At 42.3% G+C, this 144,179-nt stretch overlaps 1 protein-coding gene and 1 pseudogene across 2 annotated transcripts; both read right to left on the bottom strand.

Annotated features, from left to right (window-relative positions):
• Positions 1 to 38,790: 38,790 nt before the first annotated feature.
• On the bottom strand, positions 38,791 to 40,316 carry LOC131825615 (large ribosomal subunit protein uL30-like; annotated as a pseudogene).
• A 3,263-nt stretch (positions 40,317 to 43,579) lies between these two features.
• On the bottom strand, positions 43,580 to 79,593 carry SLC25A36 (solute carrier family 25 member 36). Of its 2 annotated transcripts, XM_059163934.1 has the most exons (7): positions 79,279 to 79,589; positions 68,269 to 68,433; positions 64,177 to 64,254; positions 61,123 to 61,223; positions 53,176 to 53,242; positions 49,993 to 50,282; positions 43,580 to 47,541 (listed from the first exon to the last, which is right to left on the bottom strand). In XM_059163934.1, the coding sequence occupies exons 1-7, from the start codon at positions 79,317 to 79,319 to the stop codon at positions 47,348 to 47,350; spliced, it is 936 nt and encodes a 311-aa protein (XP_059019917.1). In that variant the 5' UTR covers positions 79,320 to 79,589; the 3' UTR covers positions 43,580 to 47,347. The 2 variants fall into 2 exon arrangements, with proteins under 2 accessions (XP_059019917.1, XP_059019918.1); XM_059163935.1 differs by lacking the exon at positions 64,177 to 64,254 and having other exon boundaries at positions 79,279 to 79,593.
• Positions 79,594 to 144,179: the final 64,586 nt, after the last annotated feature.

Here is a 144,179-nt window from a genome sequence, read left to right on the forward strand (position 1 = left end):
TCGCTCCTGCTCCCCATTCAGTGGGAGAGTCTGTTTCTCCCTTTCACTCTGCCCATCCCCCACTTGCATGTGTACGCAGGCACACTCTCTCAAATAAATAATAATAATAAAATATTTTTTTAAATGACTTCTTTTTTCTTGAGGTAGGCATTTATTATTATGAACTTCCCTCTTAGAATTGCTTTTCCTGCATCCCACAGATTTTAATATATTTCTATTTTTGTTTGTCTTAAGATTACTATTTCTCCTTTGCTTTCTTCTCTGACACCATTGGTTTTCAGTAACTTGTGTTTAAGCTCAACATATTCATGAATTTTCTAGTTTTCTGCATGTAATTATATTCTTGTTTTATACATTGTGGTAAAAAAAATTCCTCCTATGATTTCAGTCCTCTTAAATGTATTAAGACTTGTTTTGTGGCCTAACATATGATCTACCTGGGAAAATGTTTCATGAGCACATAAGAAAATGTGTATTCTGTTGTGTTTGGATGCAGTGTTCTGTATATTATCTGTCAGTACATCTGGTCTTACATGTCATTTAAGGCTAATGTTTCCTAATGATTTTTTTTTTTAACAATACAGTATCCTTTATTATCCCTATTTTAAGAATTTTTTTTATACTAATTGATTTTCTGAGTGATCTATCCACTGATGTGAGTATTAAAACCCCCTACTATTATTTTATTGCTGTCTATTTCTCCTTTCACGTCTGATCATGGTCACTTCATATATTTAGGTGGTCCTATGTTGGGTGCACTAATATTTGCAAATGTTGGTTATAAATATTGCTGGTTTGACCCCTTTATCATTATATAACACCCATCTTTGTCTCTTATTACACTTTTGTTTTAAAGGTTATTTTGCCTGATTTAAGTGTAGCTACTCCAACTCCTTTTGGTTTCCATGTGCATGAAATACCTTTTTCCATCCCTTTGCTTTCAGCTCATGTGTATCCTTACATCTAAAGTGTATGTCTTATGGGTAGCATATAGATGAGGCTTGTTTTTTTTTATCCATTCAGCCACTTTGTGTCTTTTGGTTGGAAAATTTAGTCCATTTACATTTAAAATAATTACTAACAGGTATGTACTCATTGCCATATTGTTAATTGCTTTTTAGCTCTTTTTGTAGTTCCTCTCAGCTCCTTTCTTCTCTTGCTCTCTTCCTTTGTGGTTTGATGACTTTCTTTAGTGGTATACTTAGAATTCTTTCTCTTCACCTTTTGTGTATTTACTATAGGTTTTGCTTTGTGGTTACCATGAGGTTTATATATAACAGCTTATATCTTTAACAGTCTATTTAAGTTGATAATGACTTAAGTCTGATCCCATTCTAAAGCTCAGCATTTTTACTATCGCCCCTCATTTTATGTTTTTGATGTCACATTTTACATCTTTTTATCTTGTGTATCCCTTAATTAATTATTATAATTACAGTTATTTTTACTACTTTTGTATTAGTAGTATAAGTGATTAATCCATTACCTCTACTATATATTTACCTTTCCAGTGAGATTTATGCTTTCATATGTTTACTTGTGATTGATTAGTGCCTTTTCTTTTCAGTTTAAAAGAAATCCCTTTAACATTTTTTATAAGGCCAGCCTAGTGATGATGAACTCCTTATGTTTTGCTTGTCTGAAAAAGCTGTTTCCTTCCTCCAAATCTTTTTTTTTTTTTTTAAGATTTTATTTTTTTATTTGACAGACAGAGATCACAAGTAGGCAGAGAGGCAGGCAGGCGGGGGGTGGTAGGGGGAAGCAGGCTCACTGCCAAGCAGAGAGCCCTATGCAGGCTCGATCCCAGGACTCTGAGTTCATGACCTGAGCAGAAGGCAGAGGCTCAACCCACTAAGCCACCTAGGCACCCCCCTTCCTTCAATTCTTCTTTTTTTTAAAAATATTTTATTTATTTTATAAGTAGGCAGAGAGGCAGGCAGAGAGAGAGAGAGAGAGAGAGAGAGAGAAAGAGAGAGAGAGAGAGGAGGAAGCAGGCTCCCTGCTGAGCAGAGAGCCTGATTCGGTAGGTACTTGATCCCAGGACCCTGAGATCATGACCTGAGCTGAAGGCAGAGACTTTAACCCACTGAGCCACCCAGGTGCCCCCTTCCTTCAATTCTTAATGATAACTTTGCCAGATAGAGTATTCTTGGTTGGAAGTTTTTCTTTCAGTGCTTTGAATATATTGCAGGCCACTCCTTTCTGGCCTGCAGTTTCTGGTGAATAATCTGCTGATAGTTTTATGGAGGTTCCCTTGTACATAAAAGTTGTTTTTCTCTTGCTGTTTTCAATATTCTCTCCTTGCTTTTAACTTTCAACATTTAAATTATAATGTGTTTTCATGTGGACCTCTTTAAGTTCAGCTTATTTGGAACATTACCAAGAATGATCCTAGGGAAAGCTGTGGACTTTAGGTGACACTGATGTGTCAACGTAGGTTTATCAGTTGTAATAAATATACCCCTCGGTGGGGGATGTCAACAATGGGGAAGGCTATGCATGTTCTGCAACAGTGGGTTCCTACAAACTTTGCTCAATTTTGCTGTGCACCTACAACTGCTCTAAAAAATAAAGTCTATTAAGACAAAACAAACCAAAACTGTTTCAATCTAGCCACAGAGGGTCACATGAACTGAAAATATTTTGCATCATTTACAGGAGAGAAAGATTAACTCAGGGATCCCAAACACCATTTCCTTGAAATAATTTGCATACAAATAAATGATTTACATACTGACAGAGCTATAGATCCCAGGACATCCCATGCTCCATCCCATTATCCTTTATTTCTTAGATAATTAGAACTAGTGGGGCCCTAGAGACTCTAGAATACACCTGAGTTAGCGTTAGAGGTGAGATGTAGTGACAGAGACATCCAAATTAATCCAACAAACATTGACCTTGGTGCAGGACAAGATAGTAAGGGCACACAAACACATGCAAGTACATACCTACAACCAGAGGCCTGGAGAGTTCTGTTATCATATAACACCTTGGTACATTGGGATAGGGTGGTGGGATAGAAGGCAGATCGCAGCAAGGTCACACTGCAGGACTTTTAGTTTCTTAATTGATTTCCATAATCCTCATTTTTATTCTTATATAAAATGGGATGATCATAACTATCATGGAGAGTTGTGAAGACTAAGGGAGATGACATCTATAAGGGTTTGGCCAATTTTTGTACATCAAACTGTGATCTTGTACAAGTTACCAAATGTCTGGGAAGCTCAGTTTCCCATCTGTAAAATGGAAGTAATAGAAATGCCTTTCTCTAGTGCTTTTCCATTGGTCACTTTTGGAAGTCGAGCAGCAGAACTACCTTCCTAAACTTGAGGAACTTCCCTATACGTGAAGGAGGGGAGTTCCTTCTTTATGGACAGGAAGCAGAGTCACTTCTCACCAGGGGGACAAAAAAACAGCACTCGGTCGTGGCTCTCAGGTCCCCTGTGAACCCTCCGCACATTTTATTTTTGGTAAAACCAAACAAAACCCCATTCATTTCCTAGCCTCCCTCACCACTGAATATGGATATAATCTTAATTCTGTCAACAGGCACACCAGTCTGATTCAGAAGTGAGTTACTTGAGGAAACTGTCTGGGCCTAAGACAATCATTCTGGCTGGTACTTCTTGGGAAGTAGAGGCTGCTCTTTCCTGGGTCCAGGGGCAAGCATGGCAGCTTCCTAATCTCAACTGTGGCAGGATCTCCCTTACCGGGCCTTGTGTCGTTGCAGGTGTTTTCCCGAAAGCTCGGTCCATAGCCTCGTTTTCAACAATCCCAGTGATTCTGTGAGCTATTTAATCTGCCTTACTAAGTCCCCAGCTGCATCAGTTTGTGGCATGGATTCCATTGTTGGCAACTAAGAACCTCTTCTGTTACCTTGTCTTTTCCAGTCTTCTTGACAGCTTGGCCAATCAGAACCTCACTCCTGGGTCTTCAAAGCTGGAACCAGCCATTCAAAGAAGCAGAGAATGCATTCTGATGGAAGCTTAGCATCAGCAACATCCAGCCCCCAGCGATGGCATTAGCCATGGTGCCCACCCCTGTGTCCAGTGACCTGGCAAGGGCAGAAGTATCCACAACTGGTTGTATTTGGGGCACGATTCCAGCTGTCGTTCTGCTCCCCTTTGTTATTGTTGTTCCTGCCTGTGTTTTTCTGAATCTCCTCCAGACTTCCCAGTCATTCTGTGACTTACCGATTTCCTTTCTTTTTGAGTCTGGTCATACAGTGAATTACATCAACTGAATTGTGAATGTGTACTAGCTTTGCATTCTGGGGATAAATCCCACTTGGCCATAATGTATGACCCTTTTAAGACATTGCAGGGTATCATTACATCTATGTTTATGAGGGATACTGGTCTGAGCTTTTTTCCCCCTTGTTATTGCTTCCTGGCTTTGGCATCAAATTCATGCTGGCCTTCAAAAGTGAGTTAAGGTTTTCCCTTTTCTTCTATTTCTCCTATTTTCTGGAAGAGTATATGTAATATTGGTATTATTTCCTCTTTAAACGCTTCATAGAATCCATTGGTGAAGTAATCTGGCCCTGGAGTTTTCTCTGTGAAGAGATTTTTAAATAGAAATTCAATTACTTCAATAGATACAGACCTATTTTCTCTCTTTTTTTAGTGAACTGTGGTTGTTAATATCTTTCAAGAGATTTGTTATTTCTTCTAATTGTTTTAAATATTGGCATTAAGTTTTCTATAACATTTCTTTTTTTTAAAAAAGATTTTTTTTAAATTTATTTGAGATTGAGAGAGTGAGAGAAAGCACGAGAGGGGAAAGGGTCAGAGGGACAGGCAGACTCCCTGTCAAGCAGGGAGTCCAATGAGGGACTTGATCCTGGGACTCTAGGATCATGACCTGAGCTGAAGACAGTTGCCCAACCGCCTGAGTCACCCAGACGCCCTGTAGTATTTCCTTATCATTCTTTTAATACATGTGGACTCCATAGTGGTCTCACTTCTTGTGTTTCTGATAGTGGTAATTTGGGCCTTTTCTTTCCTTTTTTGCCTATTTAGTCTGGCCAGCAGTTTATCAATTTCGTCAATCTTCCCAAAGAACCAGCCTTTGGTTTCATGTATTTTCTTGCTTTGATTCCACTGATTTTTGCTCTGATCTTTAACTCTGTCCTTTCTTCTGCTTACTTTTGCATCTGCTTCTTCTCTTTTTCTAGTTTCTTAAGGTGAAGGTTAAGCTCATTGATGTGCTACCGCTTGTCTTGTCTGATGTAGGCCATTAGTGCTGTGAACACTGAAAGTGCTGGTAGAGCTGCATCTTGGACATTTGGCACTACAGCATTTTCATCTTCAGGCAATTCAAAATGTTTTGTCCCTTTAAGATACTTTTTTCCTTTGAATCATAAATTACTTAGAATCATGCTATTTTGTTTCCAAATATTTGGAGATTTCCCAGTCATTATTCCATATCAAATTCTAATTTAATTCCATTGTAGTGAGAGAACATTCCTTGCCCTCAAATTGACAGTTCTCACCATCCACTTGTCTGAGTGCCCTCGTAGCCCACCATGAACAAGTCAACCCTCCTCCTGCCTTGACCAGAGTCCACTGGGCAATGACAAACCAGATGGAGGACAGATCTATGCCTAGGATAAAGGAAATGCTAATGGACAGGCACATGCTCAGCATAATACTTCTAACCAAAGTGTGGCTTTGAACAGAAAGGTACAGGGAGCTTTGCTTACAGGAGAGGATGTTAACAGCAATTGGCTCAGGTGACATTACTTCCCCCATTGGGTCCCAGAATGAGAAAGCCTGGCACTGGAGGTGAGTCGAGCACAGATGAGTCATGACAGACAGCGGTAAGGAGACCAACAGATGAGTAGACACATTAGTTGGAAATGGCTGTTATTGTAAGTCTCTGAGATGTGGCTGTTTGTTGCACAGCAAAACTGACTAATGCATCAACATCAGCTGAACTCTTGCCCGTAAGGCACCATCCTGAGCATTTACAGGTCTTCTCCCAGTAGATCCTCACACTAACCGTGCAAGGCCCTGTTTCAGCCAGGGTTTTCCATCATAAACATCAGAAAGGTACTCTGTGCACAAAAGCAAGTACAAAGGAAGGCTTCTGCTTCTAGCCAAGATGGAATTACAGAGTCTGGATGTGCCCTCCCATCTGAAAGAACGCGTGGCCCTGGGTGGATAAATGAATGGCTTTCTCCAGTCTTCAAGGTGCCATTTTGTATTAGGGGCCCGAGTCTTATTCCTTATCATTGGTGCAGGAAACATGGCTTCCATGACACATCTGAGAAAATCAACTTGTCTTTGGGGGATGCTAGTCCCTTTCCTTCTTCGTCCAAGAATCTACCCCACTTACCCCAGCTGGAATGGTTCTGTTCTTCAGTGAGCTCTAGCAACATTTATTTCAGGGCATTTCACTTGGCAATGAATTGTAGGCTGTCTCAAAATACGTTTTCTGTTACATTATTTAACTACTATGTGCTTTGACGATAAAGGAACTTAGATTTCCCATGTGCCTACTCTGTGCATCTACATGTAGTAGCTATGCTAAAGCTGGGGATGACCTCATGATGTAGGGACTGGTGGCTCTGTTTTCCAGGTGAGGAAGTAGAGGTACGAAGAGGTAAAGTGACTATTCAGGGTCAAGGTCACATAGCTAATGAGTGCAGCTCTGGGACTTGAATCAGGTGTGTCTGCAATGCCTTATGCTTATTTTGGGTCCTCAGTGGGATTTTATGGTCCTGGAAAACAGGGACCATGTCTTACCTTTCTTTGTATCATCCACAAAACCCAATACAGAGACTGAGCACGGGGTAGGTATTTAAAACATTAACTTTTCTTTTTGAAGAGAGAAGCATGCGACTGAGGGTTCCTGAGTCCCACAGAAGTATGGGGTGTGGTACGGGAGGACACACGTGTCCTCTGGGCTCTCATTTCTCTGGGGTCTCATCTTCAGAGCTGGCTGCTGGTACATTACACTGGGGCTCCTGGGTGGCTGAGAGGGGATGTGGTGTATAAATCGGGCTTTGCCGGGCCACAAAAGTAAATCCATGAAAGTTGCTAAAGGAGAAGGGAACTCTCACTTACTGAGTGTCCGTGTGCTTGGCTTTCATCGCTCATGACCTTCTCAAAGGTATATGATATCTTCCGTGGCCAGGATTTCCGATGTTTAACAGCCAGCATTATACAGCAATAAACAACAGAACTGGAAGATGAATACAGGTCTGGCTGCCTCCAAAGCCTTGATTGTTGCCACTACCCTTCACTACTGACATGGAGAGCACCCCTTCTGCTGAGTGGAAGCCAGGTCAGGCTACCACTGAGAATGGCTGGCCTTGAGCCAACAGGAAATTAATAATTTGGAATATATTCCACACACACGGCTGAAAGATACCTACTCTGCACCACCTGATCTATATTGCCACTTGAGTTCTTTTTTCTTTTCTTTTTTACCTTTTTTTTTTTTTGATCAGCTATTACCTGGGTGGTAGTCAAGCATTTCATCTTTTTCATTGAATTATCTTATTGCGTTCTTGACAGAGTCTCTCATTCCCTCTGAAAATAAAGTGGTTTAAGATGAAAACTGCAATTACAATGCCATCTATTAAAGGGATTTCGGGATTCCTGTAGTGTTAAAAGGAATTATGTAATTGCCAATTAAAGAAAAGCATGCTACTGCCTAAAACCGTTGATTAGAAGCATATTTAGAAACATTCTCAGCAACATCATGGACAGGCTCCCACCCTTTCTCTGAAAGCAAAATGACCTGTGTGAGGCTCAGGGAGGTTAAGAACTTGTCCAGGGTCGCAAGGCTAGTATTCTCTTGACACTGAAGAGTGAATATTTGAAATGCATTATCCAGGGAGCTGGTACAGACCAGAGTATATAAGATTCTAGAAGGTCACAGCGGATTTCATGGACAACATGCTTCTAGTAGGCTTCCCTGGCTCAGGCCTTTAGCGTCTCTTTCCTGGATCTTGGCAGTCCAATCTCCTTTCTGCACTGCATTCCCTTCCCATAGCGTTTACCAGATAGCACCCTGAGTGACTGCCAGCCGTAATTATTGGTTGCCCACCAAAACACCTTCCCCAGCCTTTCTACATGAACAGAACAGTAATTTTCATTCAGTGGCAACGTACCCAGCCTCAGAGACAAATCTGACAGGTTTCAGCCACTTCTGGCAACTACATAAGTAAATATAGAAGACTTGTATTTTACTTAATAGATTTGGTTTTCTGTAGTAGCATGAGTATAAGAATTCTGGAACTATTTTCTATGCTTTTAGGTCCAAATAAATAAACAGATATACTTACGTTGGGAATTAGATCACCCTGCAAGAAAGGAAAGACAACCATGAAATGGACATACCAGGCAAACCCTACAGAGTTAGCTTGGAATTAGAGACACCAGGGTTTCTAGCTTCATCCATGAAAAGGGCTAGAGACACCAAGGCAGCTGGCAACAAGCACACTCTAGCACGTAATATTTTCAGTTCTTAAAAATCATTCCTTGCTAAAAGGAACCAGAGACCCTTAAGAAATGGCTGATTCAAGGACAGGGACAAGGAAAGTACAAGATGAGTCTGGAACATCAGACTGTGACCGAATAAGAAATACTAGGAATATATCAAAATTACACAGGAAACACCTGAAGGCATGAAGCATCCAAATAGATGCCAATAATGGGTTATAATCAGTTGAGTATCATGAGAATTGGTAAGTCCGTACAAATGTGTACATCCATACTCAAAGGACAGCTCTTCCTTATTGTAGAATGCCAAGATACAGCATAAATGCGGAGGAAAACCACCATCCTATAAGGAAGCCAGGCAAGAGTCCTCAAGGATTACAAAAACATGTGGCTGGAAGTCTGTTGAGGAACAAGATATTTACAGTCTCAACAGATCTCTCTAAAAAATAATTATTAATTAGAAAAGGAAGGTAGAGGGGCGCCTGGGTGGCTCAGTGGGTTAAGCCGCTGCCTTCGGCTCAGGTCATGATCTCAGGGTCCTGGGATCGAGTCCCGCGTCGGGCTCTCTGCTTGGCAGGGAGCCTGCTTCCCTCTCTCTCTCTCTGCCTGCCTCTCTGTCTACTTGTGATTTCTCTCTGTCAAATAAATAAATAAAATATTTAAAAAAAAAAAAAAAAAAGGAAGGTAGAGACTTGGCAGACACCATTTTAATAAACCAACCAATGTCAATGTCACCAGTGATGGGACAAAGGGATACCGTTGCCTCCCAATACGTTGCCCTGAGAAGAACGTAATATTACTTCTGTAGCATTCTGGCCAGAAGGACACAATGTAAAGTTGATAATGAGAAAATATGTGACCCAAACGGAGGGACATTCTACAAAACAACTGGCATGACTGTACTCTTCAACCTGTCAAAGTTAAGAAAGAAAAAGAAGGGATATCTCAGATTAGAGGAGAAGACAGAGCTCTGGAGGCCTGATAGCTTAGTGTAACACAGGACTCTGGACTGGATCCCAGACCAGAAAAACACTTGTTACAAATTGCTTTATTTGGCTTAAAAATTTTTTTTTTTTTGCTTTATTTGGACCCTCCCTGATTTGGGGGGTGGGGTGGGTGGCCTGGGAAAAGCAGTGGACCATAGACCAGGTGGGCATACCCTGTGGTATGTGTGCATGCATTGTGGGACATCCTGAGTTGTGGGAAGGCCAAGATGCTGAGACAGCATCTTTGTTGTGGCTGGCTGGTTGTCCTGTGTGTCTGTCTCCCCTTCCTCATTCAGGCCTCCTCCCTGGCTCTGTCTCAGGGTGCACGACAGCTCTCCTGCCCTTGTCTCTGGCCACCTTGGCCAACTCATCTCATCCCTTCTTCTTCCTGCTCTGCAGAGCCATTATGGTCAGCCACCTGGTCTCATTCAGAGTGGTCGAATTTGGTTACATTTCTCCCCTTCTCTGTGTGGGAGAGACCGGAACCCTGGTGGGCCAGGCTGAGAACACCCATGCACCAGCTGAAACACGTAACAGAGCTCCCGGGCTGAGGTTGAATGAGAAGCAGCAGTCTTACAGAGACCAGCTTCTCTTTGCACTTTGAACAATTCGTCCCTACCTAGCCTCTCACTGGAGGCTTAGGGCCACCTGTACAGCGGGAGGAGTAGTAGCCTCACTTCACAGGGAAGGAGACTCAGGCTCCCATGGCCTTCCCCACTGCCCTTCAATGTGCAGGAAAGATAGCCCCTTGCTTACAGGACACTGGAGGTCTCACAGGAGACTAGTAAGTTGGCCGCTGCCACTTGCCAGCTGTGTGACATTAGTCAAATCATTTGCCCTCTCTGAGCTTCCATTTCCAGAGCCCAGCTGTGATAATATTTCCTGCCTCACTGGGTCATTAATGATGTTCACATACACATCAAAGGTAAGATTCTTCTACAAGGCACTCATTCGATTTCTTTAGCTGCGAAGACAGATCTGCCCGTTGGTGATTTTTCTTTCTGAATGTCTTTACTAACCCATTTATTTTGAAATATTAAAACCTAAATATTCAAAACCTCATGTTATATGTATAAATACAAAAGGAACTATTTCTTCCCAATTATTTGAAACCAGTCTTCTCCTCCTCCATTTCTCCTACTTCCCTTCCTCTATGTATGACCACACACCCTCAGTTCGTGAGTCCTCCCTGTGCTTGAGTCTAACTTGGAAAAAATCCACAGAAGGGAACCCTGGTGCACTGTGGGCAATGCAAACTGGCACAGGCACTGTGGGAAACAGCATGGAGTTTCCTCAAAAAATTAACAATAAAACTTCCATGTGATCCAGCAGTTCCATTTCTGGGTATTTAGCCAAAGGAAAAGAAAACACTATCTCAAAGACATCTGCACCCCCATGTTGATTGCCACATTTTTATCTACGAGACGTGGAGACAAGTGAATAAAGAACATGTGGTATGTACACACACAGTGGAGGACTATCCAGCCCAAGAAGGAAATCCTGTCATTTGCAACATGGGTGAACCTTGAGATCATTATGCTGAGTATCACGTCAGATAGAGAAAGACAAATACTGTATGATCTCACTTCTACGTAGAATGTAAAAAAGCTGAATTCATGGCGAGGTGGCTGGGGTGATGGTGAAATAAGTGAAGGGGTTTAAGAGGACACTTGGGTGATGAGCAAGGAGTCATGGATGGAATTGTTAAATCACTAGATTGTACACCTGAAACGAATAACACACTGTATGTCTATGATACTTCAATTAAAAATCAAGTTAAAATTAAAAATAAAAAAAATTTTAAAGCTGAACTCACAAAAGTAGGGAATAGAATGGAAGTTACCAGGGGCTAGGGGTGGGGGAAATGGGAATATCAAAGGGTACAAATTCCCAGGTTTAAAATAAGTAAGTTCCGGGGAGCAAAGGAATGGCATGGTGGCTGTAACTAACAGTGACTTATTGTGTAATGGTTGTTAAGGGAGTAGATTTCAAATGTTATCACCACTCCCCAAAAATGGCAATCCTGTGAAAGGATGAAGGTGTTAATAATTTTGAATATGACTGGGTATCAAATCATCACATTGTACACCTGAAACTTGATGTAGGTTTCATGTCAATGTCTCGGTAAAGCTGAGAAAAAAAGGAAGAAATCCAGAGTCACGGCAAGGAAATTCTGTGAGAGAGAGAATTTGATTAATGAATGGACCTAAGTGTATTACGCGGACTGATGTCCAGAAAGGAGGAAGAAGAAGAAGATTTCACAGAAGACAGAATTAACTTTGCATAAAATTCTCATAAATCCAGACACACTTGTGCCCTGGGCCTGGTCAGTCCACACCCAAACTCAGAGCTCTCCCTGTTGAGGAAACAGTGCCAAGGCCAGTGTGAGCGGCAGGGGAGTTTAGCTGCATGTCCCTGGGGCCATCCTGTCCTCTGTCCTCCGCAGTCCTGCCCCACAGCCCCCCTTCAACGGTCTCCACAGGGGGCTGGCTATGGGCCCATCTGGGCTGGGCTGGGCGGGAAAGAGGCCGCCAGGCAGACACAAAGCAGGGGCCTGACCCGGGCCCCAGAAGGCTCCCTGCATTGTTCTGAGGGAGGCCCCGGGGCTGCCCTGAGGCTGGGGAGGGGGTTAGGGAATGGTAGCAGGCTGGGCTCTGATGGCAGGCCGCACCCCTGGCCAGACAGATGGTGAGAAGGGCGGGGGAGATTACACAAAAGATACAAAGGCACTAGGGCAGTCTCCACCCAGAGCCTGGACCTCAGACACAGCAGGGAGGAGAGGGTGGGGGTGCCTTTTGCTCTTGCCTGCGTGAGCTGGGAACAAACCAGTTTCCTCACTGCAATTTCACAGCAAAATTCTGAGTCCCATTTTACGGATGAGGAAACTGGGTCTAAGAGATACTTGTCTGAGGTCACACACTCGGAGTTGAACCAAGCAGTCTGTTTCCAAAGCCTATCTTCTTGATCTTGTTCACCGATTCTTTCTATATGGTAAATATTGCGCTCTTGGCCACCTGTACAGGGCTTCTATCCAAGATCACAAAGACAAAACACTAAAAATTCCTTAACCTGTGTTCTCAAAACCCAAAAAACATCAGAATTCCCAAGGGAAACAAATGAACCAAGCTGCCAAAAGGCTTGACTTAGAGACATTCGTATCACAATAAGTGTGTGTTTTCAGATGTTTGAAACCATTGTTTTTTAAAGGGAGAGCATTTGGGACCACACATAGTTGTGAACAACGGAGGGCTCCATTCAACAGATCTTGCAACTTTCTAGAGGTGGCCCAACCCGTGGCTCGAGGCACTCCTCTCCAGGGTTTTTGCCAATTCTAGGCAAAATTCAAGGGCTCCCTAGTACCACCCAGAAGGATGGATGGGAACATGAGGTGGCTGTCAAACAGCACATACGAGCTTACTCAAGGGGTGCCTGTTACTCCGTCTCCACGGAAAGGAGTAGAAATAGATCCTTCAGAGTCGGGAGAACAACTGAGTTTGTCATATTACTGAGTTTCGGAACTTTGCGGACCTCACTGAATGCTCAGGTGGGCCGCATCAACTCCGCTTTGCAGGTGAGGAATGGGAGCTGGAGATGGGGAATTGATGAAGGGATATGTGCTTTCTCTGCCAAGAATCCTGTCCCCCTTCAGACAATAGCAGCCCAGGTGTCCCTCCCCCACTCACAGTATACTGTGAGTGGGGAGAGGCTGCTGGGATCCCAGGATGCACACCCGATCTAGCCAGGCCCCTCCCTATGTTCAGTTCCTAGGACTCCGTGACTGGCTCAGGGGTGTGCAGGAGACCCAAGTCAGCCAACGACATTCAATCCAGGGGGGTTCTGTTGGTCTCTTGGACAAGCAGAGCCCTCTCTCTGGAATGCAGAAAGGACGGGTAGGTAGTTGGCCTCAAGAGGTTTTGGGCATCTGTGAAGATGAGCCTTCCTGAGACTGAACCAGAAAGAGTAGGATTGCAGATGAGCGAGATCCTGTCCCAAGGTCCTCTGAGTTACGGCTTGAAGCTTTCAGGGATGTGAGCAAAGCAACACCAATTTTGACTAAGACCATTTTCTTTTTGTTTTTTTTCCTGTTACTTCCTTAGTTTTCTTTCTCTTCTTTTTAACATCAGGTACAGATGGTGGAGCTAATTATACTCCTCAGTTATAACCCATTGTCATCCGTCATTGGACGACCCCAGCAGGCAGAAAACCGGCAGTGAGGGAAGACATACTTCCCAGCCTCCCTTGCAGGGAACTAGGGTATGTGACTGAGTCCTGGCCATTCTTCTTTCCTCTGTCCTATCTCTATCCACTCACATTTCCTCCACCCCCCATCATTCTAAATTAAATTCTAGACGTCTTAACATTTTACCCTCAGGTAACGAGTTTTAAAAACATTACCACAGGGCGCCTGGGTGGCTCAGTGGATTAAGCCGCTGCCTTCGGCTCAGGTCATGATCTCAGGATCCTGGGATCGAGTCCCGCATCGGGCTCTCTGCTCAGCAGGGAGCCTGCTTCCCTCTATCTCCCTCTCTGCCTGCCTCTCCATCTGCTTGTGATCTCTCTCTGTCAAATAAATAAATAAAATCTTTAAAAAAAAAAAAAAAAAAAAAAAACAAAAAAACATTACCACAATACCATTATCACACGCACAAAAATTATAGTAATTTCTTAGAATCATCTGAGTTCTTTTGTTTCTTCAGTTGTGTTCAAATTTCTTTTTATAGTTGGTTTGTCCAAATCACAATCCAGTTATGTTCCTTTTGCATATGCCTTACATCTCTTAATGTCTTTTAATTATATTTTAATCTACAATGATACGTTTTTTCATTCTTTACCCCACATCATTTACTGGAGAAACAGAGTCATTCATTTATACTGTAGAATTCCCAATGTTCTGGATTTGGTGCATTATATCCTCATAGTTCGTTCTTTCTTTCTTTCTTTCCTTCTTTTCTTCCTTTCTTCTTTCTGATTTTATTTATTTATTTGAGAGAGAGAAAGAGAAAGTGTGAGCAGGGGGGAGGGGCAGAGGAGAGGGAGAAGCAGACTCCCTGTTGAGCGAAGAGCCCAATGCGGGGCTCCATCCCAGGACCCTGAGATCATGACCTGAGCTGAAGGTAGACACTTAACCAACTGAGCCACCCAGGTGCCCTTTTCTTTTTTTTTTTTAAAGATTTTATTATTTATCTGAGAGAGAGTGTGAGAGAATGTGGAGGGGGAGGGGCAGAGGGAGAGAGAAAACGTCAGCAGACTCCCTGCTCAGCACCAAGCCCAACGTGGGCTGACACTGGATGGATCCCAGGACCCTGAGATCAGGACCTGAGCCAAAGTCAGACACTTCACTGACTGAGCCCCCCAGGCACCCCTTGCAGTATTTCTTAATACCTTCAGCCGTTGTGTTTTCTGTCAAGTAGCTGGAAGATCTAGAGGTGTGGTTTGACTCAGGGTCAATTCTGAGGGGACAAGAATCCTTCAGAGAGGTGCTGTGTATTTGCTACAGGTCCCGTCTGGAGGCACATCACGTGGGGGTGCTCTACGTTGGGCGATGTTGACATTTCTCTGGGGGTTCAGGTAACAATCTGATTTACCCACTTTATAGTTTCAGTAGCACTGATGACTGTGGTTTAGATCCATAATCCCAATCTGGTTGGAAAATGGAAGTTTTCTAGCTCAGTCATGTTTCTTTGCTCTTACTGGCCAAGATTCTTCCATAAAGGTGAACTTTTCTCTATTAACTCTTTGATCACTCTGGACTGTAGTTCATCTGGTAAAGACAGGACAAATGGCTGTTTCTCTCCTTTTATTTACCTGTTTTCAGAATAATGATTTATTCCCTACCAAACAAACACATAAAAGCCCACCATAAGTTTCTGATGAGTTTCATGTAAAGAGGATTTAAAGTATATATGATATATCAGTGATTTGTAATCATTTTTCTGTTGGATGCTCAAACTGTCTCTTCTTTAGCCCCAGCAAGTCCCCTCAAAATGGACTCCATTTCCTTTCCACAGGTCCTGGTAGCCCGATGGCTTCCTCGCTTTCTGACACAAGATGTCCTAAGCTTATCTTGCCCATATCCAGAGCCAGAGCTCTGCAGTCAGTCATTTCTCCATGGAGCCTTGGTTTCTTTGATGGTAAATGGTGTTTCAAAGAACACAATCATTTTAAAAGCCCTTTCCTGTGGAAGTGAAGCAGACAAGCAGTTCCCATAATCACTGGTCAGATCTTTTCTGGAGCAACCAGGGGAGACAGATGCTGCAAAGCAACCTCACCACGTTCAAGATTTTGGCCTCTGGCTGGCCTTACCGGAAGAGACCATGGAGAAAAGCCCAGAAAAACCCAGCCCAGCTGTCTTCGCATCCTTCCCGCAGAGCAACTGGCCAAGAGTTGGCAGGTGTGAGGCGAGTGTTTTCCTGAGACCTGGGTCCTCTGCTGACCAAGCTGATGTCTGAAGTGAAGTGTGTGACTGGAGATTTCCTCACGGAGTCCCCTGCCCTAGTGCTACTGCTCCGTGTGTGACTGGGCATGTATGGGTGGAGGGGAAGGTTGAACAGTCTTAGGGGCTTGTGGTAAGGCCTTCCCAAATAATTTAAACCTCACAGCTATCTGAGTTGTTAAGTACCATTTGTACCCTCATTGTACAGATGAGGAACGTGAGGCCGATGGTGGTTAAGGTCACCACACAACAAGTAAGTGGACACACAGCATCATAACCAGGGTGTCTGGGACTTTGTGGTCGTGATCTCCCTAAGCCCGGGGAGAGGGGTACATCTACAGTCAAAATCCCTAGCAGCAGCAGTAGTAGCAGCGGCAGGAGCAGCACCAAATGAAATTTCTAAACACCACCCCGATGTCAATTCTCCTCTTCTTGCTTTCAGAACTCTGATTTTATTCTGGAGAATGATGCACACAGTAGAGGACTACATTTCTCAGTCTCCTTACATGCCCCCAGCTGGGGGCAGCCAGTCAGATGGAAGAAGCTGTCTGATGGGCTGTCTGGGTGCTCCTCATCAAGGGACAGGCAGCTTGGGGGTGCCCCATTGCCCTTGCCTCATTCCTAGGTCCCTTCCTACACTGTGGCCAAGATGCCCGGGCTCCAGGTCCTCTTGGATCATAGAACAGGTCTGAAAATGGAAGGCTGGCACCAAGAATAAGGGAACAGAAAGATAGAAGGAGCCTGCGTCCCTGAGGACTGAGAAGTTGCCATGCCTGCCTGCCTGTGACCACAGTTCTCTCCTGGTTCTCACATTAATCATGAATCTCTGGGTTCTCTTTCCAACCAGGCCCTGACTTTCGAGCTCCCACAGCCATCTCCACATGGTCCAGTTTTAGCTAGAATTCTGATTAGTCCATATAGCAGAACCCAAACCACCCCCATCCTCAGTAGCTGATCACCTCGATTTCTGATCACCTTTCTGATCCCCACCTTCCCTCAGGGGATGATGTCTGGTTCCCCTGGCCTGCCTTCCGCCAGAAACCTGTTAGATCAGTGAAAGCAGAATCCTCCTCACTCCCAATGTGTGCTCTTAACAATTTTTCATCCACTGCCCTCTACCTTGCTCCTTGGCTGTAAAGTCCCACTTGTCCTCGTTGCATTCAAAGTTGAGCCTGGTCTCCCTCCCCTACAACCAAATACAGGAATGGAATTGTCACTGGTGTTGTGACTTCTGAAATAGCAAATGTTTCCAGGTAAAGTTTCAATAATAATGAAACAAAGCATAACCGTACCCTGATTGGCAGAGTTGGATGAGTTTCCTGAAAACACGATACTAAACACCACACAAAATTCTTTACATATAAAACAGGAGTTCTTGGGTGAACTACTTACGAACAGCTTTTTCACTGACATCATTTCCTGGTTGGACACTGAGAATTCGTGTGGGGTATAGGACAACTCTGTTGGATGGTGCTGGCCCACACATTGCAGGGGACAACCAACGACCCTCCAGCCACATCCGTCATAACTGCTCTCCAGTCAACCTAAACACTGAGCACAGCTCAGACTTCCTCAACGCCCCCTAGTGAGTGGGAGTGTCCTGGCTGGAAACTTCTGGCAGAATGCAGCTCTCTGAAGGGCAGACAGACATCAACACAGCAGCTCCAGAATGAGAGCAGAGTCACCACGGTGAGAGTAGTGCCTTCTACTTCATGCACTTTCGGGATCCCAGGGATGACTCTGGAGGGCGGGTAGTACTGTCCCCCTTTGCAGGATGAATAAGCAGAAGACACGGGGAAATTCTTGGTGCTAACAGAGCTGTGCTTTGAGTCCCTCAATGACTTAAATTCCAAATTGCTAAGAGATCTAAGAGTAAGGAAAGAATTATCAATACAAGTGTTTCTGTTTTATAAATGAACACCTAGCCAACACTGCACATTTTTCTTGTAAGACGCTTGCCACTTGAACTTGGGTTGGTTAATTAACCCTTGGATGATATGATATTATCATCTAATGATGCTCTGCTTGCATTGTAAGAATAGAGAGAAAATGCCTTTGTGGCAGATCCCCACTAATGACCATTCAGCCCAAAAGGCAATACCGACGAGCAGGAACTCTCTTTAGATTCAGTCCTACAGCCAGCCGTTGGCTGGTACTCTGTTGCAAGAAGGAACTTATTACAGCAGTTCCCAAAAACAATGACATGGGAAGTATCGATATGAAACACACAAAAATTCATATTTCCTCTACAAAGAAAAATCGACCAGCCTATTTTCTCTTCCAGCACCAGCTTGGCTTCATTGAACTTTGGGCCTGGTGAATTTGCACTGTGGTTTCTTTCCTTCAGTAGGCACTGGGTGAACACTCTGTATCCTGACATATTCCCTCTTGTTTTCATACTGTATTTTCTCATTTTGAAATAAAGAAAAATGCTTTCTTTATCCAATTCTTCCCTTTCCAAGTTTTTGCCATTTTTTTTTTTCTTTCTAGAGACAGTGAAGAATTAGGCTGGTGGAAGTTTCTCGAAGCATAGGTCAGACAGAGCACAGGTTTAAACGGAAGTGCAATTGAGTGCTCTTCTCTGGGTGGAACGAGGATCCAATGGATACTGCACACGTTCTGGCCTTTTGTGCAGCAGGGCTTTCACAAGTATTTACCAAGTGTAAAGCTCAAAGCCTAGTTGGGGTAGGTCTCATAATTCTCTTTTTATAGCCGGGAAAAATCAGAGATGATGATTTGTTCAACTTCCCAGAGCAGGTGCCGGACGCGGAATTTGAACCCAGATCTGTGTGAGCCAGGGAATCATGGTGATTCGATCACACTCTTGGATCATCAGCTGTTGGAACAAATTGGCCCTCCACCACTTCACAAGGCAGGGAACTGTTCACTGCCCCATTGAACATAAGCAAGTGGCAAACTGGGCTGGACTTTCTGCCTTGGGAATCGGTCTCAATCCCCAAATCTGAATGTCTAGGAATGCAATTGTAAACGCAAATTCTACCTACAAAGTCCTCTGCAAAGCAGCTCGCTCTCCTTCCAGTTCTGTCTCTCCCATGAACAGAACTGAGTACAATTATATTGGTCTTTCACTATAAACAATGAAGAACTGTTGAAGGAAGTTCTAAATTCCAGTGAGCTCTGCCAGGATTTCTCTGTAACTCAGTAAACATTTGCTGAATATGAATAAACGAAAAACAAGGAAACTGATGAGCGTATTCTGTGCTTCCGCAGACTGAGAACACACTCTTAGGGATGGAGACAGAGGGTGGGGCCGGGACAGCCTAGGGCGGTCATGGACGCTCCCCTGCGTCCCACCTGCTTTAAAGTGAAACCCTCTGGGAACAAAGAGGAAATTGCACCAATAAACACAATATTACTTTAAATCCTTGATTTCCTATAAGGCATAGCAGAGTCTTTACTCCAATGCCCACTAAAGGAAACATGAAATCCCGTCCCCCCAAAAAAGAGGGGCTAGAGGACGATAAAAGAGGGCATTTACCACAACTGCAATTAGAATCAAAGTTACACAGTTTTAAAGATACAATGTCAATATTTTGCAGATTATTCCCCTATGGGGCAGAAAATCTGGGAGCACCCAGCTGCTGTTTGCAACTTCAAAATCTCATTCCGGCTAAATTATCTCATTAAACCATACAGTGATTAATATGCAACCCACGTTTGCACATATACACCAGTACCAAATAGTATTTTAGAGGACAAGTAGCTAATGGTGAATATATTTATTCAAATTACATTTAATTTGCCTTCTATCATCACAAAAGACAATAAAACCATTCTTTATTTCTCTGCATGTTTTAATGCCTGTAATTTATCAGGCCCTTAGGCATCTCCCAGACTTTCCTAAATTATTAATGTTACGAACTTTCAGGGGGTACTCCTCTATGGGTAGATGCTGTTTTCCAAGTTTTGAGGGCTCTGGGCGCCAGCTCTGGCGCACTAAAGGAAAGAGCCCGCTGAGGACCAGGGAGACAGACCCGTTGCAAGCCCCACAGCAGCTGCCGGGCGCCCCCTAGAGCTTCCGAAGCTTCGAACGCCTTATTTCTGTACAAATCTTAGGCAAATTCTATTCCTAAAGCCTTTCAACTAGGAAAGTTTGGATTGAGAGTAACATTGGAGTGGACTTTTTCCTAAGCTGTTTTTCACGTAAATTAAAAATCAGACTGCAGGGGCGCCTGGGTGACTCAGTCGTTAAGCGTCTGCCTTCAGCTCAGTTCATGATCCCAGGGTCCCTGAATCAAGCCCCACATTGGGCTCCCTGCTCAGCAGGAAGCCTGCTTCTTCCTCTCCCACTCACCCTGCTCATGTTCCTTCTCTCACTGTCTCTCTCTCTCTGTCAAGTAAATAAATAAAATCTTTAAAAAAAAATTGGATTGCATTGGTAATCATTTTCTAGATGTTTCAGAAATAGAATTACCAGATCTTTAAACATGTACTGTCTTCCTTCCCAAAGGGCATAAACTCGTCTTCCTTCCCAAAGTGTATAAAGTCAATGTAATCATAAGGAGAAATTAAGACAAACTCAGATTAAGGCTCATCCTACCAAAGAATTTTGAAATCTTTACTTTCAAATCTATACTTTGAAAAATATTGGTGTCTTGAGTGCAAAGCTGAGAATTGTTTCAGAGTGAAACAAGAGGGGGGAGGGTCAACTGAAAACAAGAGTGGGGAGGGTCAAAGGGAGAAGCAGACTCCCTGCTCAGCAGGGATCCTGATGTAGGACTTGATCCTGGGACTCCAGGATCATGACCTGAGCAGAAAGCAGTGGCTTAACCAGCTGCATCACCTAGGCACCCAAGTTGAAAGAGACTGGACAGTGACATGCAACGTGTGACTCTTGAACTGGAGCTTTTTGCTATAAAGGGCACTTTGGGGGCTACTAGCGATATTTGAGCATGCGCTTGTACATTAGAAAATAATATCGTCTAAATATTACTTTTTCCAAATTTGATCATTGTACTCCATTGTATGAGAGTATCCTTGATGTCTGAAACTTACTCTTACCTGAAAAGAAAACTAAACTTAGAAAAAATGAAATGGGAATATGTATGTGATATGCACATTATAGTAGTTTCCTGTTGCTGCTTTGACAAATTACCAGTGGCTTTAAATAACACAAATTTATTACCTTACATTTCTGGAAGTCAGAAGTCTGAAATGGGTCTTATCAGGTTAAAATCAAGGTGTCTGCTGGGCTGTATTACTTTCTGGTGAATCGAGGGGAGAATGTGTTTTCTGGCCTTTTCCAGCTTCTGGAAGTTACTCACACTCCTTGGCTTTATCATGACACCCTTCCTTCTTCAGAGTCCTCGTGGCTGGGTGGCTGGCCGAGTCTTTAATTCCCATGCCATCTTTTTGTTTCTGACTCTTCGGCCCTCTTCTTCCCACTTAGAAGAACTGTTGTGATTACACTGGGGTCACCTGGATAACTCAGGGCAATCTCTTTAGTGTCAAGTCAGCTGACTTGCAATTTTAATGTCATCTTCAACCTTAATACCCCCTTGTTGTGTATACACTTATCGGTTCCAGGAATTAGGATGTGGACATCTTTAGGACCATTATTCGGCCAACACACACACACACACACACACACACACACACGAGAGAGAGAGAGAGAGAGAGAGAGAGAGAGAGAAAGCAAGTGTGTTAAGATGTAAACAAGTTAACAATAAATGAAGAGTATATGGAAATTAATTGCAATATTCTTGCAACTTCTTTTTTTAAATTATTATTATTTTTTTTAATTCTTGCAACTTCTGGTAGGTTTGAAATTTTTTCACAATAGAAGGTTTAATTAAAAAACAAAAAACACCTTTCAGGCACCTGGCTGGCTCAGTTGGTTTAGCATCTGCCTTCAGCTCAGGTCGTGATCCTAGGGTCCTGGGATCGAGTTCTGCATCTGACTACAGGGAGTGGGCTTTTCGCTTTGCCCTTCCTCCCCCACTTGTGCTCACTCGCTCTCTTTCTCTCTTGCAAAAATAAGTGAAATCTTTAAAAAACTACAAAAAAAAAAAACCAACAACAACAACCTTCCAACAGTGCTGGATGTTTCAAGCAAACATAAGCCCACAATCTCTTATCTGATATGTAAGAAGCTCTGATAACGGACAGTTTTTTCAACACTCCTGTGGCTTCAAAGTCTCACCTGAACAGTCACGAGGCTCTTCAGAGTCTGTTTACGCCGTGCTGTATGGCTCCTCAGCGTCCCTTCCCTCTGTCTGCACTGTTTCTCTAGGGGGCGCTGGTGGGCTGGGCAGGGCACTGCCCTCTGAGTGCCTCGAGACAAGGGGGCAAACTCCACAGTTGCGGGAGAAGGGAGCAGAACCCAAGCTGGGCCTGAGGGCGGGGAGAAGAGCCAGAGCAGCCATGGGTTCTGGTCGGAGGTGGGGCATGTTGGGAAAGGAGTAGTGAAGGCCCATGAGGAAAAGACCCCCTCTGTGGGAGCAGTGTGGGGAATGCTTGGGGACTGGAGAGCACGGTGGCTTTGAGAAGCCCAAATCAGTCATTCTGACGGGAGAAACAGTGGAGGTTGGAGGGAGACAAAGCCAGGCCGTGAAGAGGCCTTCGGGGCAGGGAATGACCATAGTAAGGAAACGATTTTGATCCTGAGGTCTCTGAGGAGGCCCCAGAGGGGTTTTTATTGAAGAATATTTAATAGAGAACAAGCACACACCCTACTGTATGTTGTCAGCAGCTGTCAGTGGTTCCTGCCGGCTGAGGTTCCTGGTCTTGTGTAACCCCCCGGGAGCCGCGCTGCGCCGCAACTTCACAGGTGTACAGTATAGCAGCGAAGCGAACATGGGGGAAATAATCGGTTGTCACTTCTGAGATCAGTTTATAGAGACTGGCTTCCTTCTTGCTCACCTCTTTTGCTTCCACTCCCTCTGGGAAGCCAGCTGCCAGGCTGTGAGCTGCCCTATGGAGAGGCCCACGTGTGGAGGAACCAAGGGTGGACTTTGGCCAAGGGCTGTCAAGGATCTGAGGTCCTGTGTCCAACAACCCGTGAGAAACCGGATCTTGCCAGCAATCCTGTGAGTGAGCCTGGAAGCAGATAATTCCTACAGGGCCTAGAGTGGTCTGCGGTCCCTAACCGACACATCGCAGCCTCTGAGCGCCTCTGAGATGGGGGACTCAGATGCACAGAAACTGAGATGATAAATATTTGTTGTTTTAAGTTGTTAAATTTTGCAGTAATTTGTCATGCACTGATAGACCAGAAAACTTTTTGAAAATCATCTGACCCATCAGCTGCTCAAAGAAGTGTTGGCTCCTTCAAAGTCTCCGGTGTGCCTTTTCCTACCCCCTTTCTGCTGCCGGAGGTAACCAGAAATTTTTTCATTACACTACTTAAAAATTTTTTTTTCTCATTTTAACACATGTAATGTTTGCCTAAACAAATTTTGCTGACTTTGCAGGTTTTTGAATGTTACATAAACAGAATCGTTCTATATGTATATGCTTCTGTGATTTGCTTTTCTGATTCAAAATTAAGTTCCTGAGATTGAGCCCTGTTGAACACGTGGTTCATTCATTTTCACTTGATGCCCATTTCACAACTGATGCCCATTTCTCCGTTCTCCTGTCCTTGGACACTTAGAAGGCTTTTGGTGTTTTGTTTTGGCAACGAGACTCCAACGAACATTCTTATGCATGACTCCTGGAACACGTGAGCCAGTGTTTCTCCTGGGTATACACATAGGAGTGGACATTCCAGCTTATATGGCATAAGCATTTTCAATTATATAGTATAGTTGAATTTTTATAGTGCAATTTTTCCCCAAAGCGATGATGCCACGATATGTCTTCAGCTGGAGTACACAAGAATTCCTTTGTCTTACATGTACCTGAGATGATCTGATTTACATGTTTTTGCCCTTTTCATGGTTGCAAAATGACATCTTCTGATTTTCATTTGCAGGTTCCTAATTATTACTAAGATATCATTTTTCACATACATATTGCATGTTAGGTTTTATCATCCTGTGAATTGCTTATTTATGACTTTTGTCTAGGTTTTTACTGGGTTGGTTCTTAACTGATTGATTCACAGCAGTTCTTTATATATTCTGATACTATACCTTGTCAGTTACGTGTGTTGCAAATTTATTCTTCTAATTTTCGGATGGTTTTTCATTCTTTTTTGAAGTACTTTGAGTAAAAGAAATTTAAAAGTTTATTTATTTTTATTCTTTTGAATATGATTGGGATGCCTGGGTGGCTCAGTCGGTTAAGCCTGAGCCTGCTTGTGCCTGCTTGTGCCTTCTCTCTCTGTGAAATAAATAAATAAAATCTTTTAAAAAAGAAAAAGAAAGATTTTATTTATTTATTTGACAGAGAGAGAGAGCGCGCACAAGCATGGAGAGCAGCAGGCAGAGGGAGAAGCAAACTCTCCACTGAGCAAGGAGCCCAATGTAGGACTAGAGCCAGGATCCTGGGATCATCACCAGAACTGAAGGCAAATGCATAACTGACTGAGCTACCTCAGCATCCTGAAATTAAAAACTTTAATGTAGTCTAACTTGTCAATTATTTCCTATATAATGTACACTTGTAGTATCTTGCTTAAGAAGATATTTTACTCTCACAGGTTTGCAAAATATTTCTCCTGCATTTTCTTTTTAATGTTTAAGAAAATTCACATTTAAGTCTACTCCATCTGAAATGAATTCTTTTGGTATGGTATAGGGTATCCACTAGATGGATGAGAATTTCCAGTTTCATAATTTTCCAAATGGATAACCTTGAACAAGTAGCATAGTCAGTGGTCCTTCCGGTTCCCACTGATCTGCAATGCTATCTCTGACAGGATCAAATTTCCGTGAGAGTTGTGTCTGTGTCTGGGCTCTTCTTGTGTTCCATTGTTCTAATTGTATATTCCTGTACCAAAAACCTGTGTCTTAATTACTCTAATTGATAATAATGTCTCTGTATCCTTCCTTAGAAGCATCAAGGTTATTCTGGTCCCTTATTTTACCATGTACATTTTGCAATTATTTTAATTAAATTCTAAGAAGAATGCTGCTGAGTTTAAAACTGTATAGAATCCTTGGATCTATTGGAGGTAATTGGTATTATTCTACAACTAAATTTTCCTGCCCATGACGTGTTGTATCTCTCCAGTTATTTGGAACTTTAATGGTTTTCCAAAAGAATTTTATTTAATCCATGTTTTCTGAGCTCTAGGTTCAGCACGTTGTTTTTCACTTGCTATTATAAAGGTATTATTTATAATTTATATTTTTTATTGCTTCTATGAAACACAATTATTGCTATATATCCAGCAACATTATTAAACATACATTAACTCTAATAACTGACCTATAGATTGTTTTGAATTTTGCATGTGCACAGTCAAAATGTTCTTTCCTCTAATCATTTCTGACTAGGATCTTAAGTACAATGTTATGTAAAAGTGGTAATAGCAGGCAATCTTGACTTGTTTTTGATTTTAGAAGAGCAACTGTAACATTTCACTTATAAATGTGATATTCACTACAGGTTTATTGAAAATTGTTTTTTATCAGGTTAAAAAACTCTCCTTCGGGCACCTGGCTGGCTCAGTCTGTGGAGTACTCAAATCTCAATCTCCAGGTCACGAGTTAGAGTCCCACATAAATAGAGATTACTCAAAACAAAACAAAGAGGAAAACTGTCTCCTTCTATTCCTAGCTTATGATGAGTTTTATCATGAATGAATATTAAATTTCACTGAATGCTTTTCCATATCTGTGATGCTCACGTGATTTTTCTTCACTGATCTGTGTTGTGGTAAAATCACATTAACAAATTCTTTTTTTTTTTTTTAAGATTTTATTTATTTATTTGACAGACAGAGATCACAAGTAGGTAGAGAGGCAGGCAGAGAGAGGGGGAATCAGGCTTCCCGGAGAGCAGAGAACCTGATGTGGGGCTCTATCCCAGGACCCCAGAATCATGACCTGAGCTGAAGGCAGTAGCTTAACCCACTGAGCCACGCAGGTGCCCCTAACAAATTCTTTAATGTTAAACTAACCTTATGTTGTTGGGATTAATCCAATTGGGTCATAATTTACTATATTTTAAAAAATAATAATATCAATTAATGTGGGTTGAGTTTACAAAATCCATGAGTGAGATTGGCCAGCCATTTTTCTTACTGTACTCTTGTTGGCTGCTTTTCCAATCAAAGTGTAGTAACTCAAAAAAATGAATTAGAGAGTAAACACTTATTTTCTTTTCTCTGGAAAAATATATGTAAACTTGAAATTACCTAATCCTTAAGTAATTGATAAAAACCTTTTAGGATTTTTGTGTGCTACAAAAAATTTTTTTAAAGATTTTATTTATTTATTTGACACAGAGAGAGAGAGAGAGATCACAAGTAGGCAGAGAGGCAGCTAGAGAGAGGAGGAAGCAGGCTCCCTGCTGAGCAGAGAGCCAGATGTGGGGCTTGATCTCTGGACCCTGGGACCAAGACCTGAGCCAAAGGCAGAGGCTCTAACCCACTGAGCCACCCAGGCGACCCTGCTATAAAATTCTTTTTTAACTTCTAACAATAGATTAAGTTTCTTTCCATAAGTCCTTTTTGATAGCTTTGGCAAATGGTTATTATAAATTTGTTCATTTCATAGAATTTGCAAATTTGTTAGCATAACATTTTCAAAACCATAGAGTTAAGAACTACATGTTTCTGTAACAAAAATGCAAAATCTAGTAGCTTTAATGGAGCAGGCTTTATTTTTCTCATATGATGATAAAAGCAATGGTTGGCCAAGGTGGTTCTGGTTCCACAATGCCACCTGGGGCTTAGATTCCATTGTCTTTCTCTTAATCACATACTCTATGTTTGTAACTGGCTTGTCACAAGTTGGTTACCCCCAAGCATGATGACTGCATTCCAGGCAGGATGAACTGAAAGGTAAAGGGACCAAGACACAGTCTACATGGAGATGGACACCCGGCACAAGGTTTCCATTCCACCGTGAACACTGTGGAAGTGTACTATATGATGCATTGGACAAACACGGAGAAACTAATAACCAGAAGGAAATGGAAATGCGTGCCTTTTTCTAAGCTCTACTGCAGCTCTAGAAGAGACAATTAACAGAAGGTTAAGGGTGATTAACCTGTAATTAAAAGCCAGAGGGCTTCTTTGGCAGCACACAAAGAAGGATTTATCTCTGCAGTGGGACAGCAGAGAAGCTGAGACCCAGGCCCAGGACTACATCATCAGAGTAGTCCAGCTCCCAAGGAGACTGAATTCCCAACCAAGGCAGGTCTGCCATCCCCAGGGTAGGGCTGTGACTGGGAAAGAGGGAGACTGACATGTGTCTCTAGGGTTCTCTGGGTTGATGCCTCCAAGAATGGGCCCCTCCTTATCAAGGCTGATCTAGCTACTCCTGCCACCAAGTGCCCAACATTCCAGTAACAGAGACCAATGCTAATTGCCCAACATGGCAGCATCCCATGAGAGAACCAAACAACCACCAAATGGGAAGTCAAATCTAGTTGGTGTCTTGCATTTGGGAAAAGCCAGCAACTTGTTCTGACAGGCCTAGCTGCATACTTCAGCTGTGAGTTTGCCTTTCTTGCCTGTAAGCCTCACCAGCTCCGCCATCCGAGAATGTACAGAGTTTGATGACCAGGCACATCATGCCAGGCAGAGGCCCCAATTTCCAGTGAAGGAGTGTGGGAGTGGGTCCATGATCATGGGGTTTACTGGTCGTATCAGGTGCCGCACCACTCAGGAGCTCCTGGCCCTACTGAGCATGGTGTTGGCCTGCTGATGTCACCACTGAAGCTACATTTCTCAGGTAAGATTTTTATTTGGATTGGGTACCAAGCATCCTCATGGGTCCAAAGGGGGTGATCCCACTTAACATCACTCATAGCTGGTGAGTCTCATGTTCTCACAATTCTGGGCTCTGCATACTTAGAGGTCCTGGTCCCCAGAGGGAGGTACACTTCTGTCAACATATCCAGCAAAACTCCATTTGAGGTATAAGCTGCACCTGCCACCAGGGCACTTCAGGTTCTTTGTAGCTCAGGACCGACAGGCAAAAGGAGTCACCATTTTTGGTGGAATTTTGTCAAGGGATATTGACTCTAATCATTAGGAGAGGTGGGGTTTCTGTTACATGAGGAAGGCAGGGAGAACTATGAGGAGGACCCAGACTTACTCAGGTGCCTCTTGGCTCTCCCTTACCCAATTTTGATGGCACTTGGACAAGTACAGCAAACCTTTCCTGAAAAGGACACACTCAACAAGGACATGAGAGTCTGGGTCGTGCCACCACATAACCCACTGAGACCAACATAAGTGTGACTTGAAGTGGGGAAAATCTAGAATGGATGGAACAATGAGTATTTGTTGCAGTTCCAAGACCAGCTTCAGTGCTGGGGGCTGGAAATCACCTCACTAACCTTCCCGTTAAGTTTTCCCCAGGAAGAGCAGCCCTGGTATTCTGCAGCTGCTTTCAGAACATGGGGCCAAATGGGTCTGAGTACATAAAGCAAAATGGACAGAAAGATGCATCACACATTCTTATTTCAAGGAATGGAGTCACGTTATCTAAGCTGTTGCATTTACTTGCCACATGTTTTTTATAATGTCTTATTATCCTTTCAGTAGCTTAGTCCTTGTAGGATAACTCTGCTTTAGAGGTGCCTGGGTGGCTCAGCTGGTTAAGTGTCTGCCTTGGCTCAGGTCATGATCCCAGGGTCCTGGGATCAAGCCTCACATCTGGCTCTCTGCTCAGCAGGGATCCTCTCTCTCTGCCTGCCCCTCCCCCTGCTTATGCTCACTCTTTCTCTCTCTCCCTCTGTCAAATAAACAAATAAAATCTTTTTAAAAAGGATAGCTCTGCTCTACTTCTAGTATCACTTATTTGTGTCTTTTTCTTTTAGTCTAACTAGAGTTTTATTAATCTTATATTGATTTTTTTAAACCAGCTTCTGTTTTCATGGATGTTTTCCATTTTCCATCATCATTTCTTGATACTCTTGCCAAAACTGCATAACGTGACTACACAGGAAGAAATGTCAGATGAGCCCAAACTGAGAGAAGTTTACAAAATAACCAGCCAGGACTTTTCACCAGTGTCAAGGTCATGAATAAGAAATACTAAAGAACCGTCCAAGACTATAGGTAGCGAAGAGACATGATAAGTAAATGCAATGTGGCATCCTAGATTAAATTCTGGTCCAGAGAAATAACATTAATGAGACAAGTGCCAAAATTTGAATAAGGCCTATAAATTAGTAAATAATGTTGTTTCAATGTTTACTTCCCAGTTTTGATAATTGTGCAGTATGTTACCTTTTGGGGAAGGTAGATGAAAGTATATGGGAACTCCTTGTTCTATTTTTTCAACTTTTTTGTAAGTATATTATTTCAAAATCAAAAGGGATTTTTTTTTAAGATTTCTTTCTTCCTTCGTTCCTTCGTTCCTTCGTTCCTTTCTTTCTCTCTCTCTCTCTCTCTCTTTCTTTCTTTCTTTATCAGAGAGCACAAGCAGGGGGAGAGGCCTGCAGAGGGAGAAGCAAGCTCCCTACTGAACAGAGAGCCTGATGTAGGACTCGATCCCAGGACCCCCAAATCATGACCCAAGCCAAAGGCAGATGCTCAACGGACTGAGCCACCCAGTCATCCCCCAAATCAAAGGTTTTTTAAAAATAAACACAGACAGCACATAATTGAATTTTGCATTGCTACCCAGTCTGACAATCTCAGTCTTTTATTTTATTTTATTTTTTGTATGAATCTCTTTTAATCAAATGTTCAGAGCACTTATATTTAACATACTTACTGAAACCATTAGGTTTATATCTACCATCTTGCAATTTGCTTTCTATTTATCTCATTTGTTCTATACCTTATACCTTCCCCTTCTTCTCCTAGCTTTATTTTTTTTTTTTTTTTGACTGAGTATACTTTAGTATTCCATTTTATCTCCACTGTTGGCTTATTAACTATACCTTTTTGTTTTATTTATTTTTAGCTATTGTTCTAGAATTTATAGTATTCTAAAATATCAGTACTATTAGTCTTCTTAGAAAACCAGTTTGGCTTTGTTGATTTTCTATTGTATTTTAAGATTTTAAACCATCAAGTTCTGCTCTTAATTATTTTATTGTTTTTAAGTTATTTGAGTTTATTCTATTTTTTTTCTAATTTATTGCAAAATATGTTATCACAGAACTCTTTACAAAAATGTTTCCTTTTCTTCCTGGGCCCACAGCTACTCTATTATTTTCTCAGCCTCCCTATCAGGTACAGTTGGGTATCAGATATCACATGACTGGGTTCTGGCCAGTGAAATATGAGCAGAAGTCATATACCCATGCATGCTCATTCTTCTTTCCAGCTGACTTGGATATAGATAATCCAAAGTCAGTGAGACTCAGAGTGTGGTCTTTGAACCAAAAGCAGCATTACCTGGCAGCCTGTTAGAAATGCAAATTCTTAGGCCACAGACTTAAGTGAAACCTACTGAATCAAAATCTGGGGATGATACCCAGCAAACAGTGTTTTAACAAGCCCTCTAGAATTTCAAGCTGAAATGATATTCAGCTAATAGTAACATGAAAACATATGAAAATATACAACCCTGATAAGGGTAAGTATGCAGTCAAATTCAGCATACTCTAATACTGAAATACAATAGAGTGTTAACCACTTAATTCTAGTAAAAAAGCTAAAGGGCAAGAATGTTAAAAATAACAATAGCTACAATAATTTGTTAGTGAGTACACAATATAAAAAGAGGTAAATTGTGACTTCAAAAACATAAAAGGTGGGCGGAGTGAAAGGGTAAAATTTTGACATGCAATCAAAGTTAATTGTTAACAGTGTAAAGTAGATTTATATCTAGAGGCTGTTTCATGTCAGCCTCAGGGTAACTACAAAGCAAAAACCTACAGTAGATTCACAAAGGGAAGAGAGAAGGAAATCAAAGCATGCGATGATGGAAATTATCAATTTACCAAGGAAAGCTGAAAGAGGAAGAAAGCAAAGAGGGAACTACAAAGAACCATTAAACAATTAAATAGATGGCATTCATAGTCCTTAGCTATCAATAATTACTCTAAATGTAAAAAGGAAGTATCTGAAAAAGAAGTCAAGGGTCCCACAGTAGCATCAAAAACAATAAAAAAATACTTAGGAGTAAGTTTAACTGAGGAGGTTCAAAATCTGTATACTGAAAACTGTAAGTCTTTGATGAAAAACATGGGAGATGACACAAATAGAAAAATCTTGTGCTCGTGGATCAGAAGAATTAATATTAAAATGTCCATACAATCAAGCCATCTGTAGATTCAAGGCAATCGCTAGCAAAATTCCAATGGCATTTTTCACAGAAAGAAGAAAAACAATCTTAGAATTCCTGTGGAGCCACAAACCCCTCCCCCAAACAGCCAAAGCAATCCTGCGGAAGAAGAACAAAGCTGGAGAAACCACACCTTCTGATTCCAAACTACTGCATTTCAAAGCTGTAGCAATTAAAACAGTATTGTGTTGGCATAAAAACAGATACCTTAGGGGCGCCTGGGTGGCTCAGTTGGTTAAGCAACTGCCTTTGGCTCAGGTCATGATCCTGGAGTCCCAGGATCGAGTTCTGAATCAGGCTCCCTGCTCTGCAGGGAGTCTGCTTCTACCTCTGACCCTCCCCAACTCTCATGCTCTATCTCTCAAATAAATAAATAAATAAATGAAATCTTAAAACAAAGCAAAACAGACACCTTAGACCAAGGGAAGAGAATCAAGAGCCCAGAAATTAACTCATACATATATGGTCAACTAATATTCAATAAGGGGGCCAAGAAAGGCTAATAGGGGATAGATAGTCTTTTTATTTTATTTTTTAAAAAAATTTTTAAAAAAGATTTTATTTATTTATTCGACAGAGACAGAGATCACAAGTAGGCAGAGGGGCAGGCAAAGAGAGAGGTGGAAGCAGGCTCTCTGCAGAGCAGAGAGCCCGATGCAGGGCTCGATCCCAGGACCCTGGGATCATGACCTGAGCCGAAGGCAGAGGCTTTAACCCACTGAGCCACCCAGGTGCCCCATAGATAGTCTTTTTAAATAAAAGATGTTGGAGGGGTGCCTGGGTGGCTCAGTTGTTAAGTGTCTGCCTTCGGCTCAGGTTGTGATCCCAGAGTCCTGGGACTGAATCCTGCATCGGGCTCCCTGCTTGACAGGAAGCCGGTTTCTCTCTCCTACTCCCTCTGCTGTGTTCTTTCTCTCACTGTGTCTCTCTCTGTCAAATAAATAAATTAAATCTTTTTTTTTTTTTTTTAAAGGTGTTGAGAAAACGATATTCACGTGCAAAAGAATGAAACTAGACTCCTATTTTCCACCACTTAAAAAAATCAAGTCAAAATGGATTAAAGACGTAAATGTAAGACCTGAAACTCTAAAATTCCTAGAAGAAAACATAGGGGAAAAGCTCCTTGACACTGATCTTGGAAATAACTTTTTGGATACATCACAAAAATCAAAATTAGTAGGTGAGACTCCATCAAACTAAAAAGCTTCTGCATACTGGCAACCCTCTGGGGAGGAGCTTTGTACTATTGTTCAATAAACTTTGTTTTGCTGCCCCATCCAAAAAAATAAATAAAAAAAATAATAAAAAGCTTCTACACAGCAGAAGAAACAATAAGCAAAATGGGAAAGTAACCTGTGTAACAGGAGAAAAAATTTGCAAACCACGTATCTGGTAAGGGGTTATATCCAAAATATTAAGGAACTCATACAACCCCAAAACAACAAAAGAATAAATAATCTGATTAAAATGGGCAAATGAACTGAGTAGACTGTTATGCCCGAGTTTTCGTGTCTGAGAGACCACCAAGGAGCCAAGCAATCACATGAGGGTTTATTCAGCAAGCTTAAGCTTGGGCCCAAGTATACCCGATGCATTGGAGTAGGGACTTGGACCCTGAACCAGATTATAGTCAGAGTTTTTAAAGACAGAGTAGGGGTGGATTTGGCAGTAGGTGATTGGGCCATGATCACATCCCTATGTTCTTGTGATCTATTACAGTGTTAAACTATCCTATTTCTGACATGATTTATTGCTTCGTTAGGTTATCCTACTTCTGACACGATTTATTACTTCATTAGGCTATCCTACTCCCAATTGGTTTTTGGCATGACGTTTTGTTTTTAAAACTTTTGGTCAGTCTTTCTGAAACCAGGGGTCATTTACTGGTCACAGAGACCTAAGATGGCTGCCGGGATCAAGATGGCTGCACTTATGTCAAGGCTAGACTTGAGGTGGGTACAGCCTTGTTTTTCTTGTTCTCCACATAGACATTTTTCCAAAGAAGGCATACACATAGTGGAAAGGCATATGAAAATAGGCTCAGCGTCATTAAATAACAGGGAAATGCAAATCAAGCCTGCAATGAGAGATCATCTCTCTCATGTTAGAATGGCTAGCATCAAAAAGATAAGAGATACCAAGTGTTGGTGAGGATGTGGAGAAAAGGGAACGCTTGTGTGTCGGTGGGAATGTAAATTGTGCGGCCACTATGGAAAACAGTATGGAGGTTCCTCAAAATATTAAAAATAGAACTACCATATGATCCAGCAATACCACTTCTGGGTGTATAGGAAAAGAAATGAAATCATTGTCTCAGTGAGACAGCTGCACCCTGATGTTTACTGTGGCATTATCACAATAGCCAAGTCTTAAAAACAACAGACAAACAGATGAAGAGGTTTGGTATATATACACAATGAAATATTATTCAGCCATAGAGAAGACAGAACTCCTGCCTTTTGTGACAACATGCTAAATGAAGTAAGTCAGACAGAGAAAGACAATACTGTGTGATCTCAACATGTCTAAAAAAGCTGAACTCAAAGAAGTAGAGAGTGGAGTAGTGGCTACCAGGGACTTGGTGTTGGTTGTGGGGGGGTGCGTGGAGGCAACAGAAACTTATATTAGTCAAAGGGTAGTAACTTCCAGTTATGAGAGGAACAAATTCTGGGGATCTGAAGTACAGTATGGTGACTATAGCTAACAACACTGTATTCTATCTTTGAGAGTTGCAAAGAGAGATCTTAAATGCTCTAACCACATGCACACAAAAATAATTATGTGAGTAGAGGGAGGTGTTAACCTTCTTGTGGTAATCATTTCACAATATCAAGTGTATCAAATCATCAGGTTGTACACCTCAAACTTACACAGTATTATGTCAATGATATCTCAAAGCTAACTAGGATAGGGAACATCCGTCTTTTACTTTATTTTTTTAAAGATTTTATTGATTTATTTGATAGAGAAAGAGAGAGAGCGTTAGCAAGGGGGAGGCACAGAGGGAGAAATGGGCTCCCTGCTCAGCTGGGAGAGATGCGGCTTGATCCCAGGACCCTGAGACTGTGACCTGAGCCGAAGGCCTCCGCTTAACTGAGCTGCCCAGACGCCCCTATCTTTTACTTTAAACAACACCAGAGAAACAAAACAAGCCCTCCTTGTGATTTAGATACAGGTTGAAGTCTGAGAGCCACAGCCCCCATTCACCTTGGAAGGCAAATGTTGAGAATAGCAGAGCCTCAGTCAGCTGAGTCCCCGAAGAACTGTTAGAGCAGAGCAGACTTGTTCCTCTAAGATCGTTAAATGAACAAGCCATAAAATGTCTATTAGGTTGAGCCATTATGCATCTGAGTCTCTACTGTGCCCTAGCCAACCGAACTAATATAAATGTTTACCTCATTAATTTTCAGTCTTTTTTCCTTTCTAATATAGGGACTTGAAATTTTAAATTTTCTCTAAGGACTGCTTAAGCGGCATTAATCAGTTTTGACATTTAGAATTTTTATTATCATTCAGCTCCAAATATTTTGTCCATGTGGCTGAGCAGAACTGTGGGTTATTTGGAAGCATGTGTCCAAATTTCCAAAGTTAGGAAGTTCTTCAGTGATCTATTTGCTGATTTCCAGTTTAATTGCTTTGTGGTCAGAGAACATCCTCTGTATGATTTCAATACTTGAGATCTGATGAGATTGCTTGGGTCAGTTTCGGAAATAGCGATGCATATTCTGCCGATGTTATGTGCAGTGTTCTGTGCATTTCCATTGGGTCAAGGCTGTTAACCATACCCATGAAATCTATATGCTTACTATTTTCTTGTATTAATTTCTGAGAGAAGTTTGTTGAAGACTCCCACTATTGCTGTGGATTTGTCTGTTTCTTCCTGAGGTTCTTTTGATTCTGGCTCTACACGATGAGGAAATTTTATCAGGCATATGAAAATTTTATTTAGAAAGATTTTTTTAAAAAAGATTTATTTATTTATCTGACAGACAGAGATCACAAGTAGGCAGAGAGGCAGGCAGTGGGGGTGGGGGGAGCAGGCTCCCTGCTAAGCAGAGAGCCTGATGTGGGGCTGGATCCCAGGACCCTGAGATCATGACCTGAGCTGAAGGCAGAGGTTCTAACCCACTGAGCCACTCAGGCGCCCCGGAAATTTTAAATCATTGTATTCTTGATGAAACAAATCTTTTATGACCATGTGGTGACCAAACATCCTGAATTCTGGTAATGCTTGCTGGCCTTCATGTCTGTTTTCTCTGGTAGTGATATAGTTACACCTGTTTCCTTTGGGTAGTATTTTCAAGTTTTATCCTTTTACTTCCAACCTTAACATGTCCTTATGGTGTAGCCATGCCTCTCACAAGTAGCTTTTCGTTGTTTTTAAATCCAGTCTGACTATCTTTACACTGGAGCATTTATTCCATTTCCACTAATGTAATGACTGAAATATTTGGATTTAAAACCATCTTATTTCTGGGGTGCTGGCTGGCTCAGGATACGACTTCTGATCTTGACATCATGACTTTGAGCCCCACTTTGGGCATAGAGTTTACTTCAGAAAAATTTAATTTCATGCTGTTTGTCTCTCCTTTCTGGTTACTCCTTTTAAACTGATTTTTGAAAAAGAATAATTCCACGTTTTCCTCTTCTTCTAGTATGGAAGTGGTACTATTTCTATTCTTTCATTGGTTGTCCTTCATTTTACAACACACACTTAACATTTAAAATGAATCAAAATCAGGCCATCTGGGTGGCTCAGTCAGTTAAGCGTTGGCCTTCGGCTCAGGTTATGATCCCAGGGTCCTGAGATTGAGCCCTAGGTGGGCTCCTTGCTCAGCAGGGAGCCTGGTTCTCCCTCCGGCTCTGCCTGCCGCTCTCCCTCCCCCTGCTCCTGCTCTCTCTCACTTTCTTGCTCTATTTCAAATAAGTAAACAAAAAATCTTAAATAAGATGAGTCAAAATCTCCATCTTCTACATGAATAAGTTTATAGAACACTTCGACTCCATTCATCTCCTTTTCTCCTTTCATAAAATTATAATGTGCTATATTTTTTGTCATGTTTTGTTTTTTAAAATCCCATTATCATTACTTTTTTTCTTTTTTTAAAGATTTTATTTATTTGACAGAGAGAGAGAGAGAGAGAGATCAATCACAAGTAGGTAGAGGCAGGCAGAGGGAGAGGGGAAGCAGGCTTCCCACTGAGCAGAGAGCCCGATGCGGGGCTTGATCCCAGGACCCTGAGATCAATCACAAGTAGGTAGAGGCAGGCAGAGGGAGAGGGGAAGCAGGCTTCCCGCTGAGCAGAGAGCCCGATGCGGGGCTTGATCCCAGGACCCTGAGATCATGACCTGAGCTGAAGGCAGAGGCTTTAACCCACTGAGCCACCCAGGCGCCCCTATCATTACTCTTTTATATGGCGAACTACCTTTTCCATTTGCCTGACCAACTTTCTGCTTCTTGGTTTAGCATTTTTCTTGCATCTCAGGCCTGACACCACAAATTCCTCCTGCCTGATGTACACCTTGGAGGATTTCCTTTGATGACCTGCTGAGAGCACACTCCCTGTTTTAAATTTTTCTGAAATTTCTGTATTCCTTCCTCAGGCCTGAAGGATTTTTATTGGTTGAAAAACTAGCTTGGCAGCACATCGGAAGGAATTGTCCCCCTCTCTTCTGTTCTGCCTGTTAAGTCAGTTGTCACACTGACTGTCATTGCTTTGAAGGTTCGTCGTGTCAGAGGTAAAAGTCTGGATATTTTTATCCTCAAATCTTCTCTGCCTTTGGTTATCTAGTTTCATGATACTGTGTGTGGAGAGGAGCTCCTTTTTATGTATTCTGCTTGGGATTGTCGATCTAAGCGATCAGTTCTTCAGCAGCCGCCCAGTACTGGGGCGTCCTGTCTGCATCTCACCGTCTTCTCATACCTTCTTCTTCCTCTGGACAGCACGTGCTCCAACTTGCTGCGAAACCACGCTTCCCAGCTTTGTCCAACTGTGCTTTAAACTTTAGTTCTCAGTTCTAGGAGTTATATTTGGTTTTCAAATCTGCTCAACCATTTTTTAGTGTCCTACTCTCCTATTTTCAAGCATGTCTTATATTTTTAAAACTGTACTCATTTGCACTTTAATTTATATTTGGGAACTCCAGAGTCGCTTTTCACTTTGAGAGTGGGCTGCTTTTGCTTTTAAGGGTTGTCACTAGTGGTGCGGCTTCCTTGTGTGCTTATCGACCGTGTGCTGCTCACAGTCCTGGAAATTATTGATGTGTTCGCACCATAATCATAGACAAGGACTGCTTTTCCCAGAAAAGAATGGTCTTTGTTTCTACCATGCATTGAGATCCCATGTGTCTGGAACCACTTTAATTCTTGATCTTGACGCCCCATCCTCACTCTAGCAATGCTAAGTTGGGCTTTAATTCTACTTGGGGTCAGTACTGGGTCTCGGGGTTGGGCTTCTGTGTAATACTTGTGTCTTCTGCTCAGCACCAAGGAAACTTTGTCCACTCCCAGGCTGATGGAAGAAAGAATCCAAATTTACTACTGGGGCCCCAACTTAATGGGAAGGGTCTATCAGACTCCTCAACTTAAATGGGACCTGGTCACTCACTTCTGCCTCATTTGCTTCTGGGTCCGAGGTGGCTTGGCGTGCCCTCTTGACTTTCTAGGCTCTTATCATATCTTGGAGTTTGGCTTGCTCATTCCTCATTATGTTCTCTCTCAGATGGTAAGATTTTTAGAATACTTTACTGAGCATTTTAATTGCACTCATTAGAAGCACTGGCCCCAAAACCTAACCCATTGCAGGTAGCAGAAATCAAAATCTTCACTTTGCTTTGATGTTCTTCATATCACTATGTTTATAGGCATGTCTTAATCCAAATCAGGATACATTGTGATCTGTGGAGCTATGGATTCAGGTTTATCAATCCTGGGAATTGTCCAATTACCTTCTAAAATGTTGCCTCATTTACTAAATATAATGAAGTACATTAGACTTCTGATTCCATCCTCCATTATTTCCTAACTGATCTTTCATAGCCCTTCTCTTTACCTTTCCTGTCCTCTAGATAATTTATAGATAGGGTTCAAGTTTAAATCACTTTAGTTACATCTAGTCTGTTTTTATTCACCCACTGAGTTCTTGATTTCAGGGCCTATAGTTCTCTTTTTTCTGACAACTGAGCACTGTTCTTTGTAACTGTATTTCCAGTTCCTTCCAAAACAAGGCCCCAAGATCCCCCAGTCTCAAGTATGCCCCTGAGCTTGGTCTACTGCAGTCTTGTGTTCATGCTTGGGTATTCGTTCATCAACATTAAACTCCACGATAGAAGATGGGACATAGCAGGACTCCCTCTTCCATGCCAGGAGTCCTCTGCTGACCTCGGAGGTGGAAACACACTGGAACTTTCCCTTGGAACTGGGCTGTGATGACAAGTGCCTGCCAGGAGCATCATCATCTTGTCCTTGACCCTCCCTCTAGTTTCCAAAGATATAACATTAAATAATCTTCTTTGAAGACACTGGTAAAAATTCCAAGAGATAAAACACATGCCACCAGTGCGCTATGCTTTCAGATATTCTGCATTTAATTCAGCTGACAAATGAGCTGATTGATGTGTCCCCTCGAGAGCCAGGTAAGCCCACCTCCTTGAGGAAGCCCACTATTCTTGGTAGCAGGATAGGCCACTGAGAGATGGAAAGGATGTAAGAATGCAGAGATCTGGAAGTTCTTCCCTGGAAAGACAATTTCATAAATGAGATCTTCCAAGCAAGTAACACCCTACTTCCCCAGGTGCTCGTCAATCACTGTGTTGTCTGTCAAAGGGATGGTTTTATTCTTCACCTTGTCTTGCCCATGTTTCAAGATGAGTTTCTGGGCAGACTTCAGATTTGGAAGTCCTCGGGTCATGTAAGTTTCCACTCTATGTAGTGTTTTTAATGGTCTGGGGGGTTACTCTGAAAAAGACATCACTGAAAATCTTCGGGCGAAGCCTGGCAGTAGTCCTCTGCACCAGTGAACTCACCCCATTCATCCTTTGGATGCATACAGCAGAGCCCAAGGAATATTTATCTGGCACTTCCAAGCCACAAGGTTTCCCTTCTAGTCATCTGAGGCGCAACATGTCATGTTGCTGCCGCTGGGAATAATGTAAGAACCATTTCGGTCCCTTAAAACTGAGCTCTTTTCCTTTGTTCTGCTCCTTGTCCAAAAGTGCCTGCTTTGCTTGAGAGGCTTCAAGGGCCTGATAAGCCATCATCTTTTTCAGATTTTCTGGAACCAGAGGGATCTTCTATCTTTGCTCTTGCTGTTGTTTCCAAACCTGCGGCTACTGCTCTATAGTTTTCATTTTTATGGTTAACTATTAAAGTCTGTTTATTCTTAATACTGTAGGCTCATCTTTGTAATTGTAACTACTAGCTACTCTGCATTTTCTCTCTTAAGTCCTTGATGGTGTCAATCTGTTTTTTCCACGTTTCTGTGATCACTCAGGGCCTGCCAGCTCTTATGTTTGGAAATTAAGCAATGCTGAGTCTGTAGGCCCAACTTGAAGAGTTTCCCCCCACCAGACTTGACTCTGCTTCTACTGGTATCCAAGGAGTACCCCCCACCCATCCTGGGAGCACCTCAGTCTACTGATGCCCCTGTTCTTCAGGCCTGGGCCCCAGATGCAATTGCTCCTGGACATGTAAGCCCCAGCACCAGTCCCCATCCTGATTAATCCAGATTTAGTTCTAATTGCTTAGTTTGGGGCTTGGTGTGGGGGAGGGAAAGGGAAAAGTTCTTGGGGAACCCTTCTACTTTTTGTGAGCTAGTTCTGAGTTCTAGTTGTCATGGAGATGAGTAGTTCAGAGGTCCTGCCTGCTTGATAGCAAAATCAGATAAAGTTCTCCATTTTATTTCTCAAAACATATTAAGCATGACTATTTTATGAACTGTACTTTGAGAATTCCAGTACCTCAAGCCTTCATGGGTTTCATTATGTAGCATTCAAACTTTTTTTACTTTGCATTAGATTAAAAAAGAAAAGGCTTGAAGTGAACAAATCTTAAATATACAGATAATGTATCTTCACATTGTGTACACACGTTTAACCGTACCCAGATCAGCATGTAGGACTTTTCTGCTACTCCAGAAACTTTCACTAGGCCCCGTTGCTAGTCAACTCCTCTCCAACTCCAGGTACACTAATTTGACTTCTATCAAGCTGGCTAGGTTTTCCTGTTCTTGACCATTATATAAATGGAGTACAGTGTATACTACTCTGTGCCTGGCTTCTTTCACCTAACATGTCTTTAATACTCATTTACATTATTGCACGTATCTGTAATTCCTACTTTGCTTTTTGTTTTATAATGTAGTATTTCACTGCATGATTTACAATAAACTTTCTCTTGATATCCACCCTTAGAAATAAAAGAGCTATGAAAATTTTGGAGATTTTCATTTCTCTTGGCAATTCCCACCTCCCCCTTCCCTACCAGCAGTAATTCTGGGTTATAGCATAGAAATAATTTTAAACTTTTTTCTTAAAAACTTCATCTTTCCAAGGTAGCTATACCATTTCACATTCTAAACAGCAATGTAGGCAGTTCCAATTGTTTCTACATCCTTGGTATTATGTCTGCTTCTCATTGTATTGGCTATGCTGCATTACTTTATTTGTGGTTCTAATTAGTATTACTAATCATGTTAAGCAACTTTACATATGCTTATTTTAAAAAGTGTTTAGGTCATTACCTGTTTGTGTGTATATTTTATGACATATCCTGTCAGATATATTTTAAATATTTTCTTGCAGACTGTGGCTGCACTTTTATTTTAATGATGTTTTTAATTTTGAGGGCTTTTTCTTAATGGTTGGTGCCTCCTGTGGACTCTAATCCCTGCCTACTCCAAGTTTGCAAACGTATTTTTTTTTTCCAGAAGGTTTGCAATTTTAATCTTTAGACCCGTATTGTTTTGAGTATGGTGAGGTAATGGCTCACTTTTCCTGCTGATGTCCAGCTGCTCTTATGGGGGTCAGGGACAATGAAAAAGACTATATGTGACTTAGGAAAATTCACATCAAGTAACCTACACCACTAAAACATCTGAATAAGTTCAATCAACGGGTATCAATCTTACTGGATAATCTTTAAAGGTAAGATTCAGAAATAGCAAAAGTGGGCCTTTTATCCTTGGCTATTTAGAAGACTTAAGAATTGAGGGGCTTTGGAAAGTATGAGGGACTGGGACACAAAACAGGACTCTAACACTCCATTTTGTTGAGCTGGATGTGCTGAGCTACTTTTAATGAGACTAGGTTTAGAATCCTAGGTCTACCACTAGTTTGAAAAATCTCGAGACACTTTTATTTGAGAGAGCACACATAGGCATGAGCACAGGGAGGGGCAGGTGAAGAGGGAGAGGAAAAGGGAGAGAATCCCAAGCAGGTTCCACACCCATCATGGAGCCTGATTGGGGGACTGATCCCATTACCCTGAGATCATGACCCAAGCCAAAACCGAAAGTCTGAGGCTCAATTAAGTCACACAGGCACCCCTCAGAAGTTTTTCTATCAAATCCCAGGAGAGAATAGAAGAAAATGGGTTATTTATCTGATGGGCTACTAGAACACCTTGATCTTTGTTTCAACAAGGAATGCTCCTCCCCAAATCAGCCTGTTAGGTTTGTTTCAAAGCTTGGTTTAAATACTGTTTTCTCCAGCCAACCTTTCCAGATCTTTCTAAAAGAATCAATCACCATAACACTTCCAGAGAACGTATGACACTGCTGAGGCTCAAAGGTAGCATAATTGAGAACAGCTCACCTAAGACACACTTAATCTAATGACTTAATCTAATGTTTAGGTTTGACTTGCTTTGTTGTTACAAAGATGTTTGATGGTGGTGGGGAATCCGGTGTTTCCCTTGTGGCCTCAGAAGTAACCTAAGGCTCTATATAGACCAGCTTCAGTAATAGTTCACTACTCCAATTCATGTACCTAGCTCTATTTCTTATTATCCCCCAGCATGTTTCATCCTGAGCCAATCCCCATATATCTTTCATCTAAATTGTCTTTTGTTTTGTTACTCATTCTAGTGTTCATCCCAAAGGCTGTTGAATAATCTAGTATAGTAAATAAACACAGGATTAAGATTCAGAACACCAAGTAAAAAAAACCCCACTATGACTAATATCCCTCTAAATATCACTTGCCCATTCACCCAATCTATAGGTTGCTGGAAAACCACATGAAATCACTGTATAAACATAGCACTCTATGAATTTAAATTACTGAACTGATTCCATATATATTAAGGTAGCCAGCTAATTTGTGCAATGTGGAAAAAAAAATTAGGAGAATAAAGGAAATCACTTAACTACACTTTACTTTCTTGTCTGAGTTTATTAGTTGTGTGGACTTCATACTTGAACCTTAGGAAATCATACACTCACAAATTTCCTCCTCTACCATGGATCCTAATAGTCAGTAACACACACACACACACACAAATTTAAACTTGGGACACTAAGCAGTAAAATATGCTTGGCATACCAACTTCAACCATTATTTTGCCAATATCCTCACTTCACCCACTACTTCAGTGGAAAGTAGTCCAAAAGCTTTCAGTTTTGTTTGAGAGAAGGGACATGACAATCCTATCCTGGTTTCCTCACCTACAAAACTAGGTGATGTTTCATGGTAGCTACAACTTGTGAAAACTTCCAACGAAACAGAAATGTAAAATGGGTAAGTACTATAGAACACTTTTATCTGTCGATTGTTTCAACCTATTATATGAAGACTCATTTGGCCATTTTAACAAGCTTGAACTTTTAATATTCTTAGCTTTCAGAAAGGTGAAAACCAAAACTAACACAAAGTCATGATGTTAAAATATCATTACAACCGGGGGGGTGGGAGGAAGGGTAAGTGGGTGATGGGTATTGAGGAGGACACATGTTGCGATGAGCACTGGGTGTTATATGCAAATAATGAATCGTTGAACACCACAAAACTAACGATGTAAGATAAAATGTAAAAAAATCATCTCAATCTAAGGAGGTATCAAATAACCTCATTAGGCTCAAATTTTTCAGATATTCTTTTCAAATAGGATGTTTTGATATATGAAAAGTATGGTACCTAAATTATCAATAAACCTGTGGAATATATGGCAGAACAGAAGAATCTTACTGACTTACGAGGGAATCAGATAATTTGACCTTTTGTTTCCTATAGAGAAATCACTATGTCTAGCAGATTGGAGTCCAACGCTTAAACTTGAAAATGGCAATACACTTTTGTTCTTCACTTCATCCTAAAAAGTGTGATTACATTCTCCCCAAACCAAAATTTTAGAATACATTATAGGAAAAAACCCCCATATTTTCATAAGGATATTTTAATTTTTTAATTTTAACAATTCAAATAAAATTCAGCTAGTTAACATAAATAGAATAAATGCACATAATTTACAGCCAAGTACACAAAATGCGAGAATAGCAAACCTCACATAAATGGTCAAAAGATATCAACTCTTTTGAAGTTGATTACTTAGCTATGACTAACAGATCATAATTTAACTGTTCACATATGAGGGGTACACATTCAAGTGTTTATTAACAAAAAAAAACTGAGTGAAACTAGAACTTTCAGTTTCTAAAAGGAGTAGCATAAAAAGCAGTGTAGAGATTAACAAGAATTATAAGTGCATGATGGAGAAGAGAACTGAGTGGGCAGAAAGTTAGCACATTGTATGAAACATTCTCATGTAATTAAAATTCCTTCTAATTTGTATCATTCAGAAATACATTTTTTCTTAGGAATGTTTAAGTCATGATCAGTAGACAGAAAGGCTCAACTATTTTATTTATCAGCCCAAAAGGGGTCCCTACAGTACTAATAGTCTGGGCAGAAGAACATGTAAACAATGAAAGACAGGCATGAACAATATTGGAAGAGTAAAGGATAGACTGATTTCTAGCACTTAAATCCTTTAAGTTCAGATCAGTATTTTTAGTGACTTAAATCTAAAAATGCCAACATGTTTATACTCCAGTAAAAGAATAAACACTCGTTATTTTTAACACCCTGGTCCTAATACAGTCATGCTATTCCACAATGGGCATTAGGTTTTAGGAGACAAGGCTGGATCAAATAATCTAACCATATTCTATCCTGGTTTCAAAATTACAAATAAATTACTAGTGACCTCCAACTAGTAATGCTGGGTCCACAAAATTACATACATAATGAAAATTAAGACAAAGCTTTGGTGATAGTTTTGTTTTTTCTTTCTTTTTCTTTTTCTTTCCCCCTCCTGGATTCAAAAGCACTATATTCCACCCCACAGTCACAGGGTTGGTAGTACTCAGATCTGGACTTTGAAATTTAGTAAACTGTCTATGAGCCACCAGTGCCAAAGTTCTATCTAATGCTCTATGAGCATACTCTTACAATATCTACTGCTTTAACTTGAGTAAGTTCAATTCAATTTCCTGATAAAATTCTGTAATAAAAGTACAGACAAATCTGAAGAGTGCTGCCAAGTCTCTATACTAGAAATAAAAAGTCATCTGATAGAAAATAGATAACAAAACACAGCTTTAAAAAAAATTCAATGCTTTAAGTATGTGTTTTTCTTTTTAAACATTTGCATCAATTAAAAAAAAAAATCTCCAAAGAAATGTTTCAGAGACAAACTTTATATACAACTTTTATATATATTTTTCTTTTTTAAATTATCTGTCACATAAAGTAAACCATGGCAGATTGTGCTTTGGGGAAAAAAAAAAAACCTAAAATAAGATTCATAGCTTCTTTCCAGTTGTTGCACAAAGAAACAAAATCTAAGACTCTAAGATCTTTTCTTTCAGTACACAGAGAATACTCACTTTTAAAATCTGAATATAATACACAAAGGTCAACATAAGTTTTACTTGCTAAATACAAACAAGAAAAGAATACATGTTCATCCTTGAAGGACACTTATTATGAATGTGCTAGCACTAAATAATAAGATGTTCCATAGCTGCTGGTTTTCATATCATTCTTAATCACTTGTGGTGTACTGAGATCAATACCATTAGGGAGAATCTGTTTTACATTCAACACAACTAATGTTTACAAATCTTTGCAAGGCAAATGGCACTGTATTAGGCAGTGTTAAGTGGCACCTGAAAAGGCAAACACTATGAGACTTTCTCTACAGATTTAAGTTAGAAATCCCTAGATTTTTCAATTTTTTTTGGCATGTTTCTCACAATAAATGTCAAAGCTAAAATTCACCATAAAGGTACGAATAATCCCAAAGGTAATGAAACGGAATTTGCCTTTGGTCTCCAAAGAGATTGGAATATTTTTTAATTCCAATCAAAGCACCTCAAAAACATCCAGTTATGTTGATTATAAGGAGTTAAGAAGGTGAAGGAATTTAAGAGGGCACTGTGTTTCACTGGTGATAGCAGAGAAAGCTTGCAAGGACATGCTACAATTTTCTGTGTTAGGGGCATTAGAGTGTACATAGAGTACATAAAACATTTATATTATTAAAGATCTCCAAACACCGTATCTAAAACCCAGAAAAATGTTTTGAACATGGTTTCTGCCTAATACATGACCAATGTTTAAAAAAAAAAAAATCTTAACATGGAATACTCTACTCTCACCCTTCTCCAAAAAAAGGCCACAAAGTGCATTCACAAAGTCATTCTTAAAATAAAGCCATTGCACAAAATGTACAGTTCATCTATACTGAAATGAGTACCACACTGGAGTTTAATTGTAGATGTTTTATACACCAGTATAGCAACATCCATAAGCAAAAGTCTCTTAACAGATTTACAGCAAACATCTTCAGAAGGGCCATACATATATACATTTAGGTACTAAAAGGTACAGCTGAACTCAACAGCAAAATGTAAAAGCTATATCCTGTTAGGAAACGTAATCTGAATTAACTTGAGTCTTTCTATGATTTACCATTCAAGAAATCAGGATAACATAAATTTCTTGTCAAAGCAGTTTGTTCATTCACACAACTCTGGTCAATTAGAATCACTACCTGCTCAATCAGACAGCAGAGGGTCCCTCTTCTATGTTTATACTGCCCCAGGTATTTATAATGTCACCTTAAAAAAAGAAACCTAATAGGGCAAAGCTGAAAATTACCATTTTCTCTACAAAATAAATGCGATCTATATTGATCTTCTGGAAATAATTCAATGGTTCAAATTCCTAATGGGAAGGCAAACAAAGAAAGATTCAAAAGCGGTGAATTTTTTCTACTTTAAGAAAAAGCTAGGTATGACAGATGATAATTCAAGTTCGTAACTACTAAGTCACTAACAAGACAGCCACATTCATTCATGTACTGTAAAGTTAGAGAAGATATGAAGATGTGCTCAAGTTACTCAAAGGGCCAAGAATCAACATTTCACTGGTTTCTTCTGTCCCAAACTATTACACTGGGCTTGATACATTAATGAACAATTTAAGTGTCCACATCATGTTCAACATTAAGCACCTGTTACAGTGGAAACCAAAACATTTTAAAGCTAAAGATATGAAAGATCTTTTGACATTATTTCATTAGTTGTCAAAACTAGTGACTATTAATGCCAAATAATTAATTTTAAAATATTCCAGATCCTCTCAAGGAAATGGAAAAATAATACTAAGAATCTCACTTATTCTTGTTATTTTACAATTTTACATGAATTACACAGAAGCCAGAGGTAAGACATTTATGACTGTCAATACTATCTTTGGATAGTTGTAATATTTATACAATTAGGGATGGCTTTGTTTAGAAGACTGGAAAAGTGCTCATGGAATACACACTGTACTCTGCCATGAATCAACAAAATGCAACTATGTCCTGTGGACATGGTAGAGAAAATGGCAATTTGGAGAAAGGAGTGCTTCTAAAGGCTTTTTTCTTAGAGGCAGCCTAGGTTTTTTTTTTATTCGTATTACTGAAAAAGACCAAGTAATGTGTTTATGATTACTTTAATTCCTACAACCAAACTTCCATTTAGGCATAGTTACATGTTCCCAAACGTTTTACTTCTGTCCACCATGCTGGCTTCGATACTGCATGGTCCACTGGAATCTTTTGGTCTTCCCTCTTCATAGTATAGCAGCTTAAAGTTGCTATCCATTGAGAAGGTAGACCACCAATTCATAGGTGGCCATCATAATGGCTGTGTTTGGAATCTGTCTCACCAGATGAGTTGTTAGACCACGGTAAAGAGACCCATAACCTTCTTCTTGAACAACCAAAGATAGTGTCTGAAAAAAAGATCTATATTTTGTTCCCTCTTCACGTAGTCTTGTTCTTACAACTTCTGTTTAGGAGGGAAAAAAAAAAGTCATTTTAAAACATTTGTGATATCTTTTTTTTTTTTTTTTTAAAGATTATTTGTTTATTTATTTGACAGATGATCACAAGTGGGCCAAGAGGCAGGCGGGTGGGGGAGGGGAAGCAGGCTTCCTACTGAGCAGAGAGCCTGATGTGGGGCTCGATCCTAAGACCCTGGGATCATGATCTGAGCCAAAGGCAGAGGCTTTAACCCACTGAGCCACTTAGGTGCCCCTATTCGTGTTATCTTTATACCCTCCTAATGCTGAGTACATCCCATTTACCACTCTTCAAGTGTAAGCTCAGAATAAATATGGGAGTGATTTTTAATGTGTAACTTATTGAAACTGGTCTTATTACAGTAACACCCAACTTCTAAGACAGCTGGTTAAAATCACTAATAATAAATACTAGTTAAAAATTTAACAGGTTCCTGAATGGTTAAAGAATAAAACGAAAGTGTCAGTTGTATACTAGATATAGCTAAAAGGGACAATATATGTATAAGGAAAAGGTAAAGAAACAGAAAAAGGAATGCAGGTGGTAGAAAAAATGAACACACAAAGATAGTGTGAGAAATAAACACAAAAACTCTTAGGGGAACCCCACAATGAGAAAACAGAATTAATAATCTATATTTACAATGGTCCACATGAAACAAACATGAAATTTCATGTGCATGAGCCTAAAATTGTTCAAAACACCAGCTGTTAGCTAAAAGGCCCCATCTGGGAAGCAACTACGCAAAATTCTAAAATTTTAGAGCTCTAAGAGATATAAAAGATTATGGTTAGTCCATTATTTCTTAGTTTTGAAAGGTGAGAAAATTGGACTGTTGAGAGGTTTTAGTCATCTGGGGGTAGAGGCTGGGACAAGATTTCAGAGCTCTCTACTGGAGTCTGTTTTTCCAACATACTACTCCTGATGGGCCTAGAACTATTTTCACTGTAAATGTTACTATTTGAAATTTCTTGTATCTTATCTTAAAAATTCATACCATTTATATATTCCACCCAAAATATTGTTTATTAATTACCCCTTCATGTAAGGACATAATCTTACTTGAGGGGACAGGATGCTTACAACTCCAAAACTGTCTCTTACCCTTAGCAGGCCACGATCCTAGGTATCCTATAGTAGCCAGAACCTAAACAATGCTGCTGATAACTGTCCTCTTTTGACTTCTCCTAAAGAGAGAAGTTAGCAACTTCCCTCAAGAAGTGGAGCTAAGTTCACAGTCCAACTTGGTTAGAGTTAGTTTTACTCATAAAATTACATTTTAGAGCAAATACTTATTTCCTCCTAGCCCTGTTTCTTTTGTCTTGATACAGCTTTAATCACAGAGCCTTAGACTTATAAGGATGAATGTGAATGTTAATCGGTGTAACAAAAGTGAAGCATTTAGATTAAAAGCCCAAAGTAGGGGTGCTTGGATGGATCAGTCAGTGTAGCATCCAATTCTTGATCTCAAGTCCCATGCTGGGTGTAGAGATTACTTGAAAGAAAAAAAAAAAATCCTAAAATCCCTGAGGTTTAGTCAGTCAGTTAAAAGCCTGCCTTCAGCTGAGGCTGTGACCCCGGGGTCCTGGGATTGAGCCCTGCACCAGGGCTCCCTGCTCAATGCGAAGCCTGCTTCTCCCTCTGCTTGTTCTCTGACAAATTAAGTCTTAAAAAAAAAGGGGCAAAACAAACCCCAAATACAACAAAATCAAAGTCTACACTTAAAACAAGTTACAAAAAAATCTCAGCATCCTACAGACAAATTTTTAAGTGATTTTATTATCTATCAATCAAAGAGGCTAACAGTATAAGATATAATGACAGAAATAAATCATTCATATATATTTATTTACCAAAATGAAATAATGTAAAATAGGCTGGTGTTTTGGATTATAGATTCCCATTTCAAATTTGGGCTTCTCCACTGAGTAAACTATGTGACCTGAGTAAGCTCTGCTCTGTGACCTTCGGCAACTTAATCTTAACATTTCATTTCCCATTTGAAAATGAAGACAAACTCTGGTTATATTCTAGCATACTTAGACTTAAATGGAGAAGGTAAGTACTTTGCAGGAATTTTTTGTAGATTAGCAATAATGTATATAAAGTATCTAGTATACCATCTATAGCCACACTTTTTTTTTTTTTTTTCTTAAACTTGCTCAATCACTACCTGGCTGGAATCTGACTGACTCAGGGCTAAAATGCGACGGTCCAGAGTGCATGCTAAATCTCCATCATGATACTGTAATATATACTGACCTATTAAACCAGTTACTTATACAGATTTAATTCCATTATGAACTCCTAAGAACTGTGTTTTGTTTTACTGATTTCAATAAAATTATAAATGTTCTAATAAATGGGTCATTGGCTGACATGGGAAAATACTTGTAAATTAACCGAGTTTTACTCATAGAAACTCCATTCCTCTTACCATGTGGATATGCTATAGTTGTGGCACAAGTTTTTGAGGTGGCAGCAGCCAGCATCATTCCCACAAAATCGGACGCTTCTTTCACAGACTCTTCATCATTTTCCATTGTAGAAGCAATCTTATATTCTAGTAGTTTTTGCTTAATACTTTCATAAATAACAAAATGGATAACCGTCTCTGATATGCCAGCATATGAAGCAGACATGCCCCTATAAAATCCTCTAAGTCCATCTGTCTGATACACTTTACGAATACATTCAAAAGCACCCATTCGCTTTTCTCCACGGTTCCTGAAAAGCAAAAAGGAAGAATCTTGTTTACAAAGTAGTACAGGTTTTTAAATAAAGTCAATAAAATGCAGTAGAAATTTGTCACTCTAAATAGAGGATGATCCTCTAACTCATGGAGAAGTGAATATTAAGACATTCATTTTATTTTTTTTATTTTTATTTTATTTATTTTTTTTTTTTTAAAGATTTTATTTATTTATTTGACAGAGAGAGATCACAGTAGACAGAGAGGCAGGCAGAGAGAGAGGAGGAAGCAGGCTCCCCGCTGAGCAGAGAGCCCGATGCGGGACTCGATCCCAGGACCCTGAGATCATGACCTGAGCCGAAGGCAGCAGCTTAACCCACTGAGCCACCCAGGCGCCCAAGACATTCATTTTAGACTTTATTCTTTTATCCCAAGTTTGTCACATTAAGACATTCATTTTAGACTTTATTCTTTTATCCCAAGTTAAGACATTCATTAAGAATATTAAGACATTCGTTTTAGACTTTATTCTTTTATCCCAAGTTTGTCACATTAGATGGATACCATGGAAGAAGTTTATTTTACTAATGCAAAATACATTACATTAAATCTTCAGTTTCATGTACTCATTAAGTTTATACTATAGGGATAAAAAATAAAATAGTCCAAATACATTGTGACTGCAGCTCAAGATAAAAACAAACTCTCACATTATGTCATTAAATCCAGTTCTAAGTTGACAAGATTTCTTCTGCACTTAGTAACATGAAAGAGTGACTGAGACACCAATGATGATAGTACATCACAAAGCAGGGAATATAATTAATGCGATACTTGTGCATCTGCAGAATTCTTCCAAACCCACTCAGTTCTTTCCCAAAAATGACTGCGTGAATGTAAATCAAATTTCCTATAATCCTTCGAAGGCAACAGTCCTATCTTTCATGTCGGTATCATGGTGAAAGGTGAATGCAGACCCCTACAGTTATAAAATATTTATGGGCAGTGTACCCACTCTTATATAAGTATATACTTTTGAGTTTGTAAAAATAGTACCTTACATTATGATTCTCCCAACAGAACCTTATCTATAAGAAATGAGTTTAAATGCTACCTACAGGGAAAGAAATAGAAAATTTATCTATTTATAAATTATATACAACCTATTTCTGACATAACAAAAACACAATTAAGACACCTATGATAACCTACAAATTCCTCCAGTTTTACGACCTAATTATTGTCTTGAACTAGTAACTGTCCTCAATTAATGACACTGACTAAAAACTTTCTTTGAATGATCCATGAAACCAACTCTAATCAGTTTCTACCAGAGACTTCCTCACAAAAAGTTAAAATCCTACAAGTCCTAATGAGTAATATGTAAACACATCAGCCCTATTCTTGATTTGATGGTTATACATTAGCACCCTTAAACCAACCTTTAACTATTACCTCAACTCTATCCCATTCCCTATCACTCCCCAAGCCTAAGAACTTGTGTTTGCTTGTGTTACAACTTTAAGTGAAAAAATAATAGAGATACTTTTCTCAGGACCCCCCACAGATCCACCCTACAACATACCGAAGCATACCCCTGGTAGTATAGTATGGACTGGTATCTTCACATTTCTCTAACTTTTGGGTTGTTTTAACTACCACTACCTTTCAGGTCTTTGGCTTTAGGAAGTAAACTTTGAGTTTTGCTTCAAGACACTTAAGATTTGATTTTAATTATTCTGGATGAAACAACGATTAGAGATGTTTCCAGTCTCCAAATAGCATATAGTTCAAAATGACAGAATGTAGGAAACAGGTATTTAAACAGGCATCATCATTACTATTTTTTTTTTTTAAAGATTTCATCCATTTATTTGATAGATAGAGATCACAAGTAGACAGAGAGGCGGAGAGACAGGAGGAAGCAGGCTCCCCGCCAAGCAGAAAGCCCGACGCAGGGGTTGATCCCAGGACCCTGGGATCATGACCGGAGCCCAAGGCAGAGAAGCTTCAACCCACTGAGCCACCCAGGCGCTCCAACAGGCATCATTATTAATGACTTCTTAGATAAGTTTTATTTAGTCTACGACATACATAGACTACTTCCCAAGCCCTAAAATATAACAGTGAAAATTTGTTACAAGTCTAGTCCATATCAAAAGGCTAAAGGTTTCCAAATTATTATTATTATACAGTAATAGAATCATCTCTCTAAAATCCCCATTCTTCATTCTCCAGGCTAACAGGAATAGAGATGGCTAGACTCTAAGCTGTACGGCTTGTGGCCTTTGCTCAGTTCCCAAACACGCCAGGCCCCAATCTTAAGACCTATGAGGTTTGCAACGACCACTGCTTCTGCCTAAAATGGGCTCAAAAACAAAATTCCTTGACTCTTCCATTTAAAGTTGGTCCCCACGGTTTCTTGGTGTATCTCTAGAACCAAGCAGTGTATCTGCTCAACAGACATTCATCAAATCAATGAACTCTGCTACCACAGAACGGTCATTGATAACAGACGAATTCTATGGATATATGAGAGCTAAATCCCTGCCACGCCTCTCTGTATATAAAATTTACCAAATTTGAGCAATGATCCTGCAAGATTTAATCTAGACCAGTTGATCATGGGTTGTTTACCTGTTGGGAGACTAAAATAATTCACATAGTGAAATTATCACTGCTTGGGCTAGGCTAATATATATTTTTTTATTTAAAAACACAACACAATATTCTTTCTTCCCTAGAAAGTCTCACATTGCCAACTAGTGTTATCACTTGCTTTTGACGGTAAACCCCAAAAAACAAAATCAGCATCAAAAGAGGGGAAAGACATGGCTAGGCACATGGCACTGAATTCTCATAGATATAAATTTACAGGAAAAAATTAGCTGAAATCAACTTTAATTTTATTTTAATGAGTTAACATACCTTGCATCAAGCTGTAACCGAGTCTTTATAAGCCAAATGGGGTTGGTCGCTGTGATTGCAGTAAAACCTAAACAAACATGTTTAAAATGAACTCTGGTAAAAATGAAGAATACATTATTAACATTAAGGTTTTAAAAATCATAGAAATCTATATTAAAGAAAATGTTTTAACTATTAATTGATGTATGCTATACACTTTTATTTTATAAACATACAACCATGAATATTTGTAGTTTATTTCTGATCTACATTCTCAAATTCTGACCATAACTAAAAAATTCTTTTAAGAGCAAAGCCTGATTATATATAAATTCCTCTCCCAAGTGTAGAAGGGTGCCCTCTACACTCTAAGCTAAATTTAGAAACCCATTTCTACAGACAAATATATGGAAATTTGGTGTATTCCAGGGCTTTTTAGCATGCAAACTCTACACAGCTACGTAAGGTCCAAATCCCTTATGTTCCAAGTGGTTTCTACCTAAAGGTCAGCATTTATTTTTGATCTTAGGTTGGCTATATAACAGCAAGGATTGTTGTTTGCCTTTATGAATGCTTTATATGAGCATATTCTTACTAATACTGTTAAAATAATGGTATCACAGAAGTAAGCCTTCTCTTAGGGTTAATAGGACAGATCTATTTCTTATCCACTTAACCATATAAAAAACTGGAAAGTTCAAGAAGTTACATACTGAACTTTCCTCTCACTTTTATAGACACTGAAGAGGGAAACTAGAGTAGAATGTAGTTCTGGTTTTCTTTAAAACTTAAGTACTGTGTACTCTCAGTGCAGAAGGGTGGTCGTCTAAGATGGCTCATTCCAGCTGGCAAATTAAGATCTCTGGAACAGTTGTTTCTAGACTAGTGCGTATCTTTTACTTTCTATCTTCCTACTGTTATGGAAAATAGCACACGAAATGCAATCTTGGTAACGGGAATTTATGAAAACTGCTTCATCTATAAAAAATGGGGTTTTAATGTATTGCTTGTGAACTTTTAAGATCACTACACAAACTTCACAGAACTACTTACATCAAACTGTATTTATTCAATTGGCCTTTAAGTTCAGTGAAAACTTACATGCAGAAATGTCTAAGGATCTTAACTATTTTAACACTTTCTATCAAATAATAGGCAGGTGAAACATACTGTTTTTAGAAAAGTGGAATATAACCAGCACACTAAATATGAGTAAAGTTATTTCAGGAAGAGAAATGATGTGGTGCACTTAAAAATAATTTGTTTTCGAAGTTAACATATAGTGTAGAACCAATCATAAACTTTTCTTGGCTTTCAAAGTCACTATGGGTATACCTAAAATGCAAAATCATTTTACTAAATTGTTTACAAAGCAGAATTTGGTCTCTCTCACAGGTTCTTTGCCCCTCTATAATATCAGATAATTAGCTAACTCAAATTTTATTTCCTTAAGCCACTGTTTTAACACCATAGAAGTAGCCAGATATCTCACAAAGGGATGCTTAAATTGTATCTATTTATGAAATGATAAATGGAATAAAAATTTGGTTTGATAACTCCTTTCACTATTTTGTTAATAGTTCTATAGTCTCCGTTTCTTTCAAGTGTTTTTAATACTACATAAATATGTATAAAACTAGTACTAGACCAACAATTTTGTATGTGCCAGTATTAAAATAATAAAAATTTAAAGTGTTGGACATTTTATCAGGAACATTTTTAAGTTTCTTTTAATATATAAAAATCTTGGTAAAAGGAAAGGAGAAGAAAAATATGAAATTATTAGATCTGTTTAAATATTTTACTTGGAAAATATTTAAATTTAAATATTTTTTATTATAAAATTTATTTATTATAAAAATATTTAAATTTAAATATAAATAAAATAAAATTAATTTTTCTTGCATGTCCTGGCTTAAATGAGAATAAAGCTAAAGAATTTTTTTTCTTTCCTTGACCTTTATTTTCTTAACTGAAAAACTCAAACTAAATACACTCAAATTATATTTTAAAGAAAATGTGTACCAGACATTAGTATTCTGGCTATATCTCTAACTCAATGACTGTTTTCAGACTTCAATATCTGTATTAGTTAAATATCCGTAAAGCAGTATTAGGGGGTCTATTAGTGAAAGGCTGCAAAGCAGCACAAGGCAACAAAATATTCTACATTATTCACAATCATTTTTATTAATTAGCCTGTGGAAATTAAGAGAACAAATTTTTCATTAAATTTTTAAAGCCTAAAACTGGGAATCCTTATACCAAGCTTTAAAAACAAAACAAAACAAAACAAACCCAAAAAGCCCTGTCTAGGTAAAAAATCTCAATCTACTATACTTGATTTGAGAAGATGAGCATTAAAGTTTTTCTTTTTAAATAGAAGTTCTATTTCTAAAAATATAAACTTAAACAAGCTTAATACTCTCCCAAGTCACAAAATTCCTCAATTAGAGTCTGAAAAACTCCATATACACTTCAAAATACTGCAATAATATTTATAAATATTACTAGAAATGAATTTTTCAAATATCTATGAATAAAATTTTTAATTATCCTCTATACATATGAATGAACAGTGACAGGACGCAAACAACAGGTATTTCTCACTTAACTAAAATTCCTTTCCAAATACAAATTAATCTATGGAACAGGAAACATTAAAATTCAACCGAGTGTTGTCATCTTATCCCTCTATAACTGTTACTACCAATAACTTGTGCTTACTACAGTTGTTGTGGCTCAACTCTCCCAATAATAAGCTAGGTTTTAATAAAGACACTAGGCTAAATGCCAGCAAACCACTACATTAGAGAGAATCTAGGCATAACCTACATTTTAGTGATTGGTCTTCCCCACAGTTAAAACTCTGGTCCTAGAATTTTATGCTATTACATTCTCTCAACCACAGACACTCTACCTAATAAACTAACTGGACATTATTAAGCTAATTAATCCTATAAAAATACAGTCTGTTAACTCAAGAAATGAAACAAGAGGGAAGAAGCAAAAATTAATCACTAACTTAATTATATATGGCAAGGCAATCTGAAGTTGGCCAACAGCCAAAACTAAAAAGATCTTCCTATTTCTAAGACAGACATATACAAAGATATTTGGAACAGTTTCCCTTAAGTTTAGAAATTTACTATTACTTTTTATTTTTGCATTTCAAGTTTGTGGTATGTTGATAATGCTAGTTCATATTAATATTCTGAGCATTTTGTTAAACATTAAAGCTGAATTATAGGCATATGAAGGAGCTATTTGTAGGTTAAGAATTAACATTGCTCTAGTCAGTAAAAGCAAAGTGGTAGTGTATTGGCCATATAGTAGTGTGGCTAGAGTTTTATTAGAAAATTTTTTTTTAACTTTCAAAATGCAACTTTTAAAGTTTCGCTTCATCTAAGACTCCATCCGATAATGTGCACCAGATTAAAAGAAATCCTGCTTATAGGAAACTTGCTGAAAATGTCTATTTCATTAAGTGAGTGATACCTGTATTTGCATTTTCAGGATTTTTTACTTCATCAAGTTCTGTAAGCAGAACTAATAAGCCCACACCTAACCTTATAAGAGAAATACATTAAAACTACAAAACAAAAACAAAAACAAAACAAAAACCCAATTAAAACTAAAACAGCTTAGATCCCATATATTCTTACCCTGCATTTATTGTAAAGTAATGGTAGGTATTAAGATCAATGTTTTTGCACGAAAGTAGAAAGCTAAATATAAACAGACAACAGAATGGAAAGCACTGTATTAGACTTTAAAAATATGTTATGTTAAGCAAAGAGAACTACTATCTTCCCTAAAAGTTGTAGGATGGTATGATACCATTTACAACTACGTATATCTTAAATATTGTCATCAAATTTTTTCGAGGTCAAGGCTATTATGGCCAAGCTGAAGACCCCAGGCTTTTATTACACAATGACTGAAAAGTTACCCCATTCTTCCTTCTAGAAGGAATATTCTAAGGGGATCAGAATTTTAAAGTTTTATGAAATACTCAGAACACACACATATATTCAGGAAATAAAAGTTCATTTCCCGCCTTCTATCAATTCCACAGCTATTATAAATTCCCAGGGTGTGTTTCTTATAACTAGAGGCTGCAAGAGACGCTCAGATCAGTACTCACGAGGTTTAAGTTAGTCCATATTTCTACAGGAAGTGACCTGCGGATGGGGAGCATGAGATGACACGATCTCACTCTTTTCTCGGGAGAAATGTACAGTAAATGCCTAAAATAGACACAGGCTTTTCTGTATCATAACAACAAGCAGTGACCTCATCAGAAACATGTGTACAAAATGAATCCCATTGGAAGGATTTCAGAAATATTTACGGTGAGATCTAACTTTTTTGAAAATTTTAAGTTAAAAAACAAAAAGGAAGATCAGAATGGGCCATAATTAAAAAAAAAAAAAAATGCATCGAGTACTGAAAATTCTGCCATCTGCAGCAGTTTCAGAGTCCAAATACTTACCTAAAACACGAATTCTGCCCTAACGAAAAAATGCTAACCTTGTCAATGGGGAATCTAAGAAAATATTTAGAAGGGATCATCATCTCATTTTCCTAATCATTATCTATCATGATCAGAGGTGAAATCACAATTTTCTATACTTTAACAGCTTCTTAGCAAGTCTTTTTTTTCCTTAAATCTTAAAAAAAAAAAAAAAACCCAAAACCAGAATATTCTAAGTAACATTTTGTAATTTTCTGAAATTTTTAAAAATTAAAGTATATGTTGGTTCAATTATACCTTTCACACCTTTTGCACTATGACCAATAATATTGCACATCCATTTTATGGAATATTTTGGATTATTTTGTATTTTATTTCTGTGTTCTACAAAATAAAAAACAGGAAGAATGTTTATATACAAACACACAAAACATCTGTCCACCCACCCATTTGGGTGAATAAACTGCCATGGAAAATAAAATATTAAAAAATATATTTTATATAGGCAAGAAAAAATTTCTCTTTAATGAGTAAAAACTTAACCTTTAAAGTTTAATATTTATAATAAACTTAAAGTCAAACAGAAAAATGTATTTTGAAAAATAACAGTGAATGCTATAAGCAAGTAAAACCCACTAGATATTCAGTAAAAGTTAAATAATTATATTATTGGTATTTTAAAAATTAATCAATAACTGTTTGAATATATAATCCAATAAAAATAAAAATTCTTTTCATTTAAATCTATGTTGCATATAAAAGTCGGTATGTTTTTTACAGATAAAAATTTCTGAAAACTAGGAATTACTAAAAGAAACCATACTATTTTTGGCATGTACATTTGTGTCTAGTAATAGAGTAGGATATACAAATTCATTTAAACAAAAACATACAAGTCATCTTGACAAAACAAATACTCTCAGTCTAACAAAGGTTACATGTAGGGAAGAAAAAAAAGCAGGTAAAACAGAGTCAACATTCCTTAATTTTATTAAATAGCCTTCTAACTGGAAATAATTTTTCAATTATACCTCTAAATTTAGGTTTATAATTCTTAAAGTATTCTCTTGAAACACTACAACAAACCAAAGATCCACTTTAAATAAACTGTTTATTTTTATTAACAAAAGGTTTATTACCTAAATACTTGGGTTCATATGAATAAAATGCAAACTCAATGGGCTACCTGGAAAAAAAATTATGTACAAGGTCTGTTACTAAAATCCTTAATGTGTATGCGGTTTGATGTGGCAAAATCTTACAGGCAATATCATTAAAGTCTATTTTAGTGCACTTTTTGATACCAAAGTGACAAGGTTAGCATTTTTTTTTAAATAGCCAGTTAAAAAATGATTTTTCACATGACTGCCTCTAAGCACTTTGCACCCCCAATTCATATTTAAAAGACTTCTAAAAATGATCCTGAAGAAAAACCAGAGCAATCTGGTCTAGATAATTTCAAGAATGAAGGGGGCAAAAGGCTACCTTAATGACTTTGCATGGGATCTTTCAGTTTCACCAACAATGTAGTTATGTATAACAACTGCAGAGCTAAGTGTTAATGCTCATGAATAGTGCAAGGAAGCTCTGAAAGCACGATTCTCAGAAAAATGTAACTGCAAACACATGAAAGAGGTATTTTCAAATTACACAGTAAGTATTTAGTGTAATAATCTAAGCAAGGTTAAGACCATCAATTTACAAAAATTCAAGGAATTCAAGTTGGAAAATAATTATCAATATAAAAACAAACTATGAGTTGATATTTGTTCACACTTGAGAGAAAAGTGCAAAATGACAATTCCACCAAAATTCTTTACCACATTAGTAATAAACTCTGATGAGATATTCTAATGAAAAAAGATGTTCTACTGGGAATTAAGATATTCTGAAACCCCAAATTTGCATTACTGAATATATATTAACTATCCTCTACCAAAAACGTCTGCTCATCTACTTTCTGGACATCAAGTCTAACAAAATGAACCAAAAAAAAAAAAATTAAAAAATTAAAATTTCTTTAATAATTTTCTGGGGTTAAAAAACTGGTAGTCCAGAAATATATTCTTAAAGATCCTAATACAGCAGTTATATAGTTTGAAATTAGCCACTAATTTTTACCTTATACCCACTCAAATTTGAAGAGGAAAAATCGTATCTGTATTCAACAGCTATAAAAAGTAAATTAAAAAAAATTCTAGTTATAACTAGATGATATCTATGGTACTAAAGAACTAATTCTCAAAAACCAAATCTTTGTAGAGCAACCTACATTCCAAAGATAAGGTAAAAGGAAATTTGCATAAATTACATTAACTTGCCCAAGATCTCTCATCATGGATAAATAAGACTATTTTACCACCTTGACCTCTAAAGTTTTTACCTTTCAGCTTTAAAACTTTGGTGAGTCAGTCAATTACCAAATATGAAAAACCTTGAAAATAATTTGTGAGGTATATAGTAGATATATGGCTATTGACCCTTTCAGAAATTACTTATTCCAACTTACACTTAAGTTCGTTAAAGTATGTGGTTCAAATTGATCCAATTTATTTCTAAACAGAAAATGGTTAACAGTTTAAGGCACTCATTATTAAACACATAACTGACACTCAATTTGATGAAAGTAGTAAAAATCTGCTTTATAGTCATAGCATAATTTGGAAATGTGACATATGGTTAAATATACAATGAATCTCAGAAAACTGCAAATAATGAACCAAAGGTCATGGCTTTGTCTAACACGCATTGCAACAAATGATTCCAGAACCAGACTGGTCAAATCAATCTCCTAGTTTATCTTTAAGGCAGTACAGAGGCCCAAAACTAGTTGCGTTAATTCAGAATCATATATACTCAACAATGATAGAAGAGTCCCTGGAAAACATTTCTATAGCAAGCATGTACACATAGCCAGTGCCTAAATTTAAGTATTATCTAGTGTTATTTATATGGAATGCTAAACATATTTTTCAAAATACATACATTACAGTATCTCTCAGTTATCAGTAATACATCACAAAAATTTCAGCATTTGAGCACAGGACAAAATGAATACTTTACCAAGAACTGCCGGCACATTTCAGACAGAAGCCAAAACATGCAGCAAAAAGGGAAAAGGCACTAACAGAAATTGAGGAGAGAAGAGTAAATTACAGCTGCATAACTTATTTATAGTGTAATTATGGTTGGATTCTTTAAACTGTCAAAGTGATCACTAACTATTCAGTGGACTACACAAGACAATGTAAATATTATACTACCTGTATGCTATCACAAACCCCTGATTACAAAAATGCCAACTTAAAATAGATTTTAAGTATACCTTCTGATCGAATTTACTGTAATACTAATAAATATTAAGAATCATATATGTAGATGCTAATCAATTAAAAGCACAATGTCTTAACTACATAATGTAAAATCATAATTCAACATTAAATCTCTAGGTTTTGGAAAAATTTTTGCTTTTTAATATTTTATATTCATACCTGCCATTGCAGCTGAAATCATGTGTACCTGGGTAGAATCCGGATCAAATATACCATTCAGCTTTTCCTTGCAGTTTGAGTAAGCAGCAAAGTATATAGCTCTAAAATAAAGATTTAAATTTTATCAATAAGCATGTTACAGAATTCATAGGATTTAAATGACAAGTAAATTCATCTAATTTTAGAAAAATCTAAAAACAAAGTCTTAGCCACATTCTCATGTAACATCAGGATAATTCACTTTTTTCCATGTAGATTCTGAAGTACAGTTTGCACTAACCCATTAAAAGACAAATCTCAATGTGAAGTTCCTCAAATGTAAAGCACCCTCCAACAAAGACACATACCACCCTGACCCAACACTTTTACATCAACTGATTGACTGAATGAAATAAAAACTATTTGTATAAGAGATGTTTAGAAACATATGAATAAGGTTAGAAGGCTTAAGTAATGGTAAGGTTAAATTAAACACACTTGAGTAAATATAGTATAAGCACTTTAAAAATTGCTGAATATATAATTATTATGATTAGTTGACATTAATATAAAGATATTACTATTAATATATAATATTTTTAAGTGGGGAGAGGGTCATAGAACTGACCCAATTCATCAAAGTATGTTAAACAATTCTGAGATACCATGCTATATTCTAATCTATATCTTACAGAGTAGTTCACAGTATCCTTAAACAGACAAAATAATTCCAGAAGAAATAAACCCCATCAGGTCATGTCTTCTATGTTTATAAACATTCCATTACATCTGTAAATACTTCCCCTCTTAACTTATGGACTATGATTTCATGCATCCCCACCACCTCCTCATTGTTTAGCTTTCCAGGCTTTGAATTATTTGCTTGCAGTATCAAATCCTTTTATTTCCCAACATAACGGGCAAAAAAAGCACAAATGAGGACAGTCTCACTGTTGTGCCTTTTTTAATGTGCTGAAGAAAAATGGAAAGTTAATATAATTTAAAATGAAACATACTACATTATCAGCAAGAAAAACAAATAGAATACATTTAATGACTAATTGTGAAGACGTATAAATAGCACATTCCTAGAAATAATTAAGAAAGACCTTTTAATGAGAAGATAGGCAACGGATATATAAGGTAATTCACAGTAGAGATACACAAATGGAAAATCATTAGAAGAAGGTGTGAATGCACCAAAATTAAATAAATGTGTATTAAAACTGAAAATAGGGGCACCTGGGTGGCTCAGTTGGTTGAGTGTCTGCCTTCGGCTCAGGTTGTAATCTTGGGGTCTTGGGACAGAGCCTCAAGCCAGGCTCCCTGCTTAGTGGGGAGCTGGCTTTTCCCTCTCTCTCTGACCCTTCCTCCCCACCCTGCTTGTGTTCGCTCTCTAATAAATAAATAAAATCTTAAAAGAAAAAAAAAAGGGAAAATCATGTTTAGTCTATTTGACTAGTATTAAAAGACATGAAGAGTAACCAACATGAGTAATTTGTGATAAAGAGCAACTAATGCACTACTTGAGAATAAAAAAAATTGCCCGTCAGAAGGCAACTGAGTAATATTAATTTCATATGTGTATATGCTTTTTATACAGAAATCCTACTTACAAGTAACTATCTAAAGAAATACACTTGCTTAAGTAAAGATAAAAATATAGCTGTGTTCACAAAACTACTGCTTTCAACAGACAAAATGTGGAAATACACGTAAAGGTTATCAATAAGGGAATGCTTATTAATGACAGAGTCGCCACATTATGTGATTAAACAAAAACTATGTATTTTGATGGAAAAAGCTTCAAGACAAATTTGGTGAAATATTTTAATACGATTAAATGAATGTACACAATAATTAAGTATACACAATATGCATTTTACATACAAAATAAGCCAGAAAAATTAAAAGAAGACTACACACACTGAACTTTTATTAATAACACTTATCTGCGGAGACAAGTGCCTATGAGAAGGCATATAGCATGAGGGGTGATGTGTTTAAGATGGAATGTCAGCCTTTATGTTACACATTTTTAATTTTTACGGTAAGGATAAATTTTTTTTTACGATTTATTTATTTATTTGAGAGAGAGCGTGCGCATGTGTGGTTGAGTGCACAAGCACGCAAATGGGGGATGAGAAGCAGAGGGCGAGGGAGGACAGAGGTAAAGAATCTCAAGTAGACTCCACACTGAGCATGGAGCCCCAAGCCAGGCTCCAACTCAAGACTGTGATATCACAACCCGAGGTGAAACCAAGAGTCCGACGTTTAACCAACTGAGCCACTCAGGTGTCCCAAAATAAAATTTTGGGGGGAAGATTTTATTTATTTATTTGACAGCGGGAGCAGGAACACAAGCAGAGGCAGTAGGAACACAAGCAGGGGGAGTTGGAGAGGGAGAAGCAGGCTCTCTGCAGAGGGAGCCAGATGAGGGGCTCAATCCCAGGACCCAGAGATCATGACCTGAGCTGAAGGCAGACGCTTAAAGACAGAGCCACCCAGGCACCATCTCCCCCAACGGGTAATTTTTCAAGAGAGAAAAGAGCCCACAAAAACTTGAAAACCAATAAATAATAAGACATGTATCCAGTACATGGGATACAGAGAGCCATTTTCACTCTGAATGGGAACTCTACAGTATTTTATTGCAGAAGCAGTAAATCTAAGACAAAAAGATATCAGAGATAAATGACAAATTAATGTATTAATAGGGCCTTTTTGGCTCTTTTAATAGGTAATGAAATTATTCTGTCTAGCTTGTCCTCTAAGCCAAAAAACAGGGTTAGTTCTAGAGCTCTAAGTAGTCCTCTTTCACACTGTTGGTTCCCTTAGTATTCTCTGCCTTTTGAACTTGGTTCAAAAACTGCACCACAGTGATTTCACTAAGAGGTCTTTTGCGCTGCCACACAGGGAAAACGGCCCAAGCTTTTACATGGTTACTAGATATCTGTTTTTATACCAAGGCGCTTTATCCTTACCACCTTGACTTCTCTTCAGCATCTTCCATCATTAAACTTGAAACAATAAAGATTGCCACCATTTTGTTTAACTTAAAAAAATTATTTTTACCTGGAAGGAGCCACCCCCACTAAATTGGGACCTAATCCTCTGAACAAGGAACGAGGCCCTTCTTTTTCCAAGATCACTCTGAAAGAAAAAAATATTATTTAGAAAGGAATGTCCTTCAAAGTCTAGTACCTTATTTGTATAGCAAACTTAAGACTTTTAAACCTGTCAGTCTCTGCTATAAGGTTGTGCTGCTCTGCTCAGTTTTTCTTACTTATGAAAATCCGCTTTTCTTGACACAGCATAAAATGATCATCTTAAATGATAATAAAAAAAATTCTAATCAGATTCTTTTCTAAAAGTTTTAAAGACTACAGTATAATTTCTACATTTTCATACAATCATGTTCTTGTATGAACATGATTATCTTCAATATCCTCCATTTTATAATCTTTACCAGCACATTCAGTTTCCGATCAAAAATGTAGTTTTCTGTCTAGTACTCGAGGTCCTTTCTTGATAATCAGACAACTCTCTCAGTAATGCAGCATTACCTCATTCAATCATTCCAGTGAAATGCTGTCAAAATCTGGCAACCTAACCTCCTTTAGGGTACCAAAATAGTTAGCCAGTTACCATATCCCCCTTTTTTTAGTTAACACTTACTATACTGAATACTTACTGCATAAAAACTAAGCAGAGAAAAAAGACAAAAAAGAAGGTGAGACACCTGCTAATGAGAAATTTGATGTACAGTTGCGGAAAAAAGAATTATACTAAAACAAATAATTCAACAGACTATATTAATAAGCAAATACTATACAAGCTAGATACATATGCCCAGCAGAGAAAGGAAGAGACATGTCTAAGCCCTGGAAGGCTTTCTGAGAGTGAGTTATTAATTAAGCTTGGAAGTGAGAAGAAACAGAAACTGGAGAAAAGTATTTTAACCTAGAGTTAACAGGCTAGGGCAGTGTAATTTGCATTTTTACCATATTTCCAGATGACTGACACAGTGATATAGAACCACATCTGATAAAACTAGATTAGACAGAAGTAGAGTTCAAAATAACAAATAATGGAGAACATTTTGAAGATTCAGTGTTTGTTAGCTTTTTCTGTATCGTAAGTCTCGCTGAAAAATTAAGAAAGGCAAATGTTCTTTAAAAAAACAAAAACAAAAACAAACATATTTGTTGGGGTGCCTGGATGGCTCAGCTGGTTAGGTGTCTGACTCTTTTGGTTTCAGCTCTAGTCATGGGCTCAGGATCATGGGACTGGGTCACATTGGGCTCTGTGCTCTGTAGGAAATTTGCTTCAGATTCTCTCCCTCTCCCCTTCCCACATACACTTGTGTACTCTCTCCCAAATAAATAAATAAGATCTTTAAAAATATATATATACATTTGCAAACACAATTCTGCATACAATTTCATGTCATTTATAGACCTCCTGAAGTTCACCCATGACCCACCTAGGAAACCAAGAGCCCGGTGGGGGGCAGGGGGAAGGGATTTCTAAAGTTCATGGGTAAGCCATGAAATGCTTCACTCACTAGAATGGTTATAATAAAAAAGTCAGATATAGTAAAACAAGGGTTGGTGGGGGTGCCTGGGTGGCTTTAGCCCTGAGTTGATGGAGCCTACTTAAAAAACAAAAACAAAAAACCGGGGTTGGTAAGACAGTGCAGAAACTGAAAATTTCATTCAATGGTGGTAGGAATGTAAAATGATACAGCCACTTTGGAAAATAGTGTTCTAGTTCCTCAAAATGTTACAAGTTATTGTATGACCTAGCAACTCTGCTCCTAGCATATCCCCCCCCCAAAATGAAAACATACATTTCTATAATAGCATCATTCAGAATACTGCAAAGTGGAAACAAACCAATGTCTATCAACTGATGAGTGGATAAACAAAATGTGGTATATATAAAGCAATACTTGACAATAAAAAGATACTGTTACTACATGGATCAACCTTGAAAACATGCTAAATGAAAGAAATCAAACAAAAGACTGTATTACATAATTCCATTTATATAGAATGTCCATAATAAGCAACTGTATAGTGATAGAAAGCAGATTATAGTTGCCTAGAGCTAGGGGATGGAAGGAGAGAGAAGGGAGAAAATGAGAAGTGGCTGTTAACAGATAAAGGTTTATTTAGTGATGATGATGGAAACGTTTGAAAATTGGAAGGTGATAGTGGTCACACAATTCTCTGGATATACTAAAAACAAACAAATTGTATACTTTACATGGGTTAATTTTATGGTACGTAACTTGTACCTCAAATAAAGATGTTAGGGGGAGAAAAAAAAAGGCCATGAAACAGATTGCTTTGGACAGAGCCCCTGAGTAGGGAATCAAAGGGAATGAGTAAAAAGGTATTAAGGCAGAGAATGCAAACTTAGAAGTCACCTATATACTAATGACAGGTGATACATGTTAAACTGACTCTTAACTGAGGGCCAGAAAAACTGAGAAATTAAAACAAAGCTGAGAGGGATTCCTACTACTGCTGAGAAAAGTCAGAAGGCAAAACCACTGAAAAATAGAAAAAAGAATAAAAAATATACTACTACTGTGGGGAGCCTGGGTGTCTCAGGTGGTTAGGCATCTGACTTGATTTCAGCTTAGGTCATGATCTCAGGGTTGTGAGATCTGAGCCCCACAGTGGCTGTGCACTCATTTCAGAGCCTGCTTGTTCCTCTTCCTTCACATCTGCCCCTCCCTCTGCTTGCATACACTCCTGCTGGCTCTTAAATAAATAAAAAAATATATACGGCTGTCGCAAAGATCAAAGAAAGAAGTTCAGGAGACATAACAGTGGTAATAGAAGACAGAATCATGATATTGAAATGACCCATTGTTAACAGGTAAAATATTCTATTTCTGCCAAGGTATTATTAATTCGATTGATAATACTCGTATCAGATACTCATCTGTAATTACAGCATTTTATTTATTTATTTATTTAAGAAGGGGAGAGGGGCAGAAAGAGAGAGACTCTTAAGTAGTCTCCACATCCAGCATGGAGCCCATCACAGGGCTACATCTCACAACCCTAAGATCATGACCTGAGCCGAAATCAAGAGTCAGATGCTTAACCAACAGAGGCACCCAGGTGCCCCTGTAATTATGGCATTTTATTTATTTATTTTTAAAGATTTTATTTATTTGAGATACAGAGAGTGAGTGAGAGAGAGAGTGTACAACCTGGAGGAGGCATATAGGGAGAGGGAGAAGCAGGCTCCCTGCTCAGCAGGGAGCCCAACCTGGGACTCAATCCCAGGACCTGGGGATCATGATCTGAGCCGAAGGCAGATGTTCCACTGACTGAGCCACTCAGGCACCCTATAATTACAGCATTTTCATCCAAAATTGTTAACAATTTTATTCTACCTATCATGTACTAGGAAAACTGAAAAAAGAAAAAAGACTGATGAACTCTTGGTAACTAAGGTAAACACTCACTATTGAGTTTATTTGCTGCCACAAAATAAATACTACTGAACTAAGTTCAAATAGATTATGTACCAAGTGACCTGATAAGGCAGATACAAGTTACATACCTAAGTTTGAACACATAAAACGTGATCAACAGTTTTGAAATCTTAAATCCAATGTGCAATATAATGAAGTATGGTAAAATGTAAAAACAAAATCTTTTTCAAACTACCAAGAAATGTCAAACAAACACTGAATCACCTCTTAAAACCAGTAGAACACTGCTTTAAATTTCAGTTATGTTGAGGTTACATAAAAATCACAGATTGCCATTAAGTGGTTGTACTAACTGTGTCAATACTTGGAAAATTAAAAAACATACAGAAAGAGTCGGGATTTAACACTACCACATTTCAAAGACAAATAGGACACCTAGAATACCTTCAGAAAACAAATCCACTGACTAAATATAGAAAAATAATCTAAATACACATGATTTGAAAATAACATTACATTTTATATCATCCAACTAACTGTTCCTCTCCATTAGGGATTATCATTTCTGAATATAATTTAGAGTAACTCTGTTAATAAGTTTGTAAAAAAGCTTCTTAAAATGGGGCAGAATATAAACAAACAAAACACATGGCTATCATTACGGAAAACAAACTAAAAAAAACAAATTCACGAAAATTGTGCCTCACTTTAGGCAGTGGAGAGGTCCGGGAGACACTACACGGTTGACACTGGCTCCAGCCATGGTGTTCAACTGAACTTCAGAGATATAAAGCGTCACAGAAGATGACTGCAGCCGTGTTTTTACAACTTCCAGTGGACATGTCAGAATAGCTCCTACTGTACCACCACATCTACGAAAAAAAGAAAGGAACAAATCTACTTACTCCATAACTTAGTACACACATTTAGACTGTATAATGAGTGGGCAACTGGGGCTTCACCAAGCTATTAAAATGTTAAAATTTTTTATTTTAAAAGACTAAACCATTTTAATGTTTATTTGACTGCATACACCTTTAGTAGCTACAAAGAACTGAGCTTAATAATTTACTGGGAAGCCACAGCATAGTTTTAAATAGTATCCTAAGGGTTTATTTGGTGCTCCTTGCCAGATATTATTTGTAGTTGTTGACACCTAGAGGAGTCCCTCAAACTCCTCTATCTTTCAAAACTCAAGCTATGTTCTTCAGAGCAATAAAAATTAACCACTGATGGATAATCATGTTTCCTATTTTAAATATTCAAATACTCCGAAGTGTTTTGCCTACAAAAAATGGTATTTTTGTCTCAAAATCAGTGGATTAGGCCCACAGGTAGAAATCTGTACAAAGCAGATAGGCTTAGCTAGAAGAATCCAATTTAAATACAAAAACTGACCATCAAAACAAAACAAAAGCTCTAAACAAATGACATCATTTAAACTTTTTCAAGGAATGTAAGAGATAGGATGAGTATTCTTTTTAAATGCAAGAACGGGAAATAATTTTCTCTTAAAGCACTAATAACAACCCAGTGAAACCTCGTGAAACCTTTCTAACCAGAGGAAAATCAGGAGACCCCTCACCAAAGAGTCAAAGTGAAAAAAGCAGACTGTATCAGAAGTAACCCGAACCTCCAAATGGGCACAAAAGGAAGAAAAAGAAAAGTAGACCACCAGAGAAATACACTAAACAATTCTATCTCTAGAATTAAAAAAAAAAAAGTGTATGTGTGTATCACATAGTAAAAAAAGGCAGCATAGCAACGCCCAATAAAATTTAGAACAAATTATTTATAAATATACAAAATTTAGGACATATATATAAAATATGTAAGTATTTCACAGTGATACAACAGTAACACGCCATCAAGAAAATAAAACTGAAACAAATTTTATGCAACAAAAGTGAAAAATACAACTTAAAAACAGAACATTCATATGCATATGGTTGCAAATAAACCCTGAAAGATTTTTTTTCAAAATCATTTATCAGGGAAATGCAAACAACCACAATGAGCTATAACGATACATCTATTATTGGTGAAAACTAAAAAGAATGAGAAAGCCAAGTGCTGATAAAGGCCAACTGGAAATCTCATACACTGCTGATGGGAATGCAAAGTGGTAGTCATTTTAGAAAATGGCTTTAAAAAACAAACAAACAAAAAAACCCAGAAAAGACAGCCTGTTGATTTCTTATAAAGTCCCGCTCTTAGGTGCTGACTCAGGAGAAATCCAGATATATGTCTTCACAAAGTCCTGTCCATGAATACTCATAGCAGCTGTATTCTTAAAAGCCCAAAACTGGTAACCTAAATGTCTACCAACATGAAGGATAAACAAGTTATGGTATATCAATACAATAGATTATTACATTCTGTAAAAAAAGTAACAATCTGGATGAATCTCAAAAGCATTATGCTAACTGAGAAAGTGAGGGACAAAAAAGCCTTTTATTTTAGGACATTTTCATTTTTATGACTTTTTGGAAAAGGCAAAACTAGAACAGAAATGAGATCAGTGATTACCTAGAGGTAGTGGAGTGCATAGGAACTGCCTGCAAAGGGCATGGAGGAATTCTTGGGATAAAAGGAATGTGCTGTATCTTGATTGATTTTAATAGTACTTACAGGACCTTACACATTACCAAAACTTACTGAACTACACACTTAACAAATTTTATTTGGTGAACGTTATCATATGCCTTGATAAAACTGATGAAAAAACTGAGTATGTGAAAACTAGTTAAGTATATGCACTACCTGGAATTGAATACATTGTGTTAAAATTTTAGTCATAATTAACTTAGTGTTTCCTAAAAACTCCATTTAGTTTTAAATAGGAAATTTTTAAAAATTAAAAAATTAAAAAAAAATTAAAGCCCAAAAGGAAAGATCAAAACCATAATTCTATTGTCAGAAATCAACACACCAATTAGATAAATAGTAGGCCTATAAGAGATCTGAAACAAAATTAACTAGATTAAGGGAGAGCCCATACTCAATAAATAAGGAACAGGTATAATTTTTGAACAGCTATGAAATAGGCTTAACCTCATTACAGTTGACTCCCAGACAACATGGGGGTTAGGGGAACCAACCTTTCCCACACCCCCATGTAGTTAAAAATCCACATTAACTTTTGACTCCCCCAAAATGTAACTTCTAATAGGCTACTACTGACTGAAGCCTTACCAAGAAAATGAACATGTAACATGTATTTTGCATATGTATTATATATTTTATTCTTACTATATAAAGCAGAAGAAAATGTTAAGAAAATCATGTGAGGAAACTATATTTACAGTACTATATTTATTGAAAAAAAAATCTGCATAAAAGTGGCCCATATCAGTTCAAATCCATGTTGTTCGAGAGGCCTGAAGATCAGTGCACAAAGTATTCAAGATGGAGGTGAGGCAAAGAATGGAAAACAGAAGGACTGGCTGATAGGCTACACAACAAAGGGGCGATATCCATATATATATACATATATATCCATATATATATACATATATATATAAAAGACCACAATCTACTTTGGGAAAACAGCCTTGTTGTAAAGATGATGTATGATATTACCCATGTAAAGTATTTCATGACATTGCACACATTAGTATTAGCTACTGAATTTAATCAGCATCTATTATAGCAGTAACAGAATTCCATCATAACTTTTACAAACACTTTATGGCCAGACCACAGACAAGATACTATGATTCCTTAAGGAACAATTTAAAAGTAATGTTTAAAACTTAAACAATTCTTCCTCTTAAAAACAATTCAACAAGTAATGAGGATCTAAGTTACACAGAGCTGGGGAATGGTTTAAGTGGGTGTACACACAAGCACTTAGGCTGTCCTGAAGCAATTTTATGTTACGAAATTCAATAGGTATGTAAGCATAGGGGTGACACTCCAGTATCTCTCATGCCGTTTTTATCTTCAAGCCATTTAAAATTACCACGCATGCTGAAATCAGAAGAATTGATGCAGCGAACAAAACTACTGGAGTCAAACATTTAAAATCTCTCCTCATGAAAACGGGGTTAACTATACATTATTTCCTTTCCACGTCAAAAAACGCATATTTTAAAGAAATATGCCACAAGGACAGAGGGAGCCAGGGAGAAATGAACAAGACCCAAGATTCCAAGCAATGAAGCATAAAGGGATTTTTAATGACTTACGAGCAAGGAGGCAAAAAGAACTGCAGAAGGAAATACGGAAGAAAAGCCCTGCAGAATCTCAAGAGGCCTGAAGATCAGTGCACAAAGTATTCAAGATGGAGGTGAGGCAAAGAATGGAAAACAGAAGGACTGGCTGATAGGCTACACAACAAAGGGGCGATATCCAGGTGGGATCTACCCCCAACTCCCCACACACTGGGTGAAACTATATTCCCAGGCAGAAGCCTAATTCTCTAAAGAACCTGAGAATTCGGGGTGCCTGGGTAGCTCAGTGAGTTAAGCCTCTGCCTTCAGCTCAGCTAATGTTCTCAGGGTCCTGGGATCATGCCCAGCATCAGGTTCTCTGCGGGAGCCTGCTTCCACCCCTCTCTCTATCTGCCTCCTCTCTGCCTACTTGCGATCTCTCTTTCTTTCTGTCAAATAAATAAATAAATAAAACCTTAAAAAAAAAAAAAAAAAAAAAAAAAAAAGAACGTGAGAATTCAAGAATCTCAGAGGTTAGGCTTCACAGGTACAATCAATAGATTCCAAAAAAATCAAAACAAAACCCAAAATGAATTCCTACACCAAGGTGAGCTACTACAATCTTTTAAAATATTGGGAACAAAGATCTCATCAACTTCCACACAAAGCATAAAAGGTTTTTTAACAAAGGAAATGTCAAAATAGCATCAGAATTCCCAGAAGATTATGGATTCTAGAATTCTATACCAAACCTACCTATCAAGCAGAAAAAATAAATACAGGCAAATAAATATTTAAGAAATTTCTTACCTTATAACCTTATCTTAGCTACTAAAGAACGTGTTCTACAAGTTAAGGGATTAATCTAAAAAAGAGGAGGGAATATTCCAAGTTATTATGTTGTACACCTAAAACTAATACGCATTATAGGTCAATTACATCTTGATAAAATGGGGATGGGGGGTGGGGATTGAATTTAGGAAAAGAATGAGTAACCTAGGAGAGCGAGAAAGGAATCCCAAGATGACAGTGAAAATGTCAGGCTCAGAAAATAACCAGCCCAGAAAGGATTCACACAGTTCAGAGGGATGAAGATATTCAGGAAAAAGAAAGACAAATGAATATATTTGATGATATGAAACTAAATATTCAAATACTCACATAATTAAACAAACATTTTGAAATGTGTAGCAATTATTAATTCCAAGGGGAGGAAATGAAGATATTCAAGAAAGAAAAGGTCAACAACTGAGCCCTCCAATCAAAGATACACTACCACAGTAAGCTGAGTATTATCTATTGATTTAACTAAAAAATTGTTATGTAACTAACTATATACTGAGAGAACAGAAAGAAAGGAGAAATAGGGAATTGTATAACTAAATCCTCATCTTTTCTTTTTTTAAAAGATTATTTATTTATTTATTTGAGAGACAGAGAACACAAGCAGGCAGAGCAGCAGTCAGAGGGAGAGGGAGAAGCAAGCTTCTGCTGAGCAGGGAGCCCAAAGTGGGGCTCAATCCCAGGATTCTGGGATCATGACCTGAACAGAAGGCAGCCACTTAACCAACTGAGCCACCCAGGTGCCCCTTAAATCCTCATCTACCAGAAGAGAAAGTGTGAAGAAAATTCTACACAGCTGAGACAACAAGAAGTTCCCATTAGGAAGGAAATGTAGGAGGAGAGGAGTTGGGGAATGCTGTTTAATAAGAATCTTACAGCAGCATTTTAAAAAAATACTATACGCACACATTTATTTTTAAAATAAACAATCAAAAAAAACTTAGCAGTATCTTTTTTTTTTTTTTTTTAACAGCAGCAGTTTTTAACTGGAGAATGTGGTTGATGCTTCTGGGACCTACTTACTGGACCCCATGAAAAAATGGTATGCAAGTGTCTTTGACTCAGTTACTCCAAAATAAATCCAGAATCTTAACCACTGTTCATCAATTCCATCCTGGTCTAAGCCACTGATCTCGGCTGTAATTCTAATTAGAATTTATTATACGACCCATGCTCCTACCTCAGAATTTCTACTCTTGCCATTTCGTCTTCCATTCTTGCCTTGAATTGAAGAGCCAGTTACTAGCTCACCTCTTTATCTTTGCTCAGTTGTCACTTCTCACTTATGTCCTCTCTGATCACCATATATAAAATCTTTCACACTGACTCTTTAGCCACCTTTCTTGCACTACTCTTCTCTACAGCCCATACTGCCCACTTAAAATACTAAGTATTTTATTTACTTTATCTTCTGTATTTCCTGATGCTACAATGAAAGCATCAGGAAATCAGCAGTTTATATCCACTTACCACAGACTGCCTTCAGCTCAGGTCATGATCTTGGAGTCCCAAGACTGAGTCCCACATGGGGATCCCTGCTCAGCAGGAACTCTGCTTCTCCTTCTGACCCTCCCCCATCTCCTGTTCTCTCTCTCAAATAAATAAACAAATAAATTTTAAACTTTTTTTTTAAAAAGGAGGTAGTAAACAGTGTATTTGGTCCAACTTCCTTATTCTGCAGATGAGGAAACAAAAATCCTGCAAGGGAAAATTAGTTGCTCCAAGTTGACAGTCAACTAAAGAACAAACCAAATCTGATTTTTAAGTCCAGCTCTTTCCCTTTCAAATCTCTGAATTCAATTCCACAAGAACTATTTTACATGAAGACACAGTATATCCACATTCACAAACATTTCACAGAATACTTACTATTTTTAGAAGGTTGGTCACAAACCAACCAAATTGATTTTATAATCCACTAATAGGTTCCTATAAAATTTGAAGCATGCTGTTCTATGCTAAATTAGATGCAATTTAGCCAGGAAGGATATAAAGGGAAAAATGTGTTCTTCTGGGGTTTTTTTTGGGCAGGGGGGCAGGTGTTAGTGAGGATGGTAGGGATGAGAAGAAGAATGGGACAGACAGGGAGAGAGAAAATCCTAACAGGCTCCAGGTCCAGCGCTGAGCACACACTTTATCTCATGACCCTGAGATCCTAACCTGAGTGTCAAATCAGGAGTTGGACACTTGAACAACTGAGCCACCCAGGCACCCCTCTTCTGTACAGTTATTATTACAAATCTTAAATAGCTTGTGAGTAGAGATAACTTCTACTTACTGGTCAATTTAGTGCAACATTAAAGCCAGCTTACTACTTAACAGGTGGAGGCTAGGGACAATGCATTCTCAGCTTCAAAACTAAAGGGATGGGAGGAGTACAACTAAAATATACTGAATATATACTGTGTGCCTCATTTATTAATCTATAAGATTTTGGACAGCACAATTATTTTATTAAGCAAGTCATAAAACAAAAGACTAGAAATTATTTCTTAAACATTCTATATAAAAACCATAATATTTAAAATTATTTTAGTTTTATTCTATTCTCCCACAAAGAAAGTTTCTAAACAATGAATACGGATTTAAATTGTTTTACTATTTATAATAAGAAAACTCTACATGAACACTGATTTGCACAGCCAATATAATGCTTTAAAATATTAGTAAGATAGGGCGCCTGGGTGGCTCAGGTCCTGATTCCAGGGTCCTGGGATCCAGTGGACCAGGCTTCCGGCTCAGCAGGGAGACTGCTTCTCCTTCTCCCTGCCTGCTTGTGCTCGAGTTCTCAAAATACAAAATCTTAAAACAACAACAACCAAAAAACCAAAAACTAGCAAGATAGAAATGTAGAATGTAGTGCGGCTAGGAAGCATCCAGGATCAAGAAGGCCACGTGGAAGACCCTGTCATTTACAACAACACAAAAGAACATAGAAGACATTATGCTAAGTGAAATAAGTCAGACACAGAAAGGAAAAAATAGCATGATCTCACTATTACATAAAATCTAAAGTCAAATAAGACAGAACAATACAGGGTAGTCAGCAGGGGCAAGAAGGTGTGGGAAATGTTAGAATATTAGTCAGTACAAATCTGCAGTTATGTAGGATGAATAAGTCTAAAGTTCTAATGTATAGCACAATGATTAAAATTACTACTACTATACTGAACACTGGAAATCTGCAAAGAATAGATTTCAGGTGCCATCACAAAAAATGGTAACTACACCAGATGTTATGTCATAATCTTTTCACTATGCATTCGTATTATCAAATCATCATGCTGTATACTTTAAATATATACAATTAAGAAAGGCCATGTGAAGAAGCTCCTATGATTACCTTAGTATGAGGTACTGAAGGCTAACAAGGGTGACAAGGGCATATAGAGGCTTTCTAACATCCAATTATCATCAAGTCTCTCTGGTTCTACATTCTAAACTTCCTCTCACATTTCCCCTAACCATCCCCATTCCAAGTGCCTTAAGCAGGCCACCACTTCCTTTTTGCCTTGTAATGCTCCTGTGTCCCTCTGTCCATGATGTGGCCAATGAGTTAAGACCAGTTGCTTGTAAGTTATCACTAATGTAATTTGCTGCTAATAATAAAGTACTAAGTTGTAGCTTTATTGTAAGAAAAAAAAAAAGTTCCAATGCAAGGTTGCTTGCTCATTTTCTTTAAGTGCTTTGATTGGCAAAGAATTCCAAGGAAAGAATAGTCAAGTTTGTTATTCTATAACATCAAAAACCTAGAAAGGACAGTTTCTAAGGTTTATTCCTTCTATCTGAGACAATCTCTTCCTAGAAAAAAAGCAAACTGTCTCTTAGTGGATAGCTGACCCAAGTCTACACAATATATAGTTCTATTAAAGATTTTAATATACAAATAGTTATTAAAAATACAGCTTAAATTAAATCTTACTTACATTCTTTTGACAAGTTGTTAGGAGTTGCCTCCATAACACAACTGACCTAACCAATGACCTTACAAACTCTGAATTAACCCTGGCAAAAAATATAATGGAACCAAAGGGTGTCTTAAAGAAATAATAAGTTAGCAATGTGACTATGTCACCCACATCCAAGGTCCAAGCTCTAATCTGTTGCAAATGTTTCCGATTTAATAATACAGACCATTGGAAATTTTCAAGATTCTGATAAACACATACTTGAATACAATTACAACCATCAGGGAAACAATCCAAAGGCCCCATACTTGGGCAATTTTTGCCTAAGATTAAATGCCACTGCAAAACATTATTTAGATTTTTAAAACATACTGAGTTTTCAGAACTTAATCTAAATGATACCTGTATGTGAAGCAGCCCAGTCACAACAGCTATTAAAAAAGATCTCTCCCCTCTTCCGTAACTACTTATTATTGCTAAAGTGAAAATAACTTTCCTAACTCCTAATTAACATAAGTCTAACAGGATAAAAATGAAATCTAGCTTTCTATGAAGAATGTACCAGAAGTGATCGCCTAAATAAGCAACTTTCATATATAAAAGAATTCAACATCTTCAATTAAGAACAATGTAACTGACACAACCCAACATCATTTCCAAAAGGTTACCATATAGACCTCCAGGATATCCTACAATATTGGCGTTATGTAATATAGAGCTGGAAGGATCTGTAGAGATTATTTACCTCTCATTTTATATGTATAGAAAGCTGTTTGACCTTGGGTAAATCAATACACCTCAGTAATTTTCCATATTTTTAAGGGGCTGAAGCAGATGATCTTTACCATCCTAGTCCTAATATTTCTCTAAAAATGATAAACCAGGGGGTAAAAAAAAGGTAAACCAGGTTTTATTGCAAAAAATTATGCAACCACATATAACTATAAAACCAAGAGATACAAAGGAATTTACAAGGCTGATCACCTATGTTGTGTCAGGCTTTATTCTAGTACTTCATTTAATACTCTCAATAACCTGCAAATGCTAGGTTCTTTGGGGGAGGGAGGCTTCTAAATCCATTGGTGTTTAGATGCTGCAAAAACTCCATTTCTGCTCTTAAAGAAAAAGCTAACCAGGAGGTCCTTTACATGCATTAGTAACAAAAAAGTGACAGAATATCTTAATCCAAACAACTTAGTGCAATCAAGCTAACACGCCCTACTTTTAAAAAAACTTGATGTATGAATTTTGAATGCAGAGTAATAGAAATGTTAGGACCTGGGAAGGGCCTTAGAGATCATGTAGCACACCCTCCTCAATTTACAAATGAAACCAATTAAAATAAAAGTTTTTGTCCATTTTTCACTCATATTAAAATAGCGGCCATAAGTAAATGTACAGTCTCCTTTGAGATACATTACCTCAATTACATGAGGAAGCCTGATAATTTGCCTAACACATATTTACAAGAACATCTACAGGGCTAATTTTTTTTTAAAGATTTAACTTGCCAATATTATTGGTTAATGTATCAGAAATATGGATTACTGGCAAAAGTGTCAGAAATATGGAAAGTAAACTCTGTCTAAACTTTGCCTCACGGATTAAAAGGAAAGTATTTTTTATTCCAGATCAGTGGCTGGCCCATGACTAGTGTACAATAAAAGTTTGCTGACTGAATGTGCCAACCCAAGGAAAAGTATTACCATCACTGGCAATAAAATCTTACAGTGGCCGACTGAAAAACTACGCTTTAAGAGGATGCGACTTTACATGGTCATATAGACATAAAAGAGCCTCAGCATAATTCACCGCAGCCATTTTTTGATGACTATGATCCTACAGATAAGCAACTCTTAGACTTAAAAATGCTAGGATTCCCCAAATAATCTGGAAGGAACAAACCTAAAAAAGAGTCTCAACTGGCTCAACAAAGTATCTGTAGCCTTTAGGTTGGCAATGAGGGAGGCTTTAGGCTTAGTCGTAATCTCATACACACAGTAACTATCGCCAAAGCATTTGACCTCTCCCTACCCCCGACTTTCTCCTTTAAGCAGACGAAGAACAGAGTGTGCACAAGAGGGCTGGTTTTCGAGAAAAAATCTGACCCCAAAGGCAATGCCGCTTTGCACGCATCTTGCAACCTGGAGAAGCTCGGGAAGAAAATTTTCCAAGAGCGAGGATCCTTCAGCTCCCGCGGTGAGCAGTGAAGTCTCCCCGCGGGTGCGGGGCGCCCTCCCCCCAACCCCAACCCAGGGCCCACCCGCGCAGCAAGGGCGGGGAAAACCCTGAGGTCCGAGGTGGGGCGTGAGCGACGTGAGGAGGCCTCGCCGCCCGCGAGGCAAGGCAGGAGGGAGGAGGCGGTCCCGGCGCCCATTTTGTCCTCGGCCTCCGCACCTCCGCCCCGTCCCTCAGGCCTAGAAACCTCCGCGAGGCCTGCACCACACTCCTTCCCACGGCCCCGCATCCCGGACACGCGCTAGGCCGCGACCCGCGGCCCCAGTCCGCTCGGTCGTCCCCAGCCCCGCCCGCGGCTCCTCCAGGTTGCAGCTTCCGCCCCAGCCTTGCCGCGGCTCCGCGGCCCCCAAGGCTGATGTCCCGCCCCAGCTTCGTCCCTCATCTTCCCCTGCCCCGCCGGGCCTCAGCCTCCTCAGCACGCCCGGCTCAAGCCTCCTCCCCGCTCCCCGCCGAGCTTCGCCCTCTCCACCCAGCGGGCTGGAGCCCCCTCCCTCGTTCCTCTGGCCTGCGCGTCAGACCTCGGCCTCAGCCCAGCACCCTCGGCCCCAGCCTGCACGCCTTGTCTGGACCGTACCCCCCGGCAAACAGATGCACAAGCGTGTCCCTCTGGGTCATTCTCTCTTCCGCATGTCCTCCGAACGCTGAGGCGGGACGCAGATTCGGCCACCCGCGACGGCCGGCAGCTTCGGTCCCGGTCTGGAGCCGCACGGCGCCCCGGGGACTGCGAGGGGCAGGCTAGCGGAGACGCGGCTGCAGGAAGCAACGGCGCGGCCCTCCCCGCGGCGCTGCAGCCGCGCCGCCTCCTGCTCCAGCTGGGCGCCCGCGACCTGGGCGGGTGAGCGGCGCGGCGGCGGCGGCGGGGCGAGGCTGCGTGCCGGGGCTCTGATATTCCGGTGACCTCCGACATAAACAGAAGCGTCCATTGGCCTGCGCTCCGTGACGTCAGGCGGCTGGCACGCCGCTTTCACGTGATCGCCGAGGACCTTTTTTTTTTTTTTTTTTTTCAATGAAAGGGACCGTGAGGCAGGGCGGAGCGCGTGTCCTGGGGGTAGTAGGTCACTGCTCTACTGCATCTAATACCTGGCGGGGAGGCTGCACCGGTGCCACCTGGGCCCGGCCCGGCAAGCTGACGGGAGCCCCACGCCCCAGCCCAGACCACGTGAGAAACAGTCTGGACTCCCAAGTTCGCCAGCTTGCCCGGTCTCTGACCTTTTTTTTTTTTTTTTTTAAAAAAAAGATTATATTTTCTTGGGGCGCCTGAGTGGCTCAGTGGGTTAAACCTCTGTCTTCTGCTCAGGTCATGATCTCAGGGTCCTGGGATTGAGCCCCACATTGGGCTCTCTACTCAGCAGGGAGCCTGGTTCCCACTCTCTCTCTGCCTGCCTCTCTGCCTACTTATGATCTCTCTCTCTCTCTCTCTCTCTCTGTGTCGAATAAATAAATAAATAAAATCTTTTTAAAAAATTATTTTTTCTTAAATGGCAGTTCTGGGTTTACAACAAAATTGATTGGGAAGTACAGAAATTTTTGCATTCATCCCCCGTTTGATTCACTTTTTGAAAATTGGATTTATGGCATTTCTGCTTCCTAGTATCTATTCTAGGTAGTGCCTGGGAAAGACTTTTACAAGGGTAAAATATTTACAAACAGTGCTTGTAATAGAAAATTGTGGTCAGTAGGGAAGGGAGAAACAAATCATTGACGGTTCCTACTGTGCAATGTGCAGTAGTTGGAGTAATTCCTACTCCAGTGTGACAAGGAGTAAGACAGATCCATATGGAAAAAAGAAACTCTAAGGTATAGTGACAGGCAAATAGAATTTAAAAACTAACGTTTGTTTTAGAAAGAATGAAGAGAATTAAGATTTACTAGTTCTTCTAACCAGCGAATGTGTTATATATACTATATAAGTCAAAGACTCAGGGAAAGCAAATGTTTTATTCAGAACACAGTGACTAAAATATTTTTAATTTTGTTTTTGTAATTATTTTTCAGTTGCATGAAAGTACAGAAAATAATATAACACATAATCTGTACTCATTACATAATCTGTACTCACCCTGAACAAATGTTAATGTTTTCCACCTACTTGTTGGGTAACTTCCATTCCACCTGGAAAGCCCTCACCACCCTTTCCCACCCATGAGGGATTATCCAGGGCCTCCCTTACTTTCCTTCCAGGGCCATGCTCTTCATGGAGTCCTCCTTGATTGCCTCAGCTCTCTGTGCTCTTCACGGACTCCTAAATTCCTACAGAATGTACAGACTGCATGTTGCCAGCAAATGCCACTGTTAATATTCAGCTGTAAAATGAGCATATGAGTACTCCACTTCCTAAGGTAGTTGTGAGGACTAAATGCATTAAAATGCATCAACAGCAGTGCTGTATAAGTACTACTTATAAAAATTAGTAGTATTATTTTACTATCTTGTAGTCTTAACAGAACTAGCCGCAGGGGGTGAGGGGGATGGGGGGGAGTGGGTGAGTGCCTGGCTGTGTGAGTAGGTAGAGCATGAGACTCTTGGTTTCTGAGTGGGGAGTTTGAGCTCCAAGTTGGATGCAGAGATTACTTAAAAAAAAAAAAAGAAAAAAGCTAAAGAAAAAATGGCAGCTGATATTTCTTCAATACTTACTAATATGCCAAGCTCCAATCTAAGCGTTTTACAACACTTTCTTATTAAATTCTCACAACTACCCTGTGGTAAGTAATATATATTATTGCTCAATTTTCCATAAAGAGCCTAAGGTGTAGAATAATTAAGTAACTTGCCCAAGATTAACCAGTTCATTCAGAAGAAGTTTGGATTTGAATCCAGGAGAATGTGTCTGATTTCAGAGCTTCAGTTGTTAGAATCATAACTGCCCATTAGAGGAGGGAAATTTTGGACAAAAAAACAAACAAAAAAAACAATAAAGCCCCAGAAAAATAAAAATAAAAACTGCACTCAGCTGTACTACCCCAAAACCATTGTATTAGCATTTGGGGACCCCTTCTTTTTTAATAGCAGGGGTATCATTGGGGGTATCATTTACATGCCATCAGCCACCTAAAGTGCCTAATGTAGTGGTTTTTTGTAAATTCTCATAGGAGTACAATCATCACCAATATCTGATTCTAGAGCATTTTCCTCACCCAAAAAGAAACCCTACATTTGAGAGCAATCGCTTCCATTCTTCTCTCCCCGTCTTCTGCAACCACTAATCTACTTTCTCTCTTCCTGGATTTGCCTAATCTGGACTTTTCATATGAAAGGTTTCTGGTTTCTTTCACTAAGCATAACGTTTCCAAGGTCCATTCAGGCTGTAGCACATATCAGTGTTTCATTCCCTTTTACAACTGAACAATAATATTCCATTGTATTGATACACCCCATTCTGTTGATCTAGTCTCATCTGATGGCTCTTTGGATTGCTTCTTTTTTTTGGCTCTCATGAATAATGCTGCCACAAATGTGCCATTTGTGCATAAACACACATGTTTAATTCTCTTGGTAATATGCTTGGGAGTGGAATTGCTGGATCTTAGGAGAAATCTATGTTTAACCCTTTGAATACCTGCCAGACCCTTTCCCAAAGTGACTGCACCATTTTAGGTGTATTTCTTTTAAGACAATAGCTCTAGCTCCCTGTTTTTGACATAGTGAATGTCATAGTAATTACATTTAATGAAGCTTTTAAAACTGGTAAGGAGGGAGCCAGAATTCTTATGTGTAACAGTTATATCCCCAGTGAGCAATAACAGATCATTTGTGACCCTATCCTTTTGAACTTCCTTCAGATGCCATCTTGGAAGGAGACTCTGCCCCCTGCGTGGTCTGCCTGGTATGTCATGGGGACCGCCCACTGGCCTGTGGTTGCTGAGGTCATCATTCTTGTGGAGATCCAGGGTTGGGTTGGTTGTCACACTTGCTGAAGTTTCACGGCACTGCTATCCGCCTGCTCTTTTATAACCCTACTGCTGGCTAGAGCACATCCTTCAGGACTAGCGCAAAGAGGTTTCTTGAGCTGCCAGGTGCTTTTCCAGGAGAAGGATGTTAAAGCAGGGTGAGTGGGGTCAGGCACACCTTCACCTACCACCCTTCCCTCTCCCACCCCTACTCCTGCCCAGGGGTCTTCTGGGAGTTGTAGGTTTTTTTTGTTTTGTTTTTTTAATCTAGAAAGAGAAACTAATGGGGAAAGGGTGGGCACAACCGGATCCTCATCTCAAAACAAACAAAAAGCTCACTGTGAAGTAGAGGGGACTGCTATTATCTGTCCTGGTTGGTACTGGCCTTGAATTTTATTTGCTAATGGGCTAAAGAAAAGCTTTTAGTAGCTATTTGTGGGGGAGTGGGGCATAGATGAAACACTGATGCCACCCTTCCCACACACTTCGATTTTATTAGTCTTGGAAGTGCAGAAAATTTGTATGAGTTTCAAGCTTTGGATTAACAACATTAGTTTTATTATTATTATTATTTCTAAAGTTTTATTTATTTAAGTAATATCTACACCTAATCTGGGGCTCATACTTGGGACCCCAAGATCTAGAGTCACCTGCTACTCCAACTGAGCCAGGCAGGCGCCCTGGCAACATTATTTTTAAAAGTTTGGATGGGGGGTGCGCCTGGGTGGCTCAGTGGGTTAAAGACTCTGCCTTCGGCTCAGGTCATGATCCCAGAGTCCTGGGATCGAGCACTACATCGGGCTCTCTGCTGAGCAGAGAGCCTGCTTCCTTCTCTCTCTCTCTGTCTCTGCCTGCTTCTCTGCCTACTTATGATCTCCATCTGTCAAATAAATAAAATCTTTAAAAAAAAAAAAAAAGGTTGAATTGGATTAGTTTACAACTCCAAGAGGCACGTGCTCTCCTAACTGAGCCAGTCAGAGACCCCAGGATTGTTGTTGCTAAATCTCTGTATCTTCTTAGCTATTTCAGTGGGGGGTGGGGGGTGGGGGTGGGGGGGAGATTGTTTTACCTTCTCTTCACCAGGTGCCATTTTATTTATTTATTTTCCTGGTTTCCTTTTAATAAAAAGTAATAAATTCAAACAATACAGAGGTGTAGGAAATAGAAATTAAAATCCTTTACATTAAATCAAATCAAATCAAATCCTCAACCTCCCTTCCTAAATCCCACTCCTCAGAAGAGATCATTAGGAGGAACAGAGCAAGGGGGCTCCTGGGTACTCTGTGCATTATGTCAGGCCTCTCAGAGTTGATCTATACAGTCCTCATCCTGTGCCAGGCACTGTTACAGGCACATCACATGTATTTACATTAACCCTCTATAGAAACTAATGAGGTACATTCTGTGCATGAAGAAATGGAAATGCTGGGAGGTTAGAGGATTTGTCAAGGGGACTCAGCTAACAAGCGGCTGAGCTGTGATGAAAATCTAGATAATCTGACTCCAGAGTCTGTAAGCTCATCCTCTGTTTTGAACCATCTCAACTGTTTTTTGGTTGATGGAGAATATTAGCCATGGTTACTAGAAAAGCACAAAGGGTGGGGAGCTTTTGAAGGGTGGGGGACTTATGAAGCTGTGGTGCCCTGAGATTAAATGTGCTCTTACCTGTGAACCCCACTTAGAGTCAGGATAGCAGCTGCTCCCTAATGCAGGTTTGATCTCCCATTGAGGACCCCTTTCATCAGCCACCCTATGTATCACATTCAGGGATAAAAGGTTCTTCCAAGATACACAGGTGAAAGCAGAGCTAGGGCTGGGGATAGATAAGGAGGTTAGAGAAATGGATTTTATGCAGAACGAATCAACAGTTTGCTTGTAGGAAACACCATCCCTCAGGAGCTTGTCCTGGGAGGTTTAGGAAAAACAAACCCAAATCCAATTTTTCCTACCCTCCAGGACAGGGGATTAGAAAGGTGAAGAGAACTTGCCAAGAAATGTATAGATTTTGTTGAAAGATGGGTACACTTTCTCAGTTTTGTATAGCCAATGTCTGGGACTTCAATAATTTGTGGTAATACAAAAAAAGTGAGGAGTCTTATGCCAATGACCTCATCTTTCTTTGGGGAATGGAGAAGGCCCAAGTGGCAGATTCACTGGCCCTGACTGAAAAATTCTTGGCTGAGGGCCTGGGTGACTCAGTTGGTTAAATGTCTGACTCTTGGTTTTGGCTTAAGGCCCAAGTGGCCCAAGTGACTGAAAAATTCTTGGCTGAGGGCCTGGGTGGCTCAGTTGGTTAAATGCCTGACTTTTGGTTTTGGCTCAGGGTCATGATCTCAGGATCTTGGAATCAGCTCCACTGGGCTTGGAGCCTGCTTAAGACTCTCTCTCTCTCTTTCTCCCTCTGCCCTCTCCCCGCAAACCTTCCAGAAAAAAAAAAATTTAAAATTAAAAAAAGAAAAGAAAAGAAAAATTCCTGTCTGACTCTTTAAGACTACATTTCTGGGGGAGTTTGCAACTGTAGTGAGATAGTGTATCTAGCCTTGGTTTGGGGACTGGGTCTAAGTGACATCATTTTGGACTTGTGGCTTTCTTGTTAATAATGGAAAAAACAAAATATGATATAGACATACAATGAAATATTTATTTAGTCTTTAAAAGGAGGAACATTTTTTTTTAAGATTTTATTTTTAAGTAATCTGTACACCAACATGGGCTCAAACTCACAAAAGTCAAAATCAAGAGTTACACACTCCACTGCCTGAGCCAGCCAGGTGCCCTAAAAGAAGGGAAATTCTGAAACATGCTACAACATGGATAGACCTTGAAGACATTAGGCTAAATGAAAAAAACATCATAAGAGGACAATGATTGTATGGTTCCACTTATATGAGAAACCTAGAATAGTCAAATTCATAGAGAAAAAAGTAAAATAGTGGTTACAAGAAGCTAGAAGAAGGGGGTTTGAAGAGTTAGTATTTAGTGGGTATGAAGTTTCAGTTTGGGATGATGGAAAAGTTCTAGAGATAGATGGTGTGATTGCTGTACAGCAATGTGATTGTACTTAAAGCCACTGAATGATACACTGAAAAATGGCTAAAAGGCAAATTTTATGTTCTGAATATTTTACCACAATAAAACAAATAATGCAAACAATGCACATGGTTTTTATAAATACATAGTGTTAGAGAAGTTATAATGAAAAACGCTAGGCTTCCGACCCTATTAGTTTTGCCTCTTCATTTTTGCTCCTAGAAGTAGCCACTTTCAACTTTTTACTTTTTCTTTAGTTGCATATTTCTCAATAATAGCCGTTCACGTTGTTTTTCTAGGTTGGTTAATTTTGAGCACTCTGGCTCCAACAGATGCAGCTTTAGCTCCTCTCGACTTCCGCCCTTCCCCCACCCCCTGTGTTTTCCCTGTTGCAGCTTCCACGCCCTATCAGTCCTTGAGTTAACTCAGTGATTATTTGTCTTATGATGTCTGTGTCAGCTTTGTCCACCGCAAAGCCAAATGGTATAGAAGTTTCTCTTGCACAACTTTTTACTCTTCTTGGAGTTAACAATGGTGCTTTTCTCCTCAATTTGTTTACTTTTCTAGACCTATCCTTAATTTTTTCCACATAGTACATCACCTCTATTGAAGGCCTAGAAATCTTATTTCTAAATGTTTAAATATCCGTCTTGAAACCCCATTTTTTTGCTCTCTCTGAACACCTCCCTCCTGGAATCTTTTGTCTTCCTGCCCCACCAGGAAATAGTCGCTTTCTTGACTGCATAATTTTCATCCTGGGATTTATACAACCCCCCCTACCTGTATCCTGGATCTCAGGGTTTTTTTTTTTTTTTTGTCTGTCTTTATCTGCTATTTCATCTTGCTGAACATCTTACAACAGCTGCCAAAGAAAAGGTGTATAGGAAGTATTATTATGCATGCTTTTTCAAAATAAATATTTAATTAATTAATTTATTTGAGAGTGAGAGATCATGAGCAGGGGTGAGGGGTATGGAGAAACAGACGCCCCGCTAAGCAAGGACCCTGATGTGGGACTTGATGCCCTGAACCTGGGATCATGACCTGAGGGGAAGGCAGCTGCTTAACCAACTGAGCCACTCCAGGCACCACTATGCATGCTTTATTTTATCTTCATATTTGATAATTTGGCTAAATATGGGATTTTGGCTTGGAAATCATTTCCCTCTTTTTTGGAGATTTTATTTTTAAGTAATGTTTACACACAACGTGGGGCTCGAACGCACAACCCCAAGATCAAGAGTCGCATGCTCTATTAACCAAGCCAGCCAAACATCCCCCTTCTGACTTTTATTTTTTTAAAGATTTTATTTATTTATTTGACAGAGTGAGAGAGATCACGAGTAGGCAGAGAGGCAGGCAGAGAGAGAAAGGAGGAAGCAGGCTCCCTGCTGAGCAGAGAGCCCAATGCGGGACTTGATCCCAGGACCCTGGGATCACGACCTGAGCCACCCAGGCGCCCCCCCCCTTCTGACTTTTGAAGCCATTGCCCCATTACTTTCTAGCTTCCAGGGCTAATATTGGGAAACTTGACTCCATTTCTACTTCTGGTCTTTTATATATAACATGCTTTTTGCTCTTTTAACTCTTAGGGTCTTTCCTTCTCATCCCTAGCTCATGACAAAGTGCCATGGTGGTGATCAGGTCCATGCACTCAGTGGGCTGGGCACTCAGTGGGCTGGGTACTCAGTGGGCCTTTTCAGTCTGGAGAGGAAAATACAGGATTTATCCTTAGAGAGTTCAGTGGTTTCACATGTGCTTGTTCGGTCTTCCGGTCCCCAGAGCCAAAACAGATATTCCCTATTACCTCTCCCCCACAGTACTTGGCAAGAAGTGAGCACTAGGTCACTACCCAGGGTCAGGGGCCAAAGGTTAAAAGGATAAACTTCTGGTTTGGCAGCAATGTCCTGAGAAGCAGCAGTTGACAAATGTTTGGTGGGAAGAAGAGTGATAACAGCTTTGTTTCACAACCTTTGAGTCTGGGGTGGGGAGAACTGATTCAGCAGATTTTCACCTTCACTAGCCCCTACTCCTGTCCAAATCCTCTCAGGTTGCCTAATAGTTGAGAGAACAGAAGGGAAATGGAGAACAGGACTGGGGAGTCTCATTGTACTGGGGTTGGGGTCAAAGATCAGTGCTGGAAGGGAAATCCACCACCCCCCCCTTCGCTCCATAGTCAAAGTTACCTTGGAAAGGCCCTGAATCTTCCAGAAATACAGGATACCAAGAATTTTTTTTTTTTTTTGTACTTATGACAGTCTGTTTCCCTCTGTCCTCAGTCCTTTCATGTCTTCTTCCAGGATGTCAGTGAGACCATCACTGTCCAGTTTCTTGGCCATAGATGAACAATTTGTTTTTCTTCTTGTCATTGATTGGAAACTACTTGAAGTTGCTTTCACCGCTTTTCCATAATTTTGGCTCTGTAAGACCTACTGTCAAACAAAAGGGAGTATCAAGAATCAGAAATCTTATTAAAAAACAGGCAAAGTGTATAAAGCTGTGGTTTTAAGATGCTTGATATCAAACAATGAAAGACAATAATTCCTGAGAGTTGAGAAACAAAGTCATCCATGTAATTGCCGCAGCTTGTTGCCTGGGAGAGGGTTCCTGGCTACACCATAGGAAGATGGAAACTGGGCCAAGCTGGCAGACTCCCTGGGTTGTGGACATACAACTGAGAATTCAGGGAGACCAAGGCAGCCAGAGTGTGGGGGACAGAGTACCAAGAACCCCAGAGGTTCCTCCTAAAGTTTCCAGCTGAGTACTAATCACATGAAGAAACCACCTGAGGGAGGCAACAATACCCCCATCCTAGGATGAGAGGGAACAGACGTGGCATTCTTGCAGGAATACTGCCTATTCTCATCAGCACCATGGAACACCTCACAGACCCCAGGGCGCTGGGGAGAGTACTTGGAAGGATCTTACCTCAACTGGTGGGGAAGAATTAGCCCTAGATTAAACACTGTTCTGGTCCTGCATGATACATTTTAAAAGTGAGGTATGAAAGGACAAATGAAACTATTAAATGCGTTTTTTTTTAAAAATGATTTTATTTATTTGACAGAGAGATGCAGGTCTCAATCCCACAACCCTGAGATCATGACCTGAGCTGAAGGCGCTTAACAACTGAGTAATCCAGGTGCCCCCCAATAAGGCATTTCAATGCATCTCAGAACAAAGGCCAAAAATCTATATAGGAATTCAAAAACATACAGCATCCAACAAGGTAAAAGCTACAATGTCTGGGATCAATCAAAGATTACTAGGCATGCAAAGAAGTAGGAAAATATGCCCCCAAATGTGCTATTATAGGTTTGTTTTTTGATATATTTGTGGAGAATAGCATCTTTTGAAGGTAAACCGTGATAACGTAAAAATGAATATCATAAGCTCCAAAACACCCGCTAATTTAACAAAGACACAAGAATCTTGAAAGCAAAAAGGTGAGAAAAAAGATATACATGCTCACACTAGTAAAAGAAAGCAGGTGTGGCTATTTTATTAGCAAAGTGGATTTCTGCCCAAAGAATATTATCAGGGATAAAGAAGGTCATCTCATGATAATTAATAGCCAAGTCATCAAGAGGTCTAACGGTCCTAAATATTTATTTACCTAAAATAAAGCTACAAACCACATATAGCAAAAACCTGTTAGAACTGCAAAGGAGAAGTAGGCGAAACCACAGAGTCAGGGACTTCAATACCCCTCTTTGAATAATTGATAGAACAAGCAGATAGACAATCCACAAGGATATGCAGTTTTGAACTTCGCTATCAACCAACTCTTCCTTTTTTATTTTTTTAAGATTTTATTTACTTATTTGACAGAGAGAGATTAGGCAGAGGCAGGTAGAGATGGGGGGGGGGGGAAGCAGGCTCCCTGCTGAGCAGAGAGCCCGATGCGGGGCTCTTTCCCAGGACCCTGGGATCATGACCTGAGCCAAAGGCAGAGGCTTTAACCCACTGAGCCACCCAGGCACCCCTCAACCAACAATTCCTAATTGCCCAGATCACTCATATAGAACACTTCTCTCAATAACAGTGGAATATACATTCTTTCGAACATTTACCAGACCAGATTCTGGGTCAACAGAATACATCTGAGAAAAGTTTAAGAGGACTCAAGCAATGCAAATTATTCTCTCTGACAATAATGGAATTAACTTCAAATCATTAAAATAATTTTAGCTGACCTATGGGGTTGATTTAGGCTCGAGTGCCTCACCCGCACATTTGATTCCTATAAATTGTGGGCATCATTCTACTCTTCTACGGGCCAAGGAGAAGATGTGGAAACAGAATGTAGTGAGCTGCTAGATGTGTCTAAGCAGTAGGCAGGTCGTTGAAGTGGTGCATTGGTGAAATTGTAGGTGTGGATTAGAAACAGTATACCATCCATTCTGGTCCAAGTAATGAAATGTGTATTACAGTTATGCAACTAACTTAGAGTTAAGTAATTTTTATCAATTAGGGACCCAACACATTGGTGGATATTTCACATCTATCATTCTGTTCTCACAACACAACCATGAGGTTGGGTTTACTTTTTTTCCCTCCTTATCAAGAGGGAGGAAGTAGAAAGAGATAGATTGGGGGAGGGGAGGATGAGAGAGAGAGAGGGAGAGAAAGGAGATGAAGAGGAGGAAGAAGAATGAGAAAGAGAGAAAGACATTGAGAGACTGAAGAGAAGTGTGGGCAGGGAGAGGAAAGCTCAGCTCCCTTTCCTGGCTCGTGGCAGTGAAGACCCTGTCTTTCTCTCCCTGCGCTCTCCCAGCCCTTCCTGTGGGCACAGGTCCCTCTGAACTGTGGCACTGCCCACACTCCCACAGTAGTACCGGCCTCCACAGATCACGCCGTGTCCACTCATCAAGCCCACACATTCCCTGAGTGGCAGGATTCCAGCCACATGCAGAAACCACGCTTCCTCAGGTTGGTAACCATCTTGTATTTGTTTTGATAGTCTCTTTGACACTTGGCATCATGGACATACAATAAATATTTTCCATGTGCCTACCCTGTGCCAGGTGCTGTCCCAGTGGAACAATGAGACACTCTAGGTGCCAGCCCTGGCTGAGTTCATATTCTAGGCAAAATGCTGGTTAGCAAATAAAATAACTCTATCCTATGAAACTTTAACTATGAAGAAAAACAAATGATGGGAGAATGTAGTTTATTTTTTTTAAAGACTTTACTTACTAGAGAGAGAGAGTGCACAAGCAGGGAAAGCACCAGAGGGATAGGGAGAGGAAGAAGCAGGCTCCCCCGATGCACAGGTAGCCTGATGCAGGATTCGATCCCAGGACCCTGGGATTATGACCTGAAATGAAGGCAGATGCTTAATGACTGAGCCACCCAGGTGCCCAGGAAAATATAGTTTAGTCTGCACTCAGTTACAGACATACTCTCTGGGGACCTGACATTTGTGTTGGAAGCCAAGGGTGATAAGAAGGAATCATCTATGTGATGATGGGGTTTCTATTAGTTTCCTTAGTTTCCTATGGCTGCCATAACAAAAATAATACAGGCAGGGTCGCTCAAACAACAGAACTTTATTTTCTCACAATTGTGGAAGCTAGAACTCCAAGATTAAGGTATTGGCAGGTTTGGTTTCTTCTGAGGCCTCTCTCACTGGCTTACAAATGGCTTCCTTCCTATATAGGTGTTCCTTAGACTGTGTGCTTATGTTCTGGTCTCTCTTTTTTATTTTTTATTTTTTTTTTCCTTTTAGAGACAGAAAAAGTACGAGCGAGCACACACACAAGCAGGAGGAGGGGGTAGAGGGAGAGGGAGAAACAGACTCTCCACTGAGCAGGGAGCCAGACCTGGGGTTCGATCCCATGACCCTGAGATCATGACCTGAGCCAAATGCAAGAGCTTAACCAACTGAGCCATCCAGGTGCCCCAGTGTCCTAATCTCTTATAAAGACACGAGTCCTATTAGATTACAGCCTACCTATAGGACTGAATTTTACTTTAATCTCCTCTTTAAAGACCATATCTTCAAATAAATCACATTCTGAAGTCCTGGGAGTTAGGACTTCAACAGGTGCATTTTGCGAGGTCACAATTCAGCCCATAACAGAGGCGAAGTGCCTTTTTAGGAATAGCAAGTGCAAAGGCCCTGAGTGAGTTTAAGGGAAATGGAAGGCAGTAGGACAGGAGCAGAGTGAGCAAGGAAAGCCTGGTGGGACATGCAGCTGGATAGGTGGCCAGGGGCCAATCAGGGAGGCACTTTAGGTCACAGAGAGGTGCCCTCTCTTCTGTATTCAACCTCTGTCTCTGTCTCCTTCTCTATGTGTCTCTGTGTCTCAGAGGAGCAGGATCTGTGGACCCCAGGGGTGATGTGAGGAACCTCAGAAGCCTCTCTTGTCCCTGTTTCCCTCTGCTGTCCTGGTGCTTGGTTCCTTCCTAAGGCCTTCTGAGCACTGACTCTGGAACCTCTTCCAAATGGGGACCCTGGGGCTGCAATAAGGAGAGTCCTGACCTGGGTCCCCAGACCAGCAGTCCTGTGCTCTGCCATGTTCTTCATACACAGGTCCTCAGCCCCCCAAACCGCCATGCTGTCCTCTGCTCAGAAGGACCTCAAGGGAGTACAAAGCATTTGCCCAGGACTGGGAGCACAGTGGCTTGGGGATGGAGATCTAAGGCCAGCAGACTCTTTTTTTTTTTTTTAAAAGATGTATTTATTTATTTGACAGACAGAAATCACAAGGAGGCAGAGAGGCAGAGGAGGAAGCAGGCTCCCCGCTGAGCAGAGAGCCCGATGCGGGGCTCGATCCCAGGACCCTGGGATCATGACCTGAGCTGAAGGTAAAGGCTTTAACCCACTGAGCCATCCAGGTGCCCCTCTACAGTCCTATTAACAGAAGAGTTATCTGAGGCCTTTTGTGCTATAGCCCTGTCCAGACTGGGGGGCATCTCTTCCTATTTCCAATAGCCCAGGGTGGTGATAGACATCAGACCCCAGACCCTGTCCTCTCCCAGTGCCCTGGCATCACCCCTGAGCTCCTTGGGGACCCCTTGACCATCAGCCTGGCCTGTCTCCCTTCCCCATGCTATGGATCTGGGTTCTTGCCAGGAGTCCTAATGCCCTTGCTCCATGGATCAGCTGTCTCTGACTTCTTTCTTCTTTCCCCCTTATCACCCACCTCGCTCCCAGGGTGTCCACCCCTTCTGACCCCTAGCTGGGCAGTCAGTGGTGTGTGTTGTGTGTGTGTGTGCAGGTGTGCATGCCTCTATCTGTCTGGGGATGCCCAGAGTCATGTACCCACGTGAAACAGGGTGGGTAGCTATCTCCGAGGATCTGAGGGCCTCTCACCCCCAAAGCAAACCTCATGGGAGGGTTGGGGCTGCTCCCCCCAAAACCAATCTCCCCTTTCCATGTAGCTGCTGGGCCCCTGGCAGACCACACTCCTGGCACCACGTCCCTGTGTGTGGCCCTTTGTCAGCAGTGGGAAATGGTGGGGAACCTGGGACACAGGGCCAGCTCCTCCCTCGGAGGGAAGGAGAGCAAGGAAGACTTTTCCTGGGGTCCCCCAAAGAGATGTAAGAAGGGAGGTGGCTACCCCCTAAGAGGACATTGAAATTCTGTTTCTTTTAGAACCTGACCAAGAGCAGCCTTGCTCCTTGGTCTCTGTACCCCTCATTTGTCCTGGGCCCGTCCCTACCTCTCTTGACCCCAGGTTCCCAACTGTCCCTGAGGGTTGGATATGGAAATGCTTGAACTTGGCCACTCCTCCAGGGTTAGGTGGAGGACAGGTGCATCAGGCACATAGGCCTCCCTCCCAAGAGGACCAGATATGCACAGGGGACCTGCACACAGCACCTGAGCCATGACCCAGCCCTGCAAGAGATGTGTACAAGACCCATGGCTCTGCACCTGACTGGTCCTCCATGTTCCCTCACCACTGCCAAGTGGTGGCCCCAAGTTCAAGGCCATGAACCCTGGAACCATGCCCACCCTGGGCAGCAAGCCTCAGCGTGCAAGGCCAGGTGGGTTGGACATCTGGGGATGCAAAGGTCACCAAATACTCCCCACCCAGCTGGCCAGGAATGCAGACTGCCTCCCAGGATCCAGCTAAGTGCAGGGTTGGGGCAGAGGACCTGGAAGCATCAGTGGAGGCCAACTCAGGGCAGGGAGAAGATCAGTCCAACCCTTCCCCTTCTCCTCTCCTCCTCCTGCCTTGTCTCCTGGTAGGACCCTGGGACAGACATCCAGCCTGTCCCTGGCTGTAGCTCTGGCTGTAGTCAGAGGTGTGGGAAACAGGCCGGGGAGGAGGGGCCCACCACCAGGATGCCTGAGTGTGAGGGTGTTGTTACTGTAATGAGGGACCCCATGGGCCTTCAGGGATTTCAGCCCTTTTTAGACATGAGCAGTGGCCTCAGGATGCAGTCCCTGCCCCATCCTTTACCCTCCATGAGGCCCCACATCTCCCCCAGGCCAGTCCTTGTCTGCAGCCAGTCCTCCCTCCAGCCCCAGGAAATCCAGCTGCTCTGGGAGGTTGCAAACTCATTACAAGCTAGAGCCAAGCTGGGTTCAGTTCCAGCTCCTGGAGCCCCATACTGAGGAGAGGTGATGCGGGGCAGGATTGGGGAGAGGGCAGAGTGGACTCTCCCTGGGGGCTATGGCTCCCTGATCAGTGCAGACCCTGTTGTGTGCTGGCCCCTGGGGCACTCAGACTCCAGCTACCAGACAGGCTCTGGGAGGGAGACCAGGGTGTCACTCAGATGTGTCACTCTGTCCTGTAGCCACAGCCTGTCCTGCCAGCTGGACACCTTCTCCTAGTCAGCCGGCTGAGAAGAACAAGCCATCATTCAGCTCAGGGGGCAGTGTGTGGCTGGACAGGCAGTGGAGGGCTCCCTCTGGGCTTAGGGAGTCCCTGGTTGGGCTAATAGGAGCTCAGAAGGGCTGGCCTTCCAGCCTCTCTGCTGAGCAGCCCTGTGACTAAAGCTATTTGCCTCCCTTCTCTGGGCTTCCTTGTTCACCTCTGTGCAATGTGATGATGCTGAACGATCACTCCCATGGCAGGAGCATGTGGGGTGCTGATGACTGGCCGAAGCCAGGCACAGAACCTGGACTGCAGAGTGCAGTGGGGGATGGTGAATGGTATCACTAGTGAGCACCCCACCCCCAAAAACCAATCTCCCCTTTCCATGTAGCTGCCGGGCCCCTGGCAGACCACACTCCTGGCACCACGTCCCTGTGTGTGGCCCTTTGTCAGCAGTGGGAAATGGTGGGGAACCCGGGACACGGGACCAGCTCCTCAAGGAGAGCAAGGAAGACTTTTCCTGGGGTCCCCCCAATGACATGTAAGAAGGGAGGTGGCTGCCCCCTAAGAGGACATTGAAATTCTGCTTCTGTTAGAACCTGAACATTGGGGTTTGGTTCTTTCACTTGCTGGGTTGACGAGACACACACGCTCTCCATGACTCGTCCTGGAATGAAGAGCTCTTGCTGGGACAGGGGCAGGAGAGAGGGGCCAGTCCCCTCCCTGGCTCCTGAAGGAGACCTGTCCTCCCAAAGACATGATGGTTTCAGGTCAGAGACAGCCACTCACTGCTTCCAACTCTGGGGCTGAGGGGGCCTTTCTCAGGCACAGCAATGCCCACTGGACATGGGGGCTTCAGAAAGAACACACACCTGGACCAGATCCTGTCCCAGGATGGTGGCTGCCTTCCCCAGCTCCGGAGGAAGAGGGACATCTTATCTGCTTCTCTGGCAGGGGTCCTTTGACACACAAGCAGGCCCTGGAAGTTTTCTAGTCCACCTCTGGAAGTGCACTAGCACTTAGTGGGCCAATCGCTGTCCACAAACGAATGCGTACAGCATGCTAAGGAAGTGCTGGAGGTGATCTTGCAAATGGCCTGTGGCCAGCGAGGCTGGCTGCTTCAGTGCCCTCCAGCGGTCCCCCTTTCCCTGGGTGGAAATCTTCCTGGAGTCTGCTCTGCCCTCAGAGCTCCCTTCCTGCTGGTTGGTTTTAGGACCAAGGGAGAGACTCTGGTGTGGCTTAGAAGGCTCCACCATAGCCTCCTTCCTTCCACACGTATCACTACTCCCCCAAAAGCAGGGGCTGCTGCTCCTGTACTGCCTAGTGCAAGGCTGGTTTAAGGCACTCATTCACTTTAAAGCCCAGCTGCTCTGGCTCTGTCACATACATGGTGGCCATGGCTGCCTGGCTGGGCCAGGAGTCCTAGGAGAGCTCTCCTTTCCTGGGATCAAATATTCCTGGCCAGAGAAAGAAGTCCTATTTGTCCTTTTCTAGGGAAGTTGGCCCTCAGGTGCCTAAGGACATGTGGTCCCCTGCAGGTCCCCTGGAGAGAAGGGTGATGGTCACCCCCTGGGAGAACAGTGACCAGCACCCATCCCAGGCTGCAGATGCACCCATCACCTAGCAGTGCTCATCCTCGGACTCACCTATGGAAACTCAGGCATGGTTTTTCACAGATGTATTTTCAGGAGTGTTCAGCACAGCAGTGGTGGAGAGAGCAGGAAATGCACCAATACTACCAAGGAGATGGATGGTGGCTCAGTCAGTAAAGCTGCTGACTCTTGATTTTGGCTCAGGATGTGATCTCATGGTTGTGAGATTGAGCCCTATGTAGAGTCTGTGTTAAGTACAGTGTGGGCTCATGATTCTCTCTTCCACCTCCTGCCTATCCCACCACTCTTGCGCCTCTCTCTCTCTCTCAAATAAGTTAATAAAACCTTTATAAAAATGGAATGTACTTTTTTTTTTATTGTTGTTGTAAGGACATTTTTTTTCTTTTAAATTTTATTTTTTTCGGTGTTCCAAGACTCATTGTTTATGCACCACACCAAAGAAGATGTGGTCCATATATACAGAATGTACTTTTAAAAAATTGTTAAAAATCATAACATTGTTTTTGCCATTTTAAACATTTCAATATAAAGTCTGGTAGTGTTAAGTATATTTACACCACTGTGAAATGTATCTTGAGAATATTTCATCTTGTAAATCCGAAATTCTGTACCCATTATTATTTATTTTTCATGTAGAATGAATACGCATTTATTCATTTATTTATTTATTTATTTATTTATTATGTTCAGTTAGCCATCAAATAGTACATCATTAGTTTTTGATGTAGTGTTCAATGATTCATTAGTTGTGTTTAATACCTAGTGCTCAGCACAACACATGCCCTCCTTAATAACCGTCACCCAGCTATCCCATCCCCCTACCTGTCCTCCCTTCTGTAACCCTCAGTTTGTCTCCCGGAGTTCAGAGTCTCTCATGGTCTGTCTCCCTCTCTGATTTCTTCATTTTTCCATCCCTTTCCCTATGGTCCTCCATTCTATTCCTTATGTTCCACATAGAGTAAAGCCATTTAATTGTCTTTCTCTGCCCTACTTACTTCACTGAACATAATCCCCTCCAGCTCCCTCCATGTTGATGTAACTGGTAGGTGTTCATCCTTTCTGATGACTGAGTAATCTTCTGTCATATATATGAACCACATCCTCTTTGTCCATTCATCTGTTGAAGGGTATCTTATCTCCTTCTGTAGTTTGGCTAATGTGGATGTTGCTGCTATGAACATTGGGGTGCCTGTGTCTCTTCTTTTCACTATGTCTATATCTTTAGGGTAAATACCCAGTAGTACAACTGTAGGGTACCTCTATTCTTAGCTTCCTGAGGAACCTCCATACTGTTTTCCAGAGTGGCTATACCAGTTTATATTCCCACCAAAAGTGTAAGAGGGTTCCCCTTTCTCCACACCCTTGCCAACATTTGTTGTTTCCTGCCTTGTTAATTTTGGCCATTCTAACTGGTGTAAGGCAATATCTCATTATGGTTTTGATTTGAATTTCCCTGATGACTAGTGATGTTGAACATTTTTTCATGTGTCTGTTGGTCATCTATATATCTTCTTTGGAGGAGTGTCTGTTCATGTCTTCTGCCCATTTCTTGACTGGATTTTTTGCTTTTTTGGGTGTTGAGTTTGAGAAGTTCCTTATAGATCTTGGATACCAGCCCACTGTAATGTCATTTGCAAATATCTTCTCCCATTCCATGGGTTGTTTCTTAGTTTTGTTGACTGTTTTCTTTGCTGTGCAGAAGCTTCTTATCTTGATGAAGCACAAAAGTTCATTTTTGGTTTTGTTACCCTTTCCTTTAGCAATGTGTTTTGCAAGAAGTTGCTGTGGTCAATGTCAAAAAGTTATTGCCTACATTCTCCTCTAGGATTTTGATAGATTCCTGTCTCACATTGAGGTCTTTCATCCATTTTGAGTTTATCTTTGTGTATGGTGCAAGAGAATGGTCGAGTTTCAATCTTCTGCATGTGGCTGCCAAGTTTCCCAGCACCATCTATTGGAGAGATTGTCCTTTTTCCACTAGATATTCATTCCTGATTTGTCAAAGATTGGTTGGCCATAGAGTTGAGGGTCCATTTCTGGGCTCTCTATTCTGTTCCATTGATCTATGTGTCTGTTTTTTGTCATTGTTGTTTTTGTTTGTTTGTTTGTTTTTGTTTTTGCCAATACCATGCTGTCACAGCTTTGTAATATAGCTTGAAGTTAGGTATTTTGATGCCCCCAGCTTTGGTTTTCTTTTTCGACATTTCCCTGGCTCTGTGGGGTCTTTTCAGGTTCCATAAAAATTTTAGGATTGTTTGTTCTAGCTCTATGAAAAATGCCAATGCACTGAAAGTGTAGATTGCTCTGGGTAGCATAGACATTTTAACAATGATTATTCTTCTAGTCCATAAGCATAGAATGGTTTTCCATCTTTTTGTGTCTTCTTCAATTTTTTTCATAAGTGTTCTATAGTTTCTAGAGTATAGATCCTTTACTATTTTTTTTAGATTTATTCCTAGGTATCTTATGGTTTTTGGTGCTATTATAAATGGAATAAATTTCCAAATTTTCTTTCTACAGTTACATTGTTAGTGTATAGAAAAACAACTGATTTCTGTGCATTGATTTTTTTATACTGCCACATTATTGAATTGTTGTATGAGTTCCATAATTTGGGGTGGAGATTTTTGGGTTTCCCACATAGTATCATGTCATATGCAAAGAGGGTTTGCATATGACAAAGAGGGTTTGACTTCTTCACCAATTTGAATGCATTTTAATTTTTTTGTTGTCCGATTGCTGATGCTAAGACATCTAGTACTATATTGAATGGTATTGGTGAGAATGGGGATCCCTGTTGTGTTCCTGATCTTAAGAAAAAAAGCTCTCAGCTTTTCCCCATAGAGAATGATATTTGCTGTGGGCTTTTCATAGGTGGTTTTTATGAAATTGAGGAATGTTCTCTCTATCCTTACACTCTGAAGAGTTTTAATCAGGAAAGGGTGCTGTGTTTGTCAAATGTATTTTCTGCATCAATTGAGAAGATCATTTGGTTCTTGTCTTTTCTTTTATTAATGTGCTTTATCACGTTGATTGATTTGTGAATGTCGGACCACACTTGCATCCCAGGAATAATTCCCACCTGGTCATGATGGGAAATCCTTCTAATGTACTGTTGGATCCTCATGCCTAGGATCTTGTTGAGTATTTTGGCATCCACGTTCATCAGGGATATTGGTCTGTAATTCTCCTTTTTGATAGGGTCTTTGCCTGGTTTTGGCATCAAGGTAATGCTGGCCTCCTTCTGTTTCTATTTCTTGAAACAGCTTCAGAAGAATAGGTATTATTTCTTCTTTGAATGTTTGGTAGAATTCCTCTGGGAATCCATCTTGTGCTGGACTCTCATTTTTTGGGAGGTTTTTGATTGCTCGTTCAATGTCATTACTGGTTATTGGTTATTCAGATTGTCTCTTTCCTCCTGTTTCAGTCTTGGTAGTTTATAAGTTTCTGGGAAGGCATCCACTTCTTTCAGGCTGGTTAATTTCTTGGCATAATTGTTTCTGTTTTCTTGGTGTTAGTTGTGTTCTCTTTCCCTTCATTCATGATTTCATTAATTTGGGTCCTTTCTCTTTTCTTTTTGATAAGTCTGGCAAGGGGTTTATCAATCTTTTTAATTTTTTCCAAGAACAAGCTCCTAGTTCTGTTGATACGTTCTACTGTTCTTTTGGTTTCTATTCATTGATTTTTGCTCTGATCTTTATTATTTCTCTTCTCATGCTGGGCATAGGCTTTCTTTGTTGTTCTTTCTCCAGCTCCTTTAGGTGTCGGGTTATGTTGTGTACTTGAGACCTTTCTTGTTTGTTGAGAAAGGCTTGTATTGCTATATATTTTCCTCTCAGGACTGCCTTTTGCTATGTCCCAAAGATTTTGAACACTTGTGTTTTCATTTTCATTTGTTTCCATGAACTTTTTATATTATTCTTTAATTTCCTGGTTGACCCATTCATTCTGTAGTAGGATGCTCTTTAGCCTCCACGTGTTTGAGTTCTATCCAACTTTCCTCTTGTGATTGGATTCTAGTTTCAGAGCATTGTGGGCTGAAAATATGCAGGGCACAATCCCAATCTTTTGGTGCCAGTTGAGACCTAATTTCTGACCCAGGATGTGTTCTACTCTGGAGAATGTTCCATGTGCACTAGAGAAGGATGTGTGTTCTGTTGTTTTGGGATGCAATGTTCTAAATATATCTGTGAGGTCCGTCTGGTCCAGTGTGTCATTTGAAACATTTATTTCCAGGGCACCTAGGTGGCTTAGTGTGTTAAAGCCTCTGCCTTGGGCTCAGGTCATGATCTCAGGGTCCTGGGATTGAGTCCCACATGAGGCTCTCTGCTCAGCAGAGAGCCTGCTCCCCCCAGCCCCCACCACCTACCTCTCTGCCTACTTGTGATCTCTGTCTGTCAAATAAATAAATTTTAAAAAATAAAATAAAACCTTTATTTCCTTGTTGATCTTTTGCTTAGATGATCTGTGCATTTCAGTAAGGGGGGGTGTTAAAATCCCCTACAATTATTGTATTATTGTTGATGTGTTTCTTTGATTTTGTTATTAATTGGTTTATATAATTGGCTGCTCCCATGTTAGGGGCATAGATGTTTAAAATTGTTAGATCTTCTTGTTGGACAGACCCTTTAAGTATGATACAATGTCCTTCCTCATCTCTTATTATAGACTTTGGCTTAAAATCTAATTTATCTGATATAAGGATTGCCACCCCATCTCTCTTTTGATGTTCATTAGCATGGTAAATTGTTTTCCATGCCCTCACTTTCAATCTGGATGTGTCTTTGGGTCTAAAATGAGTTTCTTGTAGACAGCATATCGATGGGTCTTAGTTTTTTTTATCCATTCTGATACCCTGTGTCTTTTGATTGGGGCATTTAGCCCATTTACATTCAGGGTAACTATTGAAAGATATGAATTCAGTGTCATTGTATTGCCTGTAAGGAGACTGTTACTGTATATTGTCTCTGTTCTTTTTAGGTTACTGTATATTGTCTCTGTTCCTTTTAGGTTCTCTCTTTGCTTAGAGGACAACTTTCAATATATCCTGCAGGGCTGGTTCGGTGTTTACAAATTCTTTTAATTTTTGTTTGTCCTGGAACCTTTTTATCTCTCCTATTTTCGAAGACAACCTAGCTGGATATAGTATTCTTGGCTGCATATTTTTCTCATTTCGTGCTCTGAATATAACATGCCAGTCCTTTCTGGCCTGCCAGGTCTCTGTGGAGAGGTCTTCTGCTAATTTAATATTTCTATTGTTGAATGTTACAGACCTCTTGTCCCAAGCTGCTTTCAGGATTTTCTCTTTGTCACTGAGACTCGTAAGTTCTACTATTAGATGATGGGGTGTGGACCTATTTTTATTGATTTTGAATGGGGGTTCTCTGTGCCTCTTGGATTTTGATGCTTGTTCCCTTTGCTAAATTAGGGAAATTCTCTACTCTATTGCTCCAATATACCTTCTGCCTCCTTTTCTTCTTCTGAGATCCCAATTATTCTAATATTGTTTCATCTTATGGTATCACTTATCTCTCGAATTCTCCCCGTTTTGTCCCAAAGTTCCTTGTCTATTTTTTGCTCAGCTTCTTTATTCACCATCATTTGGTATTCTATATCACTAATTCTCTCATTTATCCTAGCAATAAGAGCCTCCATTTTTGCATCTCATTAATAGCTTTTTTTGATTTCAACTTGGTTATATTTTAGTTCTTTTATTTCCTCAGGGATTTTATTTTTCCAGAAAGGGATTCTCTAATATCTTCCATGCTATTTTTGAGACCAGCTAGCACCTTGATATTGTTATTCTGAACTCTAGTTCTGACATATTACTAATGTCTGTATTGATTAGGTCCCTAGCCATTGGTACTGCCTTTTGTTCTTTTTCCTGTGGTGCGTTTTTCTGCCTTCTCATTTTATCTAAATAAGAATAGATGAATGAGGGAACAAAATACTAAAAGGGTAGCAATGACCCCAGAAAAATATACACTAACCAAATCAGAAGAGACCCAAAACCCAGGGGGAGAAGAAAGGGGGAAAATATATATATTAGACTGGTGTATAGAACAGAGCCACACACTTGAATTTTGGGTGTATTTTGGTCTCTTAGAAGAAACTATCTCCCAAAATTTTAAAGAAAGAAAAACTTATATATATACAATATAAGGGTAAACATGATGAAGGGAAGGAATATGACTCTAAAGATGAAAATTAAAAAGTATTCTAAAAAAGGAATTGATAAGAAGTTGGTTAAAAAAAAAGAGGAAAGAATGTGATCAGGCTGACAAAGCCATGATTTAGGGTATATTTTGATCTATTCAAAGAAATTGTATTCCCACTCCTCAGAGCACCCTCAGAGAAAAGCTGACAAAGCCATGATTTAGGGTATATTTTGATCTATTCAAAGAAATTGTATTCCCACTCCTCAGAGCACTCCTCAGAGCACCCTCAGAGAAAAGTCAATCATCCCTCCTCTCTCCCTGGTCTCCAGCTGCATTCTGAGCTCACCTGGCCTGTTTCTATCTCTGGTGTGTGGCCCCATTTGGTGTCTCCAAACCCAGCAAATTCCTGCTGCATGCTTCCATGCTACTCCTCTCAGAGGAGGAAGGGGGTCGGTTTCTCCGTATCTGCCATTTGTTGGGTCCCTACTTGAAGAGCAGTGCCCCAACTTGCCTTCGATCATAGTTTAAGGTAAGCCTGAACTGAGAGCCCCCTTCATAGCTCTGTCTCTGCAGCTGATTTCCCTGCTCGGATAGCTGGAAGCTCTGCCACAGTCAGACACCCCTGGTCTTTTTGTGTTCCCATGGGTCCTGAGACCACACTGTCTCCACAAGGCCTCTACCACCCTCTAAGTCTCTGGAGAAATGTCCCTCAGAGAAGCAGACTTCTTAAAGTTCTGATTTTTGCTCCACTGCTCTCTCACTTGCTGGGAGCCAGTCCCTCCCCTCACTGTCTATCTTCCCAACACTTTGGATACACTTCTCTGCACATTTTATCTTCCAGAAAGTCAATTTTCTATTCCTAGAATTGCTGCTGTTTTTCTCTTCTATCTCTTATATAGTTTGCAAGTGTTCAGAATAGATAGCTAGAACTATCTAGCTGAAATCCTAGGACCTGATGATATTTTGGTCTCCTACTCCACCATCTTGCTCCTCCCCACCCTTTCCACTTTTTTTTTTTTAAGATTTTTATTTATTTGTTAGAGAGGGAGAGAAAGAGAGAGATACAGAGCGCAAGCACAGGCAGACAGAGTGGCAGGCTAGAGGCAGAGGGAGAAGCAGGCTCCCTGCTGAGCAAGGAGCCCGATGTGGGACTCGATCCCAGGACACTGGGATCATGACCTGAGCTGAAGGCAGCTGCTTAACCAACTGAGCCACCCAGGCATCCCCCCATTTCCACTTTTTTGAGTGACTCTTGGATGGCCATGTATATCCCCCTTAAGGCAGCATTTGCATTATCCCATTGAGTTTAAAATGGGTCTTGGACTTGTATTCTCATTCCCATTGCTTTCCATGAATTGTTTAAGTTCTTCTTTAATTTCCTGGTTGACAGAAGCACTTTTTAGCAGGATGGTCTTTAGTTTCCAAACGTTTGAATTCCTTCCAATTTTTTTCTTGTGATTGAGTTTCAGTTTCAAAGCATTGTGGTCTGAGAATATACAGGGAATAATCTCAATCTTTTGGTATCAGTTGAGACCTGACTTGTGACCCAGGATGTGGCCTATTCTGGAGAAAGTCCCATGTGCATTCAAGAAGAATGAGTATTCTTTTGTTTTAAGTTGAATGTTCTGTATATATCTATGAAGTCCACCTGGTCCAATGTCTCATTCAAAACTCTTGTTTCTTTATTCATCTTCTGCTTAGATGATCTGTCCATTGATGAGAGTGGAGTGTTGAGGTCTCCTACCATTAAAGTATTATTATCAATATGATTCTTTCTGTAAATTTCTTGTCTATAACTACTCTTGGGGCCTTTCTTCTTTTATTGAATCCTCCTTTATATTTCTTATAGGGCTGGTTTGCTGGTCTCCTATTCTTTTGTTTTCTCTTGGTCTTGGAATGTCCTTGTCTCTCCATCCATTCTGAATGACAGTCCTGCTGGATAAGGTATCCTTGGCTGCATGTTCTTCTCATTTAGTATCCTGAATATGTCTTGCCAGACCTTTCTGGCTTGCCAGGTCTCCATGGTCAGGTCTCACATTATTTTGATGCTCCTTCCTCCATACATAAGAAATCTCTTACTGCTGGTTGCTTTCTGGATTGCTTCCTTGGTTTTAAGACTTGCAAGTTTCCCATATTTGATTCTAATAGTGTATTTATAGACTATTTTGGATTTTCTATGTACATCTTTATATTATTTGTGAATAGTCACAATTATCCCCTCAATTCTTCTTCTCCTTTTTTTAAAAAAGGATTTTATTTATTTATTTGACAGAGAGAGATAAGTGAGAGAGGAAGCACAAGCAAGGGGAGTGGGAGAAGGAGAAGCAGTCTTCCCACCAAGCAGGGAGCCTGATGAAGGGCTTGATCCCAGGACCCTGGGATTATGACCTGAGCTAAAGGCAGATGCTTAACAACTGAGCCATCCAGGCACATACACACACCCCTCCCCCGCATTCTTTTTTTGTTTCTCTTACCTTATAACACTTGGTAGATTCTCCAATGCAATGTTGAATAGAGTAGCGTTGTTTGAAGATTTAATATGCCTTTCTCAAAAAGGAAACAAAAGCATTGGTAACAAATGTGACTAATTAACATATATGGATCATTACATAATAAGTACAGAATACATTTTATTTCAAGTGGTCCTAGAATATTTACCCACATAGGCAAAATATTGGGCCTCGAATCAATTCTACATATTTTAAAAGCCTGAAATTAACTGTATTATCTTTTTAGACCACAGGAAAATTGAGCCATAGTCATAATGAAAAGAAAACCAGGAAGTCCCTCAATGTCTAAAATTCATGTAACTTTGCTACATAGCCTAAGGGTCAGAGTGGGAATCACAATGCTCATAGACAATGACACTCTACCTGTGAAGGGCACTATAATAAGGTAGAGAGTAGTTGAGTATTAGGTCAGAGTTCTGCCTTCCCCAGAGTTCTGGATCCTTGGCCTGTCATCTCCCTCAGTTGCTACTGCCCTTTTTGGTGGTCACGAGCCAAGAGGGACAACACAGCCATATGGAAATGGGAAGCTCCGCACTCCTAGTGATGAGGGTGCCCAAGTTGCCACCCAAGCTGCCCTTTCTGGTGGCCCTGAATTGGGGGACAACATGGCCATGTGGTAATGGGAAGCTCCACACCCCTAGTGATGATGGTGCCATTGTATTGTCCTTACCAGTCCAACAACATGATTTCTGAGTGAAATATGAGATAATAGCAACTTCTTGACCTTCCTTAAGATTTGAAAATAATCTTGTGAGTCATCTATTAGAAATATGGTTTCTGAAGAAAAAAAAAAAAGAAATATGGTTTCTGGGGCACCCAGGTGGCTCAGTTGTTAAGCATCTGTCTTCTGCTCAGGTCATGATCCCAGGGTCCTGGGATTGAGCCCCACATTGGGCTCTCTATTCAGTGGGAAGCCTGCTCTCTCCCACTCCCCCTGCTTGTGTTCTCCTCTCTCACCATATCTCTGTCAAATAAATAAAATATTTTTAAAAAAGATTTTTTTCAGGGCACTGGGGTGGCTCAGTCATCAAGCGTCTGCCTTCAGCTCAGGTCATGATCCCAGGAATCTGGGATGGAGTCCCATGTCGGACTCCCTGTTCAGTAGGAAACCTCCCTTTAGTAGTACTTATAATGATAATGGAAATTATCTTCTGCCATCCATGGGCCCAGATCCTGGGCTCCCAGGGAAGCTATCCTTTAACATTTTACCAAGCTCAAAAATGACTGGGCAAAGCTCAGAGCATGGGCTTTATTTCTGCCCCAAGCACATATTGTACATTTGCTTTGAGAAGAAAAAGATAACCAAAAAAATGTCATTGCAAACATAAAGATAAGAAAAACGAAAGAACCTCTCCTGCTCCCATAAGTTTAAAGTCATGTATTCAGTATGACTTGTACATACTGAAAACATAAGAAAAAGTCTGTAACTTTCTGGAATGTTCTTCCTCATGATGATGTGTAACTCTGTATGCAAAACAAAACAGAACAAATATAGAAACCTGCTCCAAATGTTCCTGCCCAGGAGCATTCCCTTCCTTGTGAAGATTGTGTCTCCCAGGCAGCTGTCCTGACTTGGGTTTGAATAAATCTCTCTTTCTTTCCCTCTAAAATGTTTAAAAGGGTTTTGTTCATTTAGTGTGTACAATAACAATATGCTTTCTTTTTAAGTGAAAAATCAGTGTTTCTGGTTCACAACTGCAGCAGCGCAGAAGGGGGGCTGTTTTTCATCCTGGAGGTGCTGAGGGGAGAAGTCACCTCTGGGTCCACCTGCAGGTGCACGGAGGTAGGAGGTAGGATGTACCAGTGTAAGGCACGGCATCCAATGGGCTCGGGGCACCACCCTCCCCAACCAATCACCACGTGGGGGTGGAGCTACCTCTCTGTGGCTGGACCTCTAGCTCCCTGGGGATGTGTAGGTGGGGTGGGAGAAGACCCCCTCTGAGAGAACCTAGGCCCGTGAGTGGGGATACCTGGGGTAGGGTGTGCCCTGGATGGGAGGCAAGTTCCTCGAACGGCGCATGAAGTGAGTTCCTCGTGGGCACTCAGATGAATTTTCTTCTTCCTTTGACAATCTCTTCTGTCTGATGTCCATCAACTGGCCAGAAATCCAGGTGCCCGCTCACCCCAGGTTTTGTGGGATTGTTTGCAGATATCTCAGGGTTTCCCATGTTCCCCAGGAAGAGTGCACGTAAGGACAGTGTACAGGCCCCAACTTCAGTGGGGTACCCGTCCCCTGATACAGTGCAGGTGATGGACCTTGAGCAGCACCCCAAGTTCAGCAGGGTATTCCCTCTTCCCCCAAGCACAGGTGTGGTGCTAACAAGCCCCAGAGACATCCCCCAACTTCAGCGTTGTGTCCTGTGTCCCCTGGGGATGGTGGTAATAGGCTGTCAGGGTCCTGGAGGAGTGTCCTCAGGTCCCTGTTCCCCCATGCACAGGTGTGGCTCTAACAAGTCCCAGAGCTGTCCCCCACCTTCAGCATTATGTGCCCTGTCTGTGGGGGATGGTGGTAATGGGCTGTCAGAATCATGCAGGAGGGTCCTTCAGGTTCCCTCCCCTAGAAATAAATGTGGTGGTAAGAAGTCCCAGAGCCAATTCCCAACTTCAGCATTGTGCCCCTTATACCCCCCGACCCATGGTGGTAATGGGTGGTCAGGGTTGTGCAGGAGGGTCCTCCAGGTTCCTGCTCCCCCAGGCACAGGGGTGACAGTAACAAGCCCCAGAACAGTCTTCCAGCTTCAGCATCGTGCCCCATGTTCCCCGGCGATGGGGGTAATGGGCTGTAAGGATCCTGCAGGAGTTTCCTTCAGGTGGGGGCCTGGAAGCTGGAGTAAACCAGATCCCACTCAAGTTGCATGAGGAACAGATGAGTTGAAGTGTTCATTTGGAAGAGTAATTTCATTATTCCAAAACAGACAAAGTCATTAGTCTGCTTTGGAATGAAGAGAATTACTACTTAAAAGACAAGTATGTGTTTCTCCTTCTCTCAGAAGCTGATGCAGGTGTGGAGCGTGCCTTCTTATGCCCACCTGATGACTCTTCTCCACTCTGGCTCCAAGAGACCTGAAGTTTTGAACATCAGCATCTGAGTCAGTCGTGCAGCTTGTCACAGGACGTCAGCATCCTGAGAAAGCTGCAGGTACATTTGGCAAAATGTCTTACCCGTGTCAGGATATGGAGGTAAAACTTCTCATCGACCCAAGACCTCCTTGGCTTTTCTTTTCTCTAGTTGAGCCACAAAGTAAAACTTAAGTAACTGCCAGCATTCTGGGTTTGGTGCAAGAGTTACTTAATTTCCCTGCAGGTAGAACATTGTAGGGCATAACATTTTCTCTGTTCATTTATCACTTAGAAAATATATTCTGAACATCTCTTTCTTAGGAAATCACTTTTATTAAAAAGAGAAGATGATATTTACTCTTTGTGTGCTTTTAATATATAATTTGTTCCTTCATCTAACAGTGTTTATTCACTTGGGCCTAAGATATGGCTGAGTGGCCAGTATCTAGAGTTAGGTGACTTTTTGTCATCAGACACAGACTTTGATGATGTCATTTGTCAAAGGTGATATTTCACAATTGATTAGTCTTTTATTTTATTTTATTAGTAATTTTTAATTTTTTAAAATAAGTATATAATGTATTTTTATCCCCGGGGTACAGGTCTGTGAATCACAAGGTTTACACATTTCACAACACTCACCATAGCACATTGATTAGTCTTTTTATCAAAGGGTTACAATTTGGGTCTAGGGAAAATTCAAAATTATTCCAAGAAGACTTTTACCATTTAAAAGTTGAGCTTGCCTTTCTAGTTTGACTAAATGTATAATCTAGATTTTTCTAAAGATTTTATTTATTTATTTGACAGAGAGCACAAGTAGGCAGAGAGGCAGACAGAGAGAGAGAGAGGAGAAAGCAGGCTCCCTCCTGAGCAGAGAGCCCAATGTGGGGCTTGATCCCAGGACCCTGGAATCATGACCTGAGCTGAAGGCAGAGGCTTTAACCCACTGAGCCACCCAGGTGCCCCTATAATCTAGATATTTTGACATGCTGTATTTTCTCTGCAGTTTCTTTGGTGGTGGAGTCAGAAGGAGACTGTTTGGGAATTCTTCTGGATAGAAGCATGCTGATAGCTTCAAGGGGCTTGGTATCAGGAGCCCTGGGGTGAGTTCTGGAACTACTTGCCCAATGCTGAGTGAGTCAGGCTATCCCACAGAGTTTCTGTTTCCTCTTATGAAATTGCTGACAGGTCACATCTATGGAAAGGCTTTTTACACAGAAACTTTTCTGCCTTATTAAGAGCAACTAACAATGAGGTGATTTGGCTTGTATTATTCTGTAAATACCATATCCCCCTGTCAGGGGATATGGTATTTCATTGCACAAGGAGTCCTCAGAAGACTACAAAGAAAGATTCAGATCTCGGAGTATGTTCATGTTGCACTGATACGTTAGTTATAGTTTGCACTGTGGAGAGAAATACAACAGAAGGGAAAAGTAGGTGTTAACCATTCATTAGGTAGGTAGCTTTATACTTTTCCCATGGAAGACTTGGGCCAATGTAATTTTGGAAGAAGAGTGGGGGAATTCTGGAGCTTTGCAGTAGACAGAGCAGTTCCAGGTCTGGGGAGAGCTGACAGGGTTCTCGGAGGAGAGCCGAGTGCGTTCTGCAGGAGTGTGTGGGCAAGGGTGGCTGTGGGTCTCCTGTGTGACAGTTGTGACAGGCGAGGTCTGCGAGCAGATTCCTGGCTGGGGACAGGTGAGGCACAGGTAGAGATCTGGCAGAGAACCTTCTTCTGTGCCACCGGCCTCACCCAACACATGCAACCTCATCGTCTGTCCCTGTCATGCCAATTCAGCCTTTTCAGAGTTGCCAGGTAGAGAGGTTTGTTTGTGCTTCTTTCTTGGTGTGTGTGTGTGTGTGTGTGTGTGTGTGTGTGAGAAGTTTCAAAACTTTGATGATGGGGATGCCTGGGTGGCTCAGTTGGTTTAGCAACTGCCTTAGGCTCAGGTCCTGATCCTGGAGTCCCAGGATCGAGTCCCACATCAGGCTCCTTGCTTGACAGGGAGTCTGCTTCTCCCGCTGACCTCTCTCCTTTTATGTTCTCTCTCTCTCAAATAAATAAATAAAATCTCTAAAAGAAGGATTTCAAAACTTTGATTATGGAAATAATGGGTCATCAGGATATGTTACTTTTTTATTTCCTGCTCTTATTTAAGTCACCCCAGTGAATCATACCTGCTAGTGGAAGGTGCTATCTGAGCGTTTTAATTTCCTGTTTTAATTAAACAATGGGAAAACAATCTTTTGAAATAGTAAAAGAAGCCTTTGTGAGTGTTCATGTTTTTCTCTTCCATGAACCACATTCTGATATTAGAAAATATTTTTTAAAGTAAAGCACAGTCTCAGAGCTGTAACATGGCGTGGTGGCCTTTGTGAGGAGGAGAAATGGAGAAGGAATGTAAGTTGTTGAGGAGCTCGAGGAATGACTCATTGTGCTCCCAAAGGATACTGAGCCCCAGTTAGCTTTCCCTGGGGTAGGGGGAGCTGCTTACCTGGTGGCCTACCCTGGGCTCTGGAAGTTTGACTTTTTAAGTCACTTGTGACTTGAACTCAGGAATTTATGAAGGAAACAGAATGAATCCTGGAGGGTGTCTACATCCTTCATACGCTGACAACTCCGTGTAGGAAAGGAACTCATCACCTGTAAGGCATGTTGGGATTCCTGAGAGTGTGGTCTTGGCTTCATGGGAAGAGGTTGTGTCTTCATCCTTATCTGAACCAGAGCCATGTTGTCTGGTTACGGAGATCCAGACCTTTACATGATCATGTCATTATTATTATTATTATCTTAAGAAAGCAGTATAGACATTGTCTTTGTGATGCAAATATCAAAAGGAAAAGCACAAGGTCAAATATATATATGAAGTCTGAACTTGTGGTATCTCTCATTAGTATGGGTAATGTAGGGCTACCCATATGAGAATGACGAAGAAATATATTTTGATAGAACTGTGGAACTATGTTGTGCATAGGTAGTGTTTTATTCTATCCTTTTCCTTACTTCTCTCAAGGGAAAATAGAGTGGTAACTGGAGCTTGGTTTCTGATTTTAAGGAATGGAAACAAGTGATTTGAAAGAGTAGTGTTCATGCTGATGTGTTTCTTTGTGCCCAGTGAGTGAGGGTTTGAAGCTTGGACTTGGAAGCATTGGTGTTCAGGGAGGAGTTTCCAGCACATCAAGTCATTTGGCTGGTCTGCCTACTCGGACCAGTTCCTGATTTTCTAAGGGCAGCTTGAAAGTGGCTTGAAGCCCTATGGTATTTGTGGAGTGCTCTGGGTGGGACCCTTGTGTGGGTCAGTGTAGATACAACCCAGGAAATTCCAGAGCTAATGAAGAGCACATTTCTGAGGCTGGAGTTTGCTTCTCTGTGAGAAGCCTTGAGCTGGGGTTGAAAGAAGTCTCTGGGTCTTATGACTCACCGTGTAAGCAGGTGTGAAGCCTGGCAGGGTCATCGGATCAGATAGTTGGGAGATTGTGAGGCCATGGTTGTAGACCATCGCTCTTGATGGGCAGGCCAGCTTGCTCCAGCAACAGGGCTCTGCCCCCTGGCCAGCCCTCCTGCTGCAGTTGTGGTAAGACAGTTGCTTCCTGTTTGGTTCTCAGGCCTTGGCTCAGCAGGGGGCTTGGCAAGAAGCAGCCCACAGGCAGCGTTATTAATTCTTGCCCAGCATGCCACCTGCTTCCTCAGAGGAGGAACAATGGGGGTCCTCTGCATGGTGTCTGTGAATTCAGCCAGCAGAAGTGCTTCTTCCAGAGCCATATCCCTGCACTTGTGGAAGATATCAGTGTTCAATTGGAACTGAAATCTCAGCTCCTGCCTTTAGGTTCCAAGGCCACAGGATGCACCAGTCTCCATGAAGCTCTAGTTCCATGTGGGGCCTGATGTGTGAGACTGAGGTTGAACCTAGGAAGCCTGTTGATGCTCCTACAGGTTCCTTCCTGAAAACTGTGCAGCAAAGTCTGGTTTGTGATGACATTCCAGGAAAGAGGGACAGGTGTTCCACTCTGCCCAACCACAGGAGGTTTTTCTGATGTCAGTCACAGGTAGTTGGTGCAGGGAGGAGAAATGTCTGTTTCCCAGGACCTTGGCCAGGGGGAGATTTGGACCCTGGGATACTTCTCTGTTCAACTTTCTCAGATGAGCGCATCAGGCAAGGAGAGGAAGTGTGTGTGCTCAACTATAATCAAGAAAGTTGCCTGGTTTCTGGCTTCATATGTAGGTAGATTCCTTGTGTGGCTTATTTTTCTGATGGTGTTCTGGGTGCTGTAGGTGGACCCCTTGTCCCCAGCATCCTGGCTGTGCATGAGCCCTAGGTCACCTTTTCCCCTAGAGCTTTGGACCGGGAAACCAGAGGGAGTCAGCGGCGAAACCATCCAAGTAGGCCTCCGTTTCTCCTCTGCTGAGATGGACTGGTGACTGTGATAACTGCTGTGGAAATATAAAGCAGGACACAGGGCTAGGGTGCTGAAGGAGAGGTGGCGGTGGTGCTTGCTATTCACATTGGAGCCAGGTGGGACTTTACTAGGAGGTTGACACTTGAGTCAAGATCTAAAGAAGGTGAGTGATATCACATCAAGAGCATTCTAAATGGAGGCTAAAACATGTGCATGTGCCTGTTGGCCACCTATGTTCCATCCTTGGGAAGTACTTATTCACATATTCTCCCCATTTTTTATATAGTTTTTTTTGTTTTGATTTGTATGCATGTTTTGTGTATTTCAGATATTAGCCTCTTCTCATGCATATGATTCGCAGATATTTTTTCTCATTGGGTAGATCACCTTTTAAATTTTTGACTTTTTTTTTTGCCACACAGAAGATTTCAGCTTGATGTCGTTCCACTTGTTTATTTTTGCTTTTGTTGCCTTTGCTTTTGGTGTCCAATCTAAAGACTCTTTGCTAGGTGCCTGGGTGGCTCAGTGGGTTAAAGCCTCTGCCTTCGGCTCAGGTTGTGATCCCAGAGTCCTGGGAACAAGCCCCACATTGGGCTCTCTGCTCAGTGGGGAGCCTGCTTCCTCCTTCTCTCTCTCTTTGCCTGACTCTCTGCCTATTTGTGATCTCTCTCTGTCAAATAAATAAATAAAATCTAAAAATAATAATAATAAAGACTCTGCCAAAACCGATGTTGAAAAACTTACTACTTGTGTTTTCTTCTCAGAGGTTTATGGATTCAGGTCTTATGTTCAAGTCATTCATCCATTTAAAATTTTTGTGTGCCATGGAAGAATGTGATCCAGTCACATTCTTCTGCATTGAGTGTCCAGTTTCCTCAGTATCACCTAAGAGTCAGTCCCCTCTGCATTGTATATTTTCTGCTCCTGTGTTGTAAGTTAAGACCACTGTGTGTGGGTTAGAGAGATTTCTATTCTGAGATTTCTATTCCATTCCATTGACTTGTGTGCCCCTTTTTATGTCAGTGCCATACTCTTTTGATGATTATAACTTTGTAATCTAGCTTGAAATCTGGGAGTGTGATGACTGCAGCTTTCTTTCTCCAGACTGCTCTGAGTATTTGTGGTCTTTTATGATTCCACATGAAATTTAGAACTGTTTTCTAATTCTTTGAATAATGCCATTGGAATTCAGATAGGGATTTCATCACATCTGTAGATTGCTTTGGATACAATGGGCATGTTAACATTATTAACTCTTGCAGTTACTGAGCATGGTGTATGCTTCCATCTATTTGTGTCATCTTCCATTTCTTTGACCAAATATTCCTCCCCACTCCAACACACATATGTTCTTCCTTTCTTTTCTACCATGTGATCAGTGAACCAGGTCTTTCTCATTCTTGGTTACTTTTATTCCTAGATTTTTTTCTTCATGCAACTGTAAATGACATTGTTTTCTTAGTTTCTCTTTGTGAAAGTTTGTCTTCAGTATATAGAAAGGCAACAAGTTGGGGCACTTGGGTGGCTCCATTGGTGAAGCATCTGCCTTTGGCTCGGGTCACGATTCTGGGATGTGGGGATGGAGCTCTGCATTAGGCTCCCTTTTTAATGGGAAAGCTACTTCACTCTCTCCCTCTGCTGCTCCTTCTGTTTGTGCTCATGCTCTATCTCTGTCAAATAAATAAGTGAAATCTTTTAAAAAAAGAAATGCAACAGGTCTTGGTATATTGACTTTGTATCCTGAAGCTTTACTGAATTTGTTTATTCTAACAGTTTTTTGGTGGAATTCTTAGGGATTTATATATATAGCAGGTCATCTGCAAATAGTGACAGTTTTCTTTTCCTATTTGGGTTTCTTCTCTCTTTTTTTTTTTTTTCTTTTCTAAATGCTTTGTCTAGGACTTTCAATACTATGTTGGATGAAAGTGGTGAAAGTGGGCATTTTGTCGTGTTCTTGATTTTAGTGGAAAAATTCAGCATTTGACCCTTGAGTATGATGTCAGCTGTGGGCTTTTTATATAGGGCCTTTGTTGTGCTGAGGTATGTTCCCTCTATATCAAGATGGTTTTGAGTTTTTTTCATAAATCCATATTATATCTTGACAAATGTTCTTTCTGCATCTATTGTATCAATCATAAGATTTTTATCTTTTATTTTGTTAAAGTGATGTATCCCATTGACTGATGTGCAGATGTGGAATCATCCTTGCATCCCTGGAATAAATCCCACTTGATTGTGTTGTGATTCCTCTGATATATTGTTGAATTCAGTTTGCTGATAATTTGTTGAAGATTTTTGCATGTATGTTCACGAGGGATATTGGTGTTTCCTTTTCTTATAGTGTCCTTGTCTTGTTTTGGTAGCAGGGTAATGCTGGCCTCATAAAATGAGTTTGGATGTATGCCTTCCTCTTTATTTTTTAAAAAGAGTTTGAGAAGGGTTTGTATTAATTCTTCTTGTCCTGTCTGGTTGAAGTCCCCAGTGAAACTGGTCTTGGACATTTGTTTTTGATTATCAGATCAATCTTTTTACTAGTGATCAGTCTATTCATATTTTTTTTTTCTTCACTGTTTAGTCTTTCTAGGTAGTTGGTAGGAACTTATCCATTTCTTCTAGGTTGTCCAGTGTGTTGGCCTCTACTTGCTCACAATACTCTCTTATGATCCTTTGTATTTTTGTGGTATTCATTGTCATGGCTTATTTTTCTTTCCCTTTTTTTAAGTTTTTCACATTTTTAAAATTTAAATTCAAGTAGTCAAGGTATTGTACATCATTAGTTTTTGATGTAATGTTCAATGATTCGTTAGTTGAGTATTACAGCCAGTGCTCATCTCCACACGTGCCCTCTTTAATGGCCATCACCCAGTTATCCCATCCCTGTACCTATCTTCCTCTCTGCAAGCCTCAGTTTGTTTCCCAGAGTCTAGAGTCTCATATGGTTTTTCTCCCTCTCTGATTTCCTATTCATTTTTTTTCCTCCCTTCCCCTATGGTCCTCTGTGTTATTCCTTATGTTCCACATAGAAAGGAAACTATATGATAATTTTTTTTTCTCTGACTTATTTCACTCAGCATGATCCCCTCCAGTCCCATCCTGGTTATTGCAAATGGTAGGTTTTCATCCTTTGTGATGGCTGATTAATATTCCATTGTATATATGTACCACATCTTCTTTATCCATTCATCTGTTGGAGAACATCTTAGCTCCTTCCACAGTTTGGCTATTGTGGACATTGCTCCTATGAACATTGGGGTGCATGTGCTCCTTCTTTTTACTAAATTTGTATCCTTGGGGTAAACACCCAGTAGTGCAATTGCTGGGTTATAGGGTAACTTTATATTCAACATCTTGAGGATACTCCATACTGTTTTTCAGGTGCCTGTACCAGCTGGCATTCCCGCCAATACTGTAGGAGAGTTCCCTTTTCTCCACCCTCACCAACATTGTTCCCTGTCTTGTTAATTTTTAGCATTCTAACTAAAGTGCTGTCTTATTGTGGTTTTGATTTGTATTTCCCTGATGGCAAGTGATGTGGAGCATTTTTTCATGTGTCCATTAGCCATTTGTGTGTCTTTTTTTTTTTAATTAATTAATTTATTTATTTGAGAGACAGTGAGAGAGAGCATGAGAGGCGAGAAGGTCAGAGGGAGAAGCAGATTCCCCATGGAGCTGGGAGCCTGATGCGGGACTCCATCCCGGGACTCCGGGACCATGACCTGAGCCAAAGGCGGTTGCTTAACCAACTGAGCCACCCAGGTGCCTTGTATGTCTTTTTTGATGTCTTTTTTGGAGAAGTGTCTGGTCATGTCTTCTGCCCATTTCATGATTGGATTATTTGTTTTTTGGGTGTTGAGTTTGAGAAGTTCTTTATAGATCTTGGATACCAGCCCTTTATCTGACATGTCATTTACAAATATCTTCTCCCATTCCGTGGGTTGTCTCTTAGTTTTGTTGACTGTTTCCTTTGCTGTACAGAAACTTTTTATCTTGACGAAGTCCCCAAAGTTCACTTTTGCTTTTGTTTCCCTTGTCTTTAAAGACATGTCTTGCAAGAAGTTGCTGTGGCTAAGGTTGAAGAAATTGCTGCCTGTGTTCTCCTCTAGGATTTTGGTGTGAGCCAGGAATTAATCATCCTTCTTTCCTGATTGTATCTGAGCCCTCTCTTTCTTGGTGAGTCTGGCCAAAAGTTTCAGTTTTGTTTATCTTTCCAAAAAAGGCAGCTCTTATTTTCATTGATCTTCTTTTTAGTCTTCACTATATTTATTTCCACATTCCTTTTTTTTTTTAAAAAGATTTTATTTATTTATTTGACAGAAAGAGAGATCACAAGGAGGCAAAGAGGCAGGCAGAGAGAGAGGAGGAAGCAGGATCCCCGCTGAGCAGAGAGCCCGATATGGGGCTCCATCCCAGGACCCTGGGATCATGACCTGAGCTGAAGGCAGAGGCTTAACCCACTGAGCCACCCAGGTGCCCCTCCACATTCCTTTTTGTTATTTCCTTATTTCTTCTGGTTTGGGGCTTTGCTTGTCCTCCCCCTCCCCGCCACTTCTTTCCCATGTAAAATTAGGATGCTTATTGAAGAGCTTTCTGTAGATTGATGAGGACCTGAATTTCTGTGAACTTCCTCTTAGAACTACTTTTGCTGCATCCCATAAGTTTCTGTAGGTTCTCTTTTTTGTCTCTAGGTACTTCTAAAATTTCTTACGATTTTTTCTTTGACCATTGGTTGTTGAGTAGCATTTTGTTAAATCTCCATATATTTTTGACTATTCCATTTTCTTCTTGTGATTGATTTCTAGTTTCATGCCATTGTGGTTAGACAAGATTTGAACCAGAATGTGAAGGGAATGTTCAGATTAAAGGTTTGTTTCCTGTTTTTTTTTTTTTTTTTTTTTTTTTTTTGGTTTGTTTGTTTGTTTTTTCCGAGAGCAGAGCATGAGTTCCATGGGGACAGAGGACGGTTTTGTGAGGGTGGGGGGCAGTGCCAACTCTTGTTAGAATTACTGACTACTATTGTGCACCACCATTCACACCATAGTCCTGATGGACTTTTACTTCATTAGCAACATTTTCTAGGAGGTTTAGGGGTGGCCTTCTCTAGCAGAAAGGTGTCATGTGGGTTCATGGCATGGCCCCAGGTCAGCAACTAGGATGTATGGTATTGTGGGGTATCAGATTCAGGTTTTCTGTTCAAAGTGATAGAAGCAGGTCATGGTGAGCTCTGTGACAATAGCTGAGGCCCAAGTGACCCATCCGGTATTGGCAGTGGGTGAGGTAGTGGGGTCTATGGATCTTTCTTATCAGATCCTGTGGAATTCAGGGACACCCTCCTGTCTGGAGCTGTGTGGAGACAGGTAGACAGCAGTCTCTGGTCAGGCATGAGGGTTACACTGGGTCATCACCAGAGGGGCAGTGTGCAGTGGGAGCCACTGTTTCATTTCCATTGGAGCTGACTGGGATCTGGTGACTGTGATTCCTAGCAGCAGCATGGAGAGGGGAGGGTGGTGGTGGTGGTGCACACTTCCTAGCATTGTGGTCAGGACTAGTTTGGAGCCCACAAGGTCAGCCATGTCTAGCACAGAAAGTACTCAATCACTGTAGCTGTGGGTACTGTGCCCGTGGCACTTTTGTGCCAGCTGGCTCCCATGCTGCCACCTCCTACTTTTCATCATCTTCATGGTCGTGAGTGTCTGCTCTTGCCCCATGGCCTCTGGGGTGTTTCCCTCCCTCCATCTGGCCCTCCTCCTCTGCCCTGTGCAACCTGATGCCAGTGTAGACTTCTTGAGAGGCAGCCCTGTCAGTCCCCTGATGGAACACTTCCATGGATCCCCTGTGAGGCAAAGACGATGCCCTGCCCTGGACAGAGGCTGCAAGTCCCCAATCAGGAAGGCCTCATCTCCCTTTTCAGCCTGACCTGCCCTTCCCTCAGTCTTCCTCAGGGAAGCTCTCCCCACTTTCTGAGATGACAGCTGACCTTAAAAATGAATATTGTTTTCTATTTCTCAATGCCTTAGTTCATCCATGGCATGTCTTTCAAACCTCTTAGTGGTTTTCAGCAGTCCTGGAGGGCTGCTCAAGAAGGGAATGACCTGGGAGCGGCAGCCTCCCCTCCCACCTCCCTCATCATGTACCTGAGTCCTGGAGCCAGCTGTCTCACTGAGGGCTAAGGGACCTGAGCTAGCCCATCCTGAGTCCAGGCTGTGTCAGCTGTGTAAACTGATGTATGTCAGGAGCAGTGGGCAGCTGGCATGGGCCAGGGGCAGGCAGTTTTTCCTTCTCATTCCTTCCTCGCCCCCACCCCCATAGGTAGCTCAGAGCAGCCTCCATGCCCCACATCTTGAGATCCTGTGACCTGTGCCTCCTGCCTTTAGCTGGTGACCTTGGTGGTTTTCCATTGCTTCTGCCTCCCATACCTGCTCCCATGGCTGTTCCTGGATTAGGGGATGGATCATACCCTTGTCTGTACTTGGTCCTCATCCTGTCCTGCACCGATCCTACCCACCTTTGCATCTTCCATGTAGGTACTTGGAAGCAAGCCCATCCACAGGGAACCTATTAACCAACTGGATCCAGGTAATGACCACTGAATTAATTAGAGATCCAGGATATATAACAAACCTGCTCTGAAACCTGCCCCACAATCTGTGGCTATCTCACACTAAAACACAGACAATAATAGCTTTCTGGATTGTGAAGTGGCATCTGTCTCTACTTACACTATTGAATGCATAGGTGCTGATCTTGGACAGAAAGGGACCATGGCTCTCATGGGCTAGGATTAACAGGTAAAGTATAAGAACTCAGGGAAATTTGAATTCGAGGCATAGAGTGAGTAATTATTGTAGAGTAAATACTCCCAAGTAGGGCTCATGAACATTGCAGAGTGATAACTTTTTCAAATAGGTTACTGAAAGTAAATTCTTCTTCTTCTTTTTTTTTTTTTTTAGTGTTTATTTTAATTCTGGTTGAGCTAACATACAGTGTTATATTAGTTTCAGGTGTACAATAGAGTGATTCAGTAATTCTATACGTTACTCAGTGCTCATTAAGAAAAGTGTTGTCTGGGGCGCCTGGGTGGCTCAGTGGGTTAAACCGCTGCCTTTGGCTTGGGTCGTGATCTCAGGGTGCTGGGATCGAGTCCCGCATCAGGCTCTCTGCTCAGTGGGGAGCCTGCTTCCTCCTCTCTCTCTCTCTGCCTGCCTCTCTGCCTACTTGTGATCTCTCTCTGTCAAATAAATAAATAAAATCTTTAAAAAAAAAAAAGAAAGAAAAGTGTTGTCTTAGTCCCCTTCATCTATTTCAATCAACCCTCCATCCATCTTCCCTCTGGTAACCATCAGTTTGTTCTCTATTGTTAAGAATCTATAGTTTGGTTTGTCTCTTCTTTCTCCTTTATGTATGTGCATTTGTTTCTTAAATTCTACTCTTAAGTGATATCGTATGGTATTGTCTTTCTCTGACTGATTTCACTTAGGATAATACTTTCTAGCTCCATCCATGTGGCTGAAAATGGCAAGATTTCATTCTTTTTATGTCTGAGTAATATTCCACTGTGTGTGTGTATTTGTGTGTGTGTACACCTCTATCATCTCATTTATCACTTCATCAACAGATCCTTCTGTTGCTTCTATATTGTGATCTAGTAAAAAATGCTGCAAGAAACATAGGGGTGCATGTATACTTTTGAATTATTGTTTTCATATCCTTTGGGTAAATACCCAGTAGTGTGATTGCTGGATTAACGTCTTGAGGAAACTTTATGCTGTTTTCCCAAGTGGTTGCATGAGCTTGCATTCCCACCATCAATCCACGAGGGTTCCCCTTTCTCCGCATCCTCCTAACAGCTCTTATTTCTTGTGCTGTTGATGTTAGCCATTCTGACAAGAGGTAATATCTCATTGTTCTTTTGATTTGCATTTTTCTGATGATGGGTGACAGTGAACATCTTTTCATGTGACCATTGGCCATCTGTATTTCTTCTTTGGAGAAATGTCCATATCTTCTGCCTATTTTTTAACTGGATTATTTGTTTTGTGGGTGTTGAGTTGTATTAGTTCTACAGATTTTGGCTACTATCTCTTGATTGCATAGGATATTTGCAAATATTTTCTTCTTTTCAGTAAGTTGTCTTATTATTACTTTTTTCATTGTTTTTCAGCTGTGCAGAAACTTGTTATTTTGATGTAGTCCCAATAGTTTATTTTTGCTTTTGTATCCTTTGCCTCAGGAGAAAGTCTACAAAAATGTTGCTATGATCCATGTCAAGAAATTAAAGTCTGTGCCCTCTTGTAGGATTTTTATGGTTTCAAGTCTTCCACTGAGGTCTCTAAACTATTTTGAGTTTATGTGTCTGTATGGTGTAAAGAAGCAGAGTAATTGCATTCTTCTGTGAGTAGATGTATAGTTTTCCCAGCACCGTTTGTTGTAAAGACTGTCCTTTTCCTTTTCAATATTCTTGCCTGCTTTGTGGAAGACTAATTGGCCACAGTATTGTGGGCTTACATCTGAGCTTCTCTCCTGTTCCCTTGTTTGCTGTGTGTATTTTTGTGGCAGTCCCATACTGTTTGGAGGACCACAGCTTTGTAGTGTAACTTGAAATCTGGAATCATGGCTCCTCCAGCTTTGTTTTTCTTTTCAACATTGCATTGGCTATTCAGTATCTTTTGTGGTTCCATACAAATTTTTAGGATTGTTTATTTGAGTTCTTTTTGTTTAATTTAAGTTCAATTAGCCAACTTATAGTACATCATTACTTCCAGTAATGTAGTGCTCAATAATAGATCAGTTGCGTATAATACCCAGTGCTCATTGCATCACATGCCCTCCTTAATGCCCACCATCCAGTTACCCCATCGCCAAACCCCCTCCCCTCTAGGAACCCTCAGTTTGTTTCTGTAGTTAAATCTCTCATGGTTTTCCTCCCTCTCTGATGACTTCCCATTCAGTTTTTCCTCCCTTCCCCTATGATCCTGTGTGCTGTTTCATATATTTTACATATGAATGAAACCATATGACAATTGTCTTTCCCTGATAGACTTACTTTGCTGAGCATAATACCATGAAGTTCCATCCAGGTCGATGTTGATGGTAAGTATTCATCCTCTCTGATGGCTGAATAATATTCCATTGTAAGTATGAACCACATCTTCTTTATCCATTCACTGTCCGAGGACATCTGGGCTCTTTCCATAGTTTGGCCTAGTGGATATTGGATCTAGTGGTATTGCTGCTACAAACATTGGTGTGCAGGTGCCACTACTTTTCACTAAATTTGAATCTTCAGGGTAAATACCTAGTAGTGCAATTTCTGGGTCATAGGGTATCTCTATTTTTAACTTCTTCAGAAAACTCAATACCATTTTACAGAGTGGCTGTACAAGCTTGAATTCCAACCATCGGTTTAGGAGGGTTCCTTTTTCACCACATCCTTAGGAACATTTGTTGTCCCTTGCTTTGATAATTTTAGCCTGCCACCTGTTGTGAAGTTTTCTCATTCTCATTATGGTTTAATAATTCTCATTATGGTTTTGATTTGTATTTCCCTGATAGCTATTGATGTGGAGCACTTTTTGGTGTGTCTGTAGGTCGCTTGTATGTACTCTTCATAGAAAGGTGTGTTCATGTTTACACCTGTGTATTAAACAAGGCTAGAGGTAGGCCAAGAACCATGGAAGGTGTGATTTGCTTAGGTGTGGAGACCTTCACAGAGCTCTGAATTGAGAGGTGGGATTAAGGAGAGTATTCGGCTCTGGTTTTGTGCTCAGTATGGTATTAAATTATAACAAAGCAGGGATATGTTTGAGACTTCAGTAAGATTTCTTCTTTCTTTCTAAAGCATCTTGGAAGTTCAAAAAGGAATGATTTCTGACTTTTTTGGGATGAGTCACCTGCTTCGCTCAGGTGGCCCATTCCCTGGGATTTGGAGCCAGGTCCGCTGGGAGGGGTCCTTTAGTCAAACTAAAATTAAAGTTAGGACATGGGGGCATGGTAGGATGGATGCGCCAGCAAAGAGGAGAGTGGCCATGGAAGCTGAGTTGAGGGCATGGGTCAGGCTGAATGTCAGGTCCTGCGGGCTGATGAGGGTGGGAGTGAACTCAGAGGGGCACAGCAGATATCTCCCGCTCTGAATGTTTTGCAGAGTTCCAAATGGCACAAGTTTCCTTCTGTAGGGTAGGCGGAGTCCTCTGATATGGCTCACATGTCCGCAATCTATGGGGCTTAAGGCCAGGCCTCTGGGAAGAGAAGCTTGAAAACACAACATAGTGTTAGGGTTCTGGCCTGGGGGATGGTAGGCCTGATCTTTTGGTGCTGAGGTGAGCTCTCCCCTTGGGGCTGAGGAGTGGGAATGGGTCAGGCTGAGAGTAAGGCTCTGGGATTCTGTGCAGGAGGTCAATGAACTTGGGGGTGGCCTCAGGAGGGCATAGCTTATTTTGTCTGTTCTGAGTGTTCTGTCTGGTTCCTAACAGCACAGTTTTCCTCACAGTGGAAAACAGGGGGCTCTGGTATGGTTCAGGTATCCCCATTCTGCAGGGCTTAAGGGTCAGGTGCCTAGGGACAGAAGCCTGAAAATCTAACCTAGGGTTAGGGTTCTCCCACTCTGAGGGCTCTGAATAGCTCCAAATGGCATGGATTCCTCCTGGGTGGCAGGGAGATCCCTAGGGTGTGGCTAAGGGGGTCCCCAATCTGGAATGCTTGATGGTCAGGCCTTGATGGATGGAAGACTGAAAACCCAACCTGAGCTAGGGTTTGGGCCTACGGGCATGGCAGGCCCCATATGCCAGCGCTGAGGTGGGAACCCGGGGGGGCCTGAGTTGAGGATGGGGATGATTCAGTGCATCAGGCTCTGGGTTTGTGGCCAGGGAGGCCACTGAAGGAGGGGGTGGCCTCAGGGAGGCATACAGGTTTCTCTCGGTCTAACGGTTCTGCACAGCTCCAAAGGCATGGTTTCTGCCTGGGTGGAAGGCAGATTCCTGGGGTGTGGCTCCAGGGTCCCCAATCTGGAGGGCTTGGGGGGACAGGCCCCTAGGGACAGAATCCTGAAAACCAGACCTAGGGTTCAGGTTCGGGCCTAGGGTCATGGCGGGACTGATCTGTTAGCGTGTAGACAGTCACCCCAGGTGGTTGACTAGAGGGAGGGTTTGGCTATGTGTGTACCTGGCTTTTAGAGTGCTTTCTCTCAGGTTTTGGGCCGAGACCACTTGGGACCTCAGTCTAGGCCCAGGAGGCTCCCCCGAAGGCCTGCGCAGCAGGAAGGGAGTTCACTGGGGGTTTCCGGCCAATTCTCATGAGCTTTCTGCCCAAGTTGACATCGATTTGGGCAGAAAGCTCGTGAGAATTGGCCAGCATTGTGCGGTAATTTGGGCCATGCTTGCTGTTTAGAGAGCTTTCTCGCTAGATAGATGCTTGTGGCCATCCAGGATCTCTGGCCAGAGGCACAGGGCGCCTGTGAAGGTCCCAGCTGAGGGGAGCTTTTTGGGGATAGAGTAGAGGGAAGAGCTCAGGCTGAGCATCAGGCTGCATGTCAGTGGCCTTGTGGGGCACTGTAGGTGAGGGTGGCCTCAGGGTGGCATGCAGGTTTCTCCTGCTCTGAGGGTTTTGCGCAGTTCCAAATAGCACAGTTTCCTCCTGGATGGCAGGCAGAGTCCTGGGGTGTGGCTCAGGGGTTCCCATACTGAAGTGCTTGGGGGCCAGGCCTCTTAGTACGCAAGCCCAGAAACTCAACCTAGAGTTTGTGTTAGGGCCTAGGGGCATGGCAGACCTGACCTGCTGGTGCTGAGGCAGGATCCCTGGGGGTCTGAGTTGAGGATGGGGTTCATGCGGTGTGTCCAGCTTTGGGTTGATGGTCAGGGCGGCCTGCCAAATTTGGGGGTGGCCTCAGAGAGGCATGCAGTTTCCTCCCGGTCTGAGGGTTCTTTGCAGCTCCAAATGGCACAGTTTCCATCTGGGTGGCAGGTGGACTCCTGGGTTGTGGCTCCAGGGTCCCGAATCTGGAAGTCTTGGAGGACAGGCCCCTGGGGATGGAAGCCTGAAAACTTAGCTTAGGCTTAGGTTTAGGGCCTTGGGGCATGGCAGGCCTGATGTGCTGATGCTGAGCGGGCTCCCTGGGGGACTGAATTGAGAGTGGGGGCTGGCGCTGGCTGAGTATCAGCCTGCGGCTTTGTTTCCTGGAGGGCCACCGAATGTGGGGGTGGCCTCAGCTGGTTATGCTGGCTTCTCTGGCTCAGAGGGTTTTGTACTGCTCCAAATGTCATGGTTTCCTTCCGTGTGGCAGGTGCAGTCCTGTGGTGTGGCTCAGGGGTCCCCAGTCTGGAGGGACAGTGCCAGGGCGACTTGAGACGAGCGCACAGTTGTGAGCTGCATTGGGAGTTGCTGGAAGGCCGGGCAGTGAAGGTTCTCGCCACTGGAGGGAGTGGTGAGCTGTGGTGGGAGAGTCCCTGGAAAGCGTGGCAATGCTGCTAGCCACCACTGGAGGCAGTGGCGAGCTGCAGTGGGAAACACACTGGAAAAGGCGTTCCAGCAATATGGGGGCTTTGAGGGTAGTGGTGAGGTGCTGGGTGAGAGACCCTGAAAGGTGAGGTACTGCAGCTTGTTTCTTCAGGAAGGACTGGTGAGCTGTCTAGTGTCTGTTTCCCCAGGCTCAAGAGTGGTGGTAACAATTCCTGGAGCCATTCCCAACTCAGCATTGTGCCCCATGTCCCTAGGTTTGGTGGTAATGGACTGTCAGGGTGGTGCAGATGGGGCCTCCTCATGGGGGGTCTGGAGCCAGGGGGAACAAAATCCGACTCATGCTGCATTTGGGACTGATAAGTTGAGTGTTTGGAAGAGTAGATTCGCTTCTCCAAAAAGGACAAGGGCATTGGTCAACTTTAGAAGGAAGTTAATCATCACCTAAGAAACAAGCATGTGTCTCTCCTCCTCCCAGGAATTGGAGCAGGTGTGCAGGCTTTAGGTGGGAGGTGCCTGCTTATCCCTACCTGACAACCCTTCTTCACTCTGGCTCCACAGGCCTGAAATTTTGAAATCAGCATCGGAGTCAGTCTTGCAGCTTGTCATAAGATGTCAGCGTTCAGAGGAAACAGCAGGTCCATTAGGTGCAATGTCACATCTATGCCAGGATGGGAGGTAAAACTTTTCTTTCATCCCAAACCTCCTGGGCTTTTCTCTTGTCTCACACTGAAGCAGCTGTCAGCCATCTAGAGTGGGTGCCAGAGTTCCTGAGTTTCCCTGCAGGGAGCACATAAGGGGATTCCATTTTTTTCTGTTCATTTCTGGCTGATGAAGGTATTTGGAACATCTCTTTCTTAGGCAAACCCTTGGATTCGAAAGGGAAGATGAGATTGACTCATTGTGTATTTTGAACATAGAATGTGTTCCTTCATCTAACAGTATTTATTCCATTGGTCCTAGGCTGTGGAGGAATGTCCAGCATCTACCGTTAGGTGGCTGTTTGTGGTCAGATAGAGACTGGGATGATGTCTTGTCCTTTGTCAAAGGTGATGGTCCTAATGGATTTGTCTTTTCATCCAAAGGGCAGAGGGGAAATTCAAAATGATACTAAGGAGCCTTAGATGATTTAACAGGGAAGCTTGACTTTCTAGTTTCACTCAATGGGCCGCCTAGATCATTGGACATGTTGTATTTTCTCTGCAGTTTCATGGCTGATAAAGTCAGACGGAGAGTCTTTGGGAATTGTCCTGGATTGAGGCATGCTGGTGGCTCCAAGGGGCTTGGCATCAGGAACCCTGGGGTAAATTTCTGTGGCTGCTTGTCTGACGCTGGGTGAGTCAGGTTATCCTACAGGTATTCCATGTCCTCCTTAGGAAATTGCTGGCAGGGAATGTTCTCCTTAAAGCAGAATCCTCCTGCACTGTTGGTGGGCATATAGGTTGTTGCAGCCGCTCTGGAAAAGAGTATGGTGGTTCCTCCAAAAGCCAAAAACTGAACAATCCTAGGATCCAGAAATTGCACTCCTAGGTATCTCCCCAAAAGACACAAAAATGCACATTCATAACGTGTACAAGCACCGTTATGTTTATAGCAGCATTATCAACAACAGCGAAACTATGGAGGGAATGCCATGTCCATTCACTGGTGAATGGAGAAAGATGTGGGATGGATATCTATATATATGTATACAGAATGGAATAGGAACCAGCTTCAAAAAGAATGAAATCTTACCATCTGCAGGAATGGATCTAGAGTGGATTCAGCTAAGCAAAATCAGTAAGAAAAAACCAATACCCTATGACTTGAGTCCTGTGGAATTTCAGGAATAAAACAGATGAACATAGTGAGGGGAGGGAGAGAGGCCAGTGAGGAAACATTTCTGAGGAAACAGACTCAACCTTAGATCACAAACTGAGGTTTGCTAGAGGGCAGGGGTCTGGGGGGAAGGGTTAAATGGGTGATGCCTATTAGGGAGGGCACTTGCTGTAATGAGCTCTGGTTGTTCTATTCAGGTGAGGAATCAAGAAATCCTACTCCTGAGGCAAAGGAAGTAACATTGCATGGAAACCAACTGGAAATGAAATCAATGAAGAAAAGAAGACCGTGTTCTGCTTTTATGAAGAGTGAGGCAAAAATGGAGTGATTTTCACTGTCCTATTCTGTGGAGGATCATTTTCAAACACACTGTGGTAGGATACACTAGATTCTTATTGCATAATGGGTCCTCAGAAAGCTGCCATCAAAGATTCCGATCTCAGAGCATGTCCATTTTCCATTGATATGTTACTTCCAGTTTGCCCAGGTACAAAGGTAAGTGGAGAGAAATAGGACAGAAGAGGAAAGGAGGTGTTAAGCATTGGGGAGGTAGTCTTTTCCCTTTCTCCTGAAAGCCTTGGGCCAGTGTAATTTTAGAAGAAGGAGGGGGGATCCCAGAGCTTTACAGCAGAGAGGGAAGTTCCAGGTCTGCGTAGAGCTGACAGGGGCCCCTCGCTGAGGAGAGCTGAGCTAGGGGCATGGCAGGCCCAAACTGCCAGTGCTGAGGTGGGTTCCCCGGAGGGCTGCGTTGAGGATGGGGTCAGGTGGTGCATCAGGTGCTGGGTTTGTAGCCGGAGGGCTGCAAAAGGTGGGAAGTCCTCAGGGGAGCATGCAGGATTCTTCAGCTCTGAGGGTTCTTGGCACCTCCAAATGGACTGGTTTCCTCCTGGGTGCAGGTGGACTCCTAGGGTCTGGCTCTGGAGTTCCCAATCTAGATGGCTTGGCGGACAGGCCATTGTGGATGGAAGCATAAAAACACAACCTAGGGTTAGGGTTAGGGCCTAGGGACATGACAGGTCCAATCTGCCAGCACTGAGGTGGGATCCTGGGGTGGGGAGCTGAGTCGAGGACAGGGTTCATGTGGTGTGTCAGGCTCTGGGTTGGTGGAGAGGGCAGCTGCCAAAGGTGGTGGTACCCTTTTTGGTGGAATGCAGGTTTCTCCCAGACTGAGTTTTCTGCACAAATGGCATATTTTCTTCTGGAGAGGCAGGAGTCCCCTATCTAGTGGGCTTGGGAGCTAGGCCTCTTAGAATGGAATGGAAGCCTGAAAACCCAACTAAGAGTTAGTGTTAGGGCATAGGGGTATGGGAGGCCCAATCTGCTGGCGTTGAGATGGGATCACCAGGGGTCTGAGTAGAGGGAGGGTTTGGCTACGTGTGTGCCTGGCTTTTAGAGTGCTTTCTTGCAGGGTTCTGGTCGCAACCACTGGGGACCCCAGGCCAGGACCAGGCAGTTCCCCTGAAGGCCCATACAGCCAGAAGGGAGGTCACAGTGGTTTCCAGCCAATTCTCACGAGTTCTCTGCCCAAATTAATATTGATTTGGGCAGAAGCCTCGTGAGAATTGGACAGCATTGTGTGGTGATTTAGGCCACACTTGTGCCCACTGTTTAGAGCGCTTTCTGGCTAGGTGCATGTTGGGGCCACACGGGAACTTGAGCCACATACACGTGGCTCCTGTGAAGGCCCCAGCTGAGGGGAGCTTTCTGGGGGCAGAGTTAAGGGAGGGGCTCAGACTAAGTGTCAGGCTGCCTGTCGGTGGCTTTGTGGGGTGCTAAAGGTGGGCATGGCATCAGGGGGACATGGTTTCTCCCACTCTGAGGGTTTTGTGCAGCTCCAAATGACATGGTTTCCTACTGGGTGGCAGGCAGAGTCCTGGAGTGTGGCTCAGGGGTCCCCTATCTGGAGGGTTTGGGGGCCAGGCCTCTTGGGACGCAAGCCTGGAAACCCAACCTAGAGTTTGTGTTAGGGCCTAGGGGCATGGCAGGCCTGATCTACTAGCATGGAGGAGGGATTGCCCGAAGTCTCAGTTGAGGACAGGGGTCATGTGGGGTGTCTGGCATCAAGTTGGTGGCCGGGGGGCCACTGGATTTGTGGGTGACCTCAGGGAGGCATGCAGGTTTCTCCCAGTCTGAGGGTTCTGTGCAGCTCCAAATGACACAGTTTCCATCTGGGTGGCAGGCAGACTCCTGGCATGTGGCTCTGGGGTCCCAAATCTGGAGGGTTTGGGGGACAGGCCCCTGGGGACGGAAGCCTGAAAACCCAACCTGGGGTTCAGGTTAGGGCCTAGGGGCATGGCAGGCCTGATCCACCAGGGCTGGGGCAGGCACCCCAGGGGCCTGAGTAGCATGAGGCACTGGCCTGGTGTGTGCCTGTCTCCTAGAGGGCTTTCTCACAGGGTTCAGGCCTGGACCACTTGGGACTCAGGCCAGGCCCAGGCAGCAGCCCTGTGGACCCGTGCCGCCGGAAGTGAGTTTGCGGGAGTTTTCCAGTCAATTCTCACGAGCTTTCTGCCCAAAATGATAATGATTTAGGCAGAAAGCTCGTGAGAATTGGCTAGTGTCAGGCAGTGATTGCGACCATGCTGGTGTCTGCAGGCCTAGAGTGCTTTCTTGCTAGGTACGTGGTAGCGGCCATACGGGAACCTGAGCTGGGCCCATGTGGTTCCACTGAGGGCCCCCGTGCAGGGGAACTTTCCAGGGTCAGAGTTGAGGAGGGGATCTGGCTGAGTGTTAGCATCCATGTTGTGGCCTATTGGGGCGCTGAAGGTGGGGGTGGTCCTGGGAGGGGGGAGGCATGCCCATTTCTCCTGGTCTGAAGAGTTCCACAGCTCTGAATGGCACGGTTTCCTTCTGGATGTCAGACGGAGTCCTGGAGTGTGGCTCAGGCGTCTCCAAGCTGGAGTGCAGGAAGGACAGGCCTCTGGGGACAGCAGCCTGAAAACTCAACCAAGAGTTAGGGCCAGGGCCTAGGGGCATGGTAGGCCCAATCTGCCAGTACAGGGCTGGAACCCCAGGTGACTGAGTAGCAGGAGGCCTTGGCCTCGGGGGTGCCTGGCTTTTAGAGAGCTTTTTTTCAGGGTTCAGGCTGTGACCTCTTGGGACCCAGGGCCAGGCCCGGGTGGCAGCCCTGCAGGCCCTTACCACCAAAAGCAAATTTGCCAGCTTCTCTGGCCAATTCTAACAAGCATTCTGCCCAAATTGACAATGATTTGGCCAAAAAGCTTGTGAGAATTGGCCAGCATTGGGTGGTATTTCAGGCTGCATGCTTGGGCCCTGTTGGGAGCGCTTTCTTGCTAGGTGCATGTTAGGGCTGTACAGGACTGGGACCTGGGCCCACACGGCTCCCTGAGGGAGAAGAAGAAAGCTTCCTGGGGGCATAGTTGAAGGAGGGGTAGCGCATTAATGTCAGGCTCTGGCTTTTTTTGGCAGAAGGGGGCCCCGAAAGTGAGGGTGGCCTGAGGTGGGCATGCAGGTTTTTCCACGCTGAGTGTTTCCTGCGGCTTCCAAGGGCACAATTTCCTCCTGGGTGGCAGCCGGAGTCCTGCCTTATGACTCATGGGTCCCCAAATTGGAAGGCTTGAGGGCCAGGCCTCTGGGGATGGAAGCCTGAGAACCCAACTCAGTGTTAGGGTTTGGGCCTAGAGGCATGGCAGGATCTGGGCCGCGCCTGCATCTGGCGTTTAGAGCACTTTCTCGCAGACTTAGGATTACACCACAAGGGATCGCGAGCTGGCTCGGTAGCTCCCCAGAAGGCCCCGCCATGGGAAGTGAGTTCTCCGGGGCCTTCTGGCCAATTCTCACGTGGTTTCTGCCCAAATCGACATCGATTTGGCCCGCGCTGGCCTGCGTTTCAGGCTGCATCCGCGCCCCATACTGGGAACTCTTTCTGGATAGGTGCGTGATGCGGCTGTGCAAGCCCGGGAGCCAGTCCCACGAGTCTCCCTGAGGGCCCCTGTGGGGGAAAGCTCTCTGGGGGCAGAGTTTAGTAAGGTGGGAGCATTACTGTCAGGCCCTGGCTTTTTTGGGCAGAAGTGGGGGGCCGAAGGTGAGGTGGCCTGAGGTGGGCATGCAGGTTTCTCCCCATCTGTGTGTTTCCTGCAGCTTCCAAGGGTACTGTTTCCTCCTGGGTGGCAGGCGCAGTCCTGTCCTATGGCTCAGGGGCCCGGAGTCTGGAGGCCTTGTGGGCCAGGCCTCTGGGGATGAAGCCTGAGAACCCAACCCAGGGATAGGGTTTGGGCCCAGGGGCATGGCAGGCCCTACCTCTTGGTGCTGAGGTGGGCTCCCTGGGGTGCTGAGTATAGGGTGTGTTTGGCCAGTATCAGAGGCGACCCGAACCTCACATGCACCTGGCAAATAGAGCGCTTTCTCCCAGGCTTCAGGTGATACCATGCGGGACCCTGAGCTGGGCCCAGGTGGCTACCCCGAAATCCCCCACCATTAGAACTGTGTTTGCGGGGCCTTTCCAGCCAATTCTCACGAGCTTTCTGCCCCCAATCAAAGTCGATTGGGGGCAGAAAGCTCGTGAGAATTGGCTGGTGCTGGGCGTAGATTGGGGCTGCTCGCTTGCAGCTCGCTTGCGTTGTGCTGGGAGCGCTTTTTCTCTGTGTGTGTTGGGTTGTGTGGAACTGCAAGCTGGACCCACGTGACTCCCTGACGGAGGGGGGGGGGGCGGAGCTCCCCCAGGGCAGAGTTGAGTAAGATAGGAGCATTAGTATCAGGCTCTGGCCTTTTTTTTTGGCGGAAGGAGGCGCTGAAGGTGAGGGAGGCCTGAGGTGGGCATGCAGGTTTCTCCCTGTCTGTGTGTTTCCTGGAGCTCCCATGGGCACAGTTTCCTCTTGGGTGGCAGGCAGAGTCCTGCTCTATGGCAGAAGGGTCCCCAATCAGGAGGGCTTGAGGGCCAGGCCTCTGGGGATGGAGGTCTGAGAACCCAACCCAGGGTTAAGTTTTGGGCCTGGGGGCATGGCAGGCCCCACCTGCCAGTGCTGAGGTGGGGTCGCAGGGTGCTGAATAGAGGGTGGGTTTGGCCGGCGTTCAGAGGCGACGAGGGCTGGTCAGTGCACCCAGCCTGGAGAGCACTTTGTCGCTGGCTTCGGGTGACACCACGAAGGACCCTGGGCCTGGCCCAAGCCACTCCCCAGAAGGCCCCTGCCATGGGAAGCGAGTCCTCCGGGGCTTTCTGGCTGTTGGGTCTATGATCAAAGGAGCGAGATTGATACAAAGTGAAGGTCAAGCAGAGCTTTATTTCATGCCAAGCATCAAGAATCAAACTGACCCGTCAGGGACGTCTCTTGCAAAGAGGCGACCACCCTCTGCCTTAAAGACTAGCTTTTAAGGGCAAGGGCCATGTGGTTGGGCCTGGCCACACACAGGTGACCAAAGAGTTTGTAACACAGAGACAGCTGCACAGTCATGCTAGGTCACACATAAGTGACCAATTGAATTACAATTTATGCTATAGTATATATTTGAACTAGCCTATCACCTTGGTCAGAATGGGTGCCCAAAAGGCACCCAAAGGGCGGGGCCCATACTCCTTGGTAGCTAGGAGACAGTATGCGCCCCCACTGATTGAATGCCTCCACCTGGCCTGACCCACCCTTGTATTTGGGCTTTGTTACCTGGGCCTGGTTTCTGAGCCCTTGTTTTTAAGTAAGTTCCCTGAAGGGGGAGGGGCAGGGCCAGGATGGAGCTGCTAAATAGGCCCTTACACTGTCCAATTCTCATGAGCTTTCTGCCCAAATTAACATCAATTTGGGCAGAAAGCTTGTAAGAAGTTGCCGGCACTTGGTGTTGATTTGGGCTGTGCGCTGGTTCCATGCTGGGAGTGTTTTCTCGCTAGGTGCATGTTGGGGCCCTGTGGGACTACTATGAGCTGGGCACACGCAGCTAGCTCCCTGAGGGTCCCTGTGGAGGTGAGCTCCCCGGGGCCAGTTTTGAGGGAGGGGTGCGACTGAGAGTCATTCTCCGGGATTTTGGACCCAAGGGGGTGCTGAATTTGAGGGCATACCTGAGGGAGGTATGCAAGTTTCTCCTGCTCTGAAGGTTCTGTGCAGCTCCCTAGGGCACGTTTTCTTCCAGGGTGGCAGGCGGAGTCCTGGGGTGTGGCTTAGTTGTCCCCAATCTGGAGGGCTTGGGGGCCAGACCTCTTGGGTGAATGCCTGCAAACCCAACCCAGGGTTACGGTTAAGGCCTAGGGCCATGGCAGGCGCCATCTGCCAACTATGAGGCGGGCTCCCCAGAGGGCAGAGTAGAGGACAGTCTTGGCATGCATTCGGAGGCCATCCACGCTGCACTTGCATTTGGCATTTAGAGGGCTTTCTTGCAAGCTTAAGCCTGCGACCACATGGGACCCTGGGACAGGCCGATGTGGCCCCCACGAAGGCTCCTGCCTCCCTAAGCTAGTTCTCTGGGGGTTCCTGACCAATTCTTGTGAGCTTTCTTCCCAAATCGACATCTATTTGTGCAGAAAACTCTCAAGAATTGGCCATCATTGTGAGGCCATACTGGCTGTGCACCCACCTGGTGTTGCAAGCACGTTCTCGCTAGGTGGATGTTGGGGATATGTAGGACCATGTTCCTACTCCAGGTGGCTTCCCTCATGACTGCAAGGGAGGTGAGCTCCCCAGGGGCAGAGTTGAGGGAGGGGGAGAGACTGAGACTTGGTCTCTACATTTGTAGCCCAGGGTGGCACAGAAGATGGGGGTGGCCTGAGGGGGGCATGTGGGTTTCTCCCATCTAAGGATTTTGCAGAGCTCCCAATGGTACGGTCTCCTCATGGGTGGCAGGTAGAGTTCTAGAGTGTGGCTCAGGGGTCCCCAATCTGGGATTGGGGAGCCAGGCCTCTGGCTGACAACCAAAACTAGAGATCGGATTTGGGCCTTGGTGCATGGCAAGCCCTATTTGCTGGGGCTGAGGCGGGATCGCTGGGGGTCTGAGTGGAGGGTGTGGTTTAGATGCGTGTCAAGTCTGGGTTTGTGGCTTGGGGGACCGCCAAGTATGGGGGTGGCCTCAGGGGTACATGCAGGTTTCTCCTGCTCTGAAGGATCCCTGCAGCTTCAAAGAGCACGGTTTCCTCCGGGGTCACAGGTGAGCTCCTGGGGTGTGGCTCAGGGGTCTTCTGTCAGGAGGGTTTTGGGGCCAGGCCTCTGAGGATGGATGCCAGAGAACCCAACCCAGGCTTAGGGTTAGGGCCTAGGGGCATGATAGGCCCATCTCCTAGTGCTGAGGCAGGCTCCACAGATGGCTGAGTAGAAGAAAGTCTTGGTCAGCATTTGGAGTTGATCCTGTGGGATTCCCGGTCCCACTACCCCCACATCTGAACACTGGGGAGCGGGTGCCACTGCATTTCACTCAATCTGTATCTTTGGGGTAAATACCTAGTAGTGAGATTGCTGGGTCATAGGGTAGCTCTATTTTTAAATGTTTTTAAGTTCTGGGCGGTCTTCAAGATGGATTCTATCTCAAGAGTTCTGACTTCCACCATCCCTGCTCCTCTGGAGTTCCCCCATTGGACACAATAGCTGGTGAATGAAGATTCCCCAGGGCAACAATGGATTAGCCAGTGTCTTCAGGGTGTGCCCCCAGACCAGCTGATGTGGCTGAGGGGCCATGAACAATTCTGAACTCAAACAAAGATTTTGGGGGGCGCCTGGGTGGCTCAGTGGTTTAAGCCTCTGCCTTCAGCTCCGGTTGTGATCTCAGGGTCCTGGGATTGAGCCCCGCATCAGGCTCTCTGCTCAGCGTGGGGCCTGCTTCCCCCTCTCTCTCTGCCTGCCTCTCTGCCTACTTGTGATCTCTCTCTATCAAATAAATAAATAAAAATCTTAAAAAAAACAAAATAAAACAACAAAACAAAACAAAGGTTTTGGCTGTGCAGCCTTACTGGCACATAAATAGCAGTGCCTGGCTCAGGCCTTCACTGCAACAGCTCAGCCGGCTTAGTGAGGACCTTGTCCAGGACACTAGCCCCATGATACTGTGAGGGCCCTCAGAGTCCACAGTGAAGTCACGCAAAGCGACAAGGGATTCTACATCAGGGTAGTTGATGAAACGTATCGTTTCACAGCAAACATGATAAAAAAAAAAAAAAGAAGCCATTTAAAAGCTAGAAGAATAAGTAGTTCAATGTACTCTCTATGATGGCAGCGATGGGAAAAGTGAATGATGGGGTCAGAAAGGGGAATGGAGGTTCTGAGAAGCTGACTAGAGTCAGCGGGTAGGGAGTGTTTTGTAGAGGAGCGGACCAGGAAGCTCCTCCCGGGTTCCAACAGTGCAGAATCTCAGAGTGCACTCTGCCTTAGCCACCACCCCTGGGGGCTGTGGGGGCATCCCACCTCCTGAGGATCTACAGAAATGCATATTGGCCTGAAGAGAGCCTTCCTGGTCTGTCTCCTTGGTTTCTGGGTGGGGTTCTTTCTCTGCTACTGGAGGCTTTCAATCTCCTTTGTTTTCCTAGGAACGGCACTATTTTGTGTGGATTCAGGGCTGTTAGTTGACACAAATTCTTCCTGAAAAGAAGTGGAATAGAAGTCATCCTTGTTTCCTAAGTAAACCTGAATAGATTCTGTAAGAGTGGGTTAGTACAGGAATAGCCATCTTGAAGGCCGGGAAGCCATTTTACTGAGCATCCCTAACCAGCCCATAGGGCATACGTGACTTGAGACAAGAGAAAGTAACTAAACCCTAAGAAAACAACTTAATCATATACCACCAGGACAGTTAGGTGATGGCGCCACAGGGACCAAATGTTAAAGAAAAACAAATAGTTAACTAGCAGAGATCACAATCCTGCAAGACAGGAATCTCCCTTGGTTTGCAAAGGTCCTGGTGATTTACAACAAAAAGGGCTATCTCTTCAATGGCCCAGTTTCCAGAGACAAATGGTTCAGTTCCTCAAGGCCTAAGGTCGCACCATAAAACTGAAGGAGGCTGAGGCAGAAGGAAATGTAAATAAAGTTAAATTTCTTCTAAACCTAAATCTCACTTAACTGCCAGGATGGCTCCAGGTTGACGCCAGGGTGGCAAAAGGTTAAACAAAGTTAAACTGTCAAAGTGGAGCGTAAGAGATGTATGAAGCCATGAAAACATGCCTTGAAAATGCTATATAAACCCTTGGCTTTGAGTGCTCGCGGTCCTTGTTGAAATCCGCGGCGCGGGGCGGATGCTTGGACCCCAGCTAGCTGGAAATAAACCTCGCTGTGTGACTTGCATTATCGAGAGTGTTCTCTGTCTAATTGAGGGGTGGTCGACTCCATACCCTAACAATTCTATAGTCATAGCCTTTTCCCAGGCTGGGCCTTCATGTGCTCTCCAAGTCTGAGATTTTAGAAAATATCTTGTATTCTTAACAAATTGAAATAATTAGTTTGGTTTTTAAAAAATTCAACAAAGTCACACTTTTCATCATCCCTATATGATCTGTAAACATTGAACAAGGTGTAACGGGATGAAGGAAGAATGGGCTTTGCAGTGCTGCCACCGTGTGGCCACTCTCCAGATAGCACGTGGCTGAATGGGTTCTGATTTACCAGATTCAAGGGAGAATAAGACCCAAGGAGGTTGGTCCTTGAATTCCTTAGCTCCTAAAAACCATCCTCTAATATATGAGAAATTTTCTAAGTCGAATATCTCTTATTTAGATATTGGGGTTAGGGTCAGGGTCAACTAACATACATTAACTTGGAACAGCTTTTTGTAGGTCAATCTTACCTGACTAAGGTTTTTTTTTTTTTTTTTTTTTTATATTTTATTTATTTATTTGACAGACAGAGATCACAAGCAGGCAGAGAGAGAGAAAGAGAGAGAGGAAGCAGGTGCCCTGCTGAGCAGAGAGCCAGATGCGGGACTCGATCCCAAGACCCTGGGATCATGACCCAAGCCAAAGGCAGAGGCTTTAACCCACTGAGCCACCCAGTCGCCCCTGCCTAAGGGGTTTTTAAAAAATACAGTGGGAGAGGATATAGTCACCAAGGCACTGAGCACATGACCTGTCCCCGGAAATAGGTCACTACACATAATGATTGTTTCATCTTAGCTGAGGACCAGGACCTGGCCCTCTAGGGACTTGGCAGGTAGCATCTGTGGCCAGTTGGCCATTTACCCCTTATATCCTCACCCCACTCAGCCCATCCTCTGCTCTGCTCAAGGGCAGCACACAACAGACCAGGTGCAGGTGGGATCCCTCCTGTCAGGCATGGCTTGCTACTGATTGGTAGAGAAGTGGGCCAGCTCACATGCACATGACGTCTTCCTTTGGTTCCTTGCTTTTGGCCTCCATTTTCTGTTGCCTTGGTCCTGAACCTTTAGCTCCTGTGAGAACTTGGGTTTGCAGATTTCTGTTGACATTTCAAAGTGTTGACATTTCGACTGTATTGCCTTTGTTCCCTGTCCTGGGGTTGGAGAAGAAGGCAGGGAAAGTCATCCGACTTTGAAATCCGCCCAAAGAAAGATCAATGTGCTCTGCCACCAGCACCATAGGTTTGAAAGCAATGGCGCACTATGTACTACATATTCTACACAGTCAGCTTTAGGGACTCACAGATGCATGTGACATGAAAGCGTACTGAAAGAAATTTGTAACCGAACTTTTGCCTTGCAAGAGACATTTTAGGGTCACCACCCCTCACCCACGCTGTCATTTCCAGTCTGGCCAATGCCCTGTCACACTGACACATGTAGCCACCCAAGGGCACAGCTGTGACATCCTCCTGGAGCACCCTTTGTCCCCCTACCCCTCAGTCTGGCCAACCCTGCACACCCCCAGTCCTCTCAAGCATCCCCTGTCATGACACAGCTGTGATCACCCTCCTGGAGTGTTCCCTGTCCCCCTACCCCCAGGTCTGGCCAGTCCTGCACACCACCAGTCCTCCCGAGTGTCCCCTGTCATGGCACTTGTCAAACAAGGCTATCATTTGTTGTCTCTCGGTCTGTCCATTCTACTCTGAGTGGATCTCTCTCACAGGTGTCTGGCTGGATGACAGGTGGAGGAATGGTTTTGGGATCTTTGGTCCTGGAACAGCAGGCATCCCTCAACAGCCTGATGGGCAGGGGGAGTCTCTGTCTCTCTGTGTGGCCCCAGCCTTGTTAGAACCTAGTGTCAAGGACAAGGGACTTGGGAGTTCTCCCAGATGAAGTTGGGACAGAATGCACACTACTGTATTGTGTTCTCCTTGCACACTGTGGCTACCAAAGAGGAAACACACACTCACCCTCACAAGTTCACACTTACATCTCCGTTTCTGAGCATCACTACCATGGAAACAACAGTGAATTCCGATTGGGCGGCAGACCTGTAGACATGCCGTTCAAGGTGTCAGAGGAGGAGGATGGAGATGGCATTGTGGCTAAAAGGATGGCAGTCCTTGCCTCTGAGGGTGAAGAAATTAGATTTGATCCAGACTATGCTACATTCTCCTCAAAGAAGGGACATGATCCTAGGATCTTTGAGACCAGGGATTGGCACAGACTCTTCTGGGAAGTCTTCTGTAAAGATTTTCTGTTAGGTGTTGCAGTCCATGTGGTATCTTGCACTGTGGCTTGAAAGCAGCCACAGACCATCCACATCCATAACTAATGTTCCAGACACACTTGATTGTGAGAATATGGGGGGAAGTCCATTTGGCCCATGGCTGGTAGTTTTCCAAACCCCAGATCTGCAACACGATTGGTGAACACTTTTCTGGTGGCAGAGTAGGAAGACACTGGGTTCTATCCTGCCTGACCCAGGCCTCTGCATATGAAAGGGAAAAAAAAGATGATAGATTGGCCTACAATGAAGGCCTTAGGAATTCCTGCTCCCCCACCATTTCTCTGCAGGCCCCAAGCTTCCCACAACACGTTTGTCTGTGGTTGAATTCTATGTAGGTATTGTTTGGCTGAGTCAGTTCCCATTGCCTGGTGGGTATATCTTGTGGGTTATACACCACATGGATGCTCATTTTGTGTGGCTTCAGGGCAAGTGTGTGTGCTCATGTGTGGGCTTCAGGACGAGTCTGATTGAGCCCTCAGCAATGTTATGGAGCACCTGGCTTCCTGGGCCCTCTGTGGCACTGGACAGGCCTGGCTTAGGCCACTTGTACCATCAATGAAGGAGAAGCCTAGCTTTTTCCATCTTCCTCTACCCTCTGTCAGCATCTGGGTTTCCCACCAACCATGTTTTGCAGACAGGCTCTGAGAGGGTCCACAGCTTGGGGCTCCATTGTCATCACAGAGTCTCGTTATAACCAGTGTCAGAGGTTTCTGTGGCCTTGACATGACCTTTGTTCCCAGATTATGCCCCATGAAAATTCCCAGGAAAGTCTGGGAGTCCAGGAAAGATCAATGGGTGATTGCGGCTCTAGCTAAAGCCACTCTGGGGGATCATGCTAGAGGCCATCTCCCATCTCAGTCTGGCTCTTTTCGCTGATTGCCAATATGACCTAGGAGAGTCCCTTCATCACAGCTTGAGGCTCTTCCTTTTTTTTTTTTTTTTTTAAGATTTTATTTATTTATTTGACAGACAGAGATCACAAGTAGGCAGAGAGGCAGGCAGAGGGAGAGAGGAGGAAGCAGGCTCCCTCCCAAGCAGAGGAGGCTCTTCCTCTCTAAAATGAGGAAATATTTTAAGATGAATTGATTCATTGTAGACTATGGAATGAACTCCTAGGAAGTGCGGGGCAGTCTCCAAGATGGATTCTGTCTCAGGGGTTCTGACTCCCATAGTCCCCGCTTCTATGGAGTTCCCCCAGGGGACACAATGGCTGTTCTATGGATATTCCCAAGGGCAATACTGGACTAGCCAGTCTCTTCAGGGTGTGCACTCATGCCATCTGATGTGGCTGAGGTGCCATGAGCAACTCTGAACCCAAACCAAAGGTTTTGGCTATGCTGCCTTTCTTGCACACAAATAGCAGTGCCTGGGCCAGGCCTTCACTGACTGCAACCACTGAGTCAGTTTAGTGAGGACCTTGCCCAGGACACTAACCCCATGACACTGTGAGGGCACAGCGAAGTCAGGAAATGCGACAAGGAATTCTACATCAGAGTAGATGATGCAAGCTACCATTTCACAGCAAACATGATAAAAAGCATTTAAACATTTGACAGAGTAGGAAGTAGTTCAAGGTACTCTCTATGATGGCAGTGATGGGAAAAATGAATGATGGGGTCAGGTCAGGGAGGTGAATGGGAGTTCCAAGAAGCAGGCTGGAGTCATCAGGGGTGTCTCGTGGAGGAAGGGACCAGGAGGCTTGTCACAGGTTCCAACAGGCTAGCATCAAGGTGTGTGCTCTACCTGACCCAGGACCTCCGGGGCCCTGGGGGCATTCTAGCTCCAGAGGATCTACAGAAATGCAAATTGGCCTGAACTGAGCCTTAGTGGTCTGTCTTCTTGATTCCTGGGTGTGGCTCTTTCTCTGCTTCTGGGGACTGTTGATTCTCCTTTGTTTTCCTCTTAGCTGCACTATTTTGCACTATTTTATTGGTGTGGATTCAGTACTGGTAGTTGACACAAATTCTTCCTGAAAAGAAGTGGAATAGAAGTCATCCTTGTTTCCTAAGTAGACCTGAACAGATTCCATAGTCATGTAGACCTTTCCCAGCCCCCCTGGGCCTTCATGTGCTCTCCAAGCCCAAGATTTTATTTTATTTTTTATGTTTTAAAAATATTTTATTTGTTTCTTTGACAGAGAGAAATCACAAGTAGGCAGAGTGGCAGACAGAGAGAGGGAGAAGCAGGCTCCCTGTTGAGCAGAGAGCCTGATGCGAAGCTTGATCCCAGGACCCTGAGACCACGACCAGAGCTGAAGGCAGAGGCTTTAACCCACTGAGCCACCCAGGCAGCCCTATTTTATTTTCCAAAGATTTTATTTATTTATTTGACAGACAGAGATCACAAGTAGGCAGAGCAGCAGGCAGAGAGAGAGGAGGAAGCAGATTCCCTGCTGAGCAGACAGCCGGAGGCAGGGCTTGATTCCAGGATGCTGGGATCATGACCTGAGCTGAAGGCGAGGCTTTACTTTAACCCACTGAGCCACCCAGGTGCCCCCAAGCACAAGATTTTAGAAAGCATCTTCTCTTCTTAACAGGTTGAATGAATTAGTTTGCTTTTTAAGAAATTCAACAAAGTCTCATTTTTTGTCATCTACACAATGACCTGTAAACATTGAAGGAACAGGGCTTGACAGGATGAAGGAAGAATGGGCTTTCCCTTGGTGTTTGGGGCGCTGTTTCCTCACTGCTGCTCCCGTGTGGCCACTCTCCAGATAGCACGTGGCCAAATGGGTTCCCATTTACGGGATTCAAGGGAGAATAAGACAGAAGAAGGTTGGGCCCTGGAGTCCTTAGCTCCTAAAAACCATCCTTTAATTTACAAGCAATGTTCTAAATCGAGTACATCTTCACTAGATATTAGGGTTAGGGTCAAGGTCAAGCTACATTCATTAACTATGGAACCTTTTTGTAGGGCAATCTTACCTGCCTAAGGGGTTTTAAAAAATACAGTGGGAGAAGATACAGTCACCAAGGTACTGAGCACATGACCTGTCCCTAGAAATAGGTCACTACATATAATGATTGTTTCATCTTAGCTGAGGACCAGCAGCTGGTCCTCTAGGGACTTGGCAGGTAGCTTCTGTGGCCAGCTGGCCATCTACCCCCGACAGCCACACCCCACTCAGCCCATCCTCCACTCTGCTCAAGGGCAATAAACAGACAGGCCAGGTGCAGGTGGGACTCCCTCCTATTAGGCATGGCTTGCTTCCGATCGGTAGAGGAGTGGGCCAGCTCACAGGCATATGACACGTTGCCTTGGTTCCTTTTTATCAGCCTCCCCTTTCTGCCACCCTGGTCCTGAACCTTAAGCTCCTGTGAGATCTTGGGTTTGCAGATTTCTGTTGATCTTGCAAAGTGTTGATCTGTGTTGCCTTTGTTCCTTGTCCTGGGGTCAGAGAGGAAGGTGGGAAAAGTCATCCTACTCTGAAAGCCGCCAAAAGAAAGATCAAGTGTGCTCCACGCCCGGCACCTCAGGTTTGAAAGCAATGGCCAACTACATACTTCATGTTCTACACAATCAGCTTTAAGGACTCACGGACACATGTAACATGAAATCGCATTGAAAGAAATCTTGTTACCGAACTGTTGACTTGCAGAAGACAGTTTAGGGACTGTGCCCCTCACCCATGCTGTCATTTCCAGTCTGGCCAATGCCCAGTCACACTGACCTGTGTAGCCACCCAAGGGCACAGCTGTGACATCCTCCTGGAGCACCCCTGGTCTCCCTGCCCCCAGGTCTTGCCAACCCTGCATACTCCCAGTCCTCCCGAGCATCCCAAATAGTGACACAGCTGTGATCCCCTCCTGGAGCATTCCCTGTCCCCCTACCCCTGGGTCTGTCCAACCCTGCACACCCCAAGTCCTCCTGAGTGTCCCATGTCATGACTCCTGTCACACATGGCTGTCATTTGTTGTCTCTCAGGCTGTCTTTTTTCCTTGAAGTAGATCTCACAGATAGCTGGCTGGATGGTAGGTGGATGAATGGCTTTGGGATCTTTTCGTCCTGGAATAGCAGGTGTCCTTCAAAAGCCCAATGGGCAGGGGGAGTCTCTGTCCCTCTGTGTGCCCCCGGCCTTGGTGGAACCTAGTGTCAAGGACAAGGGACTTGGGAGTCCTCCCAGATGAATCTTGTTCTATGAAGGTGGCTTCCTTCTGAGATAATTATTCAACCACATTGCGTGGCATTCCTGTGGAGCAGAATGCATGCTGCTGTATTGTATTCTCCTTGCACACTGTGGCTAACAAAGAGGAAACACACGCTCACCCTCACAAGTTCACAGTTACACCTCCGTTTCTGAGCATCACGGCCACGGAAATGACAGTGAATTCCCATTGGGCGGCAGACCTGTAGACATGCCATTCAAGGTGTCAGTAGAGGAGGATGGACATGGTGTTGTGGCTAAAAGGATGGCATCCATTGCCTCTGGGGGTGAAGAAATTAGATTTGACCCAGAAGGTGCTATGTTCTCCTCAAAGAAGGGACATGATCCTAGGATCTCTGAGACCAGGGATCGGCACAGACTTTTCTGTAATGTCTTCTGTAAAGATTTTCAGTTAGGTGTTGCCGTCCATGTGGTGACTCCACTCTTGCATTGGGGCTTGAAAGCAGCCACAGACCATCCATAACTAGTGTTCCAGACACACTTGATTGCAAGAATATGGGGGTGGGGGAGGTCCAATTGGCCCATGGGTCATAGTTTCTGACATTCCAGATCTGCAACATGTTGGATGATGGGAGAGAGGGCTCTTTGTTTCCAGTGGTAGAGTGGGAAGACACTGGGATCTATCCTTCCTGACCCCAGCCCCTGTACTTGAATGGAAAGAAAGATGATAGTGAGATTGGTCAAAAGTTAATGCCTCAGGAATTCCCTCCTTTTCCCCCCATTTTTCAGTCAGCCTCGAGCTTCCCCCAACATGTTTGTCTGGTTTGGCTGAGTCAGTCCTCACTGCCTTGTGGGTAGATCTGGAGGGTTATATACCATACTGATGGGCATCTTATTCAGGCCAAGACCATGAGCACACTTAAGGTTCTTCTGAGTTAGTGGAGGATCTCTCATTTGTGGGCTTCAGGACAAGTCTGATTGAACCCTCAGCAATGTTATGGGGCACCTGGCTTCCTGGGTCCTCTGTGGCGCTGCCATGGGCCTGGCCTAGGCAATAAAAAGCCTAGCTTTTACCATCTTCCTCTACCCTCTGTCAGTATCTGGGTTTCCTATTAACTGTGTCTTTGCAGACAAACTCTGAGATGGCCTACGGCTTGGGACTCCATTGACATCCCAGAGTCTCATTATACCCAGTGACAAAGGTTTCTGTGGCCCTGGCATGACCGTTGTTCCCAGAATATGACCCATGAAGAGTCCCATGAGAGTCTGGCAGTACAGGAAAGATCTGCGGGTACTGAGGTGGGATCGCCAGGGAGGTTAATGGAGGGCTGTGTTCACATGGGGCATCAGGTTCTGGGTTTGTGGCCAGGGGGGCTGCCAACATTCATGGTTGCCTCAGGGGGGCATGCAGTTTCTCCCGTTCTGAGAGTTCTGTGCACAAAGGGCACTGTTTCCTCCTGGGGTCAGGTGGACTCCTGGGGTGTGACTTAGAGGTCCCCAATCTAGGGGGCTTCAGGGCCAGGACTCTGGGGACAGAAACCTGAGAACCCAACTCAGGGTTGTGTTTCAGGCCAAGGGGCATGGGGGGCTCACCTGCTGGTGCTGAGGTGGGCTCCCCGGGGGTCTGAGGAGAGCAAGGTTTAGTAGGTGTTTGGAGGAGATTCGGGCCACATGTGCACCCAGTGTTTAGAGCACTCTCTTGCAGGCTTTGGTCCATGACAAAACGGAACCCAGGGCTAGGCCCAGGTGGCTCCCACGAAGGCGCCCCGCTGCCGGGAGCAAGTTCTCCTGGGGATTCCAGTGAATTCTCACGAGTTTTCTGCCCAAATCAACATCAATTTGGCAGAAAGCTCATGAGAATTGTCTGGTGTTAGGTGGTGACTTGGGCTGGGCACCTGCCTGGTGTTGGGAGTACTTTCTTGCTAGGTGCATGTTGTGGCCATGTGGTTCACGAGCCGGGTCCATACAACTCCACTGAGGGTCCATACAACTCCACTGAGGCAAGTTCCCTGGGGTCTGTGATATGGGGGGGGGGTGATATTCAAGGGGGTTGCTGTAGGTCGGGGTGGCCCGAGGGGGGCATGTAGGTTTCTCTGGGTATGAGGGTTTTGCGCAACTCCAATGGTATGTTGCCCCCTGGGTGGCAGGCCG

Source organism: Mustela lutreola, chromosome 2 (genome assembly GCF_030435805.1).
Source record: "Mustela lutreola isolate mMusLut2 chromosome 2, mMusLut2.pri, whole genome shotgun sequence".
In the NCBI taxonomy this organism is placed as follows: Eukaryota; Metazoa; Chordata; class Mammalia; order Carnivora; family Mustelidae; genus Mustela; species Mustela lutreola.

What these genes read in the sequence shown, in the direction of transcription:
- SLC25A36 (XM_059163934.1), bottom strand. Translation starts at nt 79,319, where the DNA reads ATGACCCAGAGGGACACGCTTGTGCATCTGTTTGCCGGGGG. An exon ending in GTGCATCTGTTTGCCGGGGG is followed by an intron (nt 68,434 to 79,278) that starts GTACGGTCCAGA and finishes TTTTTTTCGTAG; the next exon opens with ATGTGGTGGTACAGTAGGAG. An exon ending in CGGTTACAGCTTGATGCAAG is followed by an intron (nt 50,283 to 53,175) that starts GTATGTTAACTC and finishes TTTGCTTTTCAG; the next exon opens with GAACCGTGGAGAAAAGCGAA.